General features: G+C 38.1%; 6 protein-coding genes across 15 annotated transcripts; 4 read left to right on the forward strand and 2 right to left on the reverse strand.

Annotated features, from left to right (window-relative positions):
• Window positions 1-1,034: 1,034 nt before the first annotated feature.
• On the forward strand, window positions 1,035-36,034 carry cntrl (centriolin). Of its 6 annotated transcripts, none has more exons than XM_081367047.1 (39): window positions 1,127-1,222; window positions 3,312-3,368; window positions 3,975-4,013; window positions 4,091-4,118; window positions 4,357-4,476; window positions 5,994-6,162; window positions 6,548-6,657; window positions 6,819-7,013; window positions 13,080-13,233; window positions 13,347-13,567; window positions 13,669-13,845; window positions 14,763-14,897; window positions 15,153-15,298; window positions 15,381-15,570; window positions 15,688-15,846; window positions 16,404-16,583; window positions 16,675-16,782; window positions 17,525-17,666; window positions 17,803-17,945; window positions 18,043-18,214; window positions 18,301-18,590; window positions 19,630-19,787; window positions 19,922-20,084; window positions 21,166-21,296; window positions 21,655-21,795; window positions 21,874-22,000; window positions 22,238-22,402; window positions 22,481-22,640; window positions 24,374-24,489; window positions 24,564-24,772; window positions 27,814-27,971; window positions 28,051-28,115; window positions 28,741-28,929; window positions 30,306-30,492; window positions 30,584-30,747; window positions 31,998-32,126; window positions 32,320-32,523; window positions 33,621-33,683; window positions 35,037-36,034. In XM_081367047.1, the coding sequence occupies exons 4-39, from the start codon at window positions 4,110-4,112 to the stop codon at window positions 35,262-35,264; spliced, it is 5,577 nt and encodes a 1,858-aa protein (XP_081223173.1). In that variant the 5' UTR covers window positions 1,127-1,222; window positions 3,312-3,368; window positions 3,975-4,013; window positions 4,091-4,109; the 3' UTR covers window positions 35,265-36,034. The 6 variants fall into 6 exon arrangements, with proteins under 6 accessions (XP_081223176.1, XP_081223173.1, XP_081223175.1 ...); XM_081367049.1 differs by having other exon boundaries at window positions 15,691-15,846; XM_081367048.1 differs by lacking the exon at window positions 3,312-3,368 and having other exon boundaries at window positions 1,206-1,222.
• On the reverse strand, window positions 35,977-41,880 carry rab14 (RAB14, member RAS oncogene family). 2 transcript variants are annotated; one of them, XM_081367060.1, is made up of 8 exons: window positions 41,693-41,880; window positions 40,923-40,981; window positions 40,746-40,799; window positions 38,799-38,976; window positions 38,632-38,698; window positions 38,377-38,464; window positions 37,968-37,998; window positions 35,977-37,862 (listed from the first exon to the last, which is right to left on the reverse strand). In XM_081367060.1, the coding sequence occupies exons 2-8, from the start codon at window positions 40,972-40,974 to the stop codon at window positions 37,685-37,687; spliced, it is 648 nt and encodes a 215-aa protein (XP_081223186.1). In that variant the 5' UTR covers window positions 40,975-40,981; window positions 41,693-41,880; the 3' UTR covers window positions 35,977-37,684. The 2 variants fall into 2 exon arrangements, with proteins under 2 accessions (XP_081223186.1, XP_081223185.1); XM_081367059.1 differs by lacking the exon at window positions 41,693-41,880 and adding an exon at window positions 41,130-41,390.
• gsnb (gelsolin b) lies at window positions 41,422-48,178 on the forward strand. 3 transcript variants are annotated; one of them, XM_081367057.1, is made up of 17 exons: window positions 41,422-42,660; window positions 43,521-43,575; window positions 43,643-43,717; window positions 43,796-43,950; window positions 44,067-44,228; window positions 44,329-44,478; window positions 44,875-44,964; window positions 45,053-45,185; window positions 45,280-45,584; window positions 45,689-45,822; window positions 46,077-46,167; window positions 46,443-46,613; window positions 46,744-46,918; window positions 47,028-47,149; window positions 47,402-47,479; window positions 47,570-47,630; window positions 47,716-48,178. In XM_081367057.1, exons 4-17 carry the CDS (start codon window positions 43,849-43,851, stop codon window positions 47,883-47,885), a joined length of 1,944 nt encoding a protein of 647 aa, XP_081223183.1. In that variant the 5' UTR covers window positions 41,422-42,660; window positions 43,521-43,575; window positions 43,643-43,717; window positions 43,796-43,848; the 3' UTR covers window positions 47,886-48,178. The 3 variants fall into 3 exon arrangements, with proteins under 3 accessions (XP_081223183.1, XP_081223181.1, XP_081223182.1); XM_081367055.1 differs by having other exon boundaries at window positions 43,521-43,717; XM_081367056.1 differs by lacking the exon at window positions 41,422-42,660 and adding an exon at window positions 42,663-42,844 and having other exon boundaries at window positions 43,521-43,717.
• ttf1.6 (transcription termination factor 1, tandem duplicate 6) lies at window positions 47,936-60,373 on the reverse strand. Its single transcript, XM_081367058.1, has 9 exons — window positions 59,409-60,373; window positions 58,960-59,145; window positions 53,275-53,353; window positions 53,027-53,157; window positions 52,737-52,944; window positions 52,546-52,632; window positions 52,382-52,447; window positions 48,798-48,883; window positions 47,936-48,454 (listed from the first exon to the last, which is right to left on the reverse strand). The coding sequence occupies exons 1-9, from the start codon at window positions 60,085-60,087 to the stop codon at window positions 48,267-48,269; spliced, it is 1,710 nt and encodes a 569-aa protein (XP_081223184.1). The 5' UTR covers window positions 60,088-60,373; the 3' UTR covers window positions 47,936-48,266.
• A 5,907-nt stretch (window positions 60,374-66,280) lies between these two features.
• Window positions 66,281-87,612, forward strand: tbcelb (tubulin folding cofactor E-like b; the record flags this gene model as incomplete). Its single annotated transcript, XM_081364783.1, has 8 exons — window positions 66,281-66,417; window positions 70,558-70,721; window positions 71,480-71,619; window positions 75,086-75,267; window positions 75,911-76,167; window positions 77,206-77,332; window positions 77,483-77,599; window positions 87,288-87,612. 8 exons carry the CDS (start codon window positions 66,281-66,283, stop codon window positions 87,610-87,612), a joined length of 1,449 nt encoding a protein of 482 aa, XP_081220909.1.
• Window positions 77,486-119,499, forward strand: tecta (tectorin alpha). 2 transcript variants are annotated; one of them, XR_014030130.1, is made up of 26 exons: window positions 77,486-77,599; window positions 96,160-96,232; window positions 96,571-96,710; window positions 96,905-97,192; window positions 97,340-97,477; window positions 97,660-97,825; window positions 98,047-98,279; window positions 99,312-99,491; window positions 99,662-100,232; window positions 101,841-102,454; window positions 102,624-103,194; window positions 103,284-103,933; window positions 104,696-104,800; window positions 104,928-105,468; window positions 106,249-106,448; window positions 108,778-109,158; window positions 109,788-110,074; window positions 110,195-110,475; window positions 111,077-111,184; window positions 111,422-111,624; window positions 112,819-112,982; window positions 113,348-113,596; window positions 113,729-113,891; window positions 114,160-114,244; window positions 116,065-116,184; window positions 118,240-119,499. XR_014030130.1 is itself a non-coding variant. In XM_081364546.1 (26 exons), exons 2-26 carry the CDS (start codon window positions 96,169-96,171, stop codon window positions 118,341-118,343), a joined length of 6,609 nt encoding a protein of 2,202 aa, XP_081220672.1. In that variant the 5' UTR covers window positions 77,486-77,599; window positions 96,160-96,168; the 3' UTR covers window positions 118,344-119,499. The 2 variants fall into 2 exon arrangements, 1 of the variants encoding a protein (XP_081220672.1); XM_081364546.1 differs by having other exon boundaries at window positions 111,074-111,184.
• Window positions 119,500-144,179: the final 24,680 nt, after the last annotated feature.

Below are 144,179 nucleotides of genomic sequence, written 5' to 3' on the forward strand. Positions count from 1 at the left end.
AGAATGTGACATTTGTCTACTTGACGACAAGCATTCCCTGTGGTGGCACCACATATCCATTTTTTTATTGTTTTCATAGTGTTATAACAGAATAAAAGATATAATGTTATTAAAGCCAGTAAATGTTTTAAAATATAATTTATATTTCAATTATGTACAGAAAAATTGAAGGTCTAGAGCACATGACAAACCTTCAGGTTCTAAATTTGGCCTTCAACAACATTGAACATCTTCCTGTCTGGATGGCAAAGAAGCTCAGATCCCTTCAGACCATAAACCTACACAGCAACAAGATATTCTCTGTAGGTACAATTTATCTGGGTTTTTCAATCTCAGCCTTTGCTTATATTTGTTTATCATGTGTTTAAAATCAACAGAAAAAAAAAAAAAAAAACATTAAAGGGATAGTTTACCCAAAAATTCTCTCCCTCATGTCGTTCAAAACCTGTTTAACTTTCAATCTTTTGTGGAACATAAGAAGATATTTTGGAAAATGTATCAGCATTTTTTTTGGTCCAAACAATGGAAATCAAAGGCCAAAGGGAACCAATACTGTTTGGTTACATTCTCCAAAATATTTTCCACAGCAGAAGAAAGAAAGTCAAACAGGTTTGGAACGACATCAGGGAAAGTAAATAATGACTGAATTTTCATTATACCTTTAATGTCATATTTAACTGTGTTAAAAGGGGATAACTCATACTCAGTTTTTGTAATGCACAATTGTGTTACTTACAACATTCTCAACCTTTATGATCTAGCTTCATGAGATGGCCAAACTAAAGCCTCTGAAGAACCTGTCGAATCTGACATTAGCAGAAAACCCTATCTCCAGCCTGCCCCATTATCACCTCTTCCTAATTTTTCATCTGAGGTCACTGGAAATACTGGATGGACAACCAATCAGTCCACAGGATAGAGAGCAAGCACATCAACGCTTTCATATGGGTACACCATCTCATCTTCTACATTTATCTTATCTTCATATGTGCTGTTATAATATGAGCCCCATTGTGCTGTTCTGATAGAGGAAGTGGAGCGTTTGGAGCAGGAGTTGGAGTTGAGAGTCGAGGAGACTGCACAGCTTCAGAGAGAGCGGACCGCAGCACTGGAAGAGCTGGAGCGGCAGGACACAGCCAATCAACACCTGAGGCACCAGAACCAGGAACAACAGCTGGGACACAAGGAACTCAGGAGAGAACTGGACACCAAATCTGAAATGGTAGGTGATGCAGTCTTCGTTGTCATCAAGCTCAGTGTGAATAGGGTGGAGCATTTCGCCCTCACACACAACTGTGATATCTTATGTAAAGAATATTTTTTTTATTTCAGATAATTTCCTTAAGAAGCACCACCTAACAAAACCCATTTTTAAAGTCAAAATTAAATCCAAATTGACTTTTTTGAAGTGTTAGTTCACCCAAAAATAAAAGGCAGAAATACACTACACGACTTTTTCTGATTTTTGCAGACAAGTTGACAAAAGTTGCCAGAAGTCTCCACCAGTGTGCAGATTTTGGGCAATTGGAGTTGATTGATTTTGCAGAAAAGTGCATGATGGGCACAGACTCTGATTTTTTTTTTTAGCTTCAGATTATGATTCCATCCAGTCGGAGGATATTAAAACATGTTTGATATTTTAGCCGATTTTAGAGTACTTATTGTAGTATATGATGCATTGCTACTGAAACCGAAGCTGTCCTTTATCTACCGGTGTTGCAATAAAATACAAATACAACAACAATACAAAAGTAAATAAAAGGACACACGTAACAAATTAGCCTCCCTCAATATTTGACTCCTCAGCATAGATAAAACAACTGACTACGCCATCTCCCGCTGTAATCTGTCCATACTGACCCCGTCTACCAATCCGTTTTTTTTTTTTGCGACTCAGCACACAGTCAACTACTGCGGTCATCTCCTAGACATCCGTTTTTCATCTGTCGTGAGTCTTCTAGCAATGAGGCGTGTGTTTCTGTGTGAGTTTGTTGTGTTCATAACAATTTGAAATTTGTATGATGCCTAGTTTTTCTCTGTAACCATTTGCAAAGTCTGCAAGTGTTTGATGCCTAATGTTTTAAAATCTTTTCAGATTTTAAAATTAGTGTAGCGTATTACAGCCTTAAGTCATCATTTACTCACCATGGTGTTGTTCTTATGCTGTATGCTCTTTATTTTTTTTGTCACAAAAAGAAAAAAAGTCCCACTTGCGCTCGTACATATAATGGCAGTGATTAGCGACCAGCATCAAGCTTTAAAAAAAGACACACAAGTATCACAGAATTGATCACATGCGGTATATTCCAAGTATTCTGGGGGTATATGATTTTTTTTTAAATAATGTATTATTTAACTAAAATCCTGAGCTTGGCCGTTTTTTCTTCTGTGCACAACTGGGCATTCATTAGAGTCTATTAGCAATTCACTCTGTCTCCGGCCCGGGAAAAGTTGTGAGAAATCAAGATTAATAAAAACATGACACAAAATACAATCCATGTACTTTTTTCTCTGAGATGAATATATCTGTTGTGTTCATCGCAACAACAAGTTATCATGTTCACATCTGCCACCAGTCATTCTGACTGTCATCTGACAACTGGAATTCAAGTCTGGAGATGTTCATCTCAGTGAAGAAAGTATACAGATACTTTTTGGGGGGATTTTTTGGAATTGTATTTTATGTCTCCTTTTCTGGGCGACTAATAGAGTCTTGAACTCACAGTCGAGCAGAGTAGACCAACGGCCAATACCAGGATTTTAATTAAACAATGCATAAAATTTCGTCACTTGGAATATAAAGCACATTTTGCATGGGATCATTCTGTGATACTTTTGCATCTTTTTTTAAAGCTTGATGCTGGTCACTTTTTACTGCCATTATATGGACGAGCACGAGCAAGACATTTTTAAAAAATTCTCCTTTTGAGAAGAAGGGCATACGCCATTAGAACAACTCTAGGGTAAGTAAATGGTGTATTCATTTTCATTTTTGGGTGAACTATCCTTTTAAGGCAAGACACTACAGACAACCCACTTGCTCATTTCTAAAACATCATCACTTATTACAGAAATATGTTTTTTTTTTTTCTTGTTGAATACTGTTTCAATCTGAAATGTCACATAACGGGAGGAAAATGGGTTGTAAATTTTTCATGTTTCATGTTGACTTTTATCTATAAATTACTTTTATGTGCTTTCATATTAATTTTCAAATCTTTGTGCTTGCATACTCAAAATTCAGTCACAGTGAGCACTCAAGTACACATTAATTATTCAAAATTTACATTAATTTTCCTGTCTATTTCTAGACAATTTCCTGTCCAGCTCTCTTTTCTTACTCCATGCTTTTGTCACCTACTCCAAAGGTACTTTGTGAATGTTACTGAAAAGTGTTTTAGAGTGTGTTGCATCATTTATTATCGCTTTAATTGAAGAAGTTCTTGGAGAGCCTGTATTTGGAAAAACAAAATCGGTTTCAACTACTAGAACAGCAAATTTATACTCATTGCTTTAATGCGCTTGCTCAGTATACAAAATAAATAAAAAAGTGCCATTTATTTATATTGCACGAGCACATTTTTTAAGTAAATTATTTAACAGAAATCATTTTTGTTAGGTTTTAAATGAAAAACAATAGATATTGTTCAAGGTACTGCTTGTGATAGGACACTTTTCTGTCAAACGTTAGTGGACAACATGCATGACTAATGTGATGATCTACAGCTGTGGTTAATCTGCTTAGACACAGGTAAATTTGAGTAGAATTGACTTCATAAATCCGCTAGAAGTCTACTTGAGACCAGTGACCACTTGAGGCCAGTTCATTGCAGAACTGGCTCTAATGCAGAAAGTGAATCCCTTTTAACTTTCCCTTCCCTATTGATTTTTTTTATCTTTCACTCTTGTGCTCTTATGTAAACTATCTGTATGTCTTCTACTGTCTCTTCTCTTCATTCCTTCTTCAATCTTAGCTTCCATATCATGCTCCTCTGCTGGATTCCCTCTGTCAGGTACTTAAATGTCTTTTAACTTATGTGCCCTACCAATTACGGAATGATGTCAACGTTATGTTCTCCTGTCCTCTCAGGGTCTCGCTTTAGAGAGCAATGTTGATGGTATGGCATTGCTATGTTCTTTAGCATGTTTCTGCATGTGTGCATTCTGTATTAATGGAAATCTTCAATTATCATTCATTGCTCTGTGCATTTCCATGAGTGTAATAGTTTTGTAGTACACATATCTTTAAGACTCAATTTCATTCTGAGCTGAGAGGTTTGTAGTGATGTGTGGCTGATGTGTTTTATGGTGTTATGTAAAATGTTTTGTTTAAATGACCTCTTCCTCATTACACAGCTGAAGCAGAAAACAGTGGAGTTGACCCAGGCCTGTCAAAAACACTATGAGCTCGAGCAAGAGTTGGCTTTTCACAAAATAGATGTCAAGTTTGAACCTCTTCCATTTTATCCAGACCTTGTAAGTTTTGGTTTTGTTTAGGTTTTATAATAACTTGAGGATATAAGTAGATCATTCATCGTGATTTGTTTTAAGAAAAAGGGATTCATTTCTTTTTTTTTAATTGGTAAATTTACACTACCGTTCAAAAGTTTGGGATTGAGGGTTTTTGAAAGAAGTCTCTTGCTCCCCAAGGCTACATTTATCCATCCATCCATTCTCTTCCACTTGTCTGGGACTGAGTCGTAGTGGCAACAGGCTAAGTAGGCTGCCCATATGTCCTTTTCCGCAACACCTCCACTGCAAGGTGTCCAGGAGGCATCCTGACTAGATGCTTGAACCTCCTCAACTGGCTCCATTCAACGCGGAGGAGCAGCTCTACTTCACACCCTGTCTCTCGGGGTCAGCCCAGACACCCTGCAGAGAAAACTCATTTTGGCCACATCTGCAATCTGTATCTGTGAGCTCATTCTTTCGGTCTCTAGCCAAAGCTCATAACCATAGGTGAGGGTTGGAACATAGACTGACTGGTAAATCGAGAGCTTAGCCCTCATGCTCAGCTCTCTCTTCACCACGACAGTCCAGTATAATGACCCGGTCTCATGCTCTGACCTACTTCTCCTACCCCTCACTCGTGAACAAGACCCATTGATTCTTGATCTCCTCCACTTGGGGAAGCAACTCACTCCCTAACCGAAGTGGGCAGTCCATTGTTTTCTGGCTGAGAACCATGGCCTTGGATTTTGAGGTGGTGACCCTCATTCCCACCGCTGCACACTCAGCTGCAAACAGCCCAAGGAAGCACTGAAGGTCACAGCCCGATGAGGCCATCAGGACAACATCATCCGCAAAGAGCAGCAACAACCTTCCAGCTTCCGCAATGCAGGCTTTGAACAGGGCCCACTAGGTCTCCATATCTCCAACCTTCTTTCGGGATGAAGGAATCACTCCTACAGAGGTGGGAGATGAAGACATTCTGCACAGGAAAAAAAAACTAAACAGTGGTGTCAAGTTGAGGACTCCTACTACTTAACGCCATCCACCCTTCAACCCAGGAGTTTGGTTCCAGAGCCCGAGCTGTGCTGAAATTGAGGCCAGCTATATCTAGCTATTAATGCTCAAAAATATATTTTGTAACGTTAAGTGTCTTTACTATCACTTTTTATGAATTTGATGCATCCTTGCTAAATAAAGGTATTAATTTAAATAAAAAGTATCAATTTAATTAAAACAACTTTCTTACTGACCCAAAACTTTTGAACGGTAGTGCGTCTTTTTCCATCCAATATGTAGTGCATGAAGTTTTAATTCATTCAGTTCCACTTTTAACAAAATAATAAATATATATATATTTTAATAAGATTTTAGTGCAAGTCTTTAACAGTTAGATACATTCCGATTAATTCATAGGTGACATTTCATTTGAGCTTTGATGATTAAATTCTGCAATACAAAAGCTCCAATTAATTTTGCTTTAGTCATTTTTGTACGGTAGGATTATATTCATTTTTAGAGACATCATTCTCTATGTTGTTCAGGAGGTGGAGGTAGAGAAACTTTCTATCGAGAGTCCCTACATAGGAAAGTCTTGTCAGAAGAGGAACATCCTCTTGGGTGCACGAGACCAGCATCAGCCAGCCTCAGCGGACCTGACAGAGACAGACTACCCCAGAGAACATGACATGTCCAGACATGCGCAGCTCAGAGGTACAAAGGTTCAAGGGCACTGTGTATTCACATTATACTAAAGGGTCTAAATAATTATTCATTTGTATATTACACATGCTATTCATTTTTTTACTAGCTTTACTTGTAACAATCTGTAGATTTTTATTCTTATTACCAGCAATGCTGCTCAGGTATGGGACTAAGCTGCATACAATCGCTTTGCTTGCGCATACTGTATGTACAATATTACCCTCAAATAAAACTGAACTGACTGTTGAACAGTGGCCCCCAAAAATAATAAAACCAAGTGGCTTCAGCAAACAAATGATGCAGGACATTTTCCCGGATTTATGGGACCACTATAAAGATCCACATCTCTGCAGTTTTCCTAATGCATCTGTTTTTGTGTTTTAATTTTTTTTAGCTGAGGTGCGATTACAGCAATTACTTAAAGAAATTGAGATGAGAGAGCAGCAGATCCTTAGAGCCAGTGAGGAGCTCCGGCAGCTAGAGGAGACAGTTTCTCAGAGACGGGTGAGATGTTCCCCTTTAAACAAGTTTTTAAAACACCACTTGCAGTTCTCCTTGAGAATATTTTCTCTGTTTTAAGTCAAACTTGATGGCCACTTGAGTCACCATTCATATTTCAGATTTTTTTTTAATTATTTAATGTATCTATGTTGATTTGTACATAGATCTGTGAAGCTGAGAAGGAGCAGTTCAGGCAAGAGCTTCAAAGGAGGATACAGAGGCTGGGAGAGCTAAGAGGAGAGATGGAGGCTGTGGAGAGGCAGCTGGACACACTAAATGCTGATAGGAATCAAGCCCAGAATGAAATGGACCAGCTGCAGAATCTACTGCGCAGCCTGGATCTCAGTGACCCCAGACATGTCAGTAACACTTATGCTTATAACCTTATGATGCTAAAGCAATAATTACAGTGATTTTACCATGGTTAAGTAATGTTGTTGTGACGATGTGCTGCAGAGTGAGTAAAACCCCCTTAATTATGGTAAAATCTCTGTTATGTGCAACTTCTTGTGGATTATTGTTGTCATAACACAGAGGCAAAACACAGACACCAATGTTCTGTAAATAAATGTATTCATAATAATAATTATTACAAAAACAATTCTTCTAGAAGTTAATGCAATTTATTAGCCTTACTGAACACTATAAAATATCCTGTTAAATTTACGGAAATATGCATATTTTACAGTTCATAAACGTATGTATCATGAACTGATATAAAGTTGGTATGAAATGAAAATTCACCCTATCTATTTTCTAAATGCATGTTATAAATCTTATTTTGAACAATTCATACATGCTTACATTTTTTCTTCTCTTCTCTAAATGTTTAATCAAAATGTCATAACATGACAGTCCGATAAAAACAACAGACTTCTCTCAGACTTCTCCCACATCTCAAAATCCAATCAACAACCAATACATTGAACAAAGTCCCCACTGTACTTTTTTTTCTTTTTCGATAATGTATTACACTCAAATGTTACAATACAGAAGAAAAGATCTGTTGCTTCTTCCGTTGCATTACAACTTTAATATACCAATCTACTTAAACTGCTTAAGGTAAACCCCCATAACAATACAGATGTTTAAAATAAAAGGTCAAATGAAAAACTATAATTCATTAAAACCGGCCATTCTATAAACAATGGCTAATAAATAAAAATACACAGAACAGTGTTACTTAAAGACAAACCATCGGGGTAAAATACACAACACTAAAATAATGCAGCATACATAAATTAATTTTAAAAAAAAAGTACATAAAATACCAAACCTTTTCACATACAGTAAAAAAATATTGTACTGTAAAAATACACTGACCCAAACTTTTGAATGTTAGTATTTTTTTCAAGAAATCTTTTAAGTTGAATTGATCAAAAGTGACAGTAAAGACTTTTACATTGTTACAAAACATTACATTTTTATTTCTGTAACAATTGCTAACATTTTTTAAGTATAGGCTGTTAATGGTTGGCAGACAACTTAAAGCATTAAAATGTAATTAAGCTGAAATGCCGTTACAGCTTTGTCTATATTTGCTATTTTTCCCTGGTTGAGAATAAGATTTCAGAACATTTTTTTAACCAAGAACAATGGTTACACACATTCATTTATATAGCACTTTTTACAATACAGATTGTTTCAAAGCAGCTTTACAGAGATAACAGGAAAATAATGCAAAAAAGTTTGTTTCCAGAAGAAAATAGCATCACAGTCCAGCTTAAGTAAGTTTAGTGATGTTTTTTATTTTTTGTTTTTAGTTCATATATATGTCTTAATATATAAATAAATATATATATATATATATATATATATATATATATATATACAGTATATATATATATATACAGTGCTATGCATAAGTTTAGACACCCATGCTAAAGTTGACTATAAAGAGGAATAAAAAATCATCTTTTGGAAACTGAACTTAATGCCTTAATTTAAAAAATTTGGAAAAATCCAACCTTTAAGGACACCAATTTTCTTTGTGAATGAATAATGTATCGTAAATAAATAAATGTTCTTCCTTAAAATACAGGGTGCATAAGTTTGGACACCCCTATGTTAAATTCCCATAGAGGCAAGCAGATTTTTATTTTTAAGTATTTAAAAAAAAAAATTTTTTTAGGATACTATGCATCCTGATAAAGTTCCCTTGGCCTTTGGAATTAAAATAGCCCCACATCATCACATAGCCTTCACCATACCTAGAGATTGGCATGGGGTACTTTCCATAAGATCATCTCGCAATGCAAATCAAACTAGCTATTAGGCTAACTGAAATAAAACCATGCCAATCTCTAGGTATGGTGAAGGCTATGTGATGATGTGGGGCTATTTTAATTCCAAAGGCCAAGGGAACTTTATCAGGATGCATAGTATCCTAAAAAAATTTTTTTTTTTAAATACTTAAAAATAAAAATCTGCTTGCCTCTATGGGAATTTAACATAGGGGTGTCCAAACTTATGCACCCTGTATTTTAAGGAAGAACATTTATTTATTTACGATACATTATTCATTCACAAAGAAAATTGGTGTTCTTAAAGGTTGGATTTTTCCTATTTTTTTAAATTAAGGCATTAAGTTCAGTTTCCAAAAGATGATTTTTTATTCCTCTTTTTAGTCAACTTTAGTATGGGTGTCTAAACTTATGCATAGCACTGAATATATATATATATATATATATATATATATATATATATGTGTATATATATATATATATATATATATATATATATATATATATATATATATATATATATATATATATATATATATATATATATATATATATATATATATATATATATATGAAGAGTTCAGATGCAAAAGCCTCTAAGTGCCATCTGAATTTTTTATCAAGCTCGTATATTTAAGTTCAGTAATAAAAAACTTAAGTGGCAATGAAAATTACCTATTAATTGTCATTTAAGTGAAATTACTGAACATAAATATACGAGCTTGATAAAATTGACCATTCTAGAAGAAATTTTCAGATGAACTCTTCATATATATATATATATATATATATATATATATATATATATATATATATATATATATATATATATATATGAAGAGTTCAGATGCAAAAGCCTCTAAGTGCCATCTGAAATTTTCTTCTAGAATGATCATTTTTATAAAGCTTGTATATTTAAGTTAAGTAATTTCACTTAAATGACAATTAATATGTAATTTGCATTGCCATTTAAGTGAAATTATTGAACTTAAATATACAAGCTTTATAAAAATTATCATTCTAGAAGAAAATTTCAGATGGCACTTAGAGGCTTTTGCATCTAAGCTCTTCATATATATATATATATATATATATATATATATATACTGTATAGCCGCTCTGGAGTAAACCGTGAAAGAAAGAGGAACAAACTATGTCTATGTATATTCTGTTTTCACCGCAAGCATCTGAACTCTTCAGATGTTTTATTCGGATCTGAGATCCTCAGTCTATTTATGTTATATATAAACAAAGTTTATGTCTTCCTGTTTTCTGTTAAAGAAAATGTTTGTCACACAAAAAGTGTAGTCGAAAATGTGTCTCAATCACTGATGTGTTGTGGTACCTCCCTAACAACAAAGGTGACAATAATAAGATGAAGATCTCTATGGAATTAATCATCACTAACCCATTATTCTCAGCATCACGTCGTATAAAATGAGGCGTCTGCCTCTTTAAGAAAGAAGAGAGAACTGCTGTCCTAGGGGAAATCTGTTAATGCTGTGGGTGGAGCCAAAGAGGTTCCTTACTCCCACCCGGCCCCAGACAAGAGCACTGATTGGCTGAGGCAGAATGTTTCCTGTGTTGATTCAAAGAGAGTAGAGAGGAGGGTGGAAAAAGCGCAGGGGCAGAGGAGGGGGAGAATGAAGTCTAGAGGAGAGGGCTACTTTTAATGATAGTTGGACTCTGTGGACAAAAGCTCTGAAATTTAGAGTAGCGGAGCTAAAAGACACAGGAAATGTTCTCTTTCTTTCCCCTTATGGGGCAGCAACAGGAGAAAAATGGATATATAGAGACAGAAAGTGAAGAGATGGCAGCCACAGCGCTTTAGTAAGTAAATACCCCACTGGGGTCAAGGGGGGGCTCATGGGAGGCTGCTGTCATAGTGTTGCAATTTGGGACTCTTGATTTTGTTTGTTGAAATGATTATTGGTACCTAACAATAAGACCATTATTTCAAGTTGATCAAAACATGCTTCATTAATGTGGAAGTTTGAATGTATAAGGAATATATTTTCCGTGTTTTTAAACAGGAAATTGATAAATCATTATGTCAACAGGGTTTGCTGGATTGCATATTTTACATGGCTTGCATTCGATTTGAGAGCAGTTGGCATAATAACAATGTACATTGTTAAATTACTATGACCAAACCATTTGATAAAAATAAATACCTTTGGTATATTTATTTATAAAGAAGGTTGGTTCAAAGTTTTAAAACAAACTGGCCTTTGAACAATGTATTATGTGTAAAATAATGCTTAATAAAAGTGTTACATTATCACTTTGAGATAATTGTTGGAAGGGAAGAAGAAGTGTATGGGTGGAGAAGTAACGAATGCAGAAGTCCAAGGCTGCATCTGAAATTGCATACTTCCCAAACCCTACAGTATAGTAGTATGTGACAAAAGAAGTATGTCCGAATTCACAGTACTCATAAAAGAGTAGGCAAAAAGTACCCGGATGACCTACTACTTCCGGCGAGATTCTGAAGTGTGCATACGATGGACACTTTACTATCCCATGAGGCCACGGGAGAGGATTTTTGAAGGGCAGTGACGGGACGCAACTGATGCTGTAGGTTACGTGAATTCATAATAAGTACCTACTCAAGAGAGCATCCCACGACTGTCCCTTCTTCCCAATTTTGCATACAGTCCACAATAGTACACTGTAAAAGATTATTTAATAATAATATTCATTACATTTATATAGCACTCAAAGCGCTTTACATAGAAGGGGGGATCTCCTCAACCACCACCAATGTGCAGCATCCACCTGAATGGGACGGCAGCCATATTGTGCCAGAACGCCCACCACACAACCAGCTATTTCTCAAAGATTATAGAGTATATAAAACAGAGTATGTTTTACAAGACAATGCTGTTTCAGTCTTTCTACTTTCCTACTTAATTTCATGTTTAATTCAAGTCAAGTCACCTTTATTTATAAGGTGACTTGACTTGCACTTTATACAAGACAGATTGTTTCAAAGCAGCTTTACACTGATAACAGGAAAATTATTTATTGATGCAAACAGAGTTTATTTCGACTGTAAAGCAGCTCTAAAAATAAAACTGTTATTGTTCAGCTGATGTCAGTTCAGTGTTGATTCAGTTCCGTTGTAAAAGTTAATCAGTTATTAAATTAGTTCATTTCATCTAACGCAGTTCTGCAAAAAACAGTGATTGATGTCATCATCCAGCTCAGTTCAGTTCTCATCTAAAAGTGTCAATGCAGTCAAATAAATATGAGTAAAATGTCCTCAGTGAGAATATTAAGTGTCCCCTATGAGAACCAAAACTATAACAATAACTACAATGTGTTCTTGCCAATTTTGTAATTAATTGAGAAATTTTCTAGCAATTTGTGAGTGAAAAGTGTTTCTACACCAATTTTTTTTCCAGAGTATGTGAATTGGGATGCAGGGTCTTTGTCTTTTTTTAGTTCTGTTCTGAGATTTGTAGCTGATTGATTTGAAAAGACTGCAAATCATTTATCAGTCTAGATCAGTTTTAAATGCATTAATGATGAAACCTAGTAGTTCTACATTTGTACAATTGCACATTTGTGTGTGTTTCCCAATGAAAGTACCCTCCAGGATGCTAGGGTGTTTGGGTGGTTGCCTGGGTGTTGCTATGCAGTTGCTAAGGTGTTCAGGTGGTTGCTGGATGGATGTTTACTGGTCCACGTCAAATGAGTCCACATAGGCCCGTTTACGTCAAGAACGATAATGATAACTATAACAATAACTATATTAGCGTCCACTACAACACATGATAACGTTATGTTTATTATTAGTACGCACTGCAGATGTTGTCTGCTGCTTTCAATGCTTGAGCTCCTTAAAGCAGGATGGATTGGATGATTGGATGTCAGTGTTTTTTTGTTTTTATTTTAATCAGTTATTTATTCCATTGATATCATTCCTTTGTGTCATTATTATGTGTTGTGGACTTAAATTTTCTCATAGAATTAGAATGATTATTAAAACGTTATTTTTATAGTTTTCGTCCTTGGTGTGAACTGGCCTTAAATCTCTATGATGTTATGGTCCCTTAATATAAAAATAAAAAAAACACAAAAAAATAAAGTTGTACAACATTAAACTGACATCATATGTATCACTTGTGTTGTACTTGTGATTCTACTGATTTTGACTCTCTGCCATCTCTTCTGCAGGCCCATGTGAAGGCTCAGTTGTCCAAAAAGACACAGCTGCTGGCCATCATGAGCAGAAAGCACCAGGAACTGGAGGGCAGGCTGGATGATATGATCACGCGGATACACAAGGAAACGCAGGAGATCAAAGAACTAGAGCAACAGCTTACTGATGGTGAGGAACTTTTTACATTTCTTTTCCTTTATTGGATAATGTCGTTGGATCCATTATGAATACAGTATATTTAAATTAAAATAAGTAAGAATAAACAATCTTCACTCATTTAGGTCAGATAGCTGCCAATGAAGCACTCAAGTGTGACCTGGAGGGCATCATCTCAGGTCTCCAGGAGTATCTGCAGGGGATGAAGGAACAGGCACGAAGAGCCCAGTCAGATTGCAGACTTTTGCAGAGGGAGAAAGATACTCTGCAACACCTCCTATGTGAGAAGGAGCTTCAGTGCACACAGCTGGAGAAAGATGCTCTGAGTGCTGAAAGCGCACAGGAGGTTGGAATCTGATTCTGACACAATGCTCAACAGTGCTGTTTTATTAAAACCACTCTGTAATATGTCAAGTCAACATTATCATATTGTTTGTTGTGTTACAGGAGCTGCAGCATCAGCAGCAGGAGTTGGAGGATCTGAGGAAGGAGAACAAAGAGCTGAAGCAGGCTCAGGGTCAGGTCAGTGAATATCTGGCAGAGCTGGAGACCCAACTGCAGGAGAGAGATACTGAGGCCACGCAACTGAAGGAGGAGCTGGGAAGACTGCGTCGACTCAGTCAAGTAGGAAATCTCTTCATAGATTTTTACATATTCATCCATAATATAATATAGTTTTTTTAAAAGGAATGGTCCACCTGAAAATAAAAATTGTTGCTCCAAACCTTTTTTCTTTTCATTTCACAAAATGTTTGGTTGAATATTCACATTGCCCTTTTCCATAAAAAGAAAGTGATTAGTGATTAGTGCCAATCAACCTCCAAAAAGGAGCAGCTCTCACAATTAAACAACTTATGCACTATATTTCAAATATTCTTGATATGTCCTCATCTTCTTGAAATATTACAAGAGCTGGATCAACAAGCTGGAGGTCACATATTCACATTCTTTCATGTGTATTATCAGCAAAAATTATTTGCATTCATTTTGGAAGCACAGCTTGCTCCTTAAACACTACCATTCAAAAGTTTGCAGTCGGTAAGGTTTTTAATGTATCTTAGTCTCTTATGCTCACCAAGGCTGTTTTTAATTGTTCAAAAATACCATAAACAGCAATATTGTGAAATGTTATTAATGCACTGTTAAGTGACATGAACAAACAATGAACAGCTGTATTTCTATTAACTAACATTAACAAAGATGAACAAATACAGTAACAAATCTATTGCTCATGGTTAGTTCATGTTAGTTAATACATTAATTAATGTTAACAAATGAAACCTTATTGTAAAGCAACCTTATTGTTAAAACATTTAACTTCATTAATTTTTATTAAAAAAAATACCCCAACACTTACACCCAAAACTTTTGAACAGTAGTGTACTAGATTTTAATATGTGGAACAGTGAATAACTAAAATTTGTTCCTCACACAAATGGCTTTATATGACTAGGGATATAATATACTTGTAGTGAACTTTTTAAGTGAACTATCCTTTGAAATATTTAACTTTTAAGTTTTCTTGCCTTCCACATTTACAGATGGAGCACTCAGCTCTTCAGGCGGAGCTGCAGAAAGAAAGACAGGCAAAAGAGAACGCTTTGGCACAGATGTACATGGCTGCCGACAGAGAGCTCGAGAACACGGAGCTTCTGCAACAGGTCAACACTCTTCAGGTGTGTTACTGCACATAAGACCTCACACCAGAATAATAAAGCTCAGTCAAACCTATCCCTTTATAAGCATGGGGAAATTCTTGGAAAAACCAAAGGATGTTTAACTGAAGTGCAGAGAACCCTCACCTCATTAAAAACCTTCTCACTTCCTGTAAAAGTGTACTGTACATTCTGCTGCTTGATGATGAATGAGAATCATTCAGCCTCCAGTAAGACTCACGTCTCTGAAACCCTGGCTGAAAATGTATTTCACAGGAGGAGAGAGACAGTCTTAAGGAGAAGGTGGATGCTCTTCATGGTGATTTAGAGCAGGTTAAGGATGAGCTTCTTCACCCTGAGAATGTGGCTAAACATTTAGGAGAGCTGTCAAGAGCCATAGCTACAGGACAAGAGGAACTAAGGTATGATAGATTCTTATTATATGTTTTAGCAAATTACAGATGTGTCCAACAGATTGCGAAATGTCTTTGTTATCCCATCCAGTTGCAGCTTTGAAGACCTCGGGGAACCAGTGAACAAGAAATTGATAGAGCTACAACAGCAGGTGCATCGTGTAGTATCTGCAGCTCAGAGAGATAGACACGAGGCCCAGCGTTGCCAGGACAGACTCGCTGGAGAAATGGGTTTGCTCAGAGAGAGACTCAGGAAGTACCAAGAGAGATACCAGACTCAGGTGAGCATTCAATTCATCATTATTTTGAAATATCATCAATCAGGTGCTCAGTGCTCACATATTCCAGTATAATGTCTTCGTATGAAGTGATGCTGATCTCCCTCTGTTTGATTCCAGCAGGCAGCAGAGAGGTGTGGTGAGGAAGCGGAGCTCCATAGGTTGAGGGAGGAGCTGGAAGATGCTCATGAGCAGCAGTACTTGATGCTGAAGCGTTTAGAGGAGACTGAAATCGATAGGGACCGTCTGCTTGCTGAATTAGAAGAACAAGATAAACAGGTGCCAGAATGAGATTGATTAACATATTCAACATTTGAAACCTCTGTTGTTAAATTTGCTTGCCACCTTCTTGAATTTGTTCTGTTTTGCTCGGTTTTGAGATTAAATGCATAGTTCAGTCATGAATCTCTTCGAAGTAGCTGATTGTACTTCACTCATGCCAGTAGAAGCAGCATAGCAGATCCATTTGCCCAAGGCGTTTCCCATTGTGAGATACCGAACGAATGTTTGAAAGAGAAACATTCCTAACAATAAAATGCTGTTAAATCTATTGCCAAAGTTGTCATGATTGAGATACTTTCAGAGCTTTAATCAAAATGTAATGTTAGGTGTAGGGAACCTTAGCAAGAATTTTTTTTTTACTCTTCGACCCTATGGACAACTTTAAACTGAATGAGAGTTTATAGTTACCAGTGCCTTTATAGAAATGCTTTATTTTCAGTCAGCTATGAGTGATTTATAGATCCACAATTGACCTAAACTTTTTACTTTGTAAGTATTTTACTTTGGATATTGCTTTAAGCAGCTATGTATGTAATAGTTTGTTGTTTTTCTAGATAAAAGCCGAGGAGATCCAGACTCAAGAGCAGCTGGATTCTCTCAGTCTGGAGTTGCAGGCACTCAGGAGATCATTTTCCTCTGCTGACAGAATGGCTGCCGAACAACTGTCTGCAGCTAAGGACAAACTTCACTCTCTTCATAGCACTATAGAAAAAATACATCTGGAGAGAGCAGCGGTAAGACAAAGTGCAGGCTACTTGAGATCTTTTCGGAGCAGCATCAATGTGAGAAAAATTCACTGATGATTATGTGTTTATATGCATGTAGAACGCAGAGGAGTTGCAGAGCACCAAGTTTCAGGCTGCTCAAGCCATTCAGGACTTGGCTAGTGCTGAAGCAGAAATCCAGGTTCTCCAGAAGCTTTTGACAGATAGGGTAATGTATCTTCTCAGAATCTTCAGACTTTAGTCTTCAGTTTTATCTTCCTTGCAAATAATCTCTGACATTTTGGATACGATTGGCACGTTACGCCCCGTAGTGGTAGTCACACTGAACTGTTGTGAATAACCCTTTGCTTATTCACTATGGTAAAATGAATAATGAATGTATGAATTAATGCACACAGAACAAATTACTGCCAATACATTTGAAAGAAAAGCATAGTAGGTTTTCTAGAGCTAATCAGCATAAATAATTATAATAATTATGTACAAGTCGTCAAGTCACTTTTATTTATATAGCGCTTTTTACAATACAGATTGTTTTAAAGCAGCTTTACATTGATAACAGGAAAATAATGCAACAAAGTTTGTTTTGGCTGTACTGCAGATCTAGAAGAAAATAGTGTCATAGTCCAGCTTTAGTAAGTTCAGTGATGGTTCATTTTAAAGACCTTTATAACTGCCTATTTTACAGAAATAGTATTTAAAGGATATCAGTTTAATTAAAAATATTAGTATTTCTCAAATGCCGTATTTCAGTGCACCCGAAGCTCAAATCGAAATATCAGAAAATTCTACGTACGTATATGATTGGAACTCCACGCAGCTCCTGTACTACTCTCATTTGGAAATGGATGACTTCCAGTATCTCACTTGTCAAAGATTTTAGTTTGTTAATGCCCTGTCCTCATTGTACATTGTACGTTAATGCATTCCCTGGTTTCTGTTGAATGAAGGTTCATGAGACAGATGGGAATCTCCGCAGGGTCCCAAACTCTAGTATTCAACAGCAAGAATTGGAAAGATTAAACCAAACCTTGAAAAAGCAACAGGCTCAAACCAAACGTCTCAAAGATCAACTTGCACAATCCAAAGAAGGTTTGTTTGTCATCTTTCCATGGTAACACCTCACAAACACCCTAGCATCATGGTGCTGTGTTCTGTGGCCAAGCAAGCACCATGCACATTTCCTTCAGTGCAAAAATAGACTTGTTATATATTGTGCTTTGTTTAGCTAACAACGGAAATCTAGAAGAGCTGCTGGAAGAGATTGGAGTCCTGAGGGAGACTCTTCTACAGCAGAATAACTTCCTGTCCAGTTTAGGAGATCCCCTGCCAAACACAGGATATTGGTACTATGTACCATCAAATCAGAATGTAAGAAATCATGTTTTGAAATATGTTCTTTTAGCATTAGAAAAGGAATACTCTTGTAAGTGTATTGTATTATAATCAGCATGTTATTTGTCCTCAGGCCCCTAGTTTGGGATCTCAGGGCACACAAGACTCAGGATTGGACTCTGTGCACCTTCAGTCACCTGAGAGAGGTCGACGGTCCGGCCACAGAGCACACAGGGAGAGAAGACCTCCTGTTAATGGAGGATACTGGGTCTACTCCCCCCATCCGCACGCTCATGGAAAGAGAGGCAAGTGCCACAGTCTTTCTCTTCAACATAATCATGGTGATGAATATCATGTCAAAGCTTTAATATCTGTCCACATGTTTCCTCAGATGCTCAGATGTTCAGAGACAGTGGAAGAGAGAGCGATATGGAGGGGACACGTTTCACGCCTCCATCTGGCTCTGCTGGATTTACTCTACCGGATGGTACCGCTTTTCCCCCCGGTTCATTTATCTACAGTCACCCTGTGCCTGGCCTGCCCACTGGCTCAAATACAGTCCTCTGTGGGACGCCTCCTGATGGAGCCAGACTGGTGTTCGGACTTCCTCCCAGCAATCTTACTATTCCTCTGGTGCCCAGTGGGACACTGCACTGTAATGTGCCAGGACATCAGGACTTGGTGAGAGATACTAATTTCAATTATTATTTTATTTTAACATTAAATTTTTACATTGACAGTGTTTACTAACACAAGATTATATTACAATATTAATCAGAATACAATATTAATCAGAATTTGGTCATATTCTGATTATGTGTGCATAATGTAAGGACTAAAAACCCCAATATTACGAGAAAATATGAATAAAAAAACTATATTATATTATATTATATTATATTATATTATATTATATTATATTATATTATATTATATTATATTATATTATATTATTAACCAATTAATGTCCAAATGAGATCAGAAGTATCACAAACTTTTGCAATGATATTTAGCAAATTATATTCTTGTGCGCTATTGTTTGTTTTTTGTCACTATACTACACTACCATTCAAAAGTTTGGAGTTAGTAAGATATTAAAGAAATTAAAACTTTTATTCAGCATGGAATAAAAGAAAGTCTTTCAAACTTTTCTATTCATCAAAGAATCCTAAGATAAATCACAATTTCAACAAAACATTAAGAAGCACAACTGATAACATTAGCTGCTTTTTCACTATCGAGCCGAACGGTTCCAGTTATATTTCCTGGATGTGACGTCACGTCACAATTACAAACCATTCTCGACCTGGAATTCTCAGCACGGTTGGCTGGTAGAATGCATGGAGTGATTGATTGATATAGAAAGCAACTATTGATATAAAATTTCTTGAACACCTAAGCATATTAGAATGATTTCTGAAGGAGCATGTGATACTGAAGACTGGAGTAATGGCGCCTGAAAATTAAATGTTAAATGTAAAACAAATGACATTTTCAAATATATTCTAATAGATAACAGTTATTTTAAATTATAATAATATTTCAGTATTACTGTTTACTGTTTAGTAAATGCATTCTTGGTGAGCATAAGAAACTTCTTTCAAAAACATAAAAAAATAACTGATCCCAAATGAATAACTGATCCCAAATGAATGTATGGTAGTGTACATGGAAATGGTCTTAATTTTTATAAGATAAGTAGTTTTGGTATGTGTTTCAGGAGCGAGATCTGAAGAAGGCAGAGTGTAGGCTGAGAGACGAGTGTGCTGACAAAGTTCACACTGAAGAAGAAAAGCACACACTGCAGGAAAAAACAACAGAGCTGCAGCAGGAAATCAAACGTCTGCGCAGGAAAATCCACACACTGCAACGCCACACGTCAGTGAGCATGCTAACACCAATATATCTTACTCAATATCAACTCAGTAAAACACACAGCATCTCTGAAATGTAAACTACATGTTATGGATAAAACTGAATATCTAGTGCCTTTCATTGTTTTGGTTCATCAGGAGTGGGCTGGAAAGCACTGTATTGCATGCAGAGGAGGAGCAGTGTTTGCTGGGAGAGGTGGAGTGTGTGGAGAAGACCCTGCTGAAGCGCAGAGCAGAGCTCAGAGAAGCTGACAGACTGCTTCTAGAGGCTAAGACAGAGCTCAAAGACACTCGAGCCAAGGTCCGACACTAGTGTTCCTCACTGTTGCGTAGCCACGCTATTAAATATATTTTTCAGTAGGGGCCATTCACACAGAACGCGTTTTTCCATTCCACTGCGCTACTTTTCCATTGTTTATCAATGTAAACGTGCTAGGCGGACATGTTTAACCGTTGCGTTTGCTTCTTCCTGTTTTTTTTCTGCATTTCGCCGCTCAAGTTAAAATGAGTTAAACTTTTAAAAAACACATCTCCAGACCTTTTCGCTCCACTGACCTGCTTGAATTGCCCCTTATAGTAGTCCAGTGTAGCTCACGTCCTCTCCTATCTCACTCCTTCCACTTTCCTATCAATTCTTCAGTGTCATATATATAAAGATGACAAAAAAAGTATTTTACAAAAATCACTGATTCAATCGTTGCCCCCTGCACAATAAATATTTAGCTACATACTGCTGTTTATCACACTGTTTTAATTTAATTATATAAATTAAGGCTTTATTCCTTTTTTAATCATTTAGTGTTTATTTATATCAATTAATACACTACCATTGAAAGGTTTAGTGTCAAATAAGTCTCTTTTTTGTTATAGAGAAATTAATACTTTTATTCAGCAATTAAACTGACAGTAAAGAAATTTGTTACAAAAGATTTCTATTTCAAATAAGTTCTTTAGAAATTTTTATTCATCAAATAATCCTTAAACATGTATTATGCTAGGCAGCACAACTGTTTTCTACATTGATAATAATAATAAATGTTTATTGAGCAGCAAATCAGCATATTAAAGTTAAAAATCAGCAAATCAGCATATTAAAGTTGATTTCTGAAGGATCATGGGACACTGAAGACTGAAGTAATAATGCTGAAAATTCACCTTTGAGATCACAGGAATAAACTACATTTTAAAAATGATAATTATTAAATAACTGAAAATATTAAATATAAATCAGTGATTATTATTTTAAAGAGTAACTTGACTGGTTACATTTAACTACATACATTTTTTTTTTTAAGTAGCTTCCCTAACTTTGGGCTTCTTAAATATTACATGTATACGTCAACTTCCAAGTTGCTAATGATCTAATGCATGTGGGTTTGCAGACTAAAGAGAGCGTGCAGCGCTACAATGAGGCCAGCAGGCGAGCAGAAGAGACAGAACGAGAGTTGGTGGAGATGGAAAAGAGAGCTCAAGACAGCGCCACAAAGCTGGTCCGAACCAAACAACAGCTCAGGTGAACACACATTGATTTTTATTTTTACTTATTTCAGTTCTAAATCCTTACAGCTGCTGTGAATACATCATAAGTGAACCAAACAGAATTGCAAAAATAACTATTTCGAAAAGGTTTACCAAACACTTTTCCTATCTGCTATTTTTTAGACAAAAAGGTAACATGATGTTGAAAGCAAGTGTTTACACTTTTTGGGGAAATCAACCTATGAATGGTCTACTTATAATTAAAGTATTTTAACAGCAATTTAGCTCTTAAGGCTGTTCTATGATTCTGCATCAAGTTTAGTTTGAGCTGGAAAACTTGCTAATAGCAAGAAATGAGACGTAAGAAATGAGATGTAAATGTGCTACTGAAGGAATCTTCAAGAGGAGGTTAAGGAGCTGCAGAAAAGGAAACAGGACCAAGAACACACTCTGAAAGAAGTAGAAGAGGTCCTCGCATGTCAAGATGCAAAGTTTCAAGAAGTCAACAGAAAGCTGGATAGAGCGACTGACAGGTGCTACAACTATAATTTCAGTAAATCACTGAATGCAGAAAATTTCTCTCCACTGAACTGTCTGTCTCTTGTATATAGACTGGAAACTGTTGAGAAAGAGCTCAGAGAGACCCAGAGCCTGGAGGTGAAACTGCTACAGAACTGCAGAGAGACAGAAGACAGCCTAACACAACGCAAAGCAGAACTGGACAAATTCAACACTCAGGTAATACATGTGTAAAGAAGCAAAACAATACCAAGTACAGCTCTGAAAATCACCACTCAGTATCAACTAAACAATACCGTTCAAAAGTTTGAGGTCACTAAGATTTTTTTTTAACATACCAAAATAAAAAAGATTGTAGATTGTAATTGTGTTTCACTATAAATCGACCCAAAACTTTTGAACAGTATTGTGTAGCTGAGAAAGTATTACATCAATGTGACTTTGTGTGGGATACAGGTCGTGTTGCAGCAGAAGGAGCTGTCTTTGCTGGACAGGAAGCTGGAGCAGTGGAAACAGGAAGAGGAGGTGTTGAGAGTTAGTGTGGAGCAGCACAGACAGGGCCTGTTGGATGTTCTCAGACAGGGAGAAGAGGATGCCCAACTCTTACACAAGCGCATTCAGGTTTTTACATGCACAAAATATTAGTGCAGTGTTGAAATATTTAGGATGAATATTTATGAACGGTCTGGATATGTGTAGGAACTCCGCGTGGATGTCCAGTCTCTGGCCGTGCAGAAAGGAGAGCTGGACTCTCAGCTGTCCGAGAGGAAAGCCAGACTGGGGCAGTGTAAGAAAGATCAGCAGCAAGAAGAAGAAACCCTGCAGAGCCTTCGTTCAGCCATCAAAAAACACACAGCAGGTCTGTTACAATAGAGTTTGACATGTCATGACATCAGTTTAACATAATTTGACGTCGGGCTCAAACTGTGGTGTGAGTGGCAGACGAGAGGTGGAAAGGGAGTGTTTTTGGAAACTTGTTTTCTGGCCAGTTGACGGAACAGTCACTTTCCTTTGAGAGCCAATCCTCTGCTGACATTAAAATTTGAAATAGTCAAAAACTCACCACACCTTCAAAAAAAGTCCAAAACGAGGTGCGTAAACTGAAAAGATCCAAATAGACAGATCCAAATGGAAGCCCGCACACTCTAATAGTGAAAAGAAAGCCACCAAAAGCCACTGCTTTACTGAAAATGGCAAACGTTTCAATCACGTGACCATTCAAATTTGACATTTTGAAAATTTTGGTCTGGTTTTCTGTGATGTATTCTGCCCTACAAAGGCAAAAGACCTTAAGTCGCTAGAGTGTGGAACTGAGAAAAATGACTTTAAAGATTTTTAGTTGTCCCGTCAAATTAATTATAGGTAGGACACTGGAAATCTGGCAAATAGATGTTTTAGTAATGGAAATTATATACATAAAAAATTTTTTAGCTCAAACTTGACTTTTGACCACTATTTTAAAGTTACTGTACTCTGCCTTTGTACTGTCAGCAAAAAGTGAGAAGTCATGCCAAGGCAAAAGGCAGTAACTTCCACATTCTCAATATTTGGTTGCTGATCACCATTAACAAAATCATTATAGTAACACCTGTATAAATTCTAGTCACCATGGCATTTATTTTGTATGATAATACAATTATTTATAGCCATCTACTTATTGCTACTTATAGCTTTGGTTGCATTCTGATGGCATTATTAATGCATTTGACATGACAAAATACCTCCATTGATATATTAGTCCAGCATTGGCTCGACCGTGTTTAGGGCGGAGCTGAAGGCGAAGTTTTGGCACTCTGCCAGAATAGATGCACGAGTGTTTCAACCAGGTCCTGTACCCTTAATTCTTGGTTGTATTCATCTGATACGGCAATGCGTAACGTTTTTCTGTCAACTCTGCATAATCCCTCGCGATCGTTATCGCACGTTTGTCGATGGCGGGTTCAGACCATACTAAATGTTCTGACCGCAGTTGTGCAGGACAAAGCTCTGTGGACATCAGAAGTTAGAGGGACTGATGACAGCTGTACAAAGTACACAGGCTACACCGTAATTTTAACATTAAAACAAAGGCAGATAACAATACAATCTGGTAGGTAGCATTTTTTGATAGAACACCGGCACAGTAACTTCATATTGACGCGCGGCTAAACAAAGGCAGAGCACCGTAACTCCATTTCGAGCGTTCCAAAACAAAGCCAAAGAGCCGTAACTGATGTTACGGTGTTCTGCCTTTGTTTCTCATGGGCTTTTGGAAGTTACTGTTAAGACAATTCATTATTTTCTCTAAAAAACAACGGAATTGATTTAAGATACTTATCCACATGATAAAGGAGGTCTTGAATATGCCAAAAATATAAATAACTCATTTTCGACCAAAAACGAAGTTACGGTCTTTTGCCTTTGCACGGCAGTATTGGTCAGTAAGTAATGTATAAGAGATAAGGTTATCCTGACATATCCATATATAAAGTTAAAAAATAAAGAACTACTGCTTGTGGTGCAGAAATTGACAAATTACAAAAATAAATCTGAATGAATGAAAATCGTATCCGTTTGGTTCGCCCAATTAATGTTGAGAATTTGTGTGTTTAGAGCTAAGGCATGTGTTAGAAATGGTCCAGTTGGAGACAAGGGAATTAGAGGGAGTGAAGCTGCAACATAACCTGAAACTGGACCAGCTAGAGAAGAGCCAGGAAACTCTTCTAGAGGTCAGTCCTAAACATTTTTCCGTCTTCACCTGTACTGTCTGCGCTGATGTTTAATGTGAGCTTCCTCTGCTCAGGTGCGCATGGATCTGCAGCATGTGCAGCAAGAGCTGCAGGAGCAGCGTGGAGAGGCTGAGAGACAGATGAACCTGCTGGAGAAAGAGAGAGCAGAGCTGCACACCCTCCAACAGAAGAGCCTAGACCTGCAACAGCAAACAGACAAAGAAAGGAGCAGCCTGCAGGAACAGTGCAGAAACCTGGAGGCCAGACGCACACATGCTCACAGGTATGGAAAATTAAAATAAAAAAATCACATTTCTTTTGTCTGTACAATCTTTAGAGATTTTCGAGTCATATTGGAAAGTCAATATCTGATGAAGCTACCCCTTAGTTATTATCATCATCATGAAAATTAATATGATTTCAGATTTATCCACCTCTAAATGCCTCATTAGTTAAAGTATATCATGACAATGGTTGGTCGATTTATGTCTTATATTTTTATGTCGATCAATCATTTACAAGGTGGTTCCTTAGTGTCTAAGTGCGCAGTTCTTGTCCAGAATATCCAACAATACCTATATTTTCATCAAAGTTACAAATTTAATATAGCAAACAAAAAATATGCATCTTCCATACCCACTTATCTCAGCCTAAAAAAAAAATCATAAAGAATGACTTGATGAGTTTTATCTTTATGGTGTGGCTGAAATTGATTGTTTTTCTTTGGTTACTGGATGAGAACAGAACTCCTCAGCATTAAACTATAGAATGAGTCTGTCTACTAAGTGCGCATGGCTACTATGTCACACATGTTCCCGCCCCCAAGATCAGGGCACAAAAATACAATTACAACTTAATTTTGGAAAAATACTTTGCATTAAAAACCTTTATATTAACTGGCTTTCACAATAGTACAGAAAATGACAAGCAACTGTGGTCTCCCAGTGCTTACATTAATGGTAGTTTGGTCTTAAGTGATTAATTTACATCAAATCAAAAGCTAACACGTATGCCTTTCTTCTACGAAAACAATATTTTTGTCTTACATTTCATAATGAACTCAGAGAAACTCAGTGCTTCCTCGTTTACTATCAGTTCTTTTTCGTGGATTGAAGTGTGTGCAAAGGATTATGGGTGGATGCGAAGGATACACTTGATGCATCCTTCAAAATGAGCTGAATGAAGGACATGAAATGTTCAAAGCATTCTAATTAAGACACTTGATGACGTGGCAACCATCCGTTTGAGAAGCACCCCTAGAAACTTTCAGTCAAGTATGTTTGGGGCAGGTTGGCGCTAAACTCTATAGGACACTGGCCCTCCAGGAGCAGGTTTGGGCATCCCTGAGCTACATGATCACACTGTTTTCTACAGAGCTGCTTTATAACTTATTCGACTTGAATTGAATCAACATTAAACTGACTCAAAGTGAATAACAGTACTATTGTCTTCTGCAGAGCAGTTTATAGCTGAATTGAACTCATTTCATAATTGATGAACTTTACACAGTCATTGAACTGAACTGAATCAACAGTGAACTGACTTCAGATGAATGATGACATTGTTGTTTTTTACAGCAGAATTTAATTCTGTTTGCTTTATTGATCATTAGTTTCCTGTTTATCACTGTAAAGCTGCTTTGTACAGTCCCTGACAAAAGTCTTGTCGCTTATCTATTTTGTAGAAACACCTGCTATTAACCTGACTTTTAATTAATCAATTGGTGTTAGAAATAGCTCATATGAAAAGCTAAAACCCTCCCAAATGATGTTTAATGCACTGAAATAAATTAGTTTCACTGAAAAAAGATTTATCATTTAATCAAGACAGAAAGGTCAAATTTTGGCAAGACAAAAGTTTTGTCGCCTATACAGAAATTGAACAAATTTACTGCAAATACAAAAATATGTAAGCAAATTAAGTACTGGCGCTTTGAGATCCAAATTTAATATCTTGTATGACTTCCATGAGCTTGAAGGACTGCATCCATGCGGTTTGGCAAGGATTCATACAATTTATTGATGAAGTCATCAGGAATAGGAAAGAAAGCAGTCTTGCATGCCTCCCAGAGTTCATCAATATTCTTTGGTTTCGTCTTCCATGCTTCCTCTTTCATCCTACCCCACATATGCTCAATGATATTCATGTCTGGTGACTGGGCTGGCCAATCCTGGAGCATCTTGATCTTCTTCGCCTTGAGGAACTTTGATGTGGAGATGGAAGTATGCAATGGAGCACCAACCTGCTGCAGAATTTGGCCTCTTTTATGGTTGGGAAAATAAGAGGTAGCTAAGATTTCTTGGTATTTCAGACTATTGATGTTGCCTTCCACCCTGCTGATCTCTCGCACACCCCCATACTGGATGTAACCCCAGACCATGATTTTTCCACCACCACACTTCACTGTTTTCTGGAATCTCAGATCCATGCGGGCTCCAGTAGGTCTCCTGCAATATTTGTGGCGACTGTGGTGTAATTCAACAGAAGATTCATCTGAAAAATCCACCTTCTGCCACTTTTCCAGCGTCCCTCATAGCAGGCTATGGGCCTTGGCAAATGCCACACGGTTTTTCAATTGTCTTTTGTTTAGTGCTGGCTTCTGGGCACTGATTCGACCATGGAGGCCATTTCGAGACAGAATCCGACAAACTGTTCTGGTTGACACAGGGACTTCAGATGACCAGGTCTTGTGGAGCTCTGCTGCAGTGGAAAATGGGTTGGCCTTGGATTTTCGAGGCAACAAACGGTCCTCTCGAGCAGTTGTCTTGCGGGGTCTGCCTGACCAAAAACGTCTCCAGTGTCTTCAAATGTTTTTTTTATCCTCTGTACTTGACGCTGAGACACATTGAAGGTGTCTGCCACATCAGCAGTGGATCTGGTCTTCAGCCTCTTGATAATCAAAACTTTAGTCTCAGGGTGAATCTTAGGCATGTTTGCAGAGGTCTAGTTGCAGTTGATGTGAAGGTCTAGTGTACTGGGGTTGTTTTTATACACACCTGAGACCTAATTGATCCATTATTAGTCACAGGCGAAGCTCATATGACAAGGCGACAACACTTATGTCTTTGCAAAAATTTATTCAAGGGCTTTACCAAGCTGTGAATATTAGAATACTTTTTGACAGTTTCGTTTTGCACTGAAACATTATTACAAAAGCTGTTGGGATTAAAATGAGCCATTTCTTGTAAAAAAATCTTGATTAGAAATATATTTCAGCGGCACTTCAGGTCAATTTGTACACAAGCGACAAGACTTTTGTCAGGGACTGTATATCTATATTGTATAAAGCACTATATAAATAAAGGTGACTTGACCTGGTTTCAGGTGTTTGGAAGCAGCAGAGACGAGGGCGAGGGCAGCAGAAACAGAGCTTCTCAGACTACAGACTGAGCTGGACAAACTACAACAGGAGCAGAAACAAGCACATGATCTGCGTCAGGAGATCAGCAGAGACACGGCAGCCGCGCAGCAGCAGCATGAGGGTATCCACGCAACAGCCTTACTTTTGGTTTTCATGTACTGTGAAAATAAACACTCTGAAATGCTTGTTTTTACCCACAGAAGAGTTGAGCAGACTGAAGAAACAGCTGATGGAATCTCAAACTCAGTTAGATGAGATCAGAGAGGTGAGTTTACAGCAAAACGCTGCCTATCTAGCGGTTTTCATTTAGCCAAAAAACTGAAACCGAAAATAGTTTATTTAATAATCATATCAAAAACAAAAAACAAAACTTGTATAAACAGTTTAATTGCTGAAAATTTAAATTGCACATTTTTATATCGACTTTTTAATGATATGATTGTTTCTGTTTCTTATTTATTGACGTTTTTCCACAGTTGAAACACCTTTACGTGCCTTTACTTGAAACATGATACAATTCAGTTGGATGTACTTTTTCTTTCAACATACTTTCTGATGTTCAATCATGTTTATTTCGTGCTGATCTGTTGATAGAATTTGTAAGCTGAGGCGTTGTTTAATATCAAAAGTAACAAAGCACAAAGTCTATTGTTATTAAAATGAGAAATCCGTATTGTCAACCCAACCCTAGCACAAAAGACACGTTTACCTGACAGTTGTAGCTTATGCACGTTTTGTGCACTAAATAGATACTGACAGTCAAAACGCACCATCAGAAAAACTGCTAATTAAACATCACCATTTCGGTTAATGATTTAGACACTCAAACTGAAATTTCTGTGCATTACTATATAGCATGAAAAGTGTTTCTCTTGATTGATCATGTTTAGGAGGTGAAGGCTGCGACACGGCAGCGGGAAGAGCTTGTGAAGCAACAAAAGGAGCAAAAGGCTGGACTGCAGGAGAAAGAGGAGAAGATCAGGAGGAGACAACAGAGACTGGACCGACTGGGGCAGCAGCTGGAGGAGCTCAAGGCAGAAGTAGCCATGAAACAGACACAGCTTGAAGAACATGAAAAGGTGAACCGAGATTCTATCTTTACCTTTGAAACTAGATGATGAACGTTAGACGTGTTAGAGGGACAGTTCACCCAAAAATGAACATTATGTCATCAATTACTTATCCTCCAAAAAGTTTCAATCTCAGTTTTCAATTATAAAGTACTTTATTGACATGATTGTGTTGACATATAATATTGCCAACGCATTATATGCAAAACAAGTAATGACAAGAACAAGTAATATTTGTATTTGTTAACAAAAACTTAAGTTAATGTTATTCATATATAAAGCACATTTAAAACGGCGTCAAGACTGACCAAAGGGCTGTAAAAAGGAGCGACAATTAACATATTATAAGCTAAGGACAATAAATGAGTTTTAAAAAGAGTTTTAAAAACTGGTAAAGAGGGTGCTGCTGTAAGTTGCACTGGCAAGCTATTCCACAATCAAGGCCCCACCGCCGAAAAGGCTCTATCTCTGCGTTTAGTCTTGAGCAAGGGACTGTCGGTAAGTTAAGGTTACCAGATATTAAACTTCTGAGAGGGTTAGGGACACAATAGATCAGAAGTTAGGAGCAAAGTTATGTAAGCATTTATACACAAATAGTAGAATTTTAAAGTCGATCCTAAATTGGACTGGAAGCCAATGGAGAGCTTGCAAAATGGCGTGGCCACAGTTGCCATTGATTTTATTCATAAGTAATTTTTGTATAGTTTTCCTTTTTTTAATAAATTACTTGCTTTAAAAGTTTTACTTTCTCGTGTGTCCCGGTTTTATTGCGTCCCTTTTGAGCCACAGGGCGTAACAATTATATTGATCAAGTAACTGGTTTCTGAGGGTGAGCAGCTGAAAAATGAATTTTGCTTCCCCAGTAACATCTGAATTTGATCCGTTTCTTAAAAACTGGAAAACTGTTGAATGAGGTTACAGAGTTTGTCAAAGTACTTCTCTCTCACCTCTTTTTGAACTTTGAGTTTTGAGTTTTTTGCCTAAAGGACTTTCAATGGAGGGACAGAAATATTTCAGGTTTCTTTGAAACTATCTTTTGTGTTTCGAAGTCGAACAGAAGTTGCGATCACATTAGAAAATTCTGCGGGAAAAAGTAATTAGTCTTTTGTTAACAGTGAAGATGTATGATGCGTTGAATTGCGTTGGAAATTATTTTGCCCTCACACTTAATTCCCAGCCATGTGGATTCGACAAATATTCATTGAGCAATGGTAACTGTGACCACCCAATAAGGGTTTGACATTAGGGTGAGTGAAATGAATGAAATGATGACCGAATTTCCATTTTTGGGTGAACTAACCTTTAAAATCATTATGTCTAAGAAATGATTTAGGTGACCATTTTCTAGGATTAATGAGGTCCTCATGTTTGTGTCCTGTGGGTAGATGGTGAGGGTACAGCAGCAGCAGAGCACTGATCTGGAGCAGCAGCACAGGCTGAAGCAGCAAAAGCTGCAAGCATTAGACAGAGCTCTGGCCCTGAGGCTGGACCGGATGGAGCAGGACACAGAAAGGGGCCTGCAGAGGGAGCACAAACAGTGCACTGCACTACAAGAGCAGGTGGATGAACTGGGTGAGCTGCATTACCACGTGGTCCCTTACGTTTAGCCTGGTGAGCGCAGAGCGACTTGCCTTTAAGTACTGAAGTGTGAGTGTGTATTCAGAGCAGAGGGTGTGTGAGCGGGACATCAGACTCCAGCATGCTGTTGAGGAGACCCATCGCCTGCAGGAGGCTCTGCTGTCTGACAGGACCAGCGCTGAGGGGCGTCAGGAGGCCCAGAGGAACCACAGCCACACAAACAGGCAAAGACTGCTGGGAGTGGAAGAGGTGATTGTCAGACAGACCCATTAGTAATACACTGGCAATTTAATGGGCACTGGAGCTGTTGCCTAGTGCTATAGAATGCCAAAATTTGATTCTGTCATTCCAAGCCTGCACGGCTTACTTTCTTCTGAGCAACATAAAAAAGATATTTTAAAGAATGTCTCTGTTTTCTTTCATTATATGCACGAAAAATATCTTTTAAAGTCGCCATGAACTGGAAGTTGCATACGACTTTTCTCCAGTGTTGTGACGTATTTCCCAGTGAAACGGAATATTGAATAGAGGGCAGGGTTTTACATTAGCGCTCCTCCTCTCCATCTCTGCTCATAGCAGACTAACGGTTTGAGGGGAGTGGTTAAACGTTTTCAACCCAAGCTGTCAAACTGACATCATCAGAAAAGGAACGCCATTCCAGACCGGAAGTAACTTTTCTATTAAAGATTTTTTCTGTGTATTAACTTGCACGGATTAATTGTTCACCACAAGACTAGTAAAATGCGCTAACAAAGTAAATAGGGTCCATTTTGATTTCATGTCGACTTTAATGCCATTTATTCCAGTATTTATGTACAGTAATTTTATGTCTATTTACCTTTAATTTATTTAATTTATGTTTTAGTTTTAACTTAATTTTAATTTAATTTTAGTACTTTGACAGGAACTTATTTTATTAAATTTTTTAAGGTAAATTTTTTTCTTCTTATATTTATATTTTATTTCAGCTTTATTTTTCATAGTTTTAGTTATTAATAACAACATTATAAACTTCATTCAGCTGATATTTGGCAATTTTGAGATCATCAAGCTCAACTTAACCCAATTAAGGCACGTTCACACCATGAACGATAACTGTAAAGATAACTATATTAGCGTCCACACCAGCGGACGATATCGTTCTGTTTATTCTAAGCACGTGTTTGTCTGCCGGTTTAAATGCTCGAGCTCTTTAAAGCAGGATGGATTCTGATCGGCTGTCTATGTTTGTATCGCTCATTGGATAGAATAAAATCGTTCTAAAAAAGAGATTGCAAAAATGTTGTTTCTCTGTACCGTATCGATTTTTAGAACTTTATCGTTATCTTTATAGTTATCGTTCTTGGTGTGAACGGGCCTTTAGACTTGATACCGTTGTAAATGGGTACATTGTGCTGGCTTTATTTTAACATTCCTTCATTTTACGAGGTCTTTAGTCAGCTCCGTCTGTAAGTTTTATTATACTTTGTAGCCGACAGACTAACTTGAGCTTGTTTCAGGAGCGTGTGCGGCTCCAAAGGGACCTGCTGACTGTGGAAAAAGCTGCTCAAGAAAACCATAAACAAGCCAGAACGCTGCAGGAACAGCTCAGCACAATTTCCCAAGAGCTGCTCTGCCTCAAAGACAAGGTACAAACAGAAAATAGCATTGTAACACACCACATCTGTTTACTGTTATAGATCTGTTGCAGATAAACTTATTAGTTGTACTTGTTCTACTTGTTTGGGCTGTAACTAATTTTGCAGCACATGTGATGTTACTGTACATGGTTATCAGTGAGATATGAGAAAGATGAATGACTGTCATGTGCCTCTCTCTCAGCTGCAGGGCCAAGAGGAAGGAGTTTCTCGGCTATGTGAGATTAAGGACAGCGTGCGCTCTGTGAGATCACAGATGAAAGCGGATATAGACAGTGGGGTGAGGGAGCTGGAGTCGCCCTCTAGCGCCTCCTCAGACACTGACAGCCTGAAAGAGAATCATCCTAGTGTTACGCTCTCCTTGGGGAATCCAGCATACAACACTAAGGTGAGGCTTTTCATATGCACCTCTTAAATAAATGTGTTAGAATGGGAGATAGCGGTGTAAAAGTGCACAGATTACTCTAAAGCTGTGGTTCTCAATCAGGGGCCGGGACCCACTAGGCTAGGGAGACTCAGCAAACATCTAGAAGGCCTCATGATGAATTAAATGATTTAAAATAATGGAAAAATGTAAATTCTGTCATAATTTACTCACCCTCATTTCAAACCTGTATACTTTTCTTTCTTCTGCTGAACATGAAAGAAGATATTTTTAAGATTGTTGGTAACCAAACAGTTTTGGTTCCCATTGACTTGTATCTACAAAAAAAAAAAAAATGGAAGTAAATAGGAACTAGATCTGTTTGGTTACGAAATGATGAAATATTTGTTTTGGGCGGACCATCCCTTTAATTTAATTGTTTCTTGAAGAACCAGGTTCCCCACTGTCTTGGTAAACCTGGATATACTGTATAAGGAAGCCTAATTCTAAAAGTGTGACTTGTACACCTGGTAAATTAATAAAATCTAAAACACAGTGGGCATTTTTATAATGAATAATGCATTTTTTACTAGTTTACTAGTTGAGCTTTAAAATATTTTATCGGGTACAATTTGAGTAAAATATATATATATTTAAAAAAATATTTAAATAAAAATTAGTATAAAATAATAAGTATAAAACATTACACAATTAATTTATTTATTTTTAATTTACAGAAACAAGGACTTGGTTTAAAAAAAGTTTTGAAAATAAAATAGGGGGCCTTTGAATATTGTTGTGGATATTAGAAGGGGGCCTTGGAGTGAAAAAGGTTGAGAACCACTGCTCTTAAGTAACATTTATTCAGCATTTTATCACTGAAAAGTCTGATTATTCTATCCATGGAACACAGAGGGAGCTCCAAAAAGGATAAAGCACCAAAAAGGATAAAGCACCAAAAAGTAGCTCATATGACTTGTGGGCACAATCCATTTTCTTCAGCTCTTAAATCTCTTTCTGCTTCTGCAGTTTCTAACCTGGCACATTTGCAAACTCTGTTTTGTTAATCAGGAGTTGAGATGCAATGAACGGGGCTAATGTTGATCATTTTCTACAAACAGGATGAACAGTGGCGAGGGGAAGCACTGAGGGAAAGACTAAGGCAGCAGGAGGACCACCTGAAGGTACAGTTAAGTTAATCAGGATCTCAATTGCTGTCCAAATTCAGAGGCTGCATCCTTCGAAGGCCGATTGCATCACTACGGCGCGACAAAGGCTGTCCCAATTCGAAGGCTCCTTCAAATGCGCCCTCTAAATGTGCCCTTCGTTTCCCGTGAAATTATAAAACAGATGGACCCTTCGCGGCTTTGCATACCACAGAATTATTTGTGCGCCAGTGAAGACAGAATTTTTTTTAAGAAATTGCCCAATTACGCTCTTAAATGGTTTTGGGTTCTACTTACTCAAATGATCTAGATGTGATTTTTATATAGTTTAATTATACTCTTTATTATGTACACAAATGGATCATGGTGACCATATTTAGACAGGCTGTGTTTGGGCAGTTGAATATAACTTTTAAGTCCAGTACAAAAGTCAACGGCAGCTGTCACATATTTAAGGCGTCAATAACAATCCTCAGTAGGCTAGACTGTCCCATGTAACACCGCTCGGGCAGACCTTTGAAGTCCGAGTCCTTCGAAGGATGCAGCCATTGAATTGGGACACAGCCAATATCTTGATCATTTGATAAGGCAGGGGTGCCACCTACAGCTACTTGAAATTTCAAGATGGCGGCCATTTTTCAAGATGGCCACACCCTTAGTGGATGGCAACTAAATGATTTCTTAAGCCTAATTGCTCCACTAAGGTGGTGGCCATCTTGAAAAATGGCCGCCATCTTGAAATTTCAAGTAGCTGTAGGTGGCTTATTGTCAAGTGACCCACGGAGACTGCTCATGCCAATTTTCATGCTTGTATCACCAAATAAACCACTATATCACTTAACTGCTTCACTAAGGTGTCGGCCATCTTGAAAAATTTTCTTGTCAAGTGACCCATGGAGACTGCTCATGCCAATTTTCACGCTTGTATCATAAACTGAACGATTCTGCCAAACATACGCACTTACCCGCTCCACTATAATGTCTTCTGTTAAACATGGTATCACGTGGATGGGAGGAGACGGGGTGGAGGTTTTAAAAAGGGAATTTTGCACAAGTTCTGGCATACACACTTTTAGGATGAAATCTATGGAAGGTTTTATACACGAGGCCCCTGATTTTGAGGGCCACTATCCTGCAGAATTTAGCTCCAATCCTAATTAAGCACACCTGAACCAGCTAATCAAAGTCTCCAGGATTACTAGAAATGTCTAAGCAAGTGTGTTGGGGCATATTGGAGTTAAACTCTGCAGGACGTTGGCCCGACACCCCTGTGATAAGGTAACACTTTATATTATTAGAATTTGATTTAGATTTTGTCTGAGAAGATTTGAAATCTTAGGGCTGATTTGAGTGTCTGTCCATGGTTTCCAGGTTCAACTGCGCAGTCGCATGTTCTCCCAGCAAGAGGCTCTGAGTCAGCGCAGACTGCAGACTGAAGGCAGCATTCAGGGTCTGCGCAGACATGTTGACAAACTGGACCAGCTCCTTGGCAACTCTTCCAAAGACTCCTCTTATTTGAGTGACCTGGAAGCCCTGCCAAAACATACCGATGTAAGGGATCAGAAACAATGGTCCAGTGGCACTTCTGTATTGACATAATAATTGCATATACTGAATAGTAACCATGCAGCATTTATAAAGAAGAAACTATCTTCTATTATCGGATTATGTAAGCAGGTAATTACAGAGGAGTACAGATGAGTTCAGAGGAGCTGTCCGATTAAACCCCACATCTAAGAAAAGGGCAAACATTGAGACAAATCCACAAGACAGTCTCAGCTTCCTCCTTTGGTTAGGGCAGAGGCTGGATGTTTAAACCTTCTCTACAGCACAAAAAAAAAAAAAACTGGTTTTGGTTTCCACATACAAACAAGGAAACTGAAACTTAAGGGAAAAAATAAGATGGTGAAAGTTCATTCTCTACCTCTTTGTTGTTGCTTTATGAAATTATTAATGACTGTTACATGCCTTTTGTTCATGTTAAAGTAGGCAATGTCTTGTGAATGTTTTGTGGGTGTTTACAGTTGAAACAGATGCAGGTTCATTCATGTGATGCACAAAAAAAAAAAGGTTGTGCTCTGGAATGAATTAGTTTCATTTGTCAAAAATGATCTTGTATTCGAAACCATGATATGCAGAGTATTTATTACAGCACTTCTCTTTATATAGATTGTCTCAAATCAAATACTTTAATTAAAGCGAGAATTGCACACAATTAATAGCCTCGTTTCTTGTCCAGTTTCTCATGTTCCAAGATGTCTCTCACTATTGCTCACATACAGTTTGATCAATTGTATATGTGGACAAAAACTCAGTCTAAAGTATTGTCTTTATTAACATAATTACAAATAAAAGTCACTTACAGTCAGAAGACATACTTGAGTTCAAAAGCAGATTAATTTTTGCAGATGTCATTAAGATGTGAAAAAGCAAGACAGTAAACACAAATTAAAAAGGGATTTTCAGTTTACAAAACATCTAAAATCTACTGTAATACACAAATTTTATAGAAAAATCATATTTGGAGTGCTTGTTTTTGCCTTTTTATCGGTCCACTGCAAATGTGCATCTATGGAAAAAAGAAAACTGCTGGTTGTCGCATCAGCCCATTTTAAGTAGTTTTTTTTCCAAGATGCTGTACTAATCAGATCAGGGCTGAATTTTCCCACAATGATATTTCTCATGCTGTGGTGGCCTGTTCGTTACATATTCATAAATTGTAGGGTTTTATGAACTCCCTTTGGATTAGGGGAAAACCATGATGCCTGTTAAAGCAGTCATATCGTGCATCATGCTTAAGCAACCTTCAAGAAACTCAGCTCAGCGCAAAAGATGACCAGTGTTTGGAAATCAATTTAATGGAATGTTTTGAAAAGGCAAAATCTCTATTACAAGTGAATCGCTGGAATTCTTTCGATAAAAGCTACATGAGGATTATGAATAAAAAGGGCAGCACATCAGAGTGAACAGAAGCAAAGCATAAGGCAACTGAAATTATCAATGTAAAAACAATATGAATATCTTGATATGATGACAATTTGCAGGGCCTGAAGATTCGGTACATGTTTCTCCTGCTGGTCTGTTTCTAAAGCTACTGTGATGTTGAAATATTTACAGATGCTCAAAAACAGCCCGAAAGGGGATCTGAAACCTTGTAGACTTGAGATCTTAACACAAAACCAGCTCCAGGCCCTCGGAAAAAAACCAAATCAAAACTGCAAAGTGCGGAAAACATTCTTCAGGACCTAAAATGTGTCCCAGCCTCTTCAATATATTACTATAACAGTTACTATGTTAAAATAACTGTCTGAAAGGACCAAAGCCATAGCTGATTTTTTTTTTTTTTTTTTTTTACAATGGACCTTCCATTGAGATTCTTCTCAGAACAATACTAATCTTGTATAGTACATGTATATTATTTCCTGAATAGGTACAAACAGGGATAAATATTTGGTGATTGGATGTGAACTGCAAAAACTCTAATTTAAAACAGAATACAATATTTCAGTTTTAGATTTTTAACAAAATGTTACATACAATGTTGATGCATGTTCTCCTGATCTGACTTCAACACGAATAACGTTTGCCAATATTTCCATTTCATTTACATTACTCTAGTATTCAGACAGCCCCTGTACATGAGATGTTTAGTTTATAGTTACGCACATCACATCTGTAAAGGATAAACCCAGCATTTCTTCAGTTTATCGACAATCATCTTCTCTCTTCAGGATTAGTGTTCAGTGGAGGAGCCGTCCTCCCTTGAGTGCTTAATGGGAGCACTGGGATGTGTGCGTATGAGAAACAAGCAAAACAAGTGAGGGAATACAGAGGAGAAGGGGAGGTGGGAAAGAAGAGCATGAATTATGTTACGCCTCCATCACACAGAGCCATCTGGGCCCAGTCTCCATGAGCAAACATACTGGAAGAGGAAAGACTTTTAGATACAGAGGGAGTCAGAGGTGGGATCTGGGAGGGGAAGGAATAGAGAAACAGAGAGAGTGAAGTCTCCATGGTCATTAACAGCTGCAGCCCTCCTTCTGAGGCTGTGCGTCACTGCTGAGCCGCCCACCCTGGGGGGCGGTAGGCTTGTGCTGGACCCCTGACTCGGCCGCGTTCAGGTCCAGGCTGCCGTCTTGAATGTTCTGGTAGATCTTCTTTGCGGCTTCAAGGAAAGCATCCTCCACATTCTCACCTCTGTTGGATGGACATATGCAGAGATGCTAAAGAGAACTGAAATATCGCACTGGGAATTTGACAAATTACGTGCGTACGCTCTGATGGCAGATGAAGGCCACTTACGTTTTTGCGCTTGCCTCAAGGAATAACAAACCTGTTTGAAAAGACTAGTGAGTGTGGGATGTTTGGCAATGTATTAGCCTTGAAGTCAATTCAACAGTGGACCACTTTATCATTTGGATCTGAGCTATTCAGTTAACAACAACAACAACAATAAATGGACTAAAAACCATCCCACCCCTACAACAAAGTACAATGAATTAACATTTAATTTAACATATTAAATTTACCCCAAGTCGTTTTGTTATTCCAGAAGTTTTGTTCTATATTACAGAACTGTATGTTCTTCAATCAAAACAATAGATTTTGAGGGAAACTAGAAAGTAATATGATTTTGCATTTTAATTTCAAGTTTGAAGATTCTTTAAAGATATCAATAATCATTTATAAATTTAAATTACAACCACCTTACCGTTTTCTTCAGCAAACTGCTTGGCCTCTTCATATGTGACATCACGCTGGGCTTCTAGGTCTGCTTTGTTACCAATTAGAATGATCACCTGAGGAAAGATTTAGATTGTCTTGCACAGGCTCAAGTTTGCTCTTCATGCAAACCACATCTGCAGTTAAAATATGAATGAAGCCCCAACACCATTTTAACAAAATTGAAAAGCATCATGTATACCAAGTTTGGGCTTAAGTTATAGTTAAAACGGAATGAACTCACAGTATTGGGATTGGTGAGATTCCTGGCATCGGTCAGCCAGCTGCTGAGGTGGTTGTACGTGCTTCGCCTGCAAAAACAAACACGAATCACATATTTTCCTTCAGGCTTAAAAAATAAAAAGCGCAGTACATAAGACAGCATTGAACATGTAACCTCAATTGGTCTACCTGGTGATGTCATACACCATGAGGGCCCCGGCGGCTCCTCTGTAGTAGCTGCGTGTGACAGCACGGAATCTCTCCTGCCCTGCCGTGTCCCAAATCTGAAGCTTCACCTTCTGCCCGCTCACTTCAATTATCCGTGTGCCAAACTCAACACCAATTGTATGAGGACAGTCAGCCATAACTAAAAAGATACAAAGTAGAAGTTATTCAAGCAATGAAGAACTTTTTTTGAAGCCTCCTTGTTTAAAATGAGGACATAATCAGCATAAAAAGGATAACATATGTGGTCAAAAATATATAGTTTTTGATACACAGATACTAAAATTCTCTTTTAATACTCTTTTTTGCAATATCTATACATCTCTCTGTTGTACTGCGTGTTTCAGAGCGTGGCACTGTGTTCTGACACACAAGTAGCTCATGATCTGGAGTTTTCAGCATCTCAGAGCAGCTCGGTTCACAGTAAATGCTGCAAACTCCATCTTTGCATGTGCTCTGATTTAACATGCATTTGGAAATGCAACATGCGGCAGTTATGCTTTTGCACATTAGCGTAATCTCCAATTTTTGTGGACAGATGATTGTAGCATTTCAACTAGATTTGTAATTGGAAGTGGTAGTAAACCTGTTGTTACAAAACTTTAAGGGCTTCCCTAAAGTTCTCCATCAAAATAAAAGATTTGAGGGTTTTTTTTTTTTTTCAATTCTTGCAAGTGAAGATATTAAGGCTATGTTTACATACAGACAAATCTGAGGTGTTTTTCTTTGCATTCAGACGAGAACATTATCAAAACGATCCGTATAAACGACTAAAAATTTCATATTATGCATGCCAGGCCAGTAGTTGGCGATGTCACTTTGTAAAGTAATACATTTGCATATTAGAAAGTCCAGTATCACAACAAAAACGTATTTAGTATTAGCCTGTGCCTCAATAAACAGGTGCAGCAAGTGATTTTTGAAAAACGCTGTTGAAAAGTGTATCGGAAACAGCACCAAAACACACTTGTAGCCAATCAGCAGTAGGGGGCGTATCCACTCATGATGGGGGAGGAGAGAGAGCTCAGTTCACAAGACAGTCATTAGAGAGAGAGAGAGATGGCAGAAAAAAATACAAAAGAGGAAAAGGCTAAGGGAATATCCCTTTGAAAAGAAGGGTTATGTTCAGACAAGAGGTGGGACCCGTGTTAATATCGGAGAAGCATTCTAACGTTGGAGAGACCTTAAGGTGCAGGAAGGCCTGAAAAAAGATGCCGAGGTAGCTTTATTTCTTCTCGAAACACGAATAACGTTGGTTTTGTTGTGTTTCACAGAACTAAGATGTCTTTTGCTTGAATATTTACTCATGTGTCATCTTCGCTTGTTTGTTCATTCGCATTATTATTATTATAAGCCTGGAACATCTAAACCTCCTCCACCGCCTGTTTCAAGCATTGTCAATAAGTGTGTCCAAAAAGTGAGATAACACTCCTAATATTATGTTTTTTTCTTTTGGCTCCCCTATTAGTGATCGCTATAGCCCCTTAATCATGTCACATGTGTAATATATTAGTTTCTTTGGACTATCGTGTTATGTAGGGGCCTGCTGTTCATGAAAACTTTTTTTGGGGGGGTGGAAGGGATGACTTTGCCATTGAATGAGTAGAGGAGCTAAATAACAATTAGACATTCGACCTGAATTATCATAGTAACACTAATTGCTTTCACTTATTGATGAAATCATACCCTCGGGCGGCAGGCACAGCAGATTCCGTCATAGATGGGGCGGAGGCCGTCATAGATGTACATGTAGGGGCGGAGGCATCAAGATAGGGGTGTGATCCTTTTGGGTGTTTATTTTATTTTATTTTTTTGGTGATTTCAAAAATCAACAGCATTTACCAGAAATCTCTTACTGCATCTTTAAGAATTCCTTGTTTTAGTGTAATTCATACCACCTTTGGCACTTACATTTCTTTTCTGTGAACTGGTGGAGTAAACATGACTTTCCAACCCCCATGTCACCTATACACAACAAATAATCACACACATATATGAGCCAAACCAAACGTCCAAAAAATAATTACATATTATGGAACAGATAGATAGATAAAAAACTGTATTGTAGAAAACAAACTGATCACTTACCAATAATGATATATTTGAAAATATACGAATAGTTATATGGTGCAGTCGTCATTTTTGCACTGGAAAGCAGAAAGAAAAATTATACAAAGCTTAAAATGACACTAACTCATAAACAGTCGAAATAAATCAAATATTCAGCATTCACAACAACAAAATGAAACCACACTGGCAGCAATCAAACAGCGCTCAGCTGACCAAATGTCCTACTATTGTCTAAAAGGCACATTTCCCCTTTCCTCCATAAGATCACCAAACCTCGGTAGTGAGAGATCGGGACAAAGCAAATTCAGGATAATGATGATGTATAGGTGACAAGCAAGTACGATAGTTATGGTAATTGAAATGTATACAGGCAAAGAGTAACGTGACACTGAGCTAAAGCAGCATAAACACTGCTGCAGCACTACAATCAGCCAGCGCCATGACTGACTAATCAGCTAATCACACACTCCTGTCAAAGGTTTCACAGCTATAAACTAGACCACACCTAATATAAATCACTCCAAAGTAATGTTTTAACCCGTATGTCAGCGACCCTTGCGTTTCCGTGTCGTATTTTAGACGATAAATGTGTTAATGTTGAGCATTAAAGGGCTAGTTAGCGTTAGCTGACCTCGCGCTGAACCAAACCCAGAGATGCTAAAGCTAACAGCTAACTTACTCCCAAAAATTAGGCACGTAAAGCGTTAAAAACAGTGTCAGTCGTTAGTATCAAGCAATTCTGAAAAGCAATATGGTGAAAATGATCTTGTGATGTGTGTATCCTTTACCTAAAATATAAATTCAAGTGGTTTTTGGAGGTTTGGGTTGGTTATCGGCGAGTGTGAGCCGTCCGGTCGCTTTCTTCCTCTAAAAGTGCTGCTGCGATGAAAACAGTGAGAGCAGCGACTTCTACTGGAGCAACAATAGCACATACACTTACCTCTACTGAAGATAAAACTCGCACACACACACCTCTACTGGACCAACAGTGCTTCCACAAAAATGGATGAGGAAAATAATCGTCAGTTAAGAGAAAAAAAGAAAATTACACAATATGAGATCAAATGGTATTTAATCAGCAGCTTTTTCTAAAATTGCACTGTCCAACAGAGAAACTAGCATAAAGGGAAGACGTTTGGCTAATTGTCGGAAAGCCAAAAAGTGTATTTTTTCCAGAATTGTCAGGTCGAGGCAAGTCGCCACGCGGGTTTTAAATGTTATAAATATAATATAAATATTTTGTAACTTTTAATTGTAGTATGTGTTGGCCTGGGTAATGGTTTTATTATTTTTGAATATTATCTTGTGCATTTTAGCTATGTTTCATGAAATGTAATTTGCCCTGTGCATGAATGCCAGACTAAGACAAACGTATTACACGCCATTTTAAACCTTCATGCTCATTATGGGCAATGGTGGCACCTTACACTGCTTTATTACGACTGGTGCGAATGCGATGAAATGCATTAACAACTAAATCATTGCAAACATTTGATGTGCATTTAAAGCTAAAATATATTATAACTGTTTTATTTCATATTAAACCGCCAACTCTACACTACGTTTTTTGTTTTGTTTTTTCATTTTTGAAGACGAAGAGCTGTTTCTAATAAGAGGAGGGGTTTCATATGCAAATGAAACACACCTGAAGATGTTACTCCCAGTTTGCGGAAGCTCATTGCTCAAACATACAGCTGTCGCCTCGGCCCCAGACTCTTCTGCTGACAATACATTAAAAGGAAGATTTACCCAACAGGTAGGCATAATATATTTATTTATAAGTTAAGAAGCGAATGTATTCTTATCTATGATGTTTTTGTTAATTGAGAAGATTAATTCCTGATAGTTTCCTGATACAGTCACCTTTCAGTGCATCTGATGTTGCTATTAATTATTTACCTTTGTCAAGCATCTCTGTAAGCAGCCTTAATTGATTCAGGGTAGGTATCCTGGGTGTATATGCGCAAAAAAATATATAATGCCTTCATGTTTATATATATTATCATTTGCTTTATTTATTTATTTATTTAGTTGTCCATTTATTAATGCATTATTCTAATTTACAATGTGATCTGCTGTAACCCAGTGGTATTAAAAAATACATCAGTATCTCTATAAACATTATATAATGCTTTGCAATCATGATATCACTGCATTAACCAATAAATATAAATATAATTTACATTTTATATAAATTATGTCAGCAGGGTAACTTTTACCTTATTAACTTTAACCTTGTACTATTGTCTACTCCTGAATGACATACAATGGCAAGTCTTAGAGGACTGGTAAGTGTAAAAGTGTATGTGTGAGAGAGACTCCGCCCTTTCTGATTCTTATTTTTTTCCAGTGGGGGTGGAAATATCTTACCAGGAGAGCAGTTCGACTGTCGAAGCATTAGAATTATTTTGAGATGTAGAAAAAGTGCTCCTAGACTTATAGACAGGAACTGCCTTTGTTCTTTCTGAGGGAAGTTGATGATAATGTATTTCACGGGAAACAAAGTACATCACCCTTCCTCTATTTAATTTATTAACAATAGACCATGTGGAACACAAGTATGCAAAATATGGCTATTGTATATAATTATTACAATATTGTTTTTTTTTCCAACAGCACCATGGTGTACCACCCTGAATTTGAGAAAGCAGGAAAGCAGACAGGCCTACAGGTATGGAGGATTGAAAACATGGATTTGGTGCCTGTCCCTCAGAGTCTTTATGGTGGCTTCTACACAGGTGATACCTACCTCATCCTTAATACCATAAAACAAAAGTCTGGGAGTCTACAATATGACGTTCACTTCTGGATAGGTAATACTGCAGTTAATGTAAATCTAAGTTGTCCACTGTGACCACTTGTTTATGAACATTGTTAAATGGTATCTCCAGGTGATGCATGCACAACGGATGAGAGTGGGGCTGCTGCTATCTTCACCATCCAAATGGATGATTTCCTTGGAGGAAAACCCATCCAGTACAGAGAGGTCCAGGGATATGAGTCAAAAACCTTTGTAGGCTACTTCAAATCAGGCCTTAAGTACATGGTAGGTAGAGTTAATCAATTTAAAATGCTTTGATGCACAAAATATATTTGGATACTTAGTTCATAACAAAACCACAGATGTCATTTTACTTATCAAACTATTTTTTATTTCTTCAGCAAGGTGGAGTTGCCTCTGGATTCAAACACATAGCTTCTGGTGCAGTGAATGTGAAGCGAGTTCTCCATGTGAGTGGCAGACGTGTAATCCGGGCCATTGAAGTACCTGTGAGTTGGGACAGCTTCAACCAGGGTGATTGTTTCATCCTAGACTTTGGACAGGTGAAATATGATATGAATTAATGTTCTGCTTCTTTTCTCTTTTGCATTTTATCATAATGTATTCCATGTATTCATGCTATTTCTCTTATACTTGCATCAGGAGATATACCAGTGGTGTGGGTCCAAGTGTAACCAGTTTGAAAGACTGAAGGCCACCAATGTTTCCAAAGATATTCGTGATAATGAGCGTTGTGGGAGAGCAAAACTTTTTGTATGTGAAGAAGGATCAGAGAGTGAGAAGATACTAGCGGTAAGTATAATACAAGGAGTATGTTTCCTTCACTCATTTTTGATATAGGTTAGTGCCTTAAGGCTGGAATACACTACACAACTTATAAAATCTGAACAGCTCTTAAAACACTAGACATGCATCAGAACTGACCATCATACACTGATTGACTGAGGATCACACTACTAGACATTCAAGTCGCTCCGAGTACAAAAAACTCAAATAGAAACGTGCCTCAATTGTTCAAGTCACAGGACTAAGGAAAACCATATGCATTCTAAAATCGACAAAAAGCTGACTTCCTCAACTGGTTCTTCCAGTCTACAAATTGGGGGAAAAGTCATGTAGTGTATTGCAGCCTTTAGTAAGTATTCAGTATTTTGTTCTGAATAAGAGTGCTGTACTATATTTGATCAGATTCTTGGACCAAAGCCTGATCTTCCTGATGCGCAGTCTGAAGACACGAAGACTGACGCATCCAACAGGAAGTCAGCCAAATTGTACAAGGTACAGTAAGCTATACTTTAGCTTTTCCCTGAGAAATTATCTTGAAAAATCCACAAAATGGCTAATTCTTGTGGTCATTATTGCTCAGGTGTCAAATGCCGGTGGGACTATGTCTGTCACTTTGGTGGCTGAAGAGAACCCTTTTTCACAAAGTGAACTGCAGTCCACTGACTGCTTTATCTTGGACCATGGTTCCAATGGCAAGATATTTGTTTGGAAAGGTCGGCTTAGCAGATCATTCAAATTTATTCAAAATTTACATCTTGGGACATGCCTAAATGTAAATCTTAACCTTTTATTTCTTTGATAAAACAGGTAAAGAGGCTAATAAAGAAGAACGGAGTGCAGGTATGAAAGCTGCTGAGGACTTCATAAGTAAGATGGGCTATCCTAAACACACTGAGGTCCAGATCATCCCTGAGAATGGAGAGACTCCTCTTTTCAAACAGTTCTTTAAGTTCTGGAGTGATACAGAGCAGACAAAGGGTATGGGACAAGCCTATGTGCCCAACAGAATTGCCAAGATCAAGAAAGTGCCCTTTGATGCATCATCTTTGCACAAATCAGAGGCAATGGCTGCTCAGCATGGAATGGTAGATGACGGGAAGGGGGAGATAAAGGTAAACGTCTTCTGTAGTTGTGTAACAGATTGCAATTATCAAGTGATTTTTTTTTTAGTAGACAAACGAATGGGCAATTTGTCTTGTTTCATTGCTTTGGAAAGATCTGGCGCATTGAGGGATCAGACAAGGTTCCGGTTGACTCATCCATTCATGGGCAGTTCTTTGGAGGAGATAGTTACATCATCCTGTACACCTACAGGCATGGGGGACGTCAGGGGCAGATTATATATATATGGTAAGAGTTACAGACCTACTTCTGGATTCCATTCAGTCCTTTATGAATCCTGAACCTGGAAAATAAACACTGAATGCCTAAGGGGTTGGTCTTAAGCCAAGGGCTTTGTCTGCTCATGTTACACAAGAACACTCGGGTAACAGAACACAATGGTCTTTGAGTATTATCTCTTAACCCCACCAGGCTGGGCCTCTGTTCGTCAATGGGATGAGTCATCACTGCAGAGGTTCATTACATTTTGTTTATGTCCACAGGCAGGGGGAAGAGTCCAGTCAAGATGAAAAAGGAACTTCTGCCATTCTAGCTGCCCAACTAGATGCAGAGCTTGGTGGAAGTGCTGTGCAGGTGACACTTGCTTGGTGCATTTAATGATTACAATATTCACCTTCTACATGTAGTCTAAAATTCTAAACCAGAGTTGTCCAAACATGCTATTTGAGGGCTAATGTCCTGCAGTGTTTAGCTCCAGCCTACCCCAACACACTTGCCTGAAGGTTTCTAGCAATCCTGACCTTGATTTGCAGGTTGGCGTGCTTAATTAGGATTGGAGCGTAATTGTTTGACACATAGACCATCAAAACAAATCAGTAACACCAGCTTGAATGTGCATGTTTATTAAGGTGCGAGTAATTCAAGGCAAAGAACCGCTTCACCTCATGAGTATCTTTGGTGGGCAACCAATGGTGGTGCACAAGGGTGGGACTTCACGAGTGGGTGGCCAATCACAAGCTCCTGTAGTCCGCCTTTTCCAAGTGCGTGCCAACACTGCTGGGCACACAAGAGCTGTTGAGGTGAGTCATGAGTGAAAGTGTGTTTTAGCTGTACCATTGTATGATTCGTTTTTGTCTATTGTTCTTCATTTGAAAATGTATGCAAAATTGGTTCTCCTTGGACAAAAGTTGTTCACTTTGCCTGAAACAGGTTGACGCTGTGGCCTCCAGCCTCAACTCCAACGATGCCTTTGTTTTGGTGACTCCTTCGGGCTCTACGCTGTGGCTGGGTCAGGGTATAAGTGATGCAGAAAAGAATGGAGCCAAAAAGCTTGGTAGCATTTTAGGAGTGGACCTTTCAGAGATATCAGAAGGAGCAGAGGGAGGTGGGTGTACAGTCATTGGTAGAGGAGTGTTTTAATGTATTTATTTGACACTACATTAAAAATATAGAAGAATCCTTCTAGAACAAATATTGTTCAAATTTCTACATAGACGACTTCTGGAGCACTCTTGGAGGAAAAGCAGAGTATCGCACCTCTGAAAGGCTCAAGAACAAAATGGACACCCATCCTCCTAAGCTGTTTGCATGCTCTAACAAGACAGGACTATTCCTTGTGAGTTTCCATTTTGCCAAGAATGTAAACACGATTGTAGCATTTAAGACGGAGTTCCAGAAAAGTCAATGCTCCTCACTGTTCTATTGATCTAAAGAGATGTGGTTTAGTTGAATTATAGTCCACTGAAATCCATCCATACATTATGCAAGCTGCTTTATCCTCTGAAGGGTCACAGGGATGCTGAAGCCTTGATCACTGAAATGCCTGCTTTCATAGTTCACAATTTTTGTTTGTTCTGTACCAATCTAGATTGAAGAGGTGCCAGGAGAGATGACCCAGGAGGACTTGGCTCCAGATGATATCATGATCCTGGACACCTGGGATCAGGTAAACCTGTATCTATGTGACACTTGCAATAAAATACACTAAAGAAAATGAAATCTAATGCCTTCCATGCTTGAAATCATTGTCTCCTAGGTCTTTGTTTGGATTGGAAATGAAGCTAATGAAGATGAAAAAAGTGAAACTTTGACTTCAGGTGAGAAAATCCCCATGTTCTGCAACATTGTAGCTGCTTTCATTAGCTAATGATTTACCTTCATCCTTGTCTTTTCCTACTTTAGCGGTCAAATATGTTGAATCGGATCCTGCCAATAGGGATAAGAGAACTCCCATCGTTACAGTGAAGCAGGGCTTTGAACCTCCGACATTCACAGGCTGGTTCCTGGGTTGGAACCATGATTTCTGGAGTTCTGACCCACTGCAACGGGCCATGACTGGTTTGAAAATGTAATCTAATGGCTTGTCGGGACAATGAGACAGGGTTGTTTGTGTTCTTTTGATCTAATGGAAAATGCAAATGCTTCAAGCTACCTATAAACACTTAATACTACCTAACATTTCTCAACTGAGATAGACCGAATATTGTTTACCTTACTCGTCCCTGTTTTACCTCCTTATGGGAAAGATAAAAAATGTCCTTGTCCAGAAGACATTTAAAGGCATTATACAAATTCTGTTTATTCAATGCTTGATCAAAAATAAATGTATGAACAGAAGAATAAAAAAGGAACTATCAAACATCTTAAACATGTACTTTTTCTTTACAGTGGTGAAATATTTAGCGTGTAGGAATCATTTTTAAGGTCTAATTATCCGTACAAGTGATCATAGTTCAAGTTTTGTCCTCTTTCTGGCCACTCTCTTCATCACTGTCACAGCAATCATCCTCATTAATGTCCTGAAAAATGTCAGATATAAGAAAGCTCTGCTTCTGCTCAACCTTCAGCTCATTGTCATCAAGGTCTTCACAATCTTTCTCCAGGGCTGGCAAGATTTTCTCATAGAGGAAGTCAACAATGTCTGGAAAAACATAATAGACATGCAATACGTTAAAATAAATTTAGCGGGAAATTCATACTCTTGTCACTACATGAGCTAACATGTTATGGGTTTTTACATAAAATAAGTGTTTACTGCACACCGACATATTCTCGAGTCTCTGACCAAGAGTCAAGTCTTGAAACTTTACATTAAAGCAAACCAAGTAAATTGTTTACAAGGCTATGCTGAGTGTCAACTATTTTTAGGAATCCATCTTTGGTGTACACTATGGAAAACAGAAGAATGTGCTGAAGTTACAATTACTATCTATAATGTAAAAAGCTAAATTCAGCAATAATGTGGAATATATGAAAGCACTTACCTCCAAAACACTTGGCCTTCCAATCTGGCACATAGCAAACTTTAAGCTGGTGCCACTTTGCTTGCACATGTGCTGGAGGAACATCCCTTTGAGACAGAGGACAAAGACGTGACACCAAGCTTGTTTACACCTGCAGAATCATCATCATCATGCTTGAACAAGCAGGTGCATTATTCCATTTACTTGATGGGAACCTGAATAATGTAACCTGTGTAATTGACCTCAGATGCCATTTACCCAACTTAATTAACTCCTTAGGGACATTATTTCTTTATTCTGGATATAGCAATCTCACCTTATTTGTCTCTGATTGTTTTAAATGCTTCCAATGTTCAAACACCAACGTTTCAATTAATCTGGGGTTTCGCTGAATTACGGTAGTTCTAATATCAGTTATACCACACTACATACATAAATTTTAAAATAAAATAAATAAAAGTCAAATTAAGACCTCATAATGATTCATGGTTTTTAACAAATAAATATACATATATTACACTGTTAAATCTATAATTACGATCCTATAGGTTTGTTAAATTAAGTTATCACTGATCTTATATTACAAAGCTGTCCTTTGTGTCCACTGCATCAGTTATTTACAGGTTGTGATATTAGGATACATTCACATGTCAGAATTACCATAATTATTAATTTCCAACTAGAAAAACATTTCAAGTCATATCACGTCAAAACAGCCAAAATGGTAGTGGCCTGGAGGTAGCAACTTATACACATTTAATGAGCCAACCTGGTGGGACCATTATTACATAGTTAACTAATGTGGTGTCAAAGAATGATGTGGTGCATTGGTTTCTATGGCAATGAAGTTCAGTTGGTAGGTATATGCCAAAAACAACAACCACAACATGGAGGGCTTTGCAATACAGATGTTGTCTTATTTACAACATGACAATGTGCAGTCGCCACGCTGGACAACTGCGTCTTTTGAGGCAGCGGCAGAAAGGTGGCTGGTATGAATGACTTTATTCCGTATGGATGTCTCCACTGGTCTAAAAACATGTCTTCGTTATATTCTCATTTTCTGCACGTCTGGCACTTTGCAACAACACAACCTTGTTTCTTCTGTGACTTTCAGCATGTCTCCAATAACATCATCTGACGTTTACGTTTTACGTGGCGTGAGAAAGTCACAAACCACGCGAAATCCGATGAGAGCAGGCAGACTTAAACGGATTTCCAGAAATGTGATTTGAATAGGATTTCATACCACATATGGCATATCGCATTTCATGTGATTTTTTTTGCCATTCACAGTTGCTAAATCTGATCGGATCTGAATTTTTTTGGACTGACAGTCTGAACGTAGCCTTAATGATACAGTGTTAGAATGTAGGACATTTTACTACAAACAATCAATCAAACTGAACAGGACTTGCCTCAACATGTAATTATGTGCTTTGTGTAGTCCCAGAAAATTTACCTCATTGCATTTCATTTTATCATTTGAAAGAAAAATGTCAGTATCAAAATACTTTTTTGGGGCAAACTTTATATATAGTAGATTAATTGGGTGTTTGAGCAACCAAAAGTGTACATATTCATTTAGGCACATTGGGGTGTGCAACAAGATGATAATAGATTGTGAACGATTAAAATGTCTCCTCGATCTGCACTTACACCCAGAAATGAAGATTCTGTCATCATTTACTCATCCTTATGTCATTCCAAACCGTAAGACTTACGTTCATCTTCAGTGATAAATTAAGATATTTGTAATGAAATCGGAGAGACAACCACTACAACCACTTTGATGCTTCAAAATTTAAATAAAGTGATCGTAAAACTAAACCATATGAATTGAGCGGTTTAGCCTAAATTTCCTGACGAGACATGATCGCTTCATGTGATGAACATAAAATTTTAACATATTTAATTTTAGGCTTTTATTCACATATAAACTATGATCAGCAAACATAAACAGAAGCTCAACCAAGCATACTTGCTTGAACCACAAGAAAAAAACTGGTTCTCGCAATTTGAGTTTCCGTTTACCGTAACTAATGTGTATTAATGAATCAAGTCCTGAAAAAGTCAAATTTTTCAATATGTGAATAAAATCTTAAATTAAATCTTTTTATCAAATAAAGCGATTGTGTCTCTTCAGAAAATGTGGACTAAACAATTTTCACCTGAGATTTGGAGCAGAATTACAGGTGAAGGGTTCGATTCCGGAATCCACTGTTGCTTCAATGTCTAATGAGTGATTATAATTAAGGTATTAATCAATAATCAATATTTATCCTTCTACATATTAAATTATTTTAATGAATTATTCAAGCTTATGAGTTTACTAAGTTATAGAATTATATGCAATGTGCTCTCTTCCATGTTAAAACATTTATTTACTCTTCTAGCTGACCAAGACAGCCGAGGTCATTTCAACTGGGGTCATTTCAGCCTGTCTATTTGACCACTACTTAGAGCATTTATTTTACTTTTCATCTTCAATCACTAGAGAATAATGACAAATATTTTCTGAACCTCTCAAAGAGAAAGAACATGTTATTAGTAGGCTATGTTTTGGGAAAGTTTCCTGTTTTAGAGCAAGAGCTTGACCAACTCCAACCTTGAAGAAGCCGTGTATTTGTGTGTGTGTGAGCGCTAGTATTCTTTGTTACAGATCAGTATTGGTGAGGTGTACAACTGGCACCCTGGGGAGACGGAATTACTTGTTTTTCTCGACAAGCTGGCGCCTTGAAACGACCTGAAGTTCTGTGACTTCGGAGGGTCACTTCGTGCCTAATTCAGAATCCAGGTGTCAGCTGCATAATCAATGGAGATTATGGTTATGCTCACGTTACATTACAGTTCTTTATCATCAGAAAAGTACTGTGCGTGCACACCCAGTGCAAACAGAAAGCCGTCTGAGACAATTCGTGTTTCTTTTGCGTCTCATTGCACTTAAACTGTCAAATACAAAAAAAAATAAAAAATACAAAAAATAAATATATATATATATATATATATATATATATATCAAATATATCTATGCCTCTCTTGAAGTGACAGAAACTTAATAAACCTGCTGCTGCATTATTGTTAATCAAACACCAAAAGAAAATGAAAAATCACTTTTTACTCTTGGAATAAGAATCAATGTATATTTCATTCATACAGTAAAAACTATGGAGTGTTTTATTTTTTCTATTGCTTATTCAATCTCTTACTTGAAATGCATACTGTATTTCTTACTTCAAAATACATACTGTACCTGATTTTTTTTTTTTTTACCGCTTTACTTACCGCTTTGAAATTGATTTACTGATTGTCTTTGTTTTTCTTGGTGATAAATAAAATTATGAAATCGCAAAATAAGATTTTGGTCATATTGCCCAACCCTTACTTTTGCCTCAATGGTCTGGCATTCTTTTTTATTTATGTTTTGTTACCTTGTAGGATTCTATTTTTTAAATAGGGAAATTAGGTGGTACTGCTAAGTAACTAACAATTAGTCTTGCAAACCAACATGAAAAATAACCGTGATAAGATCATGATCCTGCCTGAAAAAACATTTGTTATATATTTTTGCCATTTCACCCACCCCAACTGCAAATAATCCTCACCCGAATACAGCTGTGAGATCATCCCAGTCGACATCCGTAACATCCTCCACTTGCATTTGATACATTCTGTGTAAATAGATGATTTTTTTTGTTTTTGTAAAAACAAGGTAAAGAAAAACTGGATAACAAAAGCTAAGCAAGCATGCAAAAACAGGATCTCTTACGCTTTAATGAGTCTGATTTTGGCCTCCTGAGCTTTCCTTCCCCTACATAAAGTCCCTGAGGACATCCGTACAGCGAGTATGTTCAACCTTAGGCGTGAAGGGGAAAATTCAACAATGTTGATTATACAAATAGAGAATAACTTAAAATGGACCACCATTTAATATAAAAGTGTTTTAAATGCCTCTCTCACCATTTCTCTCTGCATTTGCTCCAACATCGAGTTTTAACCTTCAGTGCAATATTGAACCAAGGCAATTTTTGGTAGAGCATTTCTCTACTGACTCGTTTTGGTGTTGTGTTATTTGGTGACTCAGATTTCAGCACTGTTACAATATGGTCTCGCACAGCCCTCAAAAGTCTCTGCTCCTCCTTTACGGACCACAGTCCACTTTTTTTAGCTGTGTGATGAGATGATATACAAAATGACCAACAGTCACTAAACCTGAAATGTACATATTTGGAAATTTTTAAAAGACTTACCAGAACTAATTTGGGAAAAACGTTTCTCAAGAGAAAAAGAACTTCGACCAGTCAGCTCAGAAATCTTTCGCCAGTTACTGCCATGTAATGTATGATACTTGAGCAATGTTTTGATTTCTTCTTTTGTAAACCTTTAAAGAAAAGGGGGGGAAAAGCATGGAGGTTTGTAACAAAACTAAATTAAAAAGCATTGCAGATCCATTTTTTCAAACCAAATAAATGACTTTAAAAATTATACTTTAATTTACCTTCCCTTATAGTTTCTACCATCAAAAACTTTCGTTCCACGGGTAAAAACATCATGACAAGACCTGGGAATTCCATCCGCTGTTCAAATTTGATTTGGAAAAAAAGATAAACAAATTCTTAAAGTAACAAAAATGTTACATTTTCATTATAGTTTCTTATAATGTTCAATATGTACTTAAATATGACAAGTTTATGGGACTCCAACCAAACACAAAAATTCTCTCATCATTTACTCATCCTCATGCCGTGCCAGATGTATAGGGCAATATACCAGTAGACACGATTTACCGGTAGAAATTTGTCAACCAGTAGAGATTTTGGACTATCGTCTCTATCGCGGTTTCGCTCATGTGATATTGCCGTGCTGCGCCACCACAAAAGCTTATCATTTGAATGCCTTGCAGTTTAAAAACAAGTGATATTAAACCATTTATGTGCAATAAGTAGTGAAAGAGGACTAATTTCAGTAAATGCGTTCACTATCTGAGAGACACATGTTTCTGCACGCACATAAAGCGTCTCGGTTCCCTGAGAGGAGGGAACGAGACACTGCAGCAGTAGCTAACGCTATGGGGGAAACACATTTTCTCCAAGAATACTGAAGTAGAGGTTGTGATTGTTCCTGTCTATATTCATTAGTATATATCCAGTTTGGGACGTTTATTCATTCTATAATTTATTCATTCTCAGCCAGCAAAGATGCATCTCCACAGAAGTGGATGTGCCCATATGCACGTTTCATACGGATTACATAATCAGTAGGGGTGTAACGATACACGTTTTTGTATTGAACCGTTCGGTAGAGTTCTCAACGGGTCGGGTCGGCCCGACAAACCCGACGGGACCTGCGGGTTCGGGTCGAAAATATAATCAAATGACTCGGGTCGGGTCGGAGAGGGGCGAGGGCAGACCTGACGCCGCTGCCTGCACGCCTTTAGCATGGAAAAGAAGATGGAGTTTGTGAAAAGTAAACTTGCCGCAGGTGAATTCACCGTCGCTACTACAGCCTATTTATATATTTAAAGTTTATTGTTTCAGTTGTTTGTATTGTTAAAAGGCGTGAACATTAAAGGTTGATTTGAATTCCCGTCTGCTGGTCATGATAATACGTGTATGAGAAAAAAAAAAATCCCCGGGTTCGGGCAGATAATTCATGTTGATGTGTCGGGTTACATCGGGTCCGGGCTTTAAAAGCCACGGGCCGGGTCGGGTCGGGTTGTAATTTTCAGGCCCTGTAGGCAATGTTATTTTTAGTGTGATGACCAAAACATTATTTGTTCATCCTTCAAAGATTACCCCCATTTATTAAACTAAAAGTTTCAAGATGTAGGAAAAGTCACACTTATTTAAGTTAAATTATTCGTTTTGCTTTTGAATTATTTCAACATTATGAATAAAAATGCTGCTCTCAAATGTTAATCTGGAGCCTTCCAAACTTAAAATAAAAGTTAAGTCTTCAAGTTAAGTCTATTTATTACCAAGACATTTGTCAGTAATAAAGTCAAAATGGGGGAAAATGTGAATAACTGCACTGCAGGCTGATTTAAGGTGTGCTCCTAAATTTACTGCTTGTGTGCCTACATTTTTCAAAAGTCTGGAGCCCTGTACATGACAATAGGCTACACCAGTGGGAATACTTTAAACATGTCAACTCATTTACGCTCACATCTCCCCAGTGTGTCAATAACTGGAACTAGACGAAAACAAGGAGAAACACACACTACAAACTATCCCCGCAGCATTTAGTGGACATAGCATAGTAAAAGCACAGAGTTTCATATAAAAACAAAAATTATTTTCTGTATTTGTTTATAACTACTACAATATTACATTTCAATTTTTTATAAGGAGCTGTTTTTGTTTTATATGCTGCTAAGAAGACACCCCAGAGGATGGGTCAAGTATAGCTCCATCATAGTTCAAAGTAAAAAAAGATCATACTTTATGATGTTAGTTTTAATTATTAATTTTTTTAATTAAGGACATTTTCCTGGCATTTATTTATTTTTGCTGTATCGAAAACTTACTGAAACGTGACACCACTGTCGTATCGTATCAAACCGAACCGTGAATTTTGTGAACTGTTACACCCCTAATAATCAGATAATATTTGTTTTCAATTTGAATTGTTTTGTTTAAAAGTAGACATTTCAAGCTTTCTGCAGTTATATTTTTCATGTATGTGAGGCAAGTGTACGCCAAGATTCAGTTTATTTTCGTGATGTGCTTCAGTTCACAGAGACCGAGACTGCAGAAAGCGCATCCTGTTTGTTTTCTTTATTTTACAAAAATGTTGTTTGTCATTGTGAGTGTACACAAATAAATTTAGACCCATTACAGTTTCAGTACACTACATGATGAATTACTCTTTTCTGTATGACCAAAAATGACGGAGTATTTTAAGTTCCTTCCAATGTTAACAGGAAAAAATGCAAGTGATCGCACGGGCGCCTCCATGAAGCTACTTTGGCTTCCACACTCCACACAAACACTTGGATATGTGCCTAATAATAACACACACATATCTAGGTTAACGTTAGAGCCAGCAGCCATGTAAAGTGACTGTTATTTAAACTGCTGTTTACATGTTACACCTGCGCTTTACTAGAATCACCCTCGGTGCTTTGATTTTGGAACTAGGCATGGTCTTATAATGTTGATATTTAAAGATGTCCAGGTTGTCAGCGCCATTAACTAAGATTAATAAATGCTGTAGAAGTATTGAATATTGTTATTCATGTTAATTTTAGTGCTGTCAACGTCAACGCATTAAATACATTTTTTCCAGTTTAACGCGTTACAAATATTTAACGCAATTAATGAAGCATCTGTTTTTTTCTATCATCCTTTGGCTAGCGTTACATTTTATGATCAAGCTCTTATTCATGCAATTCGATTATTTATTGATTGACAGCACTAGTTAGTTTCAAATTAACTACAAATTTATAACTACATTTATAAAACGTAAGTTTAGTTAATGCACTATAGTAACTAAATTCAATGAACAACTGTTTTTACAAATACTAATTAACCCTGTAAAAATATTTCATATTGTTAAGTCATGAAAGCTAATGCATTAACTAATGTTAACAAATGGTAGCTTATTGTTAAGTATTAGTTATGAAATTTACATGACATGTTTCTCTAGGCTCTAGCTAAACACAAACAGAGACACTATCACATGATATTGTTGGATTGAATGACATCATCTGAATTTGCCATAACTTGACTTGTACTGAATTGACACCCAAGTGAAACTTGCACGAGAAGTGATGCAGAAGCACTTGCATTATATGGACACACAGAGATCATTTTTACAAAAATCACCATGTGCTCATCTGAAGAAAGTCACATACATCTGAGCAAATGATGAGAGAAATATCTTGGATGCAAGACTAGCATGTCTTGTAGACTAGTATTTCCCAACCCTGTTCCTTGAGGGACACAAACAAACACTACACATTTTCACACCTGACTCAACTCATCAGCTCATTAGTAAAGACTCCAAGACCAGAAATATATGGGTCAGATGAGGGAGTCATCCAAAATAGCAAACATTTGTAATGTATTTACGTCTGAAATGTTGCACGTATATGTAACAAGCAAAGTATTTATCATAAAGTATTTCAAATAACATTACAAGTAATGTCATGAATATATCAGCTCTGCTGTTGTTCATAAATATGATGTTGTACAATGAGGATGTTTTCATATTACCGGAAAGAGAGTCATCCGTGTCCCAATGTGTAGTGAGCCAGCGTCCTGTACTGTCCTTACCAGTGCCCGAATTCATGAACACGATATACTGATTCAAGAGCTCGGAAGCTGATAGGCCACTGTCATAGACTACAATCATACTGTCAGTCCAAATCCGATTATTTGAGTATTGATTGGAATCGGATCTAAATTTTTGTCTATCCAGTATCACACTGTGTATTGTTAACTGCGTTCCTGGATGTGTCTAAATCCGCTCCCTAGCTTCTGAGGTCGCGAATCAGTATATCATGTACATGAATTCAGGCACTGGTAAGGACAGCAAGGACCCTGGCTCACTACACGGACACGGATGACTCGATTTCCGGTGACATCTTTATAGCATTATTTTAAAATATTGAAAGGGCACATAATGATAACACTTTGATTTTTACATAAACATGCAACATTTCATCATCAGATGTCAATAAATGTTAAATGTTAGCTAGATATGTTTATGCTGAAATATAATTAAATAATATAATTTGTGTTTTAAAAAAAGCATCTATTGCTTCTCATCATGTGTAGTGAGTTGGCTCACATGATTTATGTTTTGCACTTCAGAACAGTTTTTCACAGTGCATTTTGGGACTTTTTAGGGAGCGAACGTTTCAGTGTACTGGATACACCCCAGTAGACCGACCACTCTGCACATTTTACTCTGCGTCTCAATCCAGAGGATGCATCCTTCGGAGGGCGCATTCGAAGGCCGATTGTGTCACTGCGGCGCGACAAAGGCTTTCAAAGGCAATGAAGGATCCAAACGGATGGATTCTTCACAGCCTAGCCCATCCCAGAATTCCTTGCGTGCCAGTGAGTTTTTTAGAGAAACTGCCGGATTACACTTTTAAATGTAGCTAAGTATTGGGTTTCAACTTGCTTAAACAATCTAATGTATCTAATGATACAAATGATTACAAATAAAAATATAAAACAGTTAAAATGTTGATTTATATTTACTTACCAAGATGCGATTTTATATACTTCATACTCTTTATTATGTACATGGACCAAGGTGAACATATTTAGACAACCATGGTTTGCTTTTAGGCAGATGACTCAAAGTCCAGTACAAACGTAACTGCCGCTCGTCAACGGCAGCTGTCACAGTTGCTAGGCAACAAGAACAGTCCTCCGTAGGCTAGACCATCCCATTTAAAAAACTCCTGGTCCGACCTTCATGGACTTTGAAGACGTGGCCTTTGAAGTCGGAGTCCTTCGAAGGATGTAGCCTTTATATATCTTCTTTATTTAACACGCCTGATTCAGATCATCAGTTCATTTGAAAAGAGCTACATGAACTGAAGTGTGTCAGATAGATAAAAGAGTGATACAAAATGTGCAGAGAGGTGGGTTGAACAGGTTCAATTTCAATTTATGTGTCCCATGGCACTCTTTACGGAGTATCTGCTTTGGTTTCTATGGCAAGGACGTTGTGTTGTGTTAGGCATACACCAAACATTTTTTAAACGTTGTCTTATAATATGCCAATACGAAGCCACAGCGCTGGACGTCTAATGAACCAGTGACAGAAACGTAAGAGGCTGATATGCACGGCTTAATCCCAAGCTGCTGTCTCTGCTGGTCTCAAAATTCAAGAGGTTTGCAGACCAGGCCGATTAGCAGTGACTGGTGGACTCGTATGGTACCCAGATTTGAATAGGGAGAAATTTGAATAGGATTTCAAGCCACATATGGAAACGGATTAGTAAAAATGTATGAGGTTTTTTTTGTTATTTTTTGCCTTCACACTTGCTAAATATGATCAGATTCCAAACGGATATGCACATAAATTGTAATTTGACTGTCAGTCTGAAAAAGGCTTTGATTGTGTGTCTACAAACAAGGATGATAACCATGGAACTTTCAAAAACAAAAACAAAAATCTAAATTACAGAAAAGTAGGTAAAACCAATGTGATTGAGACTCACCAATCCTTTCAAAAAACCTGTAGACCTTTTTCAACTTTGTCAATTCCCATTTCTCTTCTGGAAACATTTTTGGATGAAAGAGCTTGGTAGCATCTTTCACTCCTGTGAGAGCGATAAAATCTTCAACATTCTTTCTTAACCTTTCATTTTCTGCACTAGAGAATCTTCCATGTCTCAACATGATGCCTGCAGACATAAGAGTGAAAGGCAAAAATATATTACTTTGACATAGACAGTATTGTAATAAAATAGTACAATAGTGTGTGTGTGTGTGTGTGTGTGTGTGTGTGTGTTTATATACATATATGTATATAACGTTATATATATACACACACAAACACAAATATACATACAGTGACATAGCCTATATAATAATGAAAGCATCATTACAATCATGCTTGAGACTGACAAATCAAAAATACTATATATCATTGATATAATCAGCCTACCTTGCTTTTTAAATTCCTTGAACCTTGGCAGGTCATACACGATCATTTTGTTGATTTCAGATGGGTCTCTGGATTCTATTTTAGGACAAAATTCTTTCAGTTCATTCAGAAGATTTGGATCAACTAGTGGTTCTTCCGAACGGTTTTTCTTTTTTCTGCGCTTTAAAGTACCAGTTAGTACGGCAGGTGAGTCACTTTCCTGATAGCTTATGTATGGGACTTCCTGAGGTTCTGTCGTCATGACAGACTGTTCTTCTTGTGCCATGTGATCACAGTTTATCTCGGTTACATTTGCTCGCCTTTTCTTTGCTTTAGCAGACTTCTTTTCAGTTGAACCCTGCAGTTCTTGTGATCCTGCTGTGGGTGTTTTCATGTCCTTTACTTGAGGCAGGCTTGTGACACCACCATCTATCATTGAAGCTTCCTCAAAGATGACAACCTCGCCTCCTTCATTCAATTTTCTTTTTTTCTTTTTACTTGTATGTGTCTGCAGACTTATATTCTCCAATTGTCCAGTGTTTGTTTTCTTGTGCTTCTTTTCATTGTGCTTCTCAGTCTGCATCTTTGAGCTTTCAGTGAGTTCATGCGAGTACCTGTTTTTCTTTCTCTTCTTCTTCACCTTTTCCTCATTAAAGCGGCCCATTATGTTATTACGCAAATCTGACTGCATTTCATCCATTCTTTAAAAAGCAAAAAACATGATGAGGCAGAAAACAGAATAACGTGTTTTTCAAAAATACAACTTGACTCTCTGACAGTCTTGCACGTGTATCGCGCGTCATCCGCACATCCGATTTAAAAAAAAAAATCACATTAAAAGCAATATTACAAGATGAAAGTGAAAATATGTTTAGCATATATGGGTATAAAGCAAAATTATTCGTTGCCTAGAAAACTTTTGCCGCAATGTTTTCCACGCGGACTCTTCCTTCCCTAAGTTACTTCTTTATCGCAAATTACAAAGTGCATTCAGTAACATTAAAGGGTATAGTGCCACCTTTCAGACAGGAGAGTCATTACACGAGAGTCATTACAAACATTAGCTTCCCAAATGGCTAGCACCATAGACAGTATAAACCATATAAACCATATACTGTCTATGGTATAAACTAGCACACATCAGCTGAATAGCACCTAGGCTGTCCATAACACTATTCTTACTATATCTGCCTTTTAAAGATATAACAAATGTAAGTATACAGGATATGTTATTCATAATTCATCCAGTATCTGCTTAGTTCTAGCTCAACGTTGCCAATATGTGTGTAAAATGTTGTCTCAGTTTTAAAATGGTATTAAAAATATAATATACATCAAATCATTATAATATATAGAGTGGTTAAAACATGTGTCATGTGTGACAGTGTCACACTACATTAAAAATGTAATCAGCAATACAATAGCTATTAGTAATACACATATGCATATTCAATTAAAAAGAAGCACCCTGTTGATAAAACTATAGCAGTTTGTTTTCAAATCATATTTCCCCCACTCACTACAGAATAATTGTAAAAATGTAAAGTTTTTTTCATAATTATAGTACATAAAATATCCATTTAACTATTACCCATTTAATAATTTATTAGTTTGTCAGAGTTTAGACATATTCTTTTATTGTAGCTAATTTACTTATTATTTATAATACTTATTTATAAGACTTCCCTTTTGACCACCACCATTGTTTAGAATACACCCTGAGGCAACAAACCAATATTTGTGTATGATGTTGGAATATACCAATATTTTATGATGGATATAATATCAGGGACCCCTAAGCTCCCAAAAAATGATTTTGTTTCCCCCAAATTTTGTTTTTTGTTTTGATTTTGGTTAATATTTGTTTAGAATACATTACGTTTTCCAAGGTCTCGTAGTAAAAGAGTAAAACATGCTTTTGTAAACAAACACCTCATATATAAACGTAATAAACAAAATCTTTACTTTTTTCATGTCAATTTACAATATGTGATTAGTGTCTGTGGTGTAATGCTGCCACCCTCTGTACTGGAGCATCAGGCTGCAAAACAAGCTGTTTCGCCAATAGGAAGTAACTACGGTAGAGCTTCGTGTTCAAAACACTGTCAACGGATCAACAACAAAAACAAGCAGAGCGAATCGCTGAACCTTTGTCATTGGTAAGCGTATCAAACAACTAAAGTAAAATGTCACACATATATTTCGCATTTTATTTATTGTGCCTGTAGATGCCGAGAGGGGCGATGCATTATAAATTAAGCCATTTTATTTGCATAACGTTAACGCACTTTAATTTTTTTTTCAAACATCCAGCATAGTAAATATCCTCTCCTCTGTTCAGCGCACGACATTTGCCTTTTAATTTCGTTGTTCGCATTTATAAGCAAAAACGCTATAAACTACATTTCGGTGCAGCCTAATGTTGTTTTTGTGATAGATAGATAGATAGATAGATAGATAGATAGATAGATAGATAGATAGATAGATAGATAGATAGATAGATAGATAGATAGATATTTCGGTGCAGCGTAATGTTGTTGTGTTAGATAACGTTAGATAGATAGATTCCACGCGCTTGTCTCGCTGTTGTTCACCTCTGTGAATGCCTAATGTTACACATTACTCTATATTTAGCTTATCGTGAAGTCATAGTGAGTTCAAATTAAAGGACATGTTTTGCGCGTTAATAAAAAAAATACTAAAACTCTAAACACTCAAAAACAAAAGCTAGTGTACATTTTAAAGAAGTTTCTATTGCAACGCTGCAGAATCTGGTCGAACAGCGCTAATCCAAAACAAACGCGTTGTCATGGCAGCCGTGCATTTGAAATTCAACAACATGTCAATGCGCAATGCGCAGCTGTTTGCAATGCATTCAAATAAACGGGTGACTCCTGACCTCAGGCTTATTTTAGAACAAGTCTAGTCAAGTTAACAGCTTTAAAAAATTGTATCTTTTTTTTTGTGTGTGTGAAACAACTGTTGTTTGAGGAGATATATAGTTATTACATAGCCTACCAATAACACTAATCGGTTTGATCAAGGTTTTTGATATTCACACTTTTCTATCTGTGATTGTTTCTTTAATATTAGGTCTAGTGATAATGTTAAAGTAACTTATCTTTTTAAATAAATAAACCAAAAACCACTATAACAATATTATTTATTTGGTTGACTTGTGTACCTTACACTATCCAAAATGTTTATGACAATTTTAAAATCCAGAGAAATCAGCAATTTTAACCAGTGTAATTTTGCAGTGTCATTGCATCCCCTGTCAATGATACATGTTACCCTCGATTTTAGAAACCATGGAAAACACCAAATACGCTTTAATATATTATGTGTTTTATTAGACAGGTGAGCAACTGTTTGGATATCGTTATCGACAGAAAACTAAACAGTCTTACTGTTTGAATGATTGAATCCCTTGTTTACTTGATTTACTGTGAGTAACATGTTTGTACCATGTCAGAGACAACACTATAACATAGCATAATCAGATCAAGTTTTATTCGTAGTAACTGTAATATAGCATTTTCTTCTCCATACAATACATTTTAAAAAATTAATTGCATGCCATTTAGCAACACAAGTCATCCAGCTTTTATGAGTGAAGACTCAGAATGTGTCCTCTGCATTTAACCCATCCAAGTTAGTGCACACACATTTGGATAGATATAAGTGAGTAGTGAGCACACACACACTGCAAACCGTGGACACACACACCTTGAGCAATGGGCAGCCATTTACTGTGGCGCCCGGGGAGCAATTGATATTTTAATATGATGTTCTAATATCGATCTTACTGCAATGTGCAATAAGTGTCTCATACCAGCCGCACAGAGTAATGTTAACATAACTTTAAAAACACAGATTGTTTTGATCAAGTAAAACATACCCCACAATTTACTTCATTAGATAAACTGACCTATATGAGTAGTAATTCTGCACTTGTGGCTGTTTCATTAGAAATAAAATATTGTCAATTTTAGTGATCAAACATAACTGTAACAAAGTACAGGGAAGAAGAAGGCGAACGTTAAATGTGACGAAAGGAACGTTAATAAAACTTTAATACATTAGCTCACCCATGAACATGATTACTAGCTGAATCCCATCATATTGCTTTCCATCGGCTGTGGAGAGGAAGATGACAACTCCCATGATTTTACACTCATTCATCAAGCTACGTCTTTGTTATTGTTTTGAATAAGCGACTTCTAGCGGCAAAACTTAATACTGAGCCTTTAAAATCAAGCCCTATAATCAAACCCTTTTTCTTAGAGCAACAGTTGGTTTGTTAATCAGGTTGTTAATCAATGGTATGTGCTTTAGTTGAAGCCATCTGATTGCATTATTTCTAAAAAAAAAAAAATTGTTTTAATAATTGTGTTTAAAGTCACCATGAAATCAAAAAAAACAAAACAAAAAAACCTGACAATTCTTGTTTTCAAATTAAATCCCACCCTACATTTTTCTCATTCCAGAAGCCATTTGGATAAATGTCACAATAGGTCAAGTCACCCTCATTTATATAGTGCTTTTAAAGATAATTGTGACCCTGGACCACAAAACCAGTCACAAGTCGCACTGGTATATTTGTGGCATTAGCTAACAATACATTGTATGGGTCAAAATTATTGATTTTTCTTTTATGACAAAAATCATTAGGATATTAAGAAAAGATCATGTTCCATGAAGAAATTTTGTAAATTTTCTACAGTAAATATACTTGTAAAAATATAATAATAACATTTATTTTTGTGAGTGAATGCAGCCAAATCGCTGATTCCAGATTTTCAAATAGTTGTATCTCGGCCAAATATTGTCAAAGCAGCTTTACAATGATAATAGAAAATTAAAGTAACAGAGATTTTTTATTTATTTTTTTTATTTTTTGTCCAGCTAAAGTTAGTTTTGATTGATTCACTTCCGTTGCAAAGATGATTTGTTATTAACTTAGGGGCCACTTACACGATACCGTTCTAACAGAAACCCTTTAAAAAATTTGTGAAAAAACAACAAAAAAAACTTCAACTGTCGGATATAAGTGCGGGCTCGGCAAAAGTGTGCATCGAGGGCGCATATCGACCGCAAAGGGGGCGCTCGCGAGCACCCTTCTGAAACCTAAAATGACAAATGGGACTCCCTAGGGCAGAGGTCTTCAATCCTGCTCCTGGAGGGCCACTGTTCTGCAGAGTTTAGTTCCATCCTGCTTCAGCACACCTGCCTTTGAATATTCAAGCAATTCTGAAGAGCTTGATGAGCTGATTAGGTGTGTTTGATTAGGGTTGGAACTAAACTTTGCAGGACAGTAGCCCTCCAGGAGCAGGATTGAAGACCTCTGCCCTTGGGTCTCATGGACTTGACGGACACAAAGTCCACAAGACCAAAAGTGCATTTAAAGTGTCCCATTTGGGACAAGGCCAGTCTCTCTGAAACAGCAAGGCTTGTGTGTTGCTCCCGGTCAGCAGTGGTGAGAACTGAGAATATACCAACAGTTGTCTGAGGAGTGACAAACCACAAACCAGCAACAGGGTGTTGGGCGCCCAAGGCTTATCGATGCAAGAGGGCAATGAAGGCTATCCCATCTTCTGAGTCTATAGAAGGTCTACAGTGGCACAAGTCACACAAAATTTGAATGATGGTTAGTGCCTATGATGACCCCTATCCACCGTCGAAAGTTCCTACAACGGGCACGCGACCGTCAGAACTGGATCTTGGAGCACTGGAAGAAGGTCGCCAATTCCGATGAGTGTCTTTATTTGTATATATATATATATATATATATATACACTGCTCAAAAAAATTAAAGGAACACTTTGAAAACACATCAGATCTCAATGGGGAAAAATATCATGCTGGATATCTATACTAATATGGACTGGGTAATGTGTTATAAACGAAAGGATGCCACATCGTTTGATGGAAATGAAAATGATCAACCTACAGAGGATTGAATTCAAAGACAACCCGGAAATCTAAGTGAAAAAATGATGCAGCAGGCTTGTCAATTTTGCTGAAATTTCATTGCAGCAACTCAAAATGGTACTCAGTAGTTTGTATGGCCCCCACGTGCTTGTATGCATGCCTGACAACGTCGGGGCATGCTCCTAATGAGACGACGGATGGTGTCCTGGGGTATTTCCTCACAGATCTGGACCAGCGCATCACTGAGCTCCTGGACAGTCTGAGGTGCAACCTGGTGATGACAGATGGACCGAAACACAATGTCCCAGAGGTGTTCTATTGGATGTAGGTCAGGTGAGCGTGGTGGCCCTTCAATGGTATAATTTCTTCATCCTCCAGGAACTGCCTGCATGCTCTCGCCACATGAGGCCGGGCATTGTTGTGCACCAGGAGGAACCCAGGACCCACTGCACCAGCATAGGGTCTGACAATGGATCCAAGGATTTCATCCCGATACCTAATGGCAGTCAGGGTGCCATTGTCTAGCCTGCAGAGGTCTGTGCGTCCCTCCATGGATATGCCTCCCCAGACCATCAAGTTTAACTGTTTAACTGACTTGATGCTATTTCTCTGATTAAAAATTGTTTTTCAATTTTTTTGAGCAGTGTATATATATATATATATATATATATCTCGCGTGGATGGCAATGGATGTGTGCGCCATTTACTTGGGGAAGTGATGGCACCAGGATGCACTGTGGGACAACAACAAGCCAGTGGAGGGAGTGTGATGCTCTGGGCAATGTTCTGCTGGGAAACTCATGTGGACATAAATTTGACACGTGCCACCTACCTAAACATTTTTGCAGTCCAGGTACTTCCCTTCAGGACAATAGTGTTCCCTGGTGGAAGTGGCCTCTTTCAGCAGGATAATGCACCCTGCCACACTGCACACATTGTTCAGGAATGGGTTGAGAAACATGATTAAGAGGCCTCCAAATTCCCCAGATCTCAATCAAATTGAGCATCTGTGGGATGTGCTGGACCAACAAGTTCGATCCACGGTGGCTCCACCTCACAACCTACAGGACTGGAAGGATATGCTGCTAACGTCTTGGTGCCAGATACCATAGGACACCTTCAGTGGTCTGGTAGAGTCCATGCAGAGGCGAGTCAGAGCTGTTTTGGCAGCATGCAGAGGCTCAACATCATAATACTTCATAGGATTATAGTTATTTTCCTGAACAAATGTGTGAAGTACTCAGTCTTGTACCTTTGCCTTTTTGTCTGATTTCCAAATACTTTTTTGCTTCAAATAAATGTTTTTAATGTTTGTGACTCACATCATCTCTGCTTGCCTTGGTTTGTGGCATATAACGCTTTAATGAAGAAAAAAAAAAAACCCTGTGGGAAAAATGAATGGAAAAATACTTATGAGACCAACACTGCTGCAAATGTGTACAGGCACCAATGCACTCTACATCGTTTCCCCGGCGACCCTACAGAGGATAAGTGGGTTGGAGAATAAATAGAATATACTTCAACAATAATACTTTCTCAAGTCAGAGACTGTTGTAGTCCCACCTAACAGTTAAAAGAGCCAATCACCATTTTGATAGAGTCATTGCAATACTCAGAATGGTGGTTGTAGGAAATGAGGTTCCACCTTTCATTTTAAATAACCAAATACTTATTTGTTTGTCAGATTTTATTCCTAAATTAAATTGTTTTTGAAATGTTATTTTAACAACTTTGTGTTTTGCCTTGTTTGAGTAGAGCAACACTTGCATGGCTGGAAATAGCAGCTAGGCATTACAAATATAGCTGCTTAATGAATATTGTTATTTGTGAATATGGTCATGGCTAAGGAGCATGGGTAGACACAAGTGCTATTCTCCTTCTCTTTACCTCTGTACAGATAAAACGTTGTCAAAATAGTTGCGGTTCACATGGCTACTCGGAAGCGATAAATAATTCTGCGAATGAGCGGGTCGTCAAGGGTTAAGCGTTAAGGGTTTTCTGTTAGAACGGTGTCGTGCCCCTAAGTTAATAACTAATGATCTTTGCAACGGAAGTGAATAGATCAAAACTAACTTTAGCTGGACAATAACCTTATTCTAGAGCTGCTGTAAAGCCAAATCAATCTCTGTTACTTTAATTTCCTATTATCACTGTAAAGCTGCTTTGAAACAGTCCGTATTGTTAAAAGCGCTGTATAAATGAAGGTGACTTGACTATTCAACAAAAAAAGTGATCCACTGGGAGTTATAATATATGGTGATCAGATATTTCACATTATAGCTGTTAAAGTCACCATGAAATCAAAAGGTTTGTTCGACTTGAAATGCTTTTAAACCATTCAAGCGCGACAAGACAAAAGAGAATGTCCTGTCTGTGTGACATACACACACGACGGACAGAAAGACACGCGCCAGAATCGAGTTCTCTTTCATGATTGAACGAACAATAACACCCAGAATTATGACAAAATGCCCGTTTTGTCGAGCAGTCTTAAATGAGTTAATTAATGTCTTAAATTAGAAAATGAGATAAGCGTGACTGCGCGGCAGATCTTAAAGTCACAGCAGCCTAATAAACCAGTTGCTGTGATGTCTGTCATTATGTTAATCAAAGAACAAAGGTAACAGAGAAAATTGTAGCTTTATTAAGGATCAATCTATACTTAATTTATTATTCATGCAGTGCCACAGGTAAATTTATTATAATGGGTTTATGAGTTCACTTAAATTAAAAGTTGTTTTTTAAAGCCTAATAAATGTTGAAATTGATATAGCTTTTAATTATACTGTTGTCACGGATATCCAAGGAATAACAACCAGGACATAGCTCAGAACTGAATAGTGAGACAGCGTGCAAACATCACACACAAACAATACCGGACAACTGAAGAGTGCACAAGGAGGAACTTAAATACATGGTGATGATGACAAAAATAACGAATTGCTGTGATGATTAGTGTTTGTGTCCATGGTAACTGGTGAGTGGTGGGAAACTAGAACAAAGGAACACATGTGACTAATGAAAACAAACCAAGAGCCCAAGATAACTTAACGAACTGAACATAATCATTCAACTGTAATGTTGACAAGACATCTGTAATGTTGAATATCTATCATAATTTATTTAATTTTTTAATCAATTTCATAGAGACATCAGTACCAGTATTATCAGTGATACTGGCCTTCATTCATTTCAAATATTCTATCTTTAAGTTGTTTCTACATTAATTTGGGGAGTAATTGTGAAATTAGTACAGTATACAAATATTAAAAACATTATTAAAAATCAAAAACTGTATCTCCAAATATTATTTAATGGACCTGAGCTAACGTGAACTAACAATGAACAGTTGTATTTTTTATTAACTAGCGTTAACAAAGATGAATAAATACTGTAACAAATGTATTGCTTATTATTAGTTAATATTAGTTAATGCATTAACTAGCGTTAACTAATGAGACCTTGTTGTAAAATGTAACCCTTTTTATTATGTCCAAAAACTGAAGTTAAACCGAGATAACAAACTGGTTCTTTATATTGCTTATCAGACACATAAACAAGTCCAGTCCTTTACTATTAGAATTTTAAAAAGCCATTTTACTATAAAAAAAATAAATAATACTTTGTCCGGTCTGTTCAGACAAGGTTTTGGAACAAGATGAATCTTGCTTTGAGGTAATGTTTGTGAGATGTACTTTGAATGGACTTCACAGGATGTTGTGACAGATATCTGTCTGTACCGGTTTCATTTCTGAGGATTAGATTTAGATCACTCCTCTGCTCGTGGAAAGATACCTACAGACAGAGTAACTCAGCAAGCCAATATTTCAGCAATTAAGATCTCTTTGTTCCTATAGTTTCTTCTGTCTATACAAAATAAGCTTGCACGTATGTCCAGAGTGCTACATCCGTCTTTGCACCACTGGAGTTTTCCAATTGTGCTTTTGTATAAAACAGCAGCATATGGGAGTCGGACAAAGCGTTATTGGATCTGATTTCAATGGCAGATCTTTCCATACCCATGCTTGTGTTATCTCTTTTAGACATCATAAAGGGATAGAGGAATGATTGTTCTGTGACCACAAGCTTTCCATGTGACACATGCGCATCATCTCATTTGTCCTTTACTCTCTATTATTTTTGCTATTTTTGAGTCAGGGGCTGTGGGACACCCCCAGCCCTGACCCACGAGGCCGCAGGTTAAGAGGTCCATTCCTGGATGCTGTATGTCCATAGCCATCGGGGGACTAGTATCAAAACCAGACAGGAGGCGAGGCCCACCATCAATGTGCTCCTATTTGATCTCCAGGTCAAATGTGAGTCAACCGGGTTCACTCTTTTGTCTTTAACCTTGTAACATTGTTTCCTAATATAGAAATCAGTTGCTTTTTAGTGTGGAGTATTAGTGTTTTGATAATTTGAACATCGATTCAAGTGAAAAAAGGATCAATGATGCTAATTTTTTGTCCTATCAATTAGTTTAAAAAAATACATTCAAATGTGAGTAGCTTTGCATATATATATATATATATATATATATATATATATATATATATATATACATTTATTTTATTTGCATATTTTAACAAAATGTTTTCACTGCTTAGTGTTTATTTTTTTTTACTTTTATCAGCAAAATTACTCATCTGGTTATGTGGTCCAGATCTTAGAAAAGACTCCCCAAAAACATAATGCTCTTTATTAAATAATAATTCATATTTATAAAAAAATTACCTTAAAATATATTTATTAAAAATGATATATTGCTTAAGATGTGTACACTCATGTATTCAATGTATAAGGGATGGTTTTCAAGGTTTTCTTTCCTTGCTTTTTAAACCACATGATATAAGTCATTAAATTGAAACTTTTCTTGTAAATGTTATATAAAAAAAACATATAAAACCAACATGAATACAAAGTGTACAAATACATGAAGTACAAATGGAACTTGGCACATGTGTTTTAAACTAGATTTTTCCTTTTTTTAATCGTGGACTGACACTGTCATTGACCCAAATGTCAGCTCTTTTAAACTTGTACTAACTGTACTAACCTTTGCCCTAGTTGAAAAATCCAAACAACACTATTCTAATGTTAGCAAATCATGTCTTTCAAGGACATGCTTGTCCACTCATCCACAAAACTGATAAAAACATGTTTGTTTTACTGGAACTGATGCTACAATCAAATGAATGATACACATACATGCTACTCTATGTTTGCTCAGCTTAAGGTGTGAGAGTGGGAGGAGAGGTGAGATGGAGACAGAGGAGACGGAAGGACGCACTTTAGTGCAGGTGATCAGTGAGAAGTACAGCCCAGAAAACTTCCCATACTGCCGTGGGCCAGGAGCTGGAGTGGTGATCCGGTCGAGTCCCCAGGGTTCACCTGTCAAAGGTCAGTTTTATTTTTGGCTTTAGGTGAAATGCTGAGACTCCTAGTTAAAGAGGGTGTGTTATATCTGGATCCTGATACACTTGTTGTTGCCATTTAACACTGTTCTGCTAAGTTGGTGGAACTGTTGAAGGGCACATGTTGTCATCATTATGGTAATGTATTCTAGGGCCAAAAACTAAAGGTTATTCCAAAGATACGAAGTTAATCCTGTAAATAAATAATGTTTTAATAAATTAAAATCTTCAAATTTTAATGAGTTTTAATCATTTAATTACATTAAACTGGTATTTAAAGTCCCCATGAAATCAAAATTGACCCTATTTACTTTGTTAGCGCATATTACTAGTCTTGTGGTGAACAATTAATCCGTGCAAGAAAATATTTAAAAAAAAATTTTTTTACCATGGTAATCTTTAATCAAAATCTGAAAATGCCCCTCCCCTCTGCATTGGAGGACCTTCTCTGATGACGTAGGTTTGAGGAATTGGTTTGGGCAACGCTTAACCACTCCCCTCAAACCGTTAGTCTGCTATGAGCAGAGATGGAGAGGAGGAGCGCTAGAGTAAAACCCTGCCCTCTGTTCAATATTCCTTTTCACTGGGAAATACGTCATAACACTGGAGAAAAGTCGTTTGCAACTTCCGGTTCACGGGGACTTTAAAATGGCATTTATATCTCTCTCTGTGTGTGTGTGTGTGTGTGTGTGTGCGTGCTTGCGTGCGTGTGTGTGTGTGCGTGCCTGCGTGCGTGTGTATTAGATCGTCTAAATCTGCCCAGCATCCTAGTTCTGGATGGTTGTGGAATTACAGAGGCCGGAGATGAAGAGGAGGTGGCCACTTTCTGTGCTCACGTGGTTGAGCTAGACCTCTCTCACAACCATTTTAAAGACTGGGGAGAGGTGAGAAAAATGTGTTTGTGTCACAAGTTTTGTCTCTGGTGTATTTACATTTGTGTATATAGCACAAAGAATGTGCCCATTCGATGTCACAATAAGATATAGGTTACACTTACTGTGAGATTCAATAATATTCAATTCATTAACATTACCTAATGCATAAGGTATCATGAACTAACAATGAACATCAACATGTACATTTTACAAACGTGTTAGTTTATGTAGAAATGAGCATTGACCAAGATTAATAAATGCTGTAAAAGTTGCATTAAAGGGTTAGTTCACCCAAAAATGAAAATTCTGTCAGTAATTACTCACCCTCATGTTGTTCCAACCCCGTAAGACCTTCGTTCATCTTCGGAACACAAATTAAGATATTTTTGATTAAATCTGAGCGCTGTCTAACTCCTCCAAAGGCTTCTAAGGGACTGAAAAGTTTTCTGGCCCAGAAAAGTTATTAAAGAGATCGTTAATATAGTCCAAGTGTCTCCAGTGGCTCAATCTTAAGTTTATAAAGCGACGAGAATACTTTTTGTGCGCTAAAACAAACAAAAATAACGACTTTATTCCACTTTTCATTTCCTTCTCTCTGGGCGTCGAGTCTTTTCACGTAGTGTTTAAGCGTAGCGCGTCTGTTGCACGTCACCACGTAGGCTCACTATTGGCCGACGCTGGTCATGTGTGTGATACGTGGTGACGTGCAACAGACGAGATTGAGCCACTGTAGTCACTTGGACTATATTAACGATCTCTTTAAAGGGTACATAACATGCACAGTTTCACCTAATCTCATGCAGGGCCGGCGATTGCTATAGGCGAACTAGGCGGTTGCCTAGGGCGACAAATGTGTTGGGGGCGCGGACGCACTCTAGTGTCGCCCTATCTACTTCCCATATTAATCATAAAATTAGAACGAAACGCGAAATAAAACATGTTTATTAAACATGATCAAAGTTCAAAGGGCGCCCCCTGAACCACACGTTTAATTACTTGTCAACCTGATTATTAGATTTAATTTATGATTTTTGTCGACCATTTCTGGATGGGCGGGGGCGGGAGGGTTGCGTTACGTTACGTTAGGGAAGTGCTCAGCTGCTGGCGCGTTGATCGAAAATGAAGCGGTCTAAACCTCTGGTGCACAGGGACGAAAACGGAGAAAGGAAGAAGATAAAAAATAAAGCTCAGTATAGAGTAAATCTTCTCATCTTAGCTGTTAAGGTGTCCAATGAAATAAATTTACTTAGTATTGTAGCCTACATCACCTAATATTGGACGTTTCATTGCTGTCACTAAGCTATAGTTACTTTGAAGGTGAATAGAAATGGCAGAAACAACTGTTAATATTTTATTATTTGAGATAGAACTAAAAGAACTTAAATATTTTAATTTTGTAGTGGTACATTATCTATAATAGCACATTGTTTGTAGAAGGTATAGTTAAACCAGTTTAATGGTCATAATTTGCTTAAATTAATCCAATTTGGTAAATATCCTTGAACATTCTTTGTAGAATTTGTGTATAAACAATTTACAGTTGATTCTTCAAGTCATAATTTGCTTGTTGAAGTGTTGGAGTGACTATTAGAGCATTTTTGTTTGTTCATCAATGAACATTCTTTGTAGCATTTTTGTATGTGCAATTTATTAGAGTGTATCATTTAAGTAATATTTTGCTTGTTGAAGTGTTGGAGTGACTACAGGTGAAACTCGAAAAATTAGAATATCGTGCAAAAGTTCATTTATTTCAATTATTCAACTTTTAAGGTGAAACTAATATATTATATAGACTCATTACATGCAAACTGTGATATTACAAGACTTTGTTATGGCTCACAGCTTATGACATATCAATTCATATCAATTCTAATTTTCTGTGATTTTGAATTTGGGGTTTTCATAAGCTGTAAGCCATAATCATCAAAATTATAATAAATAAAGGCTTGACACTTATCAATTTTCTTATGGGGGGGGGGTGCAAAAACTCAATCTTGCCTAGGGCAACCAAAGGGCTAGAGCCGGCCCTGATCTCATGTTAATCTTGAGTACCTATAGAGTAGTAGTGCATCCTTAATATCTCCAAAAAGTGTTTAGTTTTATTATATTTTAAAAGAAAAAACAGCTTTCCGATTCTCTCTGGAAAAAGCCGAGCTCCTGGAGGTGGAGCTATAGAGTCAAGCGGTAGTGCTTGATTTCCAGCAAAAGACAGAAATCTGATCCAGTTGTACTTACATGACTGGGGTCTTTTATCACTGGGACCGCTCCACGTTTTAATAGCAAACGATTTGCAAAAATGACCAGAACACACAACCGCACTTCCTACACTCCGTTGCTGCCCCGGAAAAACAAACTGCATCCACTGTTCCTGTAACACTGGGTTCTTTGGAAAGCTGAACACGGTAAGCTTTCCCTCACATCCAAATACACACTTTTTTGGAGACATTCTTGAACAAATCCTATGCAGCGCGGGCGCCGATGATTTCCTGTTGTAGCGCGGTCTCGTTCTCCTCTGGGCGACGTGTGCGCGGGCGAGCTTTTCCGAGAGAAATGCTCATATAAGGAGTTCCACTCTGATCTACGTCATTAGATCCACGATCGGAAAAAAAACAGCCGAAACTTGCACCAACCCGGAAGTAAGATTTTCGGCACAGAAATTCTCCGTTATTCGTCCAAAATATTTTTTTTAAACTTTGCCCATGTTTAGCATGAGAATCCATCTCTTTAACAGTGTAAACAACTCTGAATACATGAAACACCATTGTACCCCCCCTTTAATAACTTTTCTGGGCCAGCAAGTTTCAGTCCCTTAGAAGTCTATGGAGGAGTGAGACAGCGCTCAGATTTAATCAAAAATATCTTAATTTGTGTTCCGAACATGAACGAAGGTCTTACGGGGTTGGAACAACATGAGGGTGAGTAATTACTGACAGAATTTTTTCCTTTTTTAACTATCCCTTTAAATCATGTTAACATATAGAACCTTATTTTAAAGTATTACCTAATTTCACTAGTCTGATGTTGGTGGATAGTAAAATAAGTTTTAAAGTATGGTCACATTTACCATTGAAAATAAACATTAAAAACCAATAAAATCTAGTCATTTCAATAGGAATCCGCACATTCAGGAATTTTGAATAAGATTTTTTTAAACATTTCCCCTCACAGATTTAGCATCGGGTTCAGGTTTTGTTTAGACAAATTCACCACGCTGACCAACAGAATACTGCTTGCTTTGAAAGTGACTTCTGTCTGAGCAGTGCTGTGTATCACTACATTACTGATAGTGCACCTTTTTTGCTGGCCATATTTGGCTAATGTTACCGCACCTTTACTTTGACAAGTGTATTTTATGCACAGGTGAGACTGTAACATTCAACAGTGTGTCTGCTACCTGACACAAGCTCGACAAGACAAACTGGTTGGGTTCGGTCAGTTATTCATTCTTTTCTCTCTTTTCCTTTCCTCTATGTAGATAAGCAAGATCCTGTCTAACATCCCTAATCTAGACTTTCTCAATCTGAGTATGAATCCATTGAGAGGGTCGAGTCTGGAGCCTGGAACTGCTGAAGCATTCTCAGGCCTCCGCCGCCTTGTGCTCAATAACACGTATGTCACCTGGGACATGGTGCACACGCTTACACGAGAGACCCCAGAGTAAGTGTGTGTGTTGTAACATTTCAGTAGCTTGCATGTGCTGCTGCCCCCTGCAAACTATCAATAGCTTTTTCTTACATGGCTGTGTTTTAAGTGTTTTTTAAGTTATATTTTTTTCCAAAGCATTCATTGTTAGGACAAACATGTTGTACCACCCTAAACTCACACCAGTGGTGGTTTAGCTGGTTAGCAAGGCCTTGTAAGCCACTGCTGGTAGATTACTTAATATCTACATAATTCTTGGGGCCATAATAAATTGCAATTGACAGACATTTGAAAGTAGCCATATATAATTATATTTTTTCCAAGCAACATATAGTAGACGGTTTGCCAGTACCTGATGTTTTGGAGTGCTCTTAAAAGCATGAACTTGATTTTAATCAAAATGTTTTTAAATACTATACCAACTAGTTAAGCAGTTTTGTTAAAATATTTTTTCCAAGAAATATAAGATTATACCAAACTCAAATTTTTTGTGTTTAAATGCACTTTTTCTTTTTTCTTTTTCTTTTCTAAGAAACTGCACAGAGATTATTTTTAGCATTGTGCGGCTGCCGTATCGTACTAGTTGCAGGAAGTATACACCCATCATTTTGTCATGCACTAAATCTTGTGTGTTTTTCTTGTGGTTGTATGTATCTAGGCTGGAGGAGTTGTTTCTGTGTCTGAACGAGTATGAGAGCGTGAGTGTGTCATCAATATCGTACCCATCCCTGCGCCTGCTGCATATCACAGATAACCAGCTGCAGGAATGGGTGGAGGTGCGTAAGCTGGGCCTCATATATCCGGGCCTGGTGTCTCTTATCCTGGCAAACAACTCTCTCTCGTCTATCCACGAGCCTGAGGACTCCCTACATAGACTCTTCCCCAACCTGCGCAGCATAAACCTACACAACTCAGGTGCATAAACACCATCTCTGTAGACAGAAAATCAGAAAGGGGGGGGACAATCATTTTCCTTATTTAAGGAATTATATAAATATAGGATGTAAAAGAATGTATGGGAAGAAAAGAAAAGAAAGAATATCAGTAAAAGTAAAATTAATGATGACATTAATAATAAATAAATAAAAACGTACAGCCAAAAAATAGGGGTTCACATGAATTGTGCACTGTATTCCAAGTCTTCTGAAATAATGCAATTTATCTGTATGAGGAACAGACTTAAAAAGTTGTAATTTAATGAAAATCCACTGCAGGTCATCAGCTTTCTGTGTAAATATTTTTAAGTACCTCTCCTAAATAATCATGTAGTATATCTCAATGCTGAACTTACTTAAGCTGGTCAGTGACCTGCTGTATAGCCAAAACAAATGTTGTTGCTTTAATTTCCTATTATCACTGTAAAGCTGCTTTGAAACAATCTGTATTGTAAAAAGCGCTATATAAATAAAGGTGACTTGACTTGACTATTAAAGGGTTAGTTCACCCAAAACTGAAAATTCTGTCATCAATTACTCATGTCCCTAATGTCATTCCAAACTATAAGATATTTGTTCATCTTCAAAACACAAATGATATTTTTAATGAAACATGAGATTTCTGTCCCCTTCCGTCAATTGAAAGTCCATTCTACTAAAACTATGATACTTCAAAAACTTCATAAAAACAATGCACACATTATCCATATAAATCGAACACGATCATTCTATAGGATGACCAGATTTAATTTATTAGATTAATTCCAGCATAATTTATCACAGCACATCTAATATGATAAAGGGAAGCTCAAAATGTGCTTGCTTGATGCAATTTGAACTATCAAAGTTGTGTGGAGTGTCAATGGAGGGGCAGAAATTAATTTGTTTTTCGAGGATGAACAAAAGTCTTATCTGTTTGGAACGACATGTGGGTGAGTAATTGAATTTAAAAAAAAAAAAAATTGGTGAACTAACCCTATAGATTATTAGCTAATATGTAGTTTTTGTGTTATTTTAGGTCTAAGTCGCTGGGAGGATGTAGAGAAACTGAATTTCTTACCAAAGCTTCAAGAGGTCAGAGTGATGGGTATTCCTTTACTGCAGCCCTACACCGATCAGGAGAGACGTTGTCTTATGGTAGCACAGTGAGTAAACGTACACAAAAGTAGCACTTTTGCAATTGTTAATAATTGTTAGATATGATTACAAAAATCAGCGAGGAATTATAAATGTCCATGCATTCATGCACTCCCTCACATACACACACAATCTTGTCCTTCTGCTGTGTTTTGTAGGTTGCCTAATGTGACTGTACTGAACGGCAGTGTTGTCACTGATGGAGAAAGAGAGGATGCAGAACGCTTTTTCATCCGCTACCACCAGGACTGCCCTGAGGATGAGCTACCACAGAGGTAACCCCACACACACCCTTTACACCACCACACTCAATAAACTTAAACTCTTTCAATCTCTTTCTCTTTAAAGAACTATATACAGTAGATCCTAGAAAATGACTGGTGCCTGTGTTATGGAAATATATATAATTTAACCAGTCTCTAAAACAAACCTAAATAAATAGCTTATTTTTATTCCTTCATAACTGCAAACCCAAGTCTTATCTGTGACTCATATTATCCATTTTCCCACAGTGTAATATGTTGATGGGGAAAATAATTTTTTTGTTCCCGATCACATCTGACTAGCCCTATGGTTACTTTCTGCAGTTGTAGTCATTCCCAAATCAGTATCTTTTAATTTTTGAATATCCACAAAATAGGTCTATATAGAAACAGAGGGTCCTACAGAAATTGACAATTTTACAATTTGGGTGTAAAGTCCCGTTGAAACAGAAGTAGCTTAACTTTTGTGTCGTAAAGTACATCCTAGTAAAACAGATTATCGAGAAAAAAATGTAATGTTGGGTGGAGGCAGATCAGCTGAATGCTGATTAAATTCTATTAAATTCTAAATAATGGGCTGAATAAGTGTTTTTCTGTAATTTTGGTTCTCTTACAAGTCATTCCTCAAACACTGAAGGTTAGTTTAGTCCTTGCAGTTTTTTATTTGTCAGTATTGCTTATTCAATTGAAAGTGGTAAAAGTAGTTAAAGTGGCTTTAGTTTACAAAAACTTTTTCTTTTCTTTTTTTTTCTTTTTTTGCTTCAATGTAATAAAATCTCAACAATGGGAGAGAGCAGCCACCTCTTTCCGGCTTAGCAAAAATAGCCTCCCTCTCTCTCTCTCTCTCTCTCTCTCTCTCTCTCTCTCTCTGGCCATGTCTTAAGTATCATGGTGGCCATCCACTATTTTCAAACCTGTTTTCCTGCCACTTCTTTTTCTTTAGTTTGGTGCCTCCAGTTATCCAGGTGACATTTAACTCTCCCATCCCTTATGTCTTACTGCCTCCCCCCTTTCCTCATTGATTCTGTTTTTTGGGGGGGACTTTCAGGGAACATTTTGGTGGGCCTTTCGAGGGATATTTTGGAGGGTCTTTGCAGGTCAAAGACATGGAAAATGGATCACCCACGTTCTTTTGCACAACCCATTCCACTTAACCTGAGAGAGTGTACGGAGGACTTTTTCAGTGACTACGGCAAGCCCTAGCTTCCAGCAGGGGATTCTAACCTTTGGGACACAATGTGTCCACTCTCTCCCTCCTCAAAGACGCCTTTGTACTGGAATACTCCAATCAGAAAATCGATACACAAGGTGGCAGCTTTATTCGTTCTTCCCCTCCTTACATCCCCCTCTCTCCCTTCCCTGTTCTTCTCTCCTGCCCCTTTTCATTTGCTTTAGAGGGGATTGAATTAGCTGGAGGATTTTTTCGAAAGGGGATGGAATGACGTCCCTGACTCAGTCTCTCCTATTTTTCCGTTGAGCGATGGAGACGCTGTTTCCTTTGTTCTGGAATGGCTCTGAGACCTAGTGTCTAAACAGTTATGACACAGAACTTCCCGCTCTAGCTTAGCGATGTCACAATGAATTTTGGACTGTGCGATTATTGTCTGATAAAAGATCACGATTTCTACAATTATTGCAAATTTACCTTTTATACAACAATAAAAACACCCACAAAAATATCACAATTTTATTTCAGCATTTGTTAGGATATTCAGTTAAGATCTACATTGCTACTTCAAACTGAAAACAATTTGAAAACAAATACTTGTATTATAATTGTTTTTTTTCTTCTGTTGAACACAAAATGAGATATTTAAAAAAATGTTGGTAACCAGACAATTGACGGTAGTCATTGACTTCCATAGTATTTTTTTTTCCCTACTATGGAAGTCAATGGCTACCATCAACTGTTTGATTACCAACATTCTTTAAAATATATTTTGTGTTTAACAGAAGAAAGAAACTCATACAGGTTTTGAACAACTTGAGGGTCAGTAAGTGATGAAAACATTTTTGGGTTTACTATCCCTTTAAGTAAAAATAGAATGAATAAATAATAGAATATGTATATTTATTAAAAAGCTCCTCTTAAGTGTTCATTTCCCTAGGGAAGTAACATGTTTACGGACACTGGGTGGCTTCCCTGAGGTGAAAAGCATTGCATCTTTCATCTTTCTAGTAGTAAAGCTGGAGAGATGATCGGTTCACATGCGCTCCGTTTTGCCATCAAAACGGATGAGCATCAAAATAGCTTTATTATTTGAATTTTGTGATAAAAAATACAGAATTTGAAAGCTGAGACCTTGTTTTTATCAAAATAAAGCTTATTGCGATTAGTGGACAGGAGGCGTGCTACAAATAAGGTAAATAATATTTTCAATGTTTGTAAAATTATTACCTTTATCTGGGCGTGAATCTCTGAAAGGTGGTGATCCTTTAGTTGCTGTAACAGATTAGATGGGTTTGTTGCATTTGCTGAAACATTTTTTTTCATCTGCATGTTTTGCATATTGTATACCCGTCTTCAACCACTCCTGAATAATTTTAGATTGTCAAAATGCTCCCAAATACTTTATTTAATTTGCTTCTTTGGTGGATACAATTTAGGGAGATAGAGTTATTTCACCATGTTTTCATTTTGAGAATTTCACATGTGCTGAAAGCTCATGCTATGCACGTGCCCCACCTTACCTAAACAATCACATATAGTGAACTCAGCTAATAGTCTCACAGAGCATCCAGGCAGAGGACACAGCACACGCAAGTAGTTGATCCCAGTTTGAAAACCCATTTTCATAGGGTTCATACAAGGTGCTTAAAGTGCTTGAAGTACTTGAATTAGATTTTTTTTTTTTTTAAGTCCTGGAATACCCTTGAAAACAGACATATTTATGAAAAGGTACTTGAAAAGTGCTTGAATTATTGAAAGACAATATTCAATATATGGCTATGAACATGATAATGCTCATATATTTGATGCAGCTTTTTATTCTTCAGGTCAGTCATATATTCATGGAATAAAATCAGTTTGAATGAGGAAAGTAATATCTTTGTCATACTATCCTTTCAATGGTTAAGGGGATTCCCCATGACTGGACAGCGCTGGTCAATGGAATGATCTCGTTGAAGGGAAGCATCAGATTCAGCTTCACCCAGGATCCGCTTTGCTTGTCAGTTGCCCCTTATAAAGTGTTGTTCAAAGTTGAAGTAATTCCCTCTCTTACATCCTTGCTTCCTTCCAGAATGAATCAGCAGTTTTCTAATAAATGGTCTAATTCACTCTTAAAGTCAGTCCCTTGCCCCCACCTACTGGTGTAACTTGCACTGAAGTTGTTGATAAATCCCCATCAACAACACAAAGTACAGCAACAACATTTTAATATAAAATATTATTTATTGAACAATAATAGCCATTATAAACTTTGTATTTAATATATATTATTAAATTAGTTGTAAGCTGAATTGTGAATACCTTATATTTGTAATTTGAGTTTTAAAAAAAACAACTCCTTAAAAAAGTAAAATATTTTTAGTGCAAACAAGTCATTAGATTGCAACATAATTACTTTTAATTAGTTACAATGAAATGCTTTACATTTAACAAAGGAAATCCTTTGTTTTCCTCTGTTATTACATCATTAATAAGAATCGTTTATGCCCTCTTTCTATTTGTTTTTCTATGCACTGAAGTTCAAGGGCTTTGGATTCCCATTCTTAAAGTTGCCACAGTCATTCCATAATTTGCATTTACTGCACTTTATTTGTACCATTTTGTTTTATTAGTATATTTTTATTTATCTATTTACTTTAAAGATATTGTTTGATAAGTGATTTATTTTATTGTAGTCCTTGAAAACAAAAAAGTGCTTGAAAAGTCCTGGAATTTCATTTTACAGTATCTGTACAAACCCTGATTTTCATGTTTTTTCCAATTTTAACCATAACTTCCAAATTCTTACGGTTTAATAATAGTGACCACCATTTTAATAACGGTTAATTGTGAAATCAGGTAATCGCAATATCCCTACTCTAGCTATAGAAGGTCGGGAAACTGGAGATGTGGAAGTGGCCTTTCTCAGAAATAATGTCCTTTTATAATATGTCTAGTATCAGTGTTACAGCTGGTGGTTGTAGATAGGCACACAACGATGAAGATGAATGTCAAAGTAAAGACTTTAATAGATAATCCAAAAGGAAATCATAGAGCAGGGCATAAACAGCGCAACCGCAATGAAACACATGATAATAAGGGAGATAATTGCTGAACATAATGAGCAACCAAGACAACAAACGACTAACTCAGGCAGAGGGTGGTGAAACACAAAAAAGTCCAAAGTAACAGAACTGTGACAATCAGTCTTTTTGCAACCTTTGAAAATAACCCTCTCTTAAACATGTGCTTATTAAATGTGCTCATGATAACGTTAAGCAGAAAAAAAAGATAAAGTCGGCACACCACGGCTCCAACAAAACAGAACTTTATTGACAGACTCTCACAAAGGTATCCCCAAGATTCACCTTGGTTTAGTTATATTGTGGCCATGATTGAACTAAATTAAATGAATTAGGTGAATGAATTAGTACAATGTGGCCATGAATTAATAAGTTGTTGAATCAATATCATCCAAAAATGAAAATTCTGGCATCATTTATTCACCTTCATGTTTTTCCAAACTTGTATACGTTTCTTTCCTCAGTGGAACATCAAGGAGACGTTTAGCAGAATGTCTGAGCTGCTCTCTTCCATAAAATGAAAGCGGATTAACCTTTGTTTATTACATGGCTCTGTGGAATACTTGATTTTGATTGGTCAATCGCGCCATCCAGCAGTATTTTATTCCCAGATAACAACCGCTGAAAACAGATAACACAGGCTCATCCATGTTACTGAAGTCAGCAGCGCTATACGCTTGCCAGGAACGTTTTTTCTTCGTGCTTTTTCTTTCTTCAGCTTTTGAAAAGCGGTCTGGAGCTCATCAACAGCCTGACTAAGTGAAGATACAACTGAGTAGATTACAGTATCATCTACATAAAGATGAATTTGAGCTGTAGGCATGTTCTTACCAATGTTATTTATGAAAACAGACAATAGAACAGGAGCTAAAACGTTTACCTTGGGGGACTCCCTTAGAGATTTCCAAAGAACTTGACTTATATCCATCTGTATATATATATATATATATATATATATATATATATATATATATATATATACACAGTATATATTGATTGACAACTGTGTGCACATGGGAAATGAGGTTTTGGAACATTTCCCATGTGAAATCTAAGTGATTATGTGTGAATCATGTAGTGACGTTTTCCACATGTGAAATTCATGTGTTGTTGTTTTTTTGTGTGTGTGGTTTTTTTTTTTTTTTTTTTTTTTTGTAAGGGTATATTTATTGTTTGAAAGAAGAAAGAAAATCTTAAGTGTTTCAAAAGACATAAACCTTTAATGAAAAAGTGAACTATTCCTTTACAAGTCACTTTTTAATTTGTTTCTTCTTGTGCCCACCGGGACCACTTCTTCAGAGACTTTATTTCCAACTCCTATGTAAACTAAAACCAAGGTACACTGAACCTAATTTCTGACCTCCTCACACCATCCACTTCCTCTCTCTTTCTTTTTCTCTGTCCCTTTCTGTCTGTTTCACTGGAGGGAAAACCATTTTCCCAGAGGGATGAGGTTGAGATGAGAGTTGGCACTAGAGGGTGAAAGGGCAGGTGCAGAATTAGATGGCAAACTCTAGATATGGGCTAAGGTTGCCCCCTTTTTGAACCCAGCCTGCTCTTGCCCCCACCCCTTGGGTGCAGATCAGAGCTTAGGCTATGTTACAGACTTTGTGATAAAACACTGAAAAGATCTGAGAAATAGTGAAAGAAATGGACAGAAAGAAATTATGCCTCTCTGACCTCAAACACACCTTTAGACTGGGCCCTCTTTGAATGCATGAGACGTAACAAATGCAAAGACCCATTCAGCCTAATTTATGAGACTCAAACTGTGGTAGCATAAAGTAATGGATAGAACCATTTGAGAGACTTTCAAAGTGATTTCACAGTAACCTTAGTCGCATTTACGGTTGCTTAGACATAAACTTTAGGCATAAGTAGGCATGAGACTGTTATCTTTATAACGCTGAAAAGATTTTGAGATTTGAGCGCTGGCTAGTGTAATTCAAACCCTTCACTGCTTGATTGCTCACATCTATTTCCTAGATGAGGCTTATATGCATTATTTGGTGTATACTTATGAATATCTTTCCGAAACTATTTTATAGGCACTAGATTAGCTATTTGCACTGTTAAAATGTTAAATACTTTAGCTTTAGTTTAGTTGTACCAAGGCTGCCAAACAAATTGGTCCTAGTTACCCTCCATTAGGCAACTGTGAGGTACATTATTTACATAGTGTAGGCTATATAGGTAAGAGGGTGAAATAGGTGAAGGAGTCCTATACATTCAACAGCCTTTGAGTAACTAAAACCTGAGCCATGGCCATGGGCACGTTGATCCTCCCTGGAGTAATTGGAAACACAGGAATGATAGCAGAGTGGAGGAAGCAAAGACAGGGATGAGAGGAGGAGAGTGTGAAAGAAATGAAAGGGGATATTGGTCTTACTGTCTTAGAGTAACCATAGCCTGGGACCTTGTAGACATTTTGATGGTAAATGACAACATAGGGGCCGAGAAGAGAACAAGGATGTAAGAAGGGAAATGTATAGGGAAAATCTAAGTGCATCACTCTTTACAGACAATGAGAAATTTAAGAAGATAAGTGGATGGAGTAACCAGGCTCTTTAGCATCCATCATGGTAGATGTTGATGCTAAATATGTCATGATAGAAGGATTCATAGACAACATAGACAAGTCTTGTTCCCATTTAAGGGAACAAATCTCTATTTATGTTTTAATGAATTTAAGGGTATTGTGGCGTTTACATTGAGATTGTGATAGCTCGATGTGAAGGACCTGGGTTAATAACGCTTGGCAAATCCAACTCAAAACATTTCTTTTTTGACATGAACAAAATTAGACTTAAATGCATTTCAGTCTGAGTGATCAGATTGAATTTCAAATACTTTTTTCGTCAGTCAGGACACAACATGTATGTAACATCATACACAATGTGCAGTAGTGTCTACAGGTATATCCAAATTAATTTAAATTCAATTTCATAATAAATCAGAGCTGTTGTCAGGAGGGACAACTGATAAAATTGTCCGGGGCTCACTGAGGCCAAATGAACGGGTTTCACTCATAAAAATCTTATCATGGACCCTGTAGGGAACTTTTGAACACTAGCATATGCAAAAAATATATAGTAATGACTCTTGTTTTTTTGTCTCTTATTTTGTCTTGTGTAACTTTCAGTTGGAAAAGAAAACAATGCTCTTGGTCTCATGCAACCACTTACATCATTACTAGAGCAACCCATGCAGATATTTTAGATATTGCCTACACTGTTTAGGTGTAATTGATGCAAACTGATGCAAAATGACAGTCAGTCCTAAAGACTGGATAACACAGATTCCAGTTGTTTGGGGTGTGAACAAAGCCTAAGATTTTGTATCTCTGCGGTGCCTTTCAAAGAGGCACTTACCCCAGGTTCATTCAGGGTGACTGCCACTATAATACATGTACTGAAGTTGCTTTAGATAAAAAGCCAAATTGCTGACGAGTAAATAACGAATGAATTTCCTTGGGTCCCAGGAGATATGTGTGATGTTAAGTTGTAGATATCTAAATATTTAGCTAATGGTGATTGTGCATGTTATCTACCTGAAAACAGATCATGTTGTTTTTTAGGCCATCAACAAATTCAGTATCTACAGTAGACTCACTGTATGGCTCTACTATGAACACTGCATGGTGGCGACTGTCCGGTCCCATCTTCGAGACTGATCTAAGCACTGTTTGAGGAATCCAAGGCAGCTATGTTATCACAGTGAACACCCATTCGCCTTCATTTAAGGAGCTTAGCCACACTAAATGAGACCCTTGAGTGAGACTGTTCTTTCTCTCAGACAGAGTGGCACTTTGTATAGAGGGGGCAGTATTCCCATGGTGAAGGCAGGGAGCCACAGGCACCTACCCAGGCTCAGGCTCTGCTTTGTGGGGAGACTTTTCTGGACAGGCAGGGGAAATTACTTTGATTGGCTGTGTCGGTTACTGTAGCCCTCTAAAGCTAAAAGACTTTTTTGTGGAGATTTTATTTAATTGTCCCTGCCGATCTCCTCTTATCTTTCCCACAATCCTTCAGCAAGATGGGAAAGAAGGGAGGACAAAAAGGGGTAGTGGTGAGAACTTTCTCACAGTTTAAAAACTCAGTGTGCTGTACAAGCACACAAACAGGTATACAAATACACAACCATGTCTTCTCACAAACACACAACTCTATGGTCACTTTTTTGGTGCATTGATATACATTTCGCCTGTAAATTGGTTTGTAGGAGTTGTCTTTCTTAAACATTTAAGTGTGATTGACATTTTTGATGAAAACAACATGTCAACATACCAGGTTTTGCAAGCATTTATCAAATACAAGTTAGCTTTACCTTTCGTAGACCATTAGTTCTGTTCCAAAACTTTGTGAGTAGACTTGCAAGTCCAGGGCCTTGCAGCTGCCTTCTAAAGCAAGAAACCTCACTTTGAACTAAATAAAAAATTGGAACAATCTACATAGGTAACATCTCACACACATTGCGTTCTAATGTAAAAGTATGATAAACTTGACCCCACAATTGATTCCAATAGTGTTAGCATATTGCTAAGCTAACTCAGTCCTGTAGCACTCTGTCCACCTCTTTCCTGAACACGGAAGTCTCAGCCGATTCATAGCGGAATTATACTTTACATTTTTGGTCTCCAGTGTTTCTAGAGAAATTAGCATATTTTTATTAGCTGATAATGTAACGTTAAACCTATGAAAATGGTTTAAAACAGCACATGGCTCCATAGTGCCATCCCTTTACAGTGGCGCAATGACTGTTTTTTTGTTAGTGACATACCCATCAAAGTTTAATGAGTGCGTAGATTCTCTTGTTAGTCTTTGGCATAAAATGCATGGCATATGGCACCATATGGACATTCTTTTCAGATTTGCATACTTCAGGAATTTCTTCTGTTTATTGCAGTTGTGGTAACCAACAACAGCACAGCATAACCCTGCGCTTATGTTTAATTAATTCAGACGCTCTTTTCACCCCGTTTTAACAATAAGTTCCTATGGGGACTGGAACAAGACAGCATTCAAACGGAGGTTAGAATCCTTCATGGCGGCGCTCATCGTTTACTCAGGAAAAAGGTAAACAGCAGTCGTTCTTTAACACTGGTCCTGAGGACCCAACACTGCACATTTGAATCAATATTATCATCAGTAGTTGTAAAAGTTGTATTTACAGTTTGGCCAAAACGATTTAAAAGTAAGCAAAATGTTGCTGCCTACTGTCTGGAATAATAGTCTGTGCGAGTATGCCTATGATGGTTCAAAAGGCTTTCTATGTAGGCAGTTCACTAGGTTTTAGAACAGAGCTATTGTATATTTTCTCTATGTTTGTTTTCTTCAGTCTTTCTGTCTTTTTAACTCAAATCCACTCAACATTTTGTTTTAACATAAAGCACAGCTTTGCACAGCTGCAAAAATAGCATGGGCTAAACTCACATGGTTCTTTCCTCACTGCTGTCCACTCTTTTCAGGTACCACACTTTGGTAGCACACTATGGCCGCCTTGCCCCACTTGCGGAAGTGGATTTGCGCCCTCTCTGCCATGTCCAAGTAGAGGTGCATTTCGGGGACCAGACAGAGCCCCTAGCGCTCAGATTGGATCAGACAGTGGGAGACCTAAAGAAGCAGTTGAGAGCCGTGGTCCAGCTACCTCCAAACAAGATACGTGTGTACTATATTGACCGGCAGCTTGGCTACGCGTTAGAGCCTCAGGAGATGAAATATGGAGCTCGAGCACTTCATTCCTACAGTATACGAGATGGAGATGAGATCTTGGTGGTGCCTAAGACACAATGACTGAAAAGAGATCAACAGCTGGGCACTGTTTGGGAAAAAAATTACGATGTTTCCACATTTATTGGAATACCATCTTCCAATTAAGGCAATGTGAATGCTGTGAACAGTGCACAAGTCCACATGCCTTATATTTACAACAGAGAAAAACTGCCAATTTTTCCCAGCATCTTCAATCGTATATAAAATAGTTTTAAAAAAGAGATTTTGGATCAGGATTAAAACCCCTTTTTTAACTTCCACTGCTCTGTGGATGTATGTACAGTATGTATGCTAAAAATGTGTGGACTTAATCATTTTCATTGATGTGTGTTTATTAGACAGCTTCTCAGGAATTACCGTCAACCCCATACATGCCTCTACTCTAAAGAGTATTTTACCATTTATTAAAGGTGGGGTGGTGGGGGGGATTACATTGTTTTGGTAATTATGTGAGTTGGGCTTTGTCTCAGCTCCTCAGCATGGATAAATATGATGGTTTGAGGTACAGGCAATCATTTTATAAGAGTGAATGTCATTAAGAATGTCTAAACTTGCCCCCTTCTTAACGTCTTAAAGACATAATGTAAAAATTAAATAAAGACAAAAAAGATAAATGTCTTCCACAGTTGTTTTGACTCATTGTAAACAATCATTTTCAAATAAATCATGTTACAAAAGTTAGGCAACACTGAAATTAGACATAATGATTGCTAGATATCTATTAACACACCTTCCACTGCATTATACACATGCTGTAAAAGTCAGACTTTCTTCTCTTTTTTTTATGTGATGTTACCACACAAATACGAACAATGTAAAAGTGTCATTTCCTATTAAATTTCGACCAAACATCTTAAATTATAAATCATTATAAGATTACCATCATGAAACCGGGTAAGGCAAGGCATACTTGTCAATAATTTATTTATTTATTTGTTTATTTTTAAAACAAAACATCTTCCATACTGCAGCTTTAAGAACCGTGATAACACAATACCAAGATACTTATACTTGTTATACGAGTATACATTATAGTGTCATACAGAAATAACAGTCACTGCACCTAATTTACTTGTGTTCCTACAATGAAGTAGGTGTCTCCAGTCATTTAAGCCATACATGCTTTTCACTCAAGACACTGTGATCTACATTTCCACAAAAAAAAAAAAAAACTTGACAATGGATATATCTTGACTAGACTTGAAAAATGCCAAAATTACTAAATACAAGTTAAATATCTGTAGAATGTGAATGCTTAGAGAAGGGGAGACCTAGGGCTACCTGAGGTCTACCCTTAACATAGAGTTAGCACCATTAGATGAGTAGGTGGTCTGGCATGGGGAGGGGGGCATATAGAAAGTGAACTCTGTCCTCCAGCTGTAACACCAGCCACTTCTTTTCTGCTTGAATTACAGCAGGGTCACCTACAAGCCTGAAGCCCTCTAAGGTTTACACATTTTACATTCACAAACTTGGCTCCCCCTATAATGACCACAGACTGACTGCAATCCCCTAGTCACCGGATAATCAGGCATGTTTTCAGCAAGACCTCTGCAACCTTTCTCATTGGTGGAAAGATTCTTTGTATATGCCATACTCTTATTGATGTGCAAAGAAGAGCATGTGCTGTTGGGTTATAAATATAAACCTGCATTTATTTATTATTATCACCCCCATGTTCCAGAGAAAGAAAACTAGAGGTGACCAATAATAATGAGAATTTAGCAATATTTCATTTAAGTTACTGTCTGGAATAATATTTGTAGATATTTTTTGTTGTTGTTGTAGAGCAAGTGGAAATATGGAACACTTTGATTTATTTAATTTTGACTGACTTTTATTTTTAATTATTTTTTATCATCTCAATATTTTATAGGTTTTTAATGGAATTTGAAGATATAACTGTTGTCATTTGTTAAGACATGAAACATTAAGGGACAGCCTTACACAAATATCCTTATTCTTTCTACTTAATAGCTCGCAAATGACTGTCAATCCATTCATAAGTACTAGGTCACTTAACCACAGTGAATTGTAAGTTAACTTAAGACATGCCCTTTTCTAGTTTCAAACTAAATAACAATCAGTTATAAATGTTTTATACAGATTGTGAAATTAGTTTTAACATGTTAACATTAAGTCTTTATGGTCTTATTTATTTAACCAAAGTCAGCACATACCAGTCTATACATTTCAGGAATTGGATTACCAGGGCTTTTCCTGTTCACTCCCATACCATTTCCTAGCAGAATGGCTCTAATGTTAGAGTGTCTGATATAGTATATAGACTCCCTCTCTAGTTACCAAGCTGTCTCTATGCAACCCTATCCCAGAGGAGGGTGTTAACAGGGAGCTCAGAATCCATTAGGGGCTCAGATTAGCTATATTATCACTATTGATAGGAGAAGAGTCTGCATTAATATTGTTGGCAGATATTGAGACATCTTTGTTTCAGTGTAACCGCATATGTCACACTGATGATCCTTTATGTTTAAAAGTCCCATCACTGTTTCAATTGTGTCCTATCACTGGAAATTGAGCTTAATTGTCATATTTTTGCCCAAATCCTATGATTATACCAAATTGTTGCTACATTTGTTTACCTCTTTCCTGTGTAATTGTATTCTTCACTGATAATTGGAAATCCCTTATAATGCTTACTAATGTCCTCACTTGGATAATAATCTGCACTATGCCAATGTCTCACTAGATAGAACTGCATGTTTGCTTTCGATCTCATAAACAAACCACAGTCTGTTTGCTTGGGCACCCCTTTTCTCCCATCTTTCAACAGTACCTGTGTCTCTACAAGTTTCTCATTGCTCATATTTTGTTCTCATTGTGTTTTGGCTGTTGTGATGAAACTTGATCCTCTCTGTTCTGCTCCCAAAGGACATCTGGCCTTTAATGGCAGAATTGTTAACAGAGTAGGTGCTGAAATATTTACCTGTTGCTGGATCTGTATAATGGTCTTTTACGGATTGTAAAAAAAAAAAATAAAGAAAATGTAAAGAAAATTGGCTTGGGCCATGGATAATAATTAAGTATTTATGAATATGTGAACATTGACATGGAACATTGCTGTAAAAGATGTTACTGGTATTTAACCATTATGTGAAGTTCTGTAGAATGCCATAGAACTGAAAAATGTTAAGAATAAACAGAAGCCAAGGCTTTGCGTGAAATTCATAAGAGTCTTAATGTCCCCCAAGCTGAAGTTTCCCCTTTTAATGAAATTTGTTTTATTGTTAGTGGTCTGAAAATTACATGTTTCATCTGACGTGAGCAGAGATGTGTTAATGTTAATTAAGTTAACAACAGTTTCCGGAGATACCCAATGTTATGTCCTGGCTCAGCTGGTCCAGCTGTTGAATCTGCAAAACTGGTAGAGCTTGATGACCATTATACTCTTGTAAATCTAAGGCTATGGTAGTTTTTCTGGATAAACTGGTGATAAGGTAATTTATTGAGGACAAATTGTGTGAACTTTTATCAAGTTTTTTTCACCAGGGTTAGCTATACCTGTTGCCTTTTATTTTGTTTGCTGTGCTTTCTTGTATGTGCTCCTCTTTTGTTGTCGTAGTTGTGTATTTACTCAACTCACACTAGGGACAAGCCACTGTGGAGACCTCACCAAGAGCCTAGGCAAATGCTAACATCCAACTGGAGTCTATCCAGCCAGACAGCCACAAGCTAGCCTGCCACCTGGATCACCACAGTGGTTTGGCTGATGAAAAGCATCATGCCTAATTGGTTTCACCACGTTTGGAAGTGCTGGCCTATTCCTGTCACGCCTACAGGTGAAAGCTACACGTGCCAAATCTGGCATCGCTGTCACACTCTCAGACTCACCCACAGCTCTGTCCAACCAAGGCTTAAAAAACATCCATCTCCTTAGCGGCCTAACTATTGGGCAGCATAGCCTCCCAGAGTGCAGCTGTAGCCAGAGTTCACTGGTGGATCGGCAACACAGAGAGTTGTGCCAATCTGAGGGAAGAGGGACAAGGGGTTGCCAGGGCATGAAAGCAGGGGTGGGCTACAAAGGTAAGGTCACACTGGGAGCTGTTGAGGGATTTGGTGTGTTTTGGATAGGTGGGGGTTTTAAGAAAGTTTTTTTTTTATCGCCTCACTCTGTAGCAGAGCAAAAAGAATTGGCTGGGCAACTGGTAGCCTGATCTACCCTGTTCACCATAAAGCATGAGGCTGAAGGAAGCTCATTGTGTGGCCAGGAGGGGGAGATGTTTTCTGAGAAGGTTTGAGTTACCTTAAGGGGGCTTGACATTGTTGAGGAAAGGAAAGAAAATGAGGGCAAAACAACTGCTTGGCGTTGGATGCATCAAGGGGGTTTGGATGAAAATTAAGATATTGGATGACCCAGCCAGGTTCTTGTCCAGGACCTTTTCTAGCATACAGGGTCAGGTCTGGTGAACCTACCAGCAAGCAACTGCAGCATTAGTGCTCTCATCTATGCTTGAGTCCTTTCCCACGGAAGCTGCTCGATGACTCCAAAGGCCCTCGTTGTACCCGCTGACATTATGGTAATTCAGTCAGCCTGATTCCAATCTGCCAGGTTTGGTTGGCAGGTGGTTGATGGGGCTGACAGTTTGCGATTACATTTTATCAGACACTTGACTCCAATGCCCAGACAGTGGAGTTAATGCTTATCACCAAGCTCATAGCCATCTCTTGTTCTTGGTGGGACTGAAACTTTGTAAAGATTTGGTTGTAAAGATGCAGGATTATCTCAGCTGATTTGACCTATTCCGCAACCACAATGTTTCTGTTTGTAGGTTAACATGAAGTAGAATGAGGGACAAATAAAAAAAAGCAAGACAGAATGATAAACCCTGTTAGTAAGTAATTACAACGGCAGAAGGAGATGATGGTGAGAAGATAAGGATTGCTGTCTCCTTTTTGTCCTTACTCAGTCTTTCTTCTGTATCTGGTCATTCCAGCACAAGATGATTCAACTGTCCAAAAGTCAGTCTGGGACCACATTGCACTCTTTGTCAAATTCTCTATGTCCTTGTTATGCACTAGTTTGGTTAAGAGTATGGTCTGCATTTACACAACAAAGCAACAAGGTGTAAAAGAACCCTCCGCTGGGACCCCCACATTGGTCACAGGGAATCTGGGGTCTGCGTCCGTCCAGTCGGCTTTCACACATCCTGCCCCCCTCTGGTATCTAGTTACGTCCACTGTCCTCCTAGAAACAATGCTGAGTCTGACTCAGATCTTGCTCCCATCTCCTTCCCAGACCCTATCACTGTGGATGCACCAATGATTTCCCCCTTTTTGTCGTTATCTCACCACTGCATCTATGGAAATGAGCCCCATTTGGAGATCAACCCAGGGTTGAGTGAGCTGTTGCAAATGAGGCTGTCCTTAATTGGTGCAAGGAGGCCAGTAAGACAGGAGGGGGAGCACTGATTCACTCACTCACGCACACACATGGAGTGTCTAAGCGAATTCATGTTAATGTGGTAACCCAAGCTCTTCTCCTTTTTTTTAATCAAATAAAGCAATGTTTTTCTGCCGTGTTTTCTTTTGTAAATAAATGCCCCAAGGGTGGGCTGGAGAGCCCCAGAAGAGATGCAGTGGACTGTGCTCTAGCTATGGAGAGGGCTGCAATCTAGGGAATTGGAGTTAGATCCAAAGGCCTGACATTTTCTTCAGAAATCCTCTTTGTGCTTACGGCTCTAGTTTCAATATTTCCCTTCAGTTACTTACCAAACGCCACCTTTCACTGGTCCTCAGCTCTACCCCCTTCTCTCATCCACTCTTTCTTTGCCATTCTGCTCTTGTTCTTTTTTTTTATTCTTTCCCTCTTTCGAAAGTCTCAACCCCACTCTTCATCCCCACCCCTCTCTCTTTCCCTCTGACTCTCCTACCCCCCCCAAAAAAACGATCTCAGATTAGCTTTAACACTATCCCTGGTGCAAAAGGTAGCGCCTGCCTCTGATGCGTCTCCCTTCAGTAGATCCGTACAGGGAACCCACTCTCTCACTCCTTCTCTGTCCTCTCATTCTGGGATCACTTTCTCCAGACTTTTGCTCTTTGAAATCAAGCGTACCCTGAAGCACGGATTGGGCCGTGTTTGCCATTCTTGTCTTTGGCGGTTGTCCTGTGGAATTGGACCAGCACAGCACTTTGTGTGAGTGGAGGATTTAGGAGGGTTTTTCTGGGCTGTCTCCCCCTCCCTTTTCTGCATCCAAGAGCAGAGCCCCTCCGCTCTTGAGACTGTGTTGATGGTACCCACTTGGATGTGACTTAGAGGCTGATGCACAGGTGACGTGCTGAACTTCCGTCCTATGAAGGCAGGTGAGTGCTGATTTCTGAGTTGTGGTCTTTGAACTGGAACGTTGTGTTGTTTTGTTGTTTTGTTTAGTTTTCTTATGACAAATTCGCTGTCTTTCACTCCTTGTCAGTTTCTCACAAGTGATGTTCAGGTGCTCTCTGCCTCTTTTACACCTCTCTTCTCTCTCTTTGTTTTGAAAACACACTTTGTGTGTGAAAATGTAAATGATAGGCTTTACCTGCCAATCGGTAACTAAGAAATTTTGATAACATCTATCATTGTTATTAATGCCAGTCGTCAGACAAGGCAGCTTGTTTGAGATCGGTTTCTGATAGGTTAGCCAAATGAACTCAAGTCTATGTAATGTGATGTGGAGAGCAATGGATTTGGCTTTTGGCATCTCACACAGTATCTCATGGTTCACTTGGGAATCCCATCAAATGCCAGTTTTGTCTGTGCTTTGGTTTCATGACGGAAGATGTTATGCAGGGCATTGTCTAAATACATAGGCTCTCTTCAGGAGACTGGATTTCAGTTATGTTGGAAGGTGGATATTTTTTTCTCATTTGGCGGTAGAAGAAATGGTACACTTCCTTTTTTGTAAGACTGCGACTTGAGTATTCGTTCCTAACGCAACAAGCTTGAATTAAAATTTTTGGTTGTTTCCATGGAAGTTTTGAAATGCTTTATTTGATAAATTATTGCTGATTTTGTTAATGAAAAAGTAATTTTTAAATTGTGTTTTTCCTTCATTATTATAATTTTTTATTTCATTCATTTATTTTATGACTGTTTTTTTTAAGAAATTATAGAATAAAAAAAAATAATTAAACTATCTTTACTGTAGAATGGTAAATTTAATTTTCTTCCTCTGGATAATTTTCTTACTGAGGCAAAGGTATGTCTGTAGGTAATCATTAAGATTCCAACATTGTGTGAAATATGACAAATTTAATGAGACTTATATTAGATGCCATGTCTTGATTAATGGAGCTATAAGGACATTGTAAGCTTTCATTTATTCGCATTAATCTGACAACATCATTCTGGATTTGTCATATGTAAAAAACTTGAACATACGTACAAAATTAACTATAGGAGAAAAAAACAATTACATTGCCATGCCTAATAAAAACAATTTATGTAACACATATTTTCATATCATACACTCTACATATAGCCTTGGTTATATACAAATGATTTAATCAGACTCTAGAACTTTAGCAGTATTTTGCTTTTGTGTTTACATTAGTATAGGTTTAGGTTTATTTTGAGGCAAGTGGCAAGTTTTCTGTGGAAACACCCTTAAGACTGGGATATAATTTTGAATCAGTTTTACTTACTATTGCTCACTGTTTTGTCATTGCCCTTTCTAAAAGACATTTGGTGCCCCTATTCAAAATATAGGTCTACCTAAATTAAGTCCGGAGTGACAAAGTAGTTCCATTTGACTGTTTTACCATCAGAATCATTTTAGGTCATTATCATTTCCGTTCCGGATTTGAGAAGATGTCCTTTTATTTTGGCACACTAAGGCTGGGTGAATCTAAAGGGAGTGAAACCCAAACTTCTGCCCCTCAGGGTTGCCGTAAAGACCCTGGCAACTCAAGCCTGCTAAATTAAACCCATTAGCCTCACTGTTCACAGTCCTCTCTCTGATGCCAACAAGTCATAGAACATAAACACTTTGTAATAGACCCTTCAGACGATGGATAGGAGCAAGGCAGGTTCTCCCAGCCGCGGGCTTACTGGCACTGTGGAGGCCTGGAACTGCATCACCATAGCCCACTCACACGATAGTTCTGGAGAATGTGATCCCAACACATTGTTCCTCATCACATAATAGAACCTTTTCAACTCAGGGCGAACAGGCCCACCATGGAGAGGGAGAAAGGGGGAGAATGCCCCCATGGGAGACCTGGGAGACTGCTCTTTAAACCAGGGCAGATTGGAAACAAATGCAACTTGGCCTAGTTGTTAATTTCTTAAAATAGGCTTATTTTCATACTAATTTTTCTTTATGAAAATGGTCAAAATATTTTCATCTTAAAATAACTGATGTTTGGAAGGCTGGTGCCAATAAAGTATTTCTGATATTTTGTGATGAATATTTGAATTCACGTTTTTCATATCTTTTTTCTTTAATTGTATTATTATGTGTCTTCTTGTATTTATATGTGTGCACTAGAGGCTTCATTAACAAGAAAATTTTCTTGTGTATGCAAGCCCACTTGGCAATAAAGCTCTTTCTGATTCTATATATTTCTCAGGTGTTTAGGATGGTCAGAACAGGCACTTTAGTCTCTCTGCTCCAGCTTTTCAGCACCCTTGCTCCCAGAGGAGGTAAGTGATGTCCTCTCACAACTGCATACAAACCCTCTCCTGCTTGCCTCCACAGCCCCTCTTAGATGTAACAGTGATTGATAGATAAAAAGAGGCAAGACACTGAATAAAGAGTTAATTAATTAAGTAAAGATGTGATTAAAAAAGAACCCAAGAACCCAAACCTTTTCCAAGTCTTTGTAAATTACTTTTTTACTCTACATCGCCTGTACAAAAAGACACATCACTGTATTTATGTAGTTTAAATCCATTATTTTCAATCCAGTCACCCTAACATGGCCAGTTGATCAATGCTTCTTTTCATTTAATTCACAACATTTCCTTTTTTCTCTGCATAGCATTTTCTCAGGATACCCTCTACCCCTTTGGACCAGCTCACAGGGATTTAGAAACCCCTAAAATGGATGATGGCAGCTCTCCAGAGATTCCACTACTAATTCCATTCATATTCTTCAATATGCCCTATAGGTCCCTTTATGTAAGTCTCCAAAATATGAACTATAACTTGAGATAAATCACCAAAAATCTCATTGCAACAACATAGGTGTTCAATTCAGGGGTGAATTGGGAGATTTGTGTAAATATTCTTGGTGTTCTTAGTGATCTATTCATCCATCTACCTGTATGTGAAGAGATCAGTGTAATAGCACACTATCTTCTATTCCCCAACAGGTCAACAACAATGGAGTGATCTCCTTCAGCATTCAGGTGAGTCAATTCACTCCAGAGGCTTTCCCACTCAGTGACAGTCGTTCCTTCATTGCCCCTTTATGGGCTGACGTGCATAATGGTATCCGTGGAGATGTGTACTACCGTGAGAGCACAGACCCAGAGATCCTGGAGAGGGCTAATCAGGATGTCAGAAAGTATTTCAAGAATATGGTATCGTTCACTGCCACCTGGGTCTTTATTGCTACCTGGAATCAGGTCACCTTCTACGGAGGCAGCCAGACAACACCGGTGAGGCAAAAAGAGATATATTCAGTTTGTCACTGTTTTATTTGCGTGACCAATTTAAAAAAAAAAAACTGAGCTACTGAGCAGTATGTACTGTTTGATCACCACATGAACAACAAAAGAGAGTAATCATTATTTTTTTCTTTTCAGGTAAATACATTTCAGGCTGTTTTAATCTCAGATGGCCAAGCTTATTTTGCTATGTTTAACTATGGAGAGATCAGCTGGAGCACAGGCACGGCTAGTGGAGGAGACCCTCTTACAGGCTTGGGAGGAACCACAGCACAGGTAATCTTGAAAATCACAGCTGTTACAGAGGTTGCTGTATATTATGGACTATTTCATTACATTATTCTGGTTCTTTGCATCAGGTAATTCCCTTGGAAATGTTTTCATCCTCTGCAAACTCACAACATAATATCTTTGATCTCATGATTTTCCTCATTCTCTGCTATGTTTGCTTTCTCTAGGCAGGTTTCAATGGTGGAGATGTCAGCCATTTCTTCAACCTTCCTGGATCACGCTCGAACGAAGTGGTCAACATTGAACAGACCACTAATGTCAACGTGCCAGGACGGTGGTTCTTCCGCATTGATGCCGAGCAGATAGACCCAGCAAATGGCTGCAGCTACACTGGTATAACAAAATGCATACAGTTGTAGTTAGAGAGAGTTATATTTTGTGGTATTTGCTACATTTAATTCATATTTTACTCATAAGATATCTTATATCATTTGTGTGCTCTTTGGTTATTTTGTATGTACTCTTTTATTTCAACATGTTACATGTATCTATCACACCATACCCAATCTTTCTCTTCCTCTTTTTGCATTTCTGCAACCTTTATTTTTTTCCAGGGCGGTTTTACCGGCGTGGAGAGATTTTCTGGCTATCAGACCAATGCACTCAACGATGTAGGTGTCTTGATCTGGATAATGAGGTCATCTGCCAGGAAACTCCATGTGGTCAGCTAGAGACATGTGAACAAGTGGAGGGGGCTTATTACTGCCAGCCTACCCGCACTAGCACCTGTGTGGTGTTTGGAGACCCCCACTACCACACTTTCGATGGATTTCTGTATCACTTCCAGGTGCAGTATAGAGTTAAAATGATCCCATTTCTATAAAAATGATCAGTAATAGTTATCTACCTTTTTTAAAGGGATAGTTCACCCAAAAACTAAAATTCTGTCATGATTTACTCACCCTCAAGTTGTTGCAAACCTGTATGAATGTCTTTTTTCTGCTGAATACAAAAGAAGATATTTTGAAGAATGTCCGAACATTTGATGGGCCCCATTTACTTCCATAGTACTTTTTTTTCATACTATAGAAGTTATAAGGGCCCATCGAACTGTTTGGTTACCCATATTCTTTTAAATATCTTCTTTTGTGTTCAACAGAAGAAAGAAATTCATACAGGTTAGGAACATCTTGAGGGTGAGTAAATGATGACAGAATTTTCCTTTTTTGAGTGAACCATCCCTTTAAGGGAGCACTATTGGCAGTCCTGGCTCACTTTGTGCCCTAGAAAATGACCTAAAATGACCTAAAAACACATTTTTACAAACTTAGTCATTCATTAAAAAAAAGTGTGATAAAAGATGTGATAGTCCAATGGTATATACTTACTTTTTTATCACTCAATAGGACCCAAGTTCAAATCCTGACCTATTTTTTGTTTTTGTTTTTTATGAACAAAATTGCAATTGAGCTTGACAAAACACCATGCATTTTCAATCCATGGAAAGTACAGCTTTGATATTTCAATAACTTCAATAAATACTCCAAAAACATTGACCTTAATGGCTGGACCAGACCCCCCATGACAACAATACTGGCAGCTCGACTGGACTGACCACAACTAGACACAATAACCATGCAACTTGTGCATGTGGCCCATTAAATGTGCACAATGCTTCTGGAAATAGTAAATATTTCATATTTCACTGATTGATTTTTATAAAATATCTGTAATCAGAAAGTTATGCTGAAAGCAAAAGCTGTTTTAAGATTATCAAATCACAAAGCTGAATATAATGCTGCTTTGCTGTTTTGTTTTGTTTTTGCTTTGTAAAGAACTGTAGGATGAAACTGTGTGATCTCCTTGATCTCTTATCCAGGGTACTTGCTCATATCTTTTGGCTCGTCCATGCTGGGAAATGCCTGGTTTGCCCTTCTTCAGTGTGGAGGCCAAGAATGAAAACCGTGGTGTGACCACTGTGTCCTGGCTAAGGGACGTGACAGTAGAGGTGTACAACCACCGTGTCACACTACCCAAAGGGACTCTGGGAACTGTGCAGGTTGGCTCTCTTCATGTTTCAGTCCTTTAAATTTGAAGCTACTCCTCCTACTAAATTGACCAACTGTACAATCAGAATGAATAACAGCTTCGTAGATTAAATTGTTCTTGCAGGACACAGGCGATATAACCTTTCTCAATGTCTTTCACTTTGTGTTTCTGTTGTTACAGGTGGATGGCCTGATAAAGACTCTCCCTGTTCAACTTCAACTAGGCGCAGTCAAGGTATACCAATCTGGTGTTGCTGTCGCTTTGGAAACAGACTTTGGTCTCTTGGTGACCTATGACGGATTGCACTACGCCTCCATCTCCCTCCCCAGCTCTTATTTCAACAACACTTGCGGTCTATGTGGTAACTACAACGATGACCCTGCCGACGACCCTGTGTTGCCAGATGGCTCGCTGGCAGAGAGCGTAGTGGAACTAGGTGGTAGCTGGCGAGCCGAGGACACAGATTTTCGTTGTACGGATGGCTGTGCCCAGAACTGTAGCTTGTGTGAACCAGCAGCTGAAGCATTCTATTTTCGCTCAGACTACTGCGGGCTGATCAATAAAACTGACGGGCCATTCAGAGACTGTAGGGCTGTGGTAGACCCTACAGCATTTGTGTACAGCTGTGTTTATGATATGTGCAGCAATCGTGATAACATCACCACCCTTTGCCAGGCAATACAGGCATATGCACTTGCATGCCAGGCCCTGGGAGTCACTATACGACCCTGGAGATCACGCTCGTTCTGTGGTGAGTGAGACCAGGTGTGATCTTAAGGTTAATTCAACATCTTTTAGAGAGATTAAATTAAGTATACATTATTTAAAGGATTAGTTTACTTCAGAATTAAAATATTCTTGATAATTAACTCACCCCCTCGTCATCCAAGATATTCATGTCTTTCTTTCTTCAGTCGAAAAGAAATTAAGATTTTTGAGGAAAACATTCCAGGATTTTTCTCCATATAGTGGACTTCAACGGTTTTCAGCAGGTTGAAGGTCCAAATTTATGTTTCAATGCAGCTTCAAAGGGCTCTACACGATCCCAGCCGAGGAATAAGGGTCTTATCTAGCGGACCGATCTGTCATTTTCTAAACAAATATATATATATATATGTACTTGTTAACCACAAATGCTCGTCTTGCACGTCCACGACTTCACGCATTACGCAATCATGTTGGAAAGGTCAGGCGGTAAGCTGACGTAGGCGGAAAATGTAAGGTTTGGCGAAAAACTCCATCTCATTTTCTCCTCCAACTTCAAAATCGTCTGACATCATTGTTTTCTTTTATTTTTTGTAAAGGGCTTTTGACTTAGTCTTTGCTCGTTCGCTTTGTAAACACTAGAGCTGTGTTCCACTCCAAAATTGTCATGCCCTTCACTTGCTAACTTCCCTCCATCTCGTTCACTCGGATGTACGTCATTGCGAGTGCCCACTACTGGCGGAAACTGCAATGGGCTGAATTGGAACGTCCTAAGCCCTTGATCACTTGGAATCAGCTATGGAGTTGATTTATTATTTAAATTTTTTTTTTCCTTTAAGAATTTGTTTAATGCAGCATCCAAATGTTTATATGTGTGTTTTGGTTGTTTTAAATAAATAAAAAATATATATAATATATCATAGAGTTGTCTGTTGTGGTGGTGATTAAATGAGATCTGTGGTGACGTCACAATCGTACTGCATTGTGGGACATATAGGTGCCTGAAGTGTACATATGAAGTAGACTCGCTCCCTCGGTCAAAATCGAGGGAACGAGGGTCTGTCCATCTTAACTTCCCTCGTTCACTTCACGAAGTGGAACGCACTACAAAAAGGTGGCAGGGATTCCCCCGAGGGGAAGTGCTTAGGGAAGTTCGCAAGTGCGTGTCTAAAAAGTGGACTAGAATGCAGCATGGGTCGATACTTCCGCCTACCTTTTAACGTGACCTTTTAACGTGATTACATAATGTGTGGCGCATCACAGCTAATGCAAGACGAGCATTTGTGGTTAAAAAGGTTTTTTTTTTTAGAAAATTACAGATCGTTACGCTAGATAAGACCCTTATTCCTCGGCTGGGATCTTGTAGAGACCTTTGAAGCTGCACTGAATCTGCAATTTGCAAACCCATTGATAACCGCTGAAGTCCACTGTATGGAGAAAAATCCTGGAATGTTTTCCTCAAAAACCTTAATTTCTTTTCGACTGAAGAAAGAAAGACACAAATAGTTTGGATGACGTGGGGTTGAGTAAATTATCAGGAAATTTTAATTCTGAAGTGAACTTATCCTTTTCTCACTTTCTATCGTGATTATGTCCTTTCTATTGCTCTTTTTTTCACTGACCTTGCATTTTTCCATTTGCTATTGGCTCTTAGTGTTGACATGCCCTGAGAACAGCCACTACCAAGTCTGCACGAGTGCATGTCCTGCCTCCTGCTCCGACCTGACGTCTTACCTCTACTGTACCCATCCATGCACTGAGGGCTGTCAGTGTGACCAGGGCTATGTGCTGAGTGGTAGCCGCTGTGTCCGCCGGTCTGAGTGTGGATGTGAACGTGATGGCCTGTACTATGCCCTAAATGAGACCTTCTGGGCAGGGGAAGGGGGTGAGGTGGGTGAAGAATGCACCCAGCGTTGTGTGTGTGGCCCGGCAGGTGAAGTGACATGCTTCAATGACTCTTGTGGGGAAGGCGAGGTGTGCGCAGCAGAAGTCGGGCTGTTGGGGTGTTACCCTCGTCGCGAAGCAGTCTGTTTGCTATCCCAGTCTCAAATACTGGCCACGTTTGATGGGTCCACAATGCCATTCCCTGATGAGAGCTCATTCTACCTGGTGAAGACTTTGGGACGCTTGCCTGCAAATGTTACATCAGTGGAAGTGAAGATTGGCAGGAAGTTGGTGAATAAGGGCCCAACATGGCTAAGGCCAGTGGTCGTTAGGGTGGGACATTTGGAAGCACAGATAGGTGGTTCGGATTTCGACTTGATCAAGGTTTGTGGTGTCTTGCATAGTTTCTAATCTGCAAAAAACTATAAAACTATAGCAATATCATTATTTAAACAGTAGATTTGATTGCTCCTCAATATATTCTTACATATTGCTGAGACCAAGTTATCAGATTGTATGACGTGCTGATGTTGTCATACCTCTCTCTGCCCAGGTCAATGGTGAACCAGTGATTCTTCCTTATGTTCATCCAGTGGAGCCTCTCATGATATACCGGTCCTCTGGTAATATCACAGTGATTGAGTGGAGTGGTTTAGTCCGCTCCCGATATTCACGTCAAGGCCTGATAAACATCACTCTTTCTACTCTCTTTTACAACACCACCTGTGGTCTCTGTGGTTTCTTCAATGGAGATCCAATTGACGACCTCCGGCTTCCTAGTGGAAGGCAGGCCGATACAGCCGACCAGTTTATTGAAGGCTGGAGAGCCATTGCAGATGATCTGACATGCAATGGCGATTGTGAGGACTTGTATCGTATGTGTACAGATTTAAGGCTGTACCAGAGTCCATGGCTGTGTGGAAACATCAATGACCTGGTAAACAGCTCATTCCTGGCTTGCCACACGGCTGTTAATCCCTCTCCTTTCTTCAGGAACTGCCTCTACAACATGTGTGTACGGGAGGGAAACCGTTCTGCCCTGTGTAACTCCCTCCAGGCATATGCTTCAGCTTGCCAGGATGCTCAGATCAACCTGGGAGCCTGGAGGAGTGCTACCAATTGCCGTAAGAGTGTTAATTGTTTCTCTCTTTTACCATTTCCAACACATTTTATCCTAGTTACATGATTTCCTTCCCTTTCTTTCTTTCATTAGCTCTACCCTGTCCAGAAAACAGTCATTTCGATGAGTGTACATCTGCATGCCCTCTCACTTGCTCTAACCTGGATGATCCAGAGGAGCCGTGCCCTCTAACCTGCTCCGAGGGCTGCCAGTGTGAAGAGGGCTTTGCCCTCCGTGATGGCATCTGTGTGGCACGTAGTGACTGCGGCTGCTTCTACCTGGGTCGCCAGCTGGCCACCAATGAGACATTCTGGACTGACTGGGAGTGCCAGGAGCGCTGCTACTGTAATGGCACAGACAACAGTGTCTACTGCACCTTCTCACCCTGTCACCCAGAGGAGTACTGCCAGGAGAATGAAGGCCTATTTTTCTGCCAGCCAAGGACTGAGGCCATGTGTGTTGTTGCTGGATATGGCCACTTTTTGCCATTTGGAGGTGTACCATTTGACCTCCAGAGCAGCTGTACTCTTCGTCTGGCCACTACTGAGTGTGGAGAAGGGGACGAGGATGGGTTTGGTGGACTAGACAGTGCAGAGACAGTTCTGGGAGGACTGCCCATGTTCCAGTTTTCGGTTCGGAATGAAGAGAGAGACACAAGTCAAGCTATATGGGTGCGGGGATTTGTTTTGGAGGTCTATGGATATGAAATTGAGGTGTCCCGAAGCTTCAAACACACAGTCATGGTAAGATTGTCCTGGAAAATATGTTGAGATTATCAATAATGTGTATCTTATGATTTTGTTCTCTTTGTTTTAAACAGGGCCATGTCCAAGAAGAGTAATTTGTGTAAAACTTGTATGAATTTGAGTAACACAGATAGCATGTTTGTATTTGTTTCACAATGTGTATAGATGTGATCCAAAGCTGATTTGGATCAGTACAGAATTCACCTGCACTAGAACAGACAGCTACTGATACACTTTTTGGCCATTTGCTTGAGTGGCAGACATTTCATAATCACAAGAATTCGTCTGTAATTCTAGAACACAACCTTTTGAAGGTCAAACTCCTCATTTTTATGACACAAAGTTATTTTAATGAACCGAAGAGCTAAACCGGGAGTCATTTTTTTCAGGTGAGGGGTATAATATTTCAGTCAGCATCTGTTAGCATACTGGAGCAGATACAGACGGAAACTGATAACTGAGTGACGTCTGGAATGAGTTCACAACACGTCTGGAATGAGTTCCCAACACCGCCGAAAGATCTGAGGAACTTTAGATCAAATAAAGATTGAGGGGAGAAGAAAACCAAGTTAGAGAATGAAAGACAGAGTGAATCATCGAGAAACTGGCTTTTGAACTATGTTAAGTATAGATAGAAGATGAACAAGAGATGGATAACAGCTAAGAGATGATACAGAAAATGATGAATCATGTACCAAAAGGATTTGATGACTATTAATAAAAAAGTGTGATTTTTTTTTTTTTTTTTTTTACTTTTAGGTGAATAAAGAGCGCATGTATCTGCCTATAAAACTCGGCCCAGGGAAAGTTAACATCTACACCCTTGGCCTGCAGTTACTTGTGGAGACAGACTTTGGACTGAAGGTGGAGTACAAACCAAAATAAATATCACAAACCTCTTTTTACGTGTAAAACACATAGACAGAAAAAAATGCAAAACCTCTACATTTACATTATCCAATGTGTAAGCTGGTTAATAATATCTCTACAGGTGGCTTTTGACTGGAATACTCTACTGCTCCTCACTCTTCCTCGCAGTCTCTTTAATGCCACCTGTGGGCTCTGCCAAGGAATGCCCATTTCTGGTCCCACTCTAAGTGTCAGCGAATGGGGCATGGCATGGGCAGACCGTGACACCTTCTGCCAAGTGGGTTGCGGGGATTCTTGTCCCCGCTGTGGATTGGTTGAGAGGGACCTGGCTGCTGAGGTCCCCGCTCAAGTAACGGATGCTGTTGGTAACACTGACATGGATAACGGTAGCCCAGGAAACCGTTTTCATCTTGCTGAAGGGTTGTATGTTTATGTCGAACCTGAGGCGGTGAGATTATGTGGACTTATTATAGACCGTGGAGGTGTGTTTGCACGCTGTCACAGCAAAGTGGCACCAGCCTACTTCTATCAGAGCTGTCTGCAGGATACATGTTTGGATCAAGGTGCGAGAGAGACCATCTGTAATTGGCTACAGATTTATGCCAGTACCTGTCAGACACAAGGAGTATCTGTCACTGACTGGAGAAGTTCCACACCCTGTGGTAAGAAATATGTCTTGTAGTTCTTGTCACAATCTTGTTATGCATTAAATTTAGTGGTGCTTGCTAAGGCAAGCATCACGATTATTATAGCTCATTTTTTAGGTTAGGGGTATGTTCTACAGTAAATCTTGTGGCTCATTAAGAAGAGGTGTGCTGTTACTTTTCTAAATGGTCAGACTTTCACCTGATGAATGATTTAAAAAAACAGACTTAAATTAAAGGAAGGACTAGAGCCATTTCTAGAGACTAGAATACCATAGAGACATGGGGGTGGGCTCTTTGACTTGGACCAGTAAGCATCCACATAACCAGCCAAAATGCCCTGGCAACTGTATAGAAACATTCACAAAATCACTCAGAATGTCTTAGCAATAACATACCACATTATGGGAAAGCACCATGCATATTTCCTTCAGAAAATGTAAAGATTTAGAATTTTAGTAACATTTATGAGGCTGTTATTAAACTATTAAGTCATTATTATGCATTTAGATGCACATACTGTTTGCACTTCTATAGCTAACATGAAAATGCTATTCAGTAACCACTTAATGCCTGGCGTTATGCTGTCTAACCACAAACCATGGCTTACTTTACATATGTTCTGTTTTGCCAACATAGAAACTAGAGGACATTTTATCCCAATCAAGGCCCTGTGAATGCCACACATTCATATAAGCCTTTTACAGAGAAATACAATACATCCTCCCCTTTACTTCTCGAGAAACTCACCCGTCCAATGAACTCCTCTTGTTTTGCCCCCTCTGTGTGTGTGCCCAGTGCTGTCGTGCCCTGTGAACAGCCACTATTCCAGCTGTGTGATGGTGTGCCAGCCGCAATGTGCCCCTGCACGTGGACAGAGAGACTGTAACCAGTACTGTGTTGAAGGGTGCCAGTGTGACCAGGGCTATGTGCTTAACGGCAAGAGCTGTATCCTCAGTCAGAACTGTGGATGCTACACGGATGGTAAATACTATGAGGTGAGACAGCATGTCACAAAATTGGACAAAGCCAATACACAGCATGAAGCTGTATGATAACTGTGCAGAACAAATCAATTTGTTTTGCTTGTCAGACATGAAGGATAAACATCTCTTAAAATTATTGCCACATTACAAGATCTTGTTTAACACGTTCATTATGTCCAACAAAGTAAACCATCAGATTGAAGGGTGATTCTCACAAAACTGTATTTTCTGTTAGCTTTTTTCAAGGTAATTGTTGGTGTCTTTCCAAAAAAGGACACCAAATGACCAAATTATATAAGCAGTCCATAATATTCACACATTTATGCACACCAAAGCATCCATGAAAAGAAACCTGCTGGTTTACAGCAGGTTTAAACCTTCAGAAACAATCACAGAATATGGCAGAGCTGGTGTTCTAAAGCGAAACACACACTGGAATGAATAATTCACTGAAAACACTATGTGAGTGACTATTCTCTCTGCCATCTCTGATGTAATCAGCCTGGTTTTCTTTACATTATCGCTACTTTTGACTGATTAAATGAATTTGCTTACTGGATGACTGAACTGAAAACTTTTCCGGAGTTTAGGTCTTAAAGGGATAGTTCAACCAAAAATAAAAATGATCCCATGATTTACTCACTCTCAAGCCATCCTAGGTGTGTATGACTATCTTCTTTTAGTCAAATACAATCAGAGTTATATTAAAAAATAGCTTTATAGTTGCAGTCCTGATTTTGAAGTAAAAAATGCATCCATCCATCATAAAAGTAATCCATACGGTTCCGGGGGTTAATAAAGGCCTTCTGAAGCAAAGCGATGGGTTTTTGTAAGAAAAATATCCATATTTAAAACTAAAAATAACTAGCTTCCAGCAGACGGCACAAATGTACATTTAAATAGTTTATTAATCATTTACTTACACTTTCTATGTGATCTTAGGAACCACTGACAACTCCTAAATAACTGTTTTGTAAATAATGCAATACTTCATTTAGATATGATAAATAATCATTAATAAAGTTTGAAAATACAATTATTAAACACATTATAGATATGCTTATGAATCAAGAATAAATAATTTATAGCTGTTTTTATAAACTGCTTATTAATGTCTATTAATGCTTTATAAATTATGAATTAACTGTTTACTAATGCTTAACTAATGATTAATAGCGTGCAGTAATTATAAAGTGTTACCCATTTTTTTATATAACTCCGATTGTATTCGTCTGAAAGAAGAAAGTCATATACAGCTAGGATGGCTTGAGGGTGAGTAAATCATGGGGTAATATTCTTTTTTTGGGTAAACTATCACTTTAAGATGATCTGATCGCAAAAAGAAAAGCAAAATCGGGTTAAATGGTTAGAACAGAAATTTTCGTCTACCAGGGTTACAGGTTCTTGAGCTACTGTATATGCTCAGTGTGATAAACTCCCTATTTCTAAGATAATTTAACTGCGTGCCATAAATTACATTATTGACGCAACTTCAGTTATTCCTTTGCGTTAAATTATTTTAAGCTGTAATGGATTTGGAATTAATCGCATGCAACGCGTTAACGTTGACAGCTCTAATATTATTTTTATACACTCACCTAAAGGATTATTAGGAACACCTGTTCAATTTCTCATTAATGCAATTATCTAATCAACCAATCACATGGCAGTTGCTTCAATGCATTTAGGGGTGTGGTCCTGGTCAAGACAATCTCCTGAATTCCAAACTGAATGTCAGAATGGGAAAGAAAGGAGATTTAAGCTATTTTGAGCGTGGCATGGTTGTTGGTGCCAGACGGGCCGGTCTGAGTATTTCACAATCTGCTCAGTTACTGGGATATATATATATATATATATATATATATATATATATATATATATATATATATATATATATATATATATATATTCTTAATCAGTTACTGTATCCAATCATTTTATCTGAGAAGCAAATTTACATAAGACATAAAACCTGTTTTTGGGAAAATATTTTGTCGTTACATTGCTATTTTTTCACGTTCAAGCTAAAAAAAATGGTGAATTGTTTTTTATTCTTTTATTATCTTTTCTTATATCAAGAAATAAATAATAATTTGGAATTTTAATATTAATTGATCATACTTCATATAACAGTGAATTTAAGACACTGAATTTAGTATACCTTAGCAACCAGACACTATATCCAAGCACTGTGGTGTCAACTTTTGTATGGGTAGCCTCTACTCACATGTTTTTCAGTAATGTACAAAAGAAATTACCTAGCATTGCTCTTTTGCTTTTTGTTGGATACAAAACCAATAAATGTGTTACTTGTTTTTGATCTATTTACTCTGTCTCTCAGCCCAAGCAGTTGTTCTGGAACAGTGACTGCACTAAACGCTGTCAGTGTATTGGACGGAATCTGATTCAGTGTGACCCAAGGCGATGTAAATCAGAGGAGGAATGCGTTCTACGTCATGGTGTGCGAGGATGCTTTGCCCGGCGTAACCAGCTCTGTGTGGCATCAGGGGGTGGCGTCTTCCGTACTTTCGATGGTGCCTCTCTTCGTTTACCTGCCTCATGCTCCTTTGTTCTTTCAACTATCTGTCACAAGCTGCCCGAGTTATCTTTTCAGCTCATTGCCAATTTTGACAAGTGGAGTACACCCAACCTAACCACCATCTCCCATGCTTACCTCTACATCAACGAGGAGAACATTCTCATCTCGGGAAACACGGTCAAGGTAGGAACACAAAAAATGTACAGTAGGGGACAGGAAATCACTCAGGTAAAGTGGTCTACTATTTCCTAGGAGAAACAGGTATTTTAAAATGATACTTTAGAACAGAGCTCCAACCCTAATAAAACACACCTGACCAAGCTAATCAAGGTCTTTAGGATTACTAAAACGTTATCCATCTTATTTTAAATTGAATGTGTATGGCTTCTGGTGTCATCCGCTTCCAGTTATTTTAACTGTAAAAAACAGCTTGTTATGCTGCTTGATAATGCAAACTGGTATTTCTTACTATAATATTTTATGTATTGTCATAAATATAAACACTGTAGCACAAATTGTTTTACAGTTAACTGCACTTTGTAATTCTTCTTGTGATTTACCTATAGCTGCTAATGAATCGGAAGTCTTGCACATTCCCTAAAAAAAGTTTACTTCCATGTTACAAAATAAGGTGGAAAGGCAGTTGAGTTTGATCAAGGTTGTAACTGCACTCTACGGGTAGTAAACTATGCTTTAGAGGATGAGTTGTGAGATTGCCTTTTTTTATAGGTTGACAAGGAAATTATGATATAATGGTTAAGACGTTAGATGATTCCAAGCTAAATGCTGAGTGTTTTTCTCTTTTAACTCAGGTAAATGGTACGCCCGTGTCCGTACCTTTTGTCACAGGTCTAATGACACGAGTATCCACATCAGAAGGATTCCTAGTAATTGACACTCCTCAGGACATCCAAGTGCGTTATAACCGATTCAACACCCTCAGCATCATGATGGGCCCACGGCTGCAGAACAAGGTGTGTGGACTGTGTGGGAACTTTAACGGGGACCCTAATGATGATTATATCACCTCTCGTGGAAAACCTGCCATCAGCTCACTGGAGCTCGCTCAGAGCTGGAAAACCAACGGCATGCAGAACAGGTTAGCAAGAAAAAGTTGTGCTGTTATATTTATTTACCACTAATTATTAATAAATTTCATCTTGTCTTCTTTTCGTTGCCACTCATTTTTTATCCTTTATTGCTTGACTGTTGCCTATAGTTGCGATGAGACACAGTATGTGGCCCTGGCTCAATCCTGTGATAATACAGCAGTGTCAGAGCTCCAGGGGGAGGACAACTGTCTGAAACTCACAGATTTGAAAGGTTTCTTCCAGCCCTGCCACGGCCTGCTGGACCCTCACCCCTTCTACCAGTCCTGCTACATGGACGGCTGCTACAACCACCGCAAGGCCCAGGTGTGCGGCTCTATGGCAGCCTACGCTGAGGCCTGCCGCTCTTTCGGCACACTTACCACCAAATGGATCGCACTGGAAAACTGCTGTAAGGGGACGCTGCCACCTACAGGATAAGAAGGAGAAGTGTAGGAAGTGAAAGGAAGCCAGGCTTTAGGGTGAATTCAGGGTGAATGGGACATTTTATGCCATTGAGATGACTTGGAAAAAGTGTCCCAATCAACCGGAATTCACCGGAATTGTCATTTTTAGAATTTTATTTGGATCTGAAAAGGAAATGTATATTTTTCATTGAACATTCACATACACACACACACACACACACACACACACACACACACACACACACAACAAAACCCTAATTTGATTTTTAATTTGCACTTATAGCTGGAAATTTTACAACTATAGTGTAACAAGCAATAAGACAACATTTTTTGTTTGTTTGTTTGATGCTTACAAGACTATCAGAAAAATACTTTATGAATTAGCAGATGAATATAATGATACCTTGTTAATGAACTTTGTGTGTGTGTGTGTGTGTGTGTGTGTGTGTGTGTGTGTGTGTGTGTGTGTGTGTGTGTGTGTGTGTGTGTGTGTGTGTGTGTGTGTGTGTGTGTGTGTGTGTGTGTGTGTGTGTGTGTGTGTGTGTTTCTGTGTGCTAACTTTGTAACTGGACCTGTCTTTAGCAGAATGGATCTATGACCCCTGTGCAGGAGAGATCTGCTCTAACAACACATGTGAGCAGGAGAATGGAGGAGATCTGTGTGGCTGCCCTGAGCTACCTAGCACTGAAATTAGTGAGTAAAACAAATCATACTGTAGAAGAAATAAATAAAAATCCATTTGTAAATTATTATTATTCACACTTAAACCCTACGTATTAAACCCAGGCACATAAACCATCCTGCACAAGTTACCTTTTATGTTATAGCAGTGGGCTAACTGCTAAATTAAAAGGTCACAATATGAATTGGTATGAAATATTGAGGAAACGTTTAAAAGACGATACAGAACATCTTGTTCCTGTGATGTAGGTGAGGATGACATTATCCAGGCAGAGGTGACCTGTAAACATGCTCAGATGGAGGTCTCTATCTCTAAGTGCCGTCTGTTCCAGTTGGGCTTTGAGAGGGAGGATGTACGAATTAACGACCAGCACTGCGCTGGTATCGAGGGAGAGGATTTCATCTCCTTCCATATCAACAATACCAAGGGACATTGTGGCTCTATTGTACAGGTGAACAAATCTCTCATTAACAACTCTTCAAGAGCAGTCTCAGTTTAGACAGTCTCAGTTGTTCGTCTTACGAGAGAATGGAAAGTACTGGTCCTGGTAAAGAAAATACTGTGAAAGTACTGTTCCTTTCACATCCATTTCCATACATGTGAATACAAGCAAAGAAGTTCAAGTTTGGATCAATTTTGTATAAAAAAATGTTTTTGAGCAATAGCTTAGACCAGCAAACCAGCTTTAGTTAAATATATATTTCAGCAAGGTAGTTATAGGCTGTGCAAAAAAGCTTTTTTCGGCCTACAATTGAGATAATTCCATGTAGATCCTATATGCTATCTTGCGATGAGTTCAATGATTAGTTTCCATCCAATATGGTGGAAATTAATCTGTTTTTTCAGTGCTGAAAAGTATAATTGGAAATAGTTCCATGTGATTGCAGTGCATTATTTAACAATGTGCTGCATGTTTTTATACTTATTTGAGAATTAAAGCAGTTTATAATAATATTATAATTTATAATGCTATTTGTGTTGTGCGCGAGAGATTGCTTACAGTATGAAGTGCGTCTCAAAAACAATTTAAGTCTGAGTACTGTTGAATAAAAGTGCTTTATGAGAAGGCAAGTTAGGTTTTGGTTTTGATACAGCCTTAGAGCTCTAAAAGTATACCTTTTTTGGAGATCAACACTCACAAAATATATTTTTATTTATTACGTAAACCATCCATGTATTTCAAATCTTAATGAGTTAAAGTTAGACTTATGCTTTGATAAATAGCTCCTAAATTATTCAGATTGGTACAAAATAAACCATGAAATTTCTTTACAAATATGTTTTGCTCATTCTCGCTATTATTTATTTGTGTGTGTGTGTGTGTGTTCAGAATTACAGAAGATAAACTCATATTCTTTTCATTATGGGTTTGCTTTCATTGTATGCTGGCTAAATATATACTGTCTGCATGGCTGAATATGTTATTTTCTGTGGAAAGCTAATTAAATTCACCATAACTGTGTGTGTGTGTGTGTGTGTGTGTGTGTGTGTGTGTGTGTGTGTGTGTGTGTGTGTGTGTGTGTGTGTGTGTGTGTGTGTGTGTGTGTGTGTGTGTGTGTGTGTGTGTGTGTGTGTGTGTGTGTGTGTGTGTGTGTGTGTGTGTGTGTGTGTGTGTGTGTGTGTGTGTGTGTGTTTGTGAGTCCAGTCAAATGGAACACACATCATGTACAAGAACACGGTGTGGATCGAGAGTGTGAACAACACAGGAAATGTAGTAACACGTGATAAGACGATCAATGTGGAGTTTTCTTGTGCCTATGAACTGGACATCAAGATCTCTCTGGAGACAGTACTGAAGCCAATGCTCAGGTCAGCTGTCAGACAACATGCACCCCTCACAAAAACTACCACTGTATTACCTTGTATTGTAATTGTACCTACTGTGTATTCTTTAAAGTAACTCAGAGAACCAAATACTGTAAATAACAGAAAGTTTGCATATAGTAATCAATCATACTGCACCTTGGTTTATATAACATTATCATGGTAGGCTATGTTTATCTCTTTAGCCAGGTACATCACATTTTACAACACATTTACTATAATTAATAACAAATATAGTAAAAAGCATAATATCATATTACATGCACTTTAACATTGTACAGTTGGATGCTCCAGAGATGGGACAAATGATAAAGATAATAACTCTCCCCCTTTTATTCTGCTGTTCACAGTGTAATAAACCTCACACTGCCGACCCAAGAGGGCAACTTCATCACAAAAATGGCCCTGTATAAGAACGCATCGTACCGACATCCGTACCGTGAGGGAGAGGTGGTGCTGAGCACCAGGGATGTTCTGTTTGTGGGGGTGTTTGTGGAAGGAGCAGATGATAAACAGCTTATTCTCATTGTTAACATGTGCTGGGCTACACCATCTCGTTACAGCAGTGATCGCCTTCGTTACATTATCATAGAGAGAGGGTAAGGAAATAGCTTATGAAAATAATCATACACAAACTATGCTTAGCACTGAGCATAGGTCAATACATATTTAACAAAAACATACCAATGAGTTTACAGCCCTCACATCAAATACTGTAACTTTAATTCCAGGTGCCCTAACATCAAGGATAACACTATAGGCATGGCTGAGAATGGCGTGTCCCTCACCTGCCGCTTCCACGTCACCGTCTTTAAGTTTATTGGTGATTATGATGAGGTGCATTTGCACTGTGACGTGTCTCTGTGTGACTCAGAGACCAACACCTGCAAAGTGGTGAGATCTTGTACACACACACACACACACACACACACATACAAACAAACAAACACATTTTTAGTGTATTGTCAGTTATCTTGCCATTTATAACAATAGAGACAATGGTAATGGGGGTTGGTACATGATGTGCCACTGAACAACAGCTTGAACTGACAAATGCAAACATGATGTAGAGTAGATTTAGTGATGTTTTACATCTTGTTCATCTCTTTGAGAACTACTTCTTTTTTTCTTTTTTTTTATAATAACTTTCTTGCTTTTACAGAATTGCCCTCATAACAAACGAAGTTATACAGATTACAGTCAGCATAAAGAACAGATCCTGTCAGTGGGACCAATCAGAAGAAGAGGTATGGAGTATATTTCAGAGTTATGCATGAATCCTGAGTGTGTATGAGGAATATGTGTGTAATTTAAGACAGCAGTAGTGAAGGCAAAATAAGATGGGTGTATATTTGAGTGTGTATGTGAGTTTTAGCCAGGCTTGTGCAAAATTCAGAATTTCAGAATTGGCCTCCATTCAATTCATGAATTGGAATTTGAATTGAATTTACTCCGCCCCACAGGACATTGAATTGAATTTGAATTGGAATGACAGGAAGTGGAATTAAATTCATGGCAATTCAAAGAAATTCCACACAGTCACACAACAGAAAGAATGTGTTGAGTCTCGCATGCATTCAGTGTTAGGAAGGTTACTTTGTAAATGTTATTGCTTACTGTTATTAGTTACCCATTATAAATGTGGTTTGGATTACTTTATTTGGATAACTTTATCAAAGCAAAGCAATTTCGTTTTAAGTTGATTAGTAACTAGTTGAATTAAACATTTTACCTCAGTAATACAACTAAATACAATTACTTTAATTTTTTAATTTAATAACAGAAATTTCATCTCACATAACTATTTACTCCTCAACCCTGCGTACATTTTGTTCTAAAATATATATTGATCAAATTCTTGAAATAAATTACCCCCTCAGTGTTGTTTAATTAGTTTTGTTCCAATGTAATTTTCATTTCAAAGTAATCACACAAACACAAAGTTGTTGTAAATGAAGTTATCATTTATTCCAATGCAAAAAATTACTGAGCAACACTGTTGCATCTAATTCTCAATAGCTCCTCAACTCCTTTTCATTGAGTCTGCACAGTTCTGGTCTGAATATCTTTCCTGCAACACTAAAGATTCTCTCAACAGGTGCAGAGTGAAGTTGTAAGTGTTGGCCATCAAATTGTGCTTTCAAACAAATGTCCACCTCAAATTGTTTAGCAACCATTTTAAATACTTGGTTAAAGTAAAGCATTCTGGGAAATGGAGTCATGTTCCATCATGTTCCAAAAAATTACAATTACAATAAATCAAACTTAATTATTTGTTCTGTGACTAAATGGTAAATGGACTGCATTTATATAGCGCTTTCACAGACCTATGGCCGCCAAAGCGCCATAGCCTCACATTCATTCATTCATACACCAACGGCGTCAGCCATGCAAGGCGCCAACCAGCTCGTCTGGGGTTAGGTGTCTTGCTCATGGAAAACCTCGACACTTGGTCAAGTGGAACCGGGGATTGAACCACCAACCTTTCGGTTTGTAGACAACCTACATGAACCACTGAGCCACTGCCACCCCACATATTATAATGCAATCATATCTAAATATACAAATATGTATATGAATTTCTTTGAATTTTTATTGAATTGCAATTCTGCTTCCTTTAATTCAAATTCGAATTGTAATTCTAGATCCTGTTTTTGACATCAATTCAAATTCAATTCAAATTCAAGAATTTAATTGGAATTAAGGAGTCATTCTCAATTCAATTCTGAATTGTGCACAAGCCTGGTTTTAGCAAGGTGATTACAGCTATAAACGTGTGTGTGTGGTTCAGGTATATCCTATGTTTTGGGGGCAAAATGTCCCCACATTGATGGCAATATCCAAAATCCTTGTCCTTGAGTCCTTGTGGGGACATTTATTGTTCCCCAGGAAGAAAACAGCTTAGAAATCATACTAAGTGATGTTTTTTGAAAAATTAAAAATGCAAAAAGTTTTCTGTGATGAGTAGGTTTAAGGTTTGGGGATATAATATACAGTTTGTACAGTTTAAAAATGTCTGTGAATTGCCCCATAAAACATGAAAACCTAACATGTGTATGTGTTTCAGATTCAGACTGGTGTGAAGAGAATAATGGTGGCTGTGAGCAGATCTGCACTAGTCAAGTAACAGGCGCTGTGTGCAGCTGTGTGACAGGAATGCTGCAAAGAGATGGGAAGAGCTGCCGAGGTGAAATGGGAACACACACACATTTACATGTACTGTTTTAAAAAGAAAAAATAATTGGTGGATGTTGTCCAGTGGGTTTTGGATTATCGCAGAAAAGCAGTAGCCTGGAAATCCAGACCTAAATCTAAAAGATTAATGGTCTGGCGTCGACTAATGAAAATCGCCCAGCTTGAGGGGCGGCACCAAGCATGCATTTGAAAATCTCACTGCACGCAACTGGATAACACTACGACCAATCACAACAATAAACCCCATACGCTTAGCTACCAGCGGAGCTAACTGGTAGATTATACTCTTACCGTATCCGGTCGGCAAAACAGCAAAAACGTCCTTCTTGCAAAGGAACGATTCGAGCGGCGTCTTCTGTTCCTGTTTTAGATAAAAAGTCAAGTCTAACTCGTTCATTGTAGCGGCCAAAGCCGTTTCAAACAACTAGTATTCATCCATAGCCATCTTGCAATGTTTACTAATGACTTCGACATCACAGCGCTGTCGTCATCCTGTTTAGCTCGCCTCTGGCCCGCCGATATCAGATAACCTGATGTGATTGGTGCAGCTCAGATCGAGGGGCATATTTAATGAGCATCATTACTCGACACCAGAGTAACTCGCTGAGCAAATTCAACTTGTGCTCTCGCGAGAACTCTGGATTACCAGGGTAGAAAAGCTTCTCTGTGACCAACAAAAGTTTATGATTTTTACACATTCTGTTCATCATAATAATAAACACAACTTTTAGGAGTAGCCTGATAATAATCTCTGTAAAGTAACAGGCCACCCAGATCCAACACAAGAGTAGTATTAGTAATAGTCAAAAATTGTCTGAGCAAGTTACATAATACATTTAATGAACCAATGAGCGCAGCATAAAACGCAATCTTGATTGGCATACCTCTACCCAAAATCTTTTCACAACCAGAACAAACCTTACATAAATCTAAAATGATCTAAAACGATCGCACAATGATCACAGTGAATGGATTTTCTCTAGTAGCTAGCTGTTCAGTGTACATCGGTTATACACTGGTTATTGAGGTGCACTGTAGGATGGAATATACGCCATATTGAATTTAATGCAGATGAAAACAAGGCTGTTAGGGATAAATGTACAGTCTTTAAAATGGCACACTGTACATTTTTACAACTCATGACTTTTTACTACTTTTTTGTTGTTTGATGTTTTTGTCTTCTGAAAGTTTTTTTTTTTAAAATACATTTCATCAGCTGAAAAATCTGATTGTTGTTAAACAACAGTAAAATCTATTGAACACGCTCAAAAATGAATGGATTAGTTCACTTCAAAATGAAAATTCTGTCATCATTTACTCACCATCAAGTTTCAAACCTGTATGAATTTCTTTCTTCTGCTGAACACAAAAGAAGATATTTTGAAGAATGTTGGTAACCAAACAGTTGATGTACCCCATTGACTTCCATAGTAGGAAAAATATAGAATAAGGTCTATAGGGGGTGGTTTTAACTTATAGTAGTTAGACGACGTAACTTTTAGGGATGTGCTTTGTAGTTCTGTCGGACACAGACAGACATTTTTTTGTATTGAATGTTGTGTGTCTGAACAACATACAGTACTTAATTTTACTAAATCGGAATCAGTTGATGAATCATTCAGTGACTCTCACATAAAGACATTCATTTATTTTGTCCCTGAACGAATCAGTGTGTTTGAACAAATCGGTTGATTGAATGAGTCATTGACCTGTAGTGAAGTCACTGAAAAGCACCACCACTAAGCTTATCCAATCAAATTCAAGAACCATAACTAAATTTTGTATGTTTAATTTAGGAACATTTTCCTTCACCAGAGGTTCGTCATTATACTGCTGTTTGTCCACAATTTTGTACACTACACTCACACAAATAGATCCTCTGCATATTAAATGTCAGCAGCATCAACCTTAGACATCACTATTTCAGCTCAGTTCAGCTTCTCTGTACTGTAACTCTAAACCAAAGTAAGTCTTGTGCATTCTTCATGACTTGACTATGACCCTCCGTTCTCATGAACCTCTCATCTCTCTTTCTCTGTCTTAACAGTCACCAGTATGAGTACTGACCGTCAACCCCTGCTTCTTCTGGCAGCTGCTGTTGTAAGCATTAACATCTTACTGCAAACACACACCTCAATTTTCTTCTCTTAACATCCACCAAGCAATGCCAAGGGAGAGAGAGGTGTATACAGACAAAAGGGAGAAGCAAAACAGCCAGTGAGGGGATATGCATGTGATGCATCAGCAACCCTGCGGTGAAGACCACCTCTGAGCAGTTCCCTTCATCGAAGCGAAAACTGTGATCAAATACAACCAAGTGATCCTTCACCAGCTGGATATCTCAGACATAAAACAACGTGCCTCGGTCCAACATAAATACATGACACCTTCAGACCCTGAAAGAATCCAACTCTTTTCTTTGGCACAACATCTAACCCCAGAAACCAAAAAAAAGGAAACTGTCACTTTGAAACGTAGTGATAGAGAGACAGCTACTGAATATTTCACAGCCACTAATGACAGATTAGCAAGTATTACTTATTAGATGATGAGAATCACTGAAGAGTGAGAGCACATGTTGCAAGAATGGATGATAATTCTCAACACGTTATGTTGTTTGTTTGTTTTTATTTAGTTGATTTGATGAAATGCATATCCTCTCCTGCTCTAATTCTCAATATGCCATTTTGTTTGGTATTTAAACCCCTTTTTGCCATATTAAAGTAATGCTGAGATCAAAATGCCAATCAACATTTGTGTTGCTTTGTATTCGTTTGGATAAATGAGTGAATGGCGTTCGGTACCAAAATACAAATGTTCTTGAGTAGCCAACTTTTAAAGCATCATTTATTTAAGCTGTATATAGTAGGCCATGTTTGATGGATGTGAACACGTTTGTCCTGTACAATAAATACTCAATGTACTGTATGAATCACTGACATAAAGTGAATTTTTAACTCCATCAGTCATCAACTCCATTTGCAATTTAGTCTGGCAATGTCACCCATACTTGACTTGATGACGATGACGATGATGATGATGATATTAAAGAAAGGTTCAAGGATTGTTTCTAATCACTTCACACATGACACCACAGCTGAACTATACTGCATTTCCTGTAGGTTTTGGGACAGCCATAATACCATGGCAACTTATGTAGTCAGCTGTAGTCACTTACTGTATGCAGTCAAGTGACCAAACCCTTGATGTCCATACTTACTGTAACAATGTTTTCTTATTCTATGGGCTGTTTGTTTGTTTTAATCCGATATGATTTATTTGAGAATAAAGTGAGCAATTCACATTGATTCTGCTTCTATTCATAGTGCATTAGTCATGGCTTCTGCAGCAAGCCAAAGATAGAGAGCGCGCGAGAGAGTGATCCGCGTTGCTATGGCGACCGCTTGGGAGGCGGTTCCTTAAATCCCGACTTGAGAAAAGCACATATTGGATCAGGACCCTGTGCTGGTATGCTGTCACTCCAACCAACTGATCCGAGTGCGTAACGCCGAGCCCGTCTCGTATGATCTTCTGCTGGATCTTAAAGTAGCGTGTGGTGTTTAGGGAAATACAGGGATATTTTTCTGGTCACTCAGGAGGATGAACTGGAATTCCACTGGTAAGGATCTTAAGGGTTGTGCGGGGAGGCTCTAGCGCAGGATTAAACATGTGACATAACTTACCCACATCAGCTAAGCTTACTATTAGCAACCCTGTCTATTGATGATTATATCGTTCATGCAATTTTATTAGACCACCAGCCGTTTTCAATGTCAGTTTTCAATAGTTAGCGTTAATGAGTGGGCAGTAAAGGCAGTGTTTATAGTAACTACTGTATCCTACAGTAACAGTCTCTGTTTGACTCACGCTCAGATTGCGTCCACTGCTTTAATTGGTCGCAGTGCATTACTTAATTACTCTGACTTTAGCCAATATGCATTCCTCCATTCCCCATGAGTCAGTTCTCTCCTAAAATTTACATCACTACAAACACTCTTCGCCGTCGTCATCATTATCGGCATCATCATATTCTACTTCTCAACCCTCTACGGATTCGCTGAAACTATACGTCATTGGCTAGTTTTTTTTTTCTCTCTCCAGACTTTTTACATGAAATGCAAGAACAATGCAAATTAAAAAATTCTACATAAATACATTTCAAACACTATTAAAGACAAGTAACAGTCTGTAATAAAAGAGCAAATAACAAACTACAAGCAATAGCACACAATAGAACCAAGATGCAAATGAAATAAACAGTGCTTTTCAGGTAAATTTAACACTACAGATTAGGTACAGAAATTAAATAATCATATGAAAAAAAAACAAATGAAAAATAAGTATTTAGTTAGATTAACATAAAAAAAAAGTTTATATTAAGACATACTGCACGGATCCAATATAGAGCGGTGTAGGTATGACGTCACTTTGTAGGCCAACTGGCAGTTATCATCAAACTGGTTCCCTCTTCAAAAAGGGTTAGGGTTGGGCCTTTTCTATAGGCTTTTGGATTATCCCAAAAAAACAAGCTTTGTGATCAACAAAAGTTCGATACTTACACTTGTCCATCAACAATTTTGACAAATGAACACAACTTATGAATTTTCAAGACTATGCAGTCGCCCGAAGTAAAAAATCTAAAGCTAAGCTATAAATTAACTACCTGTCACGTTACGTGTAGGACAAAGCTCATGGAGACGAGGAATACGTGGAAATAACATTTAATAACCAAACTCTCACGCTTACATTGACGATAACGGACAAAGACTGAAAGAGAACACAAGGAATAAATACACAGGGACTAACAAGATAACTAATGAGGTGATTGACAATGCACATGTGATAGACATGACTAATTAGAACAATCATGGAACACTAGGTCACAGGACTAAACCCAAAACACAATGAAGGGATGAAACAGATCATACATCTAACAGTACGCCCCCTCAAAAAAGCCCCCCCCCCCCTCGCGCCATACAACCTATAGTCCAACTGAGGAGGGAGGGGGTTCTAGAGGACGGCATGGAGCTAACAAAAAAACAAAAAGTCCAGGGCACAAACAAAAACAGTCTATGGAGGAGTAGATGGTGGGAGAAGCCAGTGGTGAGCAAGGAGCAGGAGGAGCCAGATGACATGCCAGAGACCAGCCAGGACGAGGCCCCGGGGCGGAGTGTAGCCATGGTGTAGATGACTTGCTGGAAGGCGACACCTTGGGGACGACCAACGGAGATGATGCCACAGGTGGAGACCCTGGTGAAGCTGAATAGCCGATGAGCCCACGCGAGACCGCTGGTCCTGGAGACTGAGGTGGAGCTGTGGCTATGAGCGTCCGAGATGGAGCCAGAATACCAGAGGACAGAGGCTGAGCCGGTGGTACCGAGGACGAAGGTGGAGCCGGTGGAAAGGCGGAGTCAGACGGAGCCGAAGTTGCAGGCAGGTCGACGGCTGACCAAGGCGGAGCCAGAGGGACGAGGGAGCCTGGAGAAGCCTTAGGGCCGATGGTTTCCGGTGGAGCCGAGGGAGGGAGGAGCCAAGGCGGAGCCGAAGTGTCAACAGGCCGAGGTGGAGCGATGGGCACAGAGGCTGGTGCTGGAGACAGTGGATCCTCCAGGCTAGGTGGAGCTGGTGGCCTGAAGACACTGGGCAGGTCTTCAACACATATGGGAGCTGCAGAGAGGTTGAAGGACAGCAGCAGAGGCAGGGCTGAGGAACTGGCTGATTGAGGAGGTGGGAAAGGGAGGCTGGGCGGGTATTCAGGTAATACAAGGGACACTGGAGATACAGGGGGTGCTGGAGATACTGGGAACTCTGGAGATACAGGGGAAACGGGAATTACCTTGCCAACCCAGTCTATGAGGCTCTCCTCAAAAATGTCCTTCAATTGCTTATAATATATGCCAGAGGCCACTGACATCTCATCCACAGCAGTAGTGGTGTGGACGGGGCTCTCCTCCCAGCCCTCGAGCTCCACAAGCACTCCCTCTGCGACGCACAATGTTGCCGGCTCACACACCTGGTCAGACTCCGTTTGGGCTCTGTGGCGATTATCTTGGTATGGATTATCACACTCCGTCCTTATCTTCGGTATGGGCTCGTCTATCGCGGCAGGCTGGTCTTCACGGTCTGCGGAGGGCACGTGCAACTTCTCTGTCGTGTCACTCGCTGGTGGTGGATGGCTGATCTCTGGCGGTGATGGAGTGGGACTGGTGGGGCCAATGGTGAATGGTGAATTGTTGTTCACCCCTCACCTACTCCACGAATGGTTCGAAATCCTCCTTCGAACCGCCCACTGGAATGCGTGCCTTGGACTGCTCGCTCAGGCTGGTGTGATAAAATACACAGAGCGAGCGGTCTGAGTAATGTGTCTGGCACGCAAGCTGGATAAAGTCACAAGTGTGTGCTTCCATCGGACAGTCTCCCTGCTCCAGGCAGGAGCTGGACGGTGGGTAGAGCCATAGGGGGGAAAAACTGAAAAATAAAGTGAAGGAAAAAACATCGCCAAAAAAAATCACTGTTAGATCCGTTATTGAATGAATGAATGAGGCATTTATATAGCGCTTTTCATATGTACTACTGTACACCTAAAGCACTTTACAGTCATGTCGGGGTCTCTCCTCAACCACCACCAGTGTGCAGCATCCACTTGGATGATGCGACGGCAGCCACAGTACAATGGCTCCAGTGCGCTCACCACACACCAGATACAGGTGGAGAGAGGAGAGAGAGTGATAGAGCCAATTCAGTGGATGGGGATTATTAGGAGGCCATGATTGGAAAGGGCAATTGGAGGGAATGTGGCCAGGGCACCGGGGTTACACCCCTACTCTTTTATGAGAAGTGCCATGGGATTTTTAATGACCACAGAGAGTCAGGACCTCGGTTTTATGTCTCATCCGAAGGACGGTGCTCTTTTGACAGTATATAGTCACTATACTGGGGCGTTCGAACCCACACAGACCACTACACCTCTTGCAACCTGGTTTTCTCAGGAGGTCTCCCATCCAGGTACTAACCAGGCTCAGCCCTGCTTAGCTTCAGTGGGCAACCAGTCTTGGGCTACAGGGTGATATGGCTGCTGGCAATTCTGTCGTTATTCTGTCACGTTATGTGTAGGAAAAAGCTCATGGGGACGAGGAATACGTAGAAATAACATTTAATAACCAAACTCTCAGGGGAAACACCAAACACTCACGCTTACATTGACGATAACGGACAAAGACTGAAGGAGAACACAAGGTATAAATACACAGGGACTAACAAGTTAACCAATTGTGTTGATTGACAATGCAAATGTGATTGACATGACTAATTAGAACAATCATGGAACACTAGTACACAGGACTGAACCAAAAACACAATGAAGGGGGGAAATAGATCACACATGTAACACTACCACAGTCCCACGACTTCAAAATCACCATCACTAAGCTTCCAAACAACTGTTTTTATAAGTTATAATTGTGCTCTTGTAAACTATTGTAACTCAGACTTTATATAAGCTTAACGAGGCTGTAAAAACGGACTGAGTTTACCTGTTCGCCGTGAAGACGTATAATGTCCCCGACAGCCTTTGTAGACCCATTTAGCCACTTGTTTGCTACCAATGGCGCTCTCAGCCAAGTGATGGTGCGTAAAGCTCTGCAGGCAATATTATTATTATTATCTGCACTAAACTTATTTTTTGCCTCTTACTCAATCACAGGTGACTAAAATCGTACAATTTACTAGCCATTGGCTAATTAAAGACATTTTTAGTCGCCTAGTGTGAAATTTGGTCACATATGCGAGTAATAGAGGGCTGCTTCTACTCCATATACCATCTTCACTGTTTCATTATCATCTTCATTTTCTTCCTTATGAGCATCATATCTTTATCATCATATCTTTATTAGCTTATTTTTCCACTTCAAATAAAAACAAAAAACAATACTAATATGTTTTTTTAGGACATACAACATGGTATCCAGTATTCGTCTAGTACCAATGTATTAATCTGATATCATTATTACAGTCTGATATTTTCTTTTATCCATAAATCATAAATGACAGAACTCATCCTATTTGCTTTCTTCAGTTTGTAAATTATTGTATTTATGAAGGGGTACGGTTATGGTTAGGTTTAGGGGTTGAGGGAAGATTTTGTAGCTATAATTGCCATTCAATAGGTCTGCATTTGATGTAATTGATTGTATGTTGCAGGTGTTATTTCATAGTTTGTAAGATTTGAAAGGAATATAATTTTACTTTACACAATTTTCATACATAAAACATAAAATAAATGACTTGAAAAGACTGTTCCGTGACATCCAATCATTTTTTCTTTTGCGGGAGACGTAACTTGTGGAGGTGAAACTCTGAAACCATTTTCTGAAGGTTGGAGGTTGTGGAAGTCTTTGAAAGGGTCATCTGCATTTCTCTTTTTGTCCAACCAAAATCCAAAACTATAATGTTTTTGAATTATAACATTCATCCTCAACCTTTTGAGTCTCAGTGTACATTGCCTGCTAGTAACTCTACTCTAGTTGACTGTTGTCCTACTTGCACACAACTGATACTGAAAGATGAGACAAGTCACGTTTATCATGTTGTCTTTGTGTTTGCATGAGCAAGACACAAAAAGAAGTTCCCCTAAGCGTTCCACATTTTACAGCCTAATATAGATTATTTGCTGAGGCTGAAAGTTTTGCACACAATCTCAGATATAAAAAGCATTAGTCTGATTAGGCTTAGTCTTCTTTAGCTTTGTTTCTAGCAGTCTGTGTTTGTCTTTGTGACAGTTTGGCTCTCTCCACCTTGGGGCTGATTTCTCTTCACATCTTGATCATGTCTCCAGTCTACTCGCCCCCCAAATACACCACTGGCTCCACCCTCTTAAGCCCATACAGTTCCTATGACCCCTGCAATCCCACCCTGGGATATATTGTCCGAGGTCAACCCCAGCTTTCCAGGTATGCTCCTTCCACCTCCCGCTACTTGAACCCCAGCCCTTGCCTCGCCCGAGGCGTCCCCTTCTTTCCTCAGGAGCCTGAACGTGGGCAAGCTGTACCCCATTCTGAGTCCCACAATGGCCGCCGGAGTGAAAGCTACAGTAGGATGCAGGTTAAAGGTCCGATTCCCCGAATTAATTGGCAAAGGGGCCGTTCGCCTTCTAGGACTGGACATAACTGCACATCTCCCCTATCAAGGCAACGCAGGTCGGTCAGTCAGTCAGACCTGATGCGGGAACTCGCCACTCTGGAGATCTGTGACCAAGGAGCAGTGTACACAGTCAAAGAGAGCACCATTAGGGGACGGACAGATTATTCAGGGCCTCTCTACTGGAGCTCAGAGGTGAGTTCGATTATTTTGTACACTGACAATAAACATTTAAATACTGGGTTCAACACAAGTTAAGCTCAGTCGACAGCATTTGTGGCATAATGTTGATTACCACAAAACATACTTTTGACTTGCTTGGCAGCCAGTCCAGACTTGCATGGATAAAAAAAGAAAGTTAATGATGTCTTGATAAACTTTAATTATTACCAGTACTCGAAGTGGGCCAGTACGCAGTAACGGTACTTCTATATTTTAATCTCTAGCGTGCCATTTCTCACATGTTTGCGGTACTTTGCCACTCAGAGTCAAAACGTCAGAGCAAGCAGGCAGGCTAGCGGGGCGAAAGGTGGTGACAACACTTTCCAAAAATTATAATAAAAAGACTTTGAAGAAAAAAAGGAGCAGCAGAAATCAAGGTTACGGTGAAGCACTACAATGGAAGTGATATGAAGAAATATGAAGCTAATTGCATAAAAGCTCTTACATTAACTCTTTCAGTAAAATGTGTGTGATATTTGAACTGTAAAGCTGTTTAAATCATAATTTTATGGCAGGTGTGGACAATTCCGTCCACTGTTCCACTAGCTCCATCTCAAATCATACATATCTGCATTTTTCAAGTGTTTTGATTACGGATGGAGCTAAACTACTTTAGACAGAAAAGGTTCATAAGCAGTTTCTCACAGTAAAATAATGTCATCATACATGGTGATGTTTATATCTTGTGGTTATACTATAGAAACAAAGAGTATTTTAATTTGTATGGATTGCAACTGCCTTACTGTTACTAAATTTTTTGACTTTTTCTATAAAGAAAATGAGGGAGGAGAGGACTGGAATTTTGTTGTTGTTGTTGTTGTTGTTGTAAGCAGTATTATGCCTTAAATACATTTGGTTGAACATAAATTGTATTGATATTCCTTTGATCATTTTTATTGTCAGTATATTACTATCATCTCTCTTCATAAATACTCTGTGCTACGATACTGATTTAATTCTAGACCACATTTAGCATATAAAGTATGAGCTTGAAGGCTGACACTCTCACACCTTCACTTCACACACTTGTGCAAGCACACTTGAAAATAAATTAGATCAATCAACACCACACTGCCCTAAGTCTATCCCATGTGGTCTTTGTAATAGTACATAGATGTAAGCACACACATATAAATATCGTTTATTATGAGTATACGTTTCAGCCCCGTTTTATCACAGTAGTTGTGATTTAATAAAATATTATATGTATTATGCTACAATAGGTATTATATTACAGTGTTGCATCATCTGGAATAAAGGAATAAGGACTGAGATAAAGACGTTTAGTCCGACAAAGTGAAGCACAGCTCTATTTGCTAACACCACTATTAGTCCTGTAATACTCAGATTTACTCTCTAGAGTGCGCTGTTTTTCTCTTTTAATTAAAGGTGCTGTGTTATGCGCTGTATTTAGTGGGGCACAGCAATACTAATCTTTGGTAATATTTATGATATGGAAATGCATAATTATGACACAAGCTAAAAAAAAAATAATAATTCTACACATGCACTGTAGTACATAAATGTGAAATAGCCAATGGAAAGAACATGAACGATTGTCTTAATTATTATTTTTTTATTAAAAAAAGTAAGAGACACTTAGGCCTGGTTTCACAGACAGGGTTTAGATTAAGTCAGGATTAGGCCTTAGTTCAGTTGGGACATTTAAGAAGCTTTTATAAACATGTCAGAAAAACACATTGTGCATCTTGAGACAAAACAATGACACTGGCATATTTTACGTCAATGCAAGTTGCTTTCAGTTAAAACAGCTCAAACTGGTATTTTAGTCTGGGATAGATTTAAACCTGGGGTAATTGTTAAACTTGAGTATTTTCTTTTAAACACATGTAAAAGTTATTTATATTTTCATGCCCTCAAGAAGAGACTTAAAGGGTGTACTAAGTTTTTTTTTTTTTTTTTTATCTGCAGGGCAGGCCATTACGACAGTAGTGTTGTATTTTTATTTTTATTTTATTTTTTACTTTTGTTGTGAATGTAGCATCCCACAAAAATAGTAGTTATGTTAAGTTTTTGCTAAAACATTTCCTTTTGTTAAAACTGCACTATATGCTTTTGACCCATGATTAATTTACACTGCAACTGAAAGTGTTCTATAAATGTATTAGTATTCAGCTGGTCACATGATCTCAACATGCCAGCCACCATGAGTGGCAATCTAACATTCATGTGAGAGACAAAAAAAATGTTTGGCTACTAATATGATTGGAGTCTTCATTTCATGTGAGGGTATATCATTTTACATAATCCGCCAAAAGCACTATTTTCTTTGGTGAGGAATTACTTTAAAGTAAATTCAAAATTTTATACATAAGCATTTAGGTGATTATATTAGACTGGATTTGTCATGGCCATACAACAAACTGATCCTTGATCAGGTCGAATAGACTCTGGCCTACCATAAACTTCTTTAGATTACAACTGGTTCTGAGGTTACAACTGATTCTGAGATTATTCATTTATCAGCTGACATTGTGCCACAATGATTGCTCTCATAGTGGGCCAGAGGTCTGTACAGTGCTGAATATAATTAAGTGTTCACAGTAGCAAACCTGTATATCAGCACAATTTCATGTTGGTAGCTTGGACTTTGTCATTGTCAGGCCTATAGCGTATTGTCAGCCAAATCAGGGTGTTACATAAAAAATGTGCTGTTCCAGGTGCAGTTCTGCTGAACTCTGACTTAAGCTTATTTTCGTTCCCATTCTCCTCCGGACGTAACGTAACTAGATGCTTTGAAACTTAATCTCACCTTTTTTTTTTAACACATTTTTCAAACATCCATAGATTTCACCATGAAAGAAAGTAAGTTTTTGTTTTTGTGTCTCTTCTTCATTCCGTTCCCATGGTCTTGTGGTCTTGGGAGAGGCTGTGAAAGAGATTGAATGGTGTCTTTATGACCTGTCTAAATCCTCATGTGTTGACACAAGTTTTGTTGCCTGCCATGTGTGTTTAGGTTACATAAGTATCTGCAATCCAGTGTTATTGTAAGGATAAGCAGAGAGCTGAAGTACTTGTACAGAGAGATACGGCTCATAATCTTATCAAATTAGTCTATTATTAAGCTGTATTATTTTGCATTATCTTTTAATAGAGTCTTTATTTCATAATTTTATAAAAGTTTTTGCTTCTTTTTATTGTAAATTAGTTTTGAATTATTTAAAGATAACAACCGCAGCTTTGAATGTTCTTTTTCTTACTCAGTATATTGCAGATTTCACTATGGGAATGAAACCACAATGTAAAAAGTAGAAACTATCTTTTTTGGTAAAGGGCCAATCCACCAACAGTTTTGCTGTTTGTTTGTTTGTTTTTGCTGGGGGGTCATTATTTCATATCTATATTAATACGCTTAATTAATTCATTAGTATACCGTTCATGCAAAGCACAAACACACACACACACACACACACACACACACACACACACACAAAGAGATCGTAGATCATGTTGCGCGCACACACAAACATTCAGGAGCACAGAAACATCCTGGGAATGCTGTTTCAGTGTGATATTTAGTAATAAATTAACTTCAATAGAATACTCGAAAGCTAAAAAGCTACAATGAAGTAGTAATGTATGTTTTTGATGTAATTAAACTTGCATTTTCTTTATTATCAGAGAGATATTGTAAAGACACAGATAATGCATGACACAGTCTCTCTCTCTCTCACACTTTTTTAATAAGGCCAGGTTTTGTTTTTCTTTTTGGAACTGATTGATCATAGGCCTCATTGATCTGAGCTTATGCACTTCAGGTTTTGTTTCTTCTATTTATTTATTTTTTGTTGGTCGGGTCATTTTTGACCGGGAAAACACAAGTGTGACTTTGTTCCATTTTGTATTAAATAAAAGCATTTCAAAACAAACTTCCTGGTTAATCATTGAAACACACTAGTCAGATATTTTTCCTTATTTTGTTAAATGTGCTTTAAATGTACAAATAATGCTTTTACCACTCAAAAACGTAGGTGCAAGCTCAGACCAATGAGGCCTATGATCAATCAGTTCCAAAAAGAAATACAATTGAAAGAAAACAAGTTGACAAAGGCTGAATCCAATATTTTGATAATATGGCATAATGAGCGATTTACAAGCAATTTTTAAAAGGCCGATCATTTTTGACCAGGAAAATCTAAACCAAAATATCAAAATCTTATGTTTACCTTAAAAAGCTGATAACCACCATGATAATAAAGGTGGTACAATAGAATGCAGCTTGATGAACAGATCTCCTCATAAGTGGCCTGTAAACATGGGCAATACTTGTATACACTCACCTAAAGGATTATTAGGAGCACCATACTAATACTGTGTTTGACCCCCTTTCGCCTTCAGAACTGCCTTAATTCTACGTGGCATTGGTTCAACAAGGTGCGGAAAGCATTCTTTAGAAATGTTGGCCCATATTGATAGGATAGCATCTTGCAGTTGATGGAGATTTGTGGGATGCACATCCAGGGCACGAAGCTCCCGTTCCACCACATCCCAAGGATGCTGTATTGGGTTGAGATCTGGTGACTGTGGGGGCCATTTTAGTACAGTGAACTCATTGTCATGTTCAAGAAACCAATTTGAAATGATTCGAGCTTTGTGACATGGTGCATTATCCTGCTGGAAGTAGCCATCAGAGGATGGGTACATGGTGGTCATAAAGGGATGGACATGGTCAGAAACAATGCTCAGGTAGGCCGTGGCATTTAAACGCTTCCCAATTGGCACTAAGGGGCCTAAAGTGTGCCAAGAAAACATCCCCCACACCATTACACCACCACCACCAGCCTGCACAGTGGTAACAAGGCATGATGGATCCATGTTCTCATTCTGTTTACGCCAAATTCTGACTCTACATTCTGAATGTCTCAACAGAAATCGAGACTCATCAGACCAGGCAAAATTTTTCCAGTCTTCAACTGTCCAATTTTGGTGAGCTCGTGCAAATTGTAGCCTCTTTTTCCTATTTGTAGTGGAGATGAGTGGTACCCGGTGGGGTCTTCTGCTGTTGTAGCCCATCCACCTCAAGGTTGTGCGTGTTGTGGCTTCACAAATGCTTTGCTGCATACCTCGGTTGTCTTATTTCAGTCAAAGTTGCTCTTCTATCAGCTTGATAGAAGTCGGCCCATTCTCCTCTGACCTCTAGCATCAACAAGGCATTTTCGCCCACAGGACTGCCGCATACTGGATGTTTTTCCCTTTTCACACCATTCTTTGTAAACCCTAGAAATGGTTGTGCGTGAAAATACCAGTAACTGAGCAGATTGTGAGATACTCAGACCGGCCCGTCTGGCACCAACAACCATGCCACGCTCAAAATTGCTTAAATCACCTTTCTTTCCCATTCTGACATTCAGTTTGGAGTTTAGGAGATTGTCTTGACCAGGACCACACCCCTAAATGCATTGAAGCAACTGCCATGTGATTGGTTGATTAGATTATTGCATTAATGAGAAATTGAACAGGTGTTCCTAATAATCCTTTAGGTGAGTGTATAGACCATACACACAGACACCCAAAACACTATCAGGGTAACAGACATTACAATAAAATGCAAAAAATATAAAATCAAATAACATAAAACGTAACACAAAACACACTAATGTAGATTACTGATAGCAAAAATAAGAAATATGAACAAAGCTATTTATATATAATTTAATCATTTAATTATTATTAATTATTTAAAAATGTAATCAGGGACTTCAGGGGTTGTCCTTTTAGTGTTTTCAAATTAAACAGTAATTCAAATTTTTACTTGCAAAAACTAGAAAGTATTTTTACTTTTACAGTTTTTTAAAGCGTACAGAATATGTTACCACATAAAGCACATTTTTAAAGGGATAGTTCACCCCAAAATGACAATTCTCTCATAATTTACTCACTCTCATGTTGTTCCAAACCTGTATGCCTTATTTTTTCTGAAGGATTGCCGAATGACTAGAGAAACATTATAAACAAGATGATAACTCTGCAAAATGGTAGAAAACTGTACATTTCTTTTCAATTACCACCCACTACTGCTACTTATACCAACGACGGAAATAAGCACAGTTACAATAACAAAATATGTGGGAGAGCGTTGCTATAGTGTTATGATATTGTATTGCAATAGGTAGTAGATTAAATTTAATACAGAATCAAAAGCACCTCATTTGTAATTAAAAGGGTTTAATTAGATGAAATAATAAAAACCTATACAATTAATCGTACCCAGTATATATGTAGAATTTTACCTGAGAGATAGGAAGAGAGAGAGAGAGAGAGAGAGAGAGAGAGAGAGAAAGAGAGTGGCTTTAGAAAAGAGAAGAGAGAGAGAGCCAGAGCAAAGAAGCCCTTGTGAAAAGAAGAGCATAGAGAAGAGAGCTAAGAGCAACATTCGATCTTCTTTTATCCCTTCCTTGACCATGTGACTGAAACACAAATGTGAGACATTCAAACTGATCAATCAGATAATTACAACTTCCCCCACGGTACTAAAGGTGTACTGATGTTCCAAAAATGCCAGATCATGAACCACAAGACAACTAAAGACCGCAACCAAAGACCTTTATCATTTATCATCGGACTTTAAGCATTCACAGTAACAAAAACTAAGACTATTAAAGAAAAATACCGCTGTTAGGACAGAATACGTGTTTAGCTATTTGTACTGTATGGCTTTATTAAAGTCATGCCACTGAGTGAGGTGATCCATTTCTAATTTTGTTTTTGACAGTTTCGGAAGAAAATGTTGTCAGAATCCAAATCAAGGTCTATGACATTAGATTATGTGTGTGTGTGTGTTTAACCATATATTGGGGACAAATTTGTACCCAGAAGTGAGCTAAACCTGACAAAAACTCCCAATACCTCCTTTTAGGGACGTCCTCGTTTGTAAAAACGGCATAAAAATAAAGTAAATACAGTTATTTATTTATTTTTATTTATTTATTTTTTTCCTTGATCATGATTTCACTTTTTTTTTTACTTTAGTTAGTGTGTAATGTTGCTGTTTGAGCATAAAGAACATCTGAAAAGTTATGATGCTCAAAGTTCAATGCAAAGGGAGATATATATTTTTTTACAGCTTTTTAAGGACTACAACAAATGGCTGGTAGGGACTACAACAAACTTCTTCCCAGGTTGGTGACATCACAAACCCTAAAATTTACATAGACCCTGCCCCCGGGAACACAAAACACAAAGAGGGTGAGGCCATGTTGGGCTGCTTCATAGAAGAGGAAAAGTTGTTGTTGCTGTTTTTTACACCCCGGTTACATTCAGGAACCTCAACAACCTCAACGTTTGTCTGTGCACTGCAAATTTCACAGAGAACAGCTTCCAGAAGACAATGCAGGCTATACGCGCAAAAGCTTCTCCTGAAAGATGTAGCTATTCCCATTTTGTTTGGACAATCTGTTGTTTATGGATCATTGTGCTTTCTTTTAACACTTCCAATTATAAGCTTTATGTAGTTTCTATGATAGCTATAATGTAGACGAAGGGCAAATCTTTGCCTCATGTAGCCTGCTAACTAACATTACAGTACTGATGGAGTGTTTACTTTAGCTTTTATAAGCTCTGGCTTTTGTAAGACTGTTCACCGCCCCTTAGGAAAATTATCCATGATTTTGTGATCGATTACTGTTTATAATACCATAGTTTTCCGACAAATATGACTAAAAATACTATGAAACATCCAGTCAAATCAGTGCTGGCAAAGTCTGTGCTTGAAATCCGTTCAGCACAATCCTCTTGTTCGTTAACATTTCAAGGTCTGAATCTATCTTAAAATGGTTTGAAATTGACGCCATTGTTAATATTTACATCTGAGTAGAGCTTGTGGTTATGAAGGGGCGTGACATTTCCAAAATACACGCTATGCGCTGCCAATCATAACACACTGGGCCAAATAACCAATCACAGCACATTTTATATTCTGAAAGGAGGGGTTTCATCAAAAACGGCGCGTTCAACCAGACTGGGGAGAGAGGAGCTGTAAGTAATAATGTAAAATATGTGAAAAATAATGCGATTTTTGAATCAAGACTTCGTAAAAAGGCTTAATAGGACCCATTTGATGCAGAAAGTGCTCTGTTAGGGTTAGGACGTTCATAGGATTTATAGCTGCATATTTAGATGGCTAAATTAATGTGCGTGTGTGTGTGTGTGAGAGAGAGAGAGAGAGAGAGAGAGAGAGAGAGAGAGAGAGAGAGAGAGAGAGAGAGAGAGAGAGAGAGAGAGGTGGAGTGCAAGAGATAAAGGATGAGTGAGTTCTTAAAGGGTTAGTTCACCCAAAAATGAAAATTCTGTCAGTAATTACTCACCCTCATGTTGTTCCAACCCCGTAAGACTTTCGTTCATTTTCGGAACACAAATTAAGATATTTTTGATGAAATCTGAGTGCTGGCTCACTCCTCCACAGGATTATGGACACTATAACTTGCTGGCCCAGAAAATTTATTAAAGACATCGTTAATATAGTCCAAGTGTCTCCAGTGGCTCAATCTTAAGTTTATAAAGCGACGAGAATACTTTTTGTGCGCAAAAACAAACAAAAATAACGACTTTATTCCACTTTTCATTTCCTTCTCTCTGGGCCTCGAGTCTTTTCATGTAGTGTTTTTGCGTAGCACGTCTGTGTTGCACGTCACCACGCATCACACACATGACCAGCGTCGCCCAATAGTGAGCCTACGTGGTGACGTGCAACACAGATGCGCTACGCAAAAAAACTACGTAAACTAACTCGAGGCACAGAGAGAGAATGAAATGAATAGTGGAATAAAGTCGTTATTTTTGTTTGTTTTTGCGCACAAAAAGTATTCTCGTCGCTTTATAAACTTAAGATTGAGCCACTGGAGACACTTGAACTATATTAACGATGTCTTTAATACATTTTCTGGGACAGCAAGTTATAGTGTCCATAAGCCTGTGGAGGAGTGAGACATGGCTCAGATTTAATCAAAAATATCTTAATTTGTGTTCCGAAGATGAACGAAAGTCTTACGGGGTTGGAACAACATGAGGGTGAGTAATTACTGACAGAATTTTCATTTTTGTGTGAACTAACCCTTTAACAGCATACAGTAGTTCAGTCATTGGGAGAGTCTCATACTGATGCCAGCCACTCCTTTCACTCTCCCACGTCAAGTCAAAGCATGTGGTAGGGTCAGGTTCAGTATGTGTTAGGTACATATTTCTACACACACATTCACATACACAGAAGATACACTCCTACTGTATACAAACTAAGAAACACTGAGCAATACGCCTGCGGTTTGTGATTGAAATTGCATGGGAACACACTCTGTCCTGCATTCCAAATCACATGCGAATCACCTCCCGGGATCTGTGCCGATCTCTCACCATGACAACCAAACATGTCTGCACAAGTCACCAGAATGAGTCAACTCTTCTTGTGAGCTTCATAAAAGGGCTGATAGTAACAGGGAATATTACATTGCCTGGGTGTCGCTATGTGAATTTGCAGCTTCCTGCGTGGCAGGAACATTGATCTTTGTCCTGTCTAAAATCAACTAGTTGGGGAAACATGTCAAGAACATATCATGCCTGGGTTATGTTTCAATCCAAAATCAAAAGAAATAAATAGGAATTTTATTACACAAAAACAACATAAAGCCTATATTTAGGACCATTAAGATGCTTTAATATATTTTTTTAATATATTTTTCATGACAATTAAAGTCTTCCCCTTTTTTATTTGTTACTGCAATGGTAGTTTTTTTGGAACACTTTAATGTACAGTGTCCTTGTTACATATGTTACATGTACTTACCATAGTAATGATGCAAAATGATGCATGAATACATGCAACTAACCCTCAACCAAATCCTAATCCTACCCTATAGTACATGTAGTTGCTTAATTTACTCAGTACTTAAATGTATAATTACACTGTAACAATGACACCTTAAAATAAAGTGTAACCTTTTTTTTTACACTATATTACACAAATAATGAGAAATAACCAGTGAAAACAGTAGGTATTACAAAAAACTCTGTGTCGACACATCAAGATGATGAGGTTTGGCTTATAATAATATTTGTGGTATGTAGTAAGATTTTTTTGTAATTCAGCAAGAGCGCTTTAAATTATGACAGTAAGGTGACAGTAAAAACTTTTACATTGTTTTAAAATAATTCTGTTTCAAATATATGCTGTTCTTTTGAAATGTCTATTCATCAAGTATAACTGTTTGTTTGTTTGTTTGTTTGTTTGTTTTTTAAAAAGCTGTTTTCAACATTGCTAATAAGAAATGGTTCTTGAGCAGTAAATCAAATTTACAATTTAAAAATATATTCAAATAGAAAACAATTATTTTTGCTATTAATTATTAATTTGTTGTAATTATTATATTTCACAACATTACTCTTTTTACTGTATTTAAGAAATAAATTAAAGCTTGGTGGGCTTAGGAGACTTCTTTCAAAAACAAACAAATTAAAAATCTTATCTGTGCTAAAAAATATTTTATTTTAATATCAACTCAAACATTTATCATCAAACCCTGATAAGACCAATTCTAGCATTTACTTAATATATCTAGCTCTATATGCCAACAACTGTTTCAGAGAAACATCTATGATAGAGTTTAGCTTAAAATATTACTGAGTTCCATTATGTCTCCTGAGCTCTGAGGAGAGTTATTCAAATTTCCTCTAGCTTTTTTCTGCTATTAATGAATAGCTCTGGACTAGACTGTTTTACTGCTTTTGATGTTTAATGAAAATTCCGAGATTCGCAGAATGCTTGTTGCACAGAACTCATGTTAAACACAAAGTCAATGAACCATTACCTTACTTTCCAAAATGTGACAAATGAAAGCTCTAAACAATATAATTTACTTGACTCAGCTCCCTGTGGCATGGAAGTCATTTTGGCAGCTCCATTATTAGTAGAGCAGGGGTCATAATGTAAGTAAAGGCTTTTGTCATAAGGTTTTTATTAGAGAAGGACTGAAAATTTACACATTTACAATTTGAAGGATTGTAAAGTAGTAAAGATCATGCTTATTACTCTTGCCCCAGATAGATGGTTTATTGCCAGACAGAGCAACTTTGTACTTTAATCTAAATTAGTGTCAAGGCCGTTTGGCTTATTTTGGCCCATGGAAGAGCAGGTCTAGGGCCAGCTGTGTAATTGGCTGAGGATTAGCCATTTGAAGTGACAGTACAAGACTTCCCCTGATAAATTCCAGAGACAATGAGACTTCATACAGGCTGCACAACCTGAGGGAAGGCATGGCTTGAATCACGTAGGCTTCCTACAAATAAAGCCCCACTTAAAGTTCTACAAAACGCAACAGCGTAAACGTCTAGAATTAGATTTAATGATCATGTCCAACTTGATGCTTGACAAATTTTCACCACATGACTTTATTGGCACAGTATAGAATTAGGCTTCAAAATCAGCGTAAAATGTAATCTAATTACCATTTGGGTTAATGACTCTAAAATCCTCTGCAGGATGCCTTCAAGGTAATCAAAACAGTCAATGCTGTCGGATTTTTTTTTTTTTTGCGATCATAAATAAAGACACAAATGCAATTCTAGATTGTTTCCCATCTAATGTTTGATTTGCTCATCCGAAGGGATGTGATGAGATAATCTGGAGAATGATCTAGAGATTCTGTGATGAGAAGTTCATCTCATCTCACTCACATTCCACACAATCCAGTAGCTTTCTGTACTCTCTGGCTTGCGCTATAGAACACACCTGCCAAATTCCTGACATGCCATGTGTCTGGATGACGATAGTTAAGAGTATGTGTAAATACAGCTCATCATTTCATCATCTGATTGTATGTTGAGCAACAACTCAGTTGAACCTTCTCCTTCTGTGTACCCTAGTGAAAATAAACCTATACCAAAATGTATTTAAAATACATGCATTTCATACTAAGTATACTACAAATCCATTAACATATTTACTGCCATATTGCTTGAGACTTACTGATATAAATATTATAATTAAACTTTATGTGGAGTAATTCTAAATTGCATAGTGCACATTTCTTAATATTAAGCCTAAAATGTGTTTTATATCACTATTAGTAAGGATAGTATGATCACTGTATAATATCAGTCTTTTAATGCAAGATATTTAAGTTTACTTGCAATAGTTCCACTTTAGCACAATGAAATATACTTGAGTATATCTTTTGTTGGACCTCAGTACTACTTCCGGATAACTAAAGTGCATTAAGTACAAAATTAGAAGAATTTTTCCAGGGGATCTGAACAGAGGACTCAAACGCAGAGGTAACGTAAACCGAGTTTATTAGAACCTGGGCAAATACAACCTCCAAGGTTAATGACACAAGTGCTCAAATGGTAAGGTGAAGTGAGGAATCTCCAGAGCTGTCTGTAATGCTCATTGGACACACAGGCTGAGGAGACCACCTCGGACAGGGAACGAGACGAGACAGAGAGAACAACCTGGAAACGATCAGCTGTTACTCCTCGTCTAAGCGTCCTGGGCACAGTGGTGAACAATGTAGAACATACAACACAACAGCACAGATCCACATGAGACAAAACCTAAAATGATCTACTGACAAACAGGGGCAGGCACAGCAGAAAATATAAAGGAAAATGGAACAAGCGACAGGTGTGGAAATATGCTTGTGATCTGTGTGCAGCTGCACTGAATCAGCACTGATTGCCCTGATCACAAGCTGCAGAAAATGACAGGACAAACACAGACAACAGGGAGAAGCCGATGATGCACCCTGAACCTTGACAGAATTTAAGGGTGTATTCACACCAGGAAAGTCCGATAGTTCACTTGCTTTGGTCCGGACCAAATAGAATGTTGATTTTTTTTGTTTGGTACGGTTCGCTTTCACACTGTTCTTTTTGCAAGTGAACCAAAATGTGTAAACAAAACCACACGTGTGCTAAGGTCGTTCATTCATTGGACAGGAATTCTCAAGCAGGGAAAAGCAGGAAGTGCACAAACAGGCTCAGCATGGAGATATTTCGTTATGTAATATTTGTTATTTTACTGATTTGGTGTTATTCTCTACAAACGCAATATGAATAAACTATATGGTATAGATAAAAGCCCGCCCGCACTGACTTGGGTCTTTACATGCGCTTCGTGAGGCACGGCACACACACGCAAGGTCTCTCGCTCCCTCTCTCTGCCGTGCGCGCGCTCTTGCTCGCTCGCTCGCTTTAGACACCATTATGCCAAAATGTCCGTTTTGTTAAGTATCCTCATAAGAGCAGTCAAATAAAAAGACGCAGTTTTCTGCAGTTGGGTCGGTTCATGTTCACACCATAAACGAACCGTACCAGAGTTCGTTTGGAACCGTACCGAGACCACCTCTTCAGCTGGGTCTCGGTTCGATTGTTTGGTCCGCACCCGAGTTCGATTGCTGTATTCACACCTGCCCAAAAGGTCCGCACCAAGGGGGGAAACGAACTAGAGTTCGATTCAATCGAACCAAATGAGGCAGGTGTGAATACACCCTAAGTATACAAATTTAGTATACCAAAAGTATGGCAGCTCTAGAAAAGTCATCAATGCCCCCTTCTATCCACGACTTTCCCGAACTCTGACCTTTCCCGTGATCGCTATGGCAACGTAGAACAAGCCGGTAACGAACTTCCGGTTTACGTTAATCTGAAGATACTGCTAACAGAGAGCCTCAACAAGCCCAAACAATTTGCTTGGATAATGAGGAGTAGAGCTTAGATCGGGCCCAAAAAATCAAGCCCGACCCTACCTGAGCCCGTTGTGTCCGAGCCCGGCCCGACACATTAACTGTAATTATGAGCCGAGCCCAATTTAGACCCAATCATTTTTAATACGTGGGCTGTTATAACCAGGGGCGGTGCCAGATAATTTTTTAATGTGTGCTGAGGGGGTGCTATATATATTATATATATAAATACTTTTAATAAATGAGCAAAAATTGGCCACTTAATATTTAATATTCAATTATTTTAATGATCACAATTAAAGTATTAATTTGATTAAATTGAACAAGCACAACATTCGGCATTCAATCAAATATTATTAAAGATTTATTATTAATAATGTTATTTCAACACAATATCTCGTTATTTCGACATCAAATGTGTGCCGAGTGTGCGTGCAATAAGCAAGATCTGCATTTGTAAATCCGGTGACACGCGTGCATTGATTTTTATTAATAAACTAGTGTTTTCTGTCAGTGTCTGCTGCAAAGATGAAGATGATCATGGTGTTCATATTTGAACAAATATGTAAATGCTCTTATTTAATGGCTACAACAAATATAGTAGGCCTACATACTCTCTATTTGTACAAATTGCTGCACATTCAAGTTAATTCTCGAATTAATTTTCACATTATTGAAAACAATAAACATACCACTTAAAAATATATATACGGTTGTAGGCTACTGCAGTTTTTTCTAAGTAGCGTTACAAGAAACACTCTTTCTGCGTAGATCGAGGTCCGTTTATGTTGGAAACAACTCCCATTCCATTCATAAAATCCTTCAGTTTTCGCGTGTTGTTTGTGCACCTGACAACGGTACACGTTGAGCCACAAGGAGCCATTGCTTATCTGTCAGCATTACTACTTGTCAGTTATCAGTTTCACCCGATTTTACCGCGACGCGAGTATCCCTTGTGTGCAAGCTTCATTGAGCGTTACGCTAAACCGGAACTGAGATACCGGCAACAGGAAGTATCGAGTGTCATGGCGACGCCCATTAAGACTCGCAGGAAAGTTGTGGATAGACTGGTACAGGTATGACATCAAAACCTGGAAGAAAAATTCACCACTGGTTCCTTCTAGAAATCCTATGGGATTTTATAATGTTTTTTTTTTTTTTTTTTTTTGATTTATGTGTAAAATAAAGCCTGTGGTAAACATACAGTAACTTGACGTATAATTACACACCTATAGTGAAAACGCGAACTTTGAAGCGTTTATGCTTATTTTTTTAAACGTACAGTATGTTTTTTTAACAAGTAACTGGATAAGACAGCTTGGGGTGTGAGTGTGTGCACTGTATGTTGTAGAACAAAACGTCAAAGTATCGTCAAGTTATGTTTGCCAAAGGCTTTATTTTACTCATAAATTGAAAAACTCATTACCCTTTAAAGCCCCATAGGAAAATCTCAAAGGAACCTGCAGCGGCGACTTGGGCTTCTGGGTTCGGACATCATATACCTGCACCTCTCTATTGCCCTTCTATCAAATCATCATATACAGACAAAGCATTGTTGAAGTGCTTACTTATGCTTTGTGATGTGGCTGCTGTACAGTTGTCACTACTTCTTCTTTCAATAAAATGTTCACTGCAGTTAATTACAAAACAATTTGCAGTGGAATGCTCCAATGTGAGTCAAGATTTCATGTAATGTATTCCAGCCTTTAGGTGAATATCCACCTAGCAAACATTCAGAACCCCATATCAACTACCTGGGAAATCCCTGACAACTGCATCATGTTCTAGCAAGCACCCAGAACACTTTAGCATCTTGGTGATGAGCTTTACAAGAGTAAGCGCGCTTCAAATTTTTTATTAAAATCATGTTCTAGAATGCATTTTTTGAAACCGTTCCACAGAATTCTGCACTTTTTTTCCCACAGTCTTTGCAGACATATAAGTGCAAATTCTGTGTGAACCTTGTAATGGATTATGTCAAAATACTTTGGTGATTCTCTAAATACACTGTCTGCTTTTAAGTCACCAGTTATCTTTTGACTTCAATCATATCATATAATTTTATGGGAAAACTACTCATGACGCAAGCTGATGATATCGTAAAAGATAGGTATGCAAGTATCCACCTCCAGGCCACACTTAGTGCACAGTGAGGCGCTTTAGTTTGGCACTGCATAGGTAACAAACACCTAATGGCACAGGATTAATTAGCCCCCTTGAGTAAACACTTCCGTTGAATCAGCACACAAGTGGCTTAAGGATTGAGGGAGTAAGCTACAATTCATTTCTATGAAAAACCAGCTGATATCTACAGTATCATAAGTATCCAAATATCTTTGTAATGATTGCCTTAATGCATGATGGCTAATTTTATTAGAGTACATTTTGATGGCTTCCTTGATTTGTAATGAATATATACATACCTGATTTTCTAGGAACCTCAGACTTGGTTATGCAACTTACCTGACAAATAAGCCATCTCTGATTGCTCTGATAACATCAATATTTGACCTGTTTCTAACCTATTGTCTCTGTCCCAAGCATCTGTGTCTCTGTTGCCACTTCTGATTAATGATGTGGAAAATTTACCCCTATTTTCAGTCCTCACTTATGCACTCATGGCTATAGAGCAGATGCAGGTAAAGGTTAAGGAAACACACTGATTAGAAGTCATGATTTAACTGGTAGGTTATAGACAGATTGAGTTTTTACTTATATTATGGTGTAACACACTCCCAGGACAAACTGTGGTTGGCATGGTGATGATAAAATGTCCGGAGGGAACTAGAGGAAACATCAGAGACATGGGACAGCAGCAACAAAAGCCGTTGCCAGAGTTACCTTAGAAAACAGTTGTGCATGTATGTGCTTCTTTTTTCATGTGAGCCTTTGAGTCTTTTTAAGTTTTTGGGCTTTAAGTCTATTTGCGTTCCCATAGCAAATACAAGGGTACACTATGTCTCTGCCTGTCTCAGTGTCCACTGTCCCACATATGTCCCACACACACTGTTTACTGTAATCCCTCTTAGAACTCCAGCTGTCACTGAAAAACCTTTGATCCTCATGAAAGCAGTGTTTGCATACAATGTGAAAAGTCATTTGTCACAGTCATGTCTCAGTTGAAGTGTCTATTCTACACAATACATATAAATACAGACAGTGACTTTAATCACCCTGTTAAAACAAACAAACATTGGTTATTACCAGACCCAAACAAAATCAATTTGAAAAAAGCATTTGTAGATTTCCACAGAATTGGGACGCCTGTCATTTAACAAACTTCAATACATCCTCAGCCCCTTACATGTTTAAAGATAATAAAAGATAATAATTCCAAATAACACTTCAGCAGGATACTCTCTGTCCCATTTAACACATTTTGATATATTTCAAACCATTCTGGAAAAATATGCAGATTTTCCCTGAAAATTAGCAGAGAAAAATGTCCAACAGATTCTGCCCGGGCCTGTATTACACCCTCTTTACATAACTACTATCGGCTTTGTGGCTTAATATAACAAAGAATGCCTAACAATAAAGTTTCTGTTTAAAGCTCAACCCTATTCTTGTAAACTCCATGACTGACTGATTATAAATGCATCATGTAAACACATTAGCCCAATCTCAATAACTCAATTATGCAATATTGCATATATTTGTCGCAGAGAAGGGAATGCCAGAATGCATTGCAATGAGCTTGTGAAGAGCATTTAAAAGAATCAAACATTAATTAATACACAGATGGGCAACAGCATCATAAAATGGCATATTTTGCAATTGAATGTACTCTTGAGTGTTATTTTTATGGACCTAAACGAGAATTGATTAAATGTTGATCACATTATTGGGCTGAATCAGTAGGCAATAAAAGGCAAGAGCCACTACATTTACAGAAGTGTATAGCGATTAAAACATGTATATCTTAGTTTATTTAGAATATTGTGAATAATGGTTATTACGGTAGTAATCTGTATTTACTTAGTTTATACCACAAGTGTTATATTGCTTTTATACAACAGTTCGACAGAGCAAGTATTTAAATAAATAAGAAACCATGGATTGTCTTAAAAAACCTTCTTGTGTGAGGAACTACTTTCTTCCATTATGGATTTAAATCTCCAGTTGGCAGTTTAACAGATGAGCCCAAGCCTTCGTTACTAATTAAAAAATGTGGAACTAGCAACAATGGTGTGGTGTCTGTCAGTAGAGAAAATTTCATGAACAATAAAAGCACTAGACATGAGTAGCGAACTTCATCCACCTTGTTTACTCATTACTTAGGTTTTCACACACATTACATCATTACACAACACTTCCTTACAGCATTCTTTCAAAATAATAGTCCCAACACAATTCTACCCATAAACAACATTTTCCCTTTTTAAAAGAACAGAATAGAACATCAGAATGATATCAACAATGCAAACACATCTACACATCAGATCTAAGCCTGGACGGGACGCGGAGGTTCTAGGTGACTTACCCCCAGAGGTATTTAACACCATCTCTTCAGCGCGGGCGCTGTCTACAAGACGGGCACCGTCTACGCCTGGAAGTGGAACCTATTCATCGAGTGGTGTTCTTCTCGCCGAGAGGACCCCCGAAGATGTTCGATAGGGTCCGTGCTTTCCTTCCTGCAGCAAGGGTTGGAGCGAAGGCTGTCATCAGGTCATCAGATTCCTTAGGAGGGGCGAGACGGTTAAATCCTCCTCGACCCCCCTCCATACCCTCTTGGGACCAGTGGCGGCTGCTGGTCTTTCAAAGAGGGGAAGCTCATTTTCGGCCTACATCATAAAAATTATTCATTTATTTATACGTAAATTCTACTTTCCTTTTCAAGAAAATGCTCTGTGAAAAATTTATGTAATAATATAATAAAGTTATAAATAATAATATAATAAAGTATAATAATAATGCTACTAATAATGTATATTTTTAA

The sequence above is a fragment of the Scardinius erythrophthalmus genome (assembly GCF_964197995.2).
Source record: "Scardinius erythrophthalmus genome assembly, chromosome: 5".
Lineage (NCBI taxonomy): Eukaryota > Metazoa > Chordata > Actinopteri > Cypriniformes > Leuciscidae > Scardinius > Scardinius erythrophthalmus.

What these genes read in the sequence shown, in the direction of transcription:
- cntrl (XM_081367047.1), top strand. An exon ending in TTCCATTTTATCCAGACCTT is followed by an intron (nt 4,477 to 5,993) that starts GTAAGTTTTGGT and finishes TATGTTGTTCAG; the next exon opens with GAGGTGGAGGTAGAGAAACT. An exon ending in CGCGCAGCAGCAGCATGAGG is followed by an intron (nt 27,972 to 28,050) that starts GTATCCACGCAA and finishes TTTTACCCACAG; the next exon opens with AAGAGTTGAGCAGACTGAAG.
- rab14 (XM_081367059.1), bottom strand. Translation starts at nt 41,164, where the DNA reads ATGGAGGAAAGGGGAAATGTGCCTTTTAGACAATA. An exon ending in GCAGTTTGCTGAAGAAAACG is followed by an intron (nt 37,999 to 38,376) that starts GTAAGGTGGTTG and finishes CTTTTCAAACAG; the next exon opens with GTTTGTTATTCCTTGAGGCA. An exon ending in CTTGAGGCAAGCGCAAAAAC is followed by an intron (nt 37,863 to 37,967) that starts GTAAGTGGCCTT and finishes TCCATCCAACAG; the next exon opens with AGGTGAGAATGTGGAGGATG.
- gsnb (XM_081367055.1), top strand. Translation starts at nt 43,525, where the DNA reads ATGGTGTACCACCCTGAATTTGAGAAAGCAGGAAAGCAGACAGGCCTA. An exon ending in AGAGTGAGAAGATACTAGCG is followed by an intron (nt 44,479 to 44,874) that starts GTAAGTATAATA and finishes ATATTTGATCAG; the next exon opens with ATTCTTGGACCAAAGCCTGA. An exon ending in TTGGTGGAAGTGCTGTGCAG is followed by an intron (nt 46,168 to 46,442) that starts GTGACACTTGCT and finishes ATGTTTATTAAG; the next exon opens with GTGCGAGTAATTCAAGGCAA.
- ttf1.6 (XM_081367058.1), bottom strand. Translation starts at nt 60,087, where the DNA reads ATGGATGAAATGCAGTCAGATTTGCGTAATAACATAATGGGCCGCTTT. An exon ending in CAAGGAATTTAAAAAGCAAG is followed by an intron (nt 59,146 to 59,408) that starts GTAGGCTGATTA and finishes TTATGTCTGCAG; the next exon opens with GCATCATGTTGAGACATGGA. An exon ending in GAAGGCCAAGTGTTTTGGAG is followed by an intron (nt 48,455 to 48,797) that starts GTAAGTGCTTTC and finishes ATGTTTTTCCAG; the next exon opens with ACATTGTTGACTTCCTCTAT.
- tecta (XM_081364546.1), top strand. Translation starts at nt 96,169, where the DNA reads ATGGTCAGAACAGGCACTTTAGTCTCTCTGCTCCAGCTTTTCAGCACC. An exon ending in GTACTGAAGCCAATGCTCAG is followed by an intron (nt 112,983 to 113,347) that starts GTCAGCTGTCAG and finishes TGCTGTTCACAG; the next exon opens with TGTAATAAACCTCACACTGC. An exon ending in GGGACCAATCAGAAGAAGAG is followed by an intron (nt 114,245 to 116,064) that starts GTATGGAGTATA and finishes TATGTGTTTCAG; the next exon opens with ATTCAGACTGGTGTGAAGAG.